Source organism: Ornithodoros turicata, unplaced genomic scaffold, assembly GCF_037126465.1.
Source record: "Ornithodoros turicata isolate Travis unplaced genomic scaffold, ASM3712646v1 Chromosome124, whole genome shotgun sequence".
NCBI lineage: Eukaryota > Metazoa > Arthropoda > Arachnida > Ixodida > Argasidae > Ornithodoros > Ornithodoros turicata.
In genome coordinates, this window is record NW_026999305.1 from 169,006 (window position 1) to 307,108 (window position 138,103).

The 138,103-nt window shown below is 46.7% G+C and overlaps 2 protein-coding genes, 1 long non-coding RNA gene and 55 other non-coding genes across 58 annotated transcripts; 56 read left to right on the forward strand and 2 right to left on the reverse strand.

Moving 5' to 3' along the window:
- The first annotated feature begins 731 nt into the window (after positions 1–731).
- Positions 732–76,970, forward strand: LOC135371989 (hemocyte protein-glutamine gamma-glutamyltransferase-like). The gene is made up of 15 exons (XM_064605767.1): positions 732–816; positions 2,670–2,866; positions 9,819–10,028; positions 16,383–16,661; positions 20,516–20,634; positions 20,710–20,817; positions 34,595–34,766; positions 35,192–35,330; positions 44,960–45,063; positions 46,543–46,708; positions 59,232–59,329; positions 63,189–63,437; positions 72,988–73,151; positions 76,785–76,924; positions 76,967–76,970. The coding sequence occupies exons 2-15, from the start codon at positions 2,713–2,715 to the stop codon at positions 76,968–76,970; spliced, it is 2,106 nt and encodes a 701-aa protein (XP_064461837.1). The 5' UTR covers positions 732–816; positions 2,670–2,712.
- Positions 66,924–68,231, reverse strand: LOC135371980 (uncharacterized). The gene is made up of 3 exons (XR_010415740.1): positions 68,119–68,231; positions 67,491–67,551; positions 66,924–67,130 (listed from the first exon to the last, which is right to left on the reverse strand). It is a non-coding gene; the product is annotated as an uncharacterized LOC135371980 (long non-coding RNA).
- A 19,780-nt stretch (positions 76,971–96,750) lies between the features above and the next one.
- LOC135371997 (U1 spliceosomal RNA) lies at positions 96,751–96,914 on the forward strand. The gene has a single exon (XR_010415751.1). It is a non-coding gene; the product is annotated as a U1 spliceosomal RNA (small nuclear RNA).
- A 1,443-nt stretch (positions 96,915–98,357) lies between these two features.
- On the forward strand, positions 98,358–98,521 carry LOC135372047 (U1 spliceosomal RNA). The gene has a single exon (XR_010415799.1). It is a non-coding gene; the product is annotated as a U1 spliceosomal RNA (small nuclear RNA).
- Positions 98,522–98,759: 238 nt separating this feature from the next.
- LOC135371996 (U1 spliceosomal RNA) lies at positions 98,760–98,923 on the forward strand. The gene has a single exon (XR_010415750.1). It is a non-coding gene; the product is annotated as a U1 spliceosomal RNA (small nuclear RNA).
- Positions 98,924–99,160: 237 nt separating this feature from the next.
- Positions 99,161–99,324, forward strand: LOC135372018 (U1 spliceosomal RNA). The gene has a single exon (XR_010415771.1). It is a non-coding gene; the product is annotated as a U1 spliceosomal RNA (small nuclear RNA).
- A 237-nt stretch (positions 99,325–99,561) lies between these two features.
- On the forward strand, positions 99,562–99,725 carry LOC135372003 (U1 spliceosomal RNA). Its single transcript, XR_010415756.1, has one exon. It is a non-coding gene; the product is annotated as a U1 spliceosomal RNA (small nuclear RNA).
- A 237-nt stretch (positions 99,726–99,962) lies between these two features.
- On the forward strand, positions 99,963–100,126 carry LOC135372004 (U1 spliceosomal RNA). The gene has a single exon (XR_010415757.1). It is a non-coding gene; the product is annotated as a U1 spliceosomal RNA (small nuclear RNA).
- A 237-nt stretch (positions 100,127–100,363) lies between these two features.
- Positions 100,364–100,527, forward strand: LOC135372035 (U1 spliceosomal RNA). Its single transcript, XR_010415788.1, has one exon. It is a non-coding gene; the product is annotated as a U1 spliceosomal RNA (small nuclear RNA).
- A 237-nt stretch (positions 100,528–100,764) lies between these two features.
- LOC135371992 (U1 spliceosomal RNA) lies at positions 100,765–100,928 on the forward strand. Its single transcript, XR_010415745.1, has one exon. It is a non-coding gene; the product is annotated as a U1 spliceosomal RNA (small nuclear RNA).
- A 237-nt stretch (positions 100,929–101,165) lies between these two features.
- Positions 101,166–101,329, forward strand: LOC135372036 (U1 spliceosomal RNA). The gene has a single exon (XR_010415789.1). It is a non-coding gene; the product is annotated as a U1 spliceosomal RNA (small nuclear RNA).
- A 237-nt stretch (positions 101,330–101,566) lies between these two features.
- Positions 101,567–101,730, forward strand: LOC135372009 (U1 spliceosomal RNA). Its single transcript, XR_010415762.1, has one exon. It is a non-coding gene; the product is annotated as a U1 spliceosomal RNA (small nuclear RNA).
- A 237-nt stretch (positions 101,731–101,967) lies between these two features.
- On the forward strand, positions 101,968–102,131 carry LOC135372005 (U1 spliceosomal RNA). Its single transcript, XR_010415758.1, has one exon. It is a non-coding gene; the product is annotated as a U1 spliceosomal RNA (small nuclear RNA).
- Positions 102,132–102,368: 237 nt separating this feature from the next.
- On the forward strand, positions 102,369–102,532 carry LOC135372020 (U1 spliceosomal RNA). The gene has a single exon (XR_010415773.1). It is a non-coding gene; the product is annotated as a U1 spliceosomal RNA (small nuclear RNA).
- A 237-nt stretch (positions 102,533–102,769) lies between these two features.
- Positions 102,770–102,933, forward strand: LOC135372037 (U1 spliceosomal RNA). The gene has a single exon (XR_010415790.1). It is a non-coding gene; the product is annotated as a U1 spliceosomal RNA (small nuclear RNA).
- A 237-nt stretch (positions 102,934–103,170) lies between these two features.
- LOC135372031 (U1 spliceosomal RNA) lies at positions 103,171–103,334 on the forward strand. Its single transcript, XR_010415784.1, has one exon. It is a non-coding gene; the product is annotated as a U1 spliceosomal RNA (small nuclear RNA).
- Positions 103,335–103,571: 237 nt separating this feature from the next.
- LOC135372027 (U1 spliceosomal RNA) lies at positions 103,572–103,735 on the forward strand. Its single transcript, XR_010415780.1, has one exon. It is a non-coding gene; the product is annotated as a U1 spliceosomal RNA (small nuclear RNA).
- Positions 103,736–105,176: 1,441 nt separating this feature from the next.
- On the forward strand, positions 105,177–105,340 carry LOC135372048 (U1 spliceosomal RNA). The gene has a single exon (XR_010415800.1). It is a non-coding gene; the product is annotated as a U1 spliceosomal RNA (small nuclear RNA).
- A 238-nt stretch (positions 105,341–105,578) lies between these two features.
- Positions 105,579–105,742, forward strand: LOC135372034 (U1 spliceosomal RNA). Its single transcript, XR_010415787.1, has one exon. It is a non-coding gene; the product is annotated as a U1 spliceosomal RNA (small nuclear RNA).
- A 237-nt stretch (positions 105,743–105,979) lies between these two features.
- Positions 105,980–106,143, forward strand: LOC135372006 (U1 spliceosomal RNA). The gene has a single exon (XR_010415759.1). It is a non-coding gene; the product is annotated as a U1 spliceosomal RNA (small nuclear RNA).
- Positions 106,144–106,380: 237 nt separating this feature from the next.
- Positions 106,381–106,544, forward strand: LOC135372038 (U1 spliceosomal RNA). Its single transcript, XR_010415791.1, has one exon. It is a non-coding gene; the product is annotated as a U1 spliceosomal RNA (small nuclear RNA).
- Positions 106,545–106,781: 237 nt separating this feature from the next.
- LOC135372042 (U1 spliceosomal RNA) lies at positions 106,782–106,945 on the forward strand. Its single transcript, XR_010415795.1, has one exon. It is a non-coding gene; the product is annotated as a U1 spliceosomal RNA (small nuclear RNA).
- Positions 106,946–107,182: 237 nt separating this feature from the next.
- On the forward strand, positions 107,183–107,346 carry LOC135372039 (U1 spliceosomal RNA). Its single transcript, XR_010415792.1, has one exon. It is a non-coding gene; the product is annotated as a U1 spliceosomal RNA (small nuclear RNA).
- A 237-nt stretch (positions 107,347–107,583) lies between these two features.
- On the forward strand, positions 107,584–107,747 carry LOC135371998 (U1 spliceosomal RNA). Its single transcript, XR_010415752.1, has one exon. It is a non-coding gene; the product is annotated as a U1 spliceosomal RNA (small nuclear RNA).
- A 237-nt stretch (positions 107,748–107,984) lies between these two features.
- Positions 107,985–108,148, forward strand: LOC135372007 (U1 spliceosomal RNA). The gene has a single exon (XR_010415760.1). It is a non-coding gene; the product is annotated as a U1 spliceosomal RNA (small nuclear RNA).
- A 237-nt stretch (positions 108,149–108,385) lies between these two features.
- LOC135371999 (U1 spliceosomal RNA) lies at positions 108,386–108,549 on the forward strand. The gene has a single exon (XR_010415753.1). It is a non-coding gene; the product is annotated as a U1 spliceosomal RNA (small nuclear RNA).
- Positions 108,550–108,786: 237 nt separating this feature from the next.
- Positions 108,787–108,950, forward strand: LOC135372040 (U1 spliceosomal RNA). Its single transcript, XR_010415793.1, has one exon. It is a non-coding gene; the product is annotated as a U1 spliceosomal RNA (small nuclear RNA).
- Positions 108,951–109,187: 237 nt separating this feature from the next.
- LOC135372001 (U1 spliceosomal RNA) lies at positions 109,188–109,351 on the forward strand. The gene has a single exon (XR_010415754.1). It is a non-coding gene; the product is annotated as a U1 spliceosomal RNA (small nuclear RNA).
- Positions 109,352–109,588: 237 nt separating this feature from the next.
- LOC135372028 (U1 spliceosomal RNA) lies at positions 109,589–109,752 on the forward strand. The gene has a single exon (XR_010415781.1). It is a non-coding gene; the product is annotated as a U1 spliceosomal RNA (small nuclear RNA).
- A 1,441-nt stretch (positions 109,753–111,193) lies between these two features.
- Positions 111,194–111,357, forward strand: LOC135371993 (U1 spliceosomal RNA). Its single transcript, XR_010415746.1, has one exon. It is a non-coding gene; the product is annotated as a U1 spliceosomal RNA (small nuclear RNA).
- Positions 111,358–111,594: 237 nt separating this feature from the next.
- Positions 111,595–111,758, forward strand: LOC135372008 (U1 spliceosomal RNA). Its single transcript, XR_010415761.1, has one exon. It is a non-coding gene; the product is annotated as a U1 spliceosomal RNA (small nuclear RNA).
- A 237-nt stretch (positions 111,759–111,995) lies between these two features.
- LOC135372041 (U1 spliceosomal RNA) lies at positions 111,996–112,159 on the forward strand. Its single transcript, XR_010415794.1, has one exon. It is a non-coding gene; the product is annotated as a U1 spliceosomal RNA (small nuclear RNA).
- Positions 112,160–112,397: 238 nt separating this feature from the next.
- Positions 112,398–112,561, forward strand: LOC135372010 (U1 spliceosomal RNA). Its single transcript, XR_010415763.1, has one exon. It is a non-coding gene; the product is annotated as a U1 spliceosomal RNA (small nuclear RNA).
- Positions 112,562–112,798: 237 nt separating this feature from the next.
- LOC135372032 (U1 spliceosomal RNA) lies at positions 112,799–112,962 on the forward strand. Its single transcript, XR_010415785.1, has one exon. It is a non-coding gene; the product is annotated as a U1 spliceosomal RNA (small nuclear RNA).
- Positions 112,963–113,200: 238 nt separating this feature from the next.
- LOC135372026 (U1 spliceosomal RNA) lies at positions 113,201–113,364 on the forward strand. The gene has a single exon (XR_010415779.1). It is a non-coding gene; the product is annotated as a U1 spliceosomal RNA (small nuclear RNA).
- A 237-nt stretch (positions 113,365–113,601) lies between these two features.
- On the forward strand, positions 113,602–113,765 carry LOC135372002 (U1 spliceosomal RNA). The gene has a single exon (XR_010415755.1). It is a non-coding gene; the product is annotated as a U1 spliceosomal RNA (small nuclear RNA).
- A 4,410-nt stretch (positions 113,766–118,175) lies between these two features.
- Positions 118,176–118,339, forward strand: LOC135372033 (U1 spliceosomal RNA). The gene has a single exon (XR_010415786.1). It is a non-coding gene; the product is annotated as a U1 spliceosomal RNA (small nuclear RNA).
- Positions 118,340–118,570: 231 nt separating this feature from the next.
- Positions 118,571–118,734, forward strand: LOC135372011 (U1 spliceosomal RNA). Its single transcript, XR_010415764.1, has one exon. It is a non-coding gene; the product is annotated as a U1 spliceosomal RNA (small nuclear RNA).
- A 237-nt stretch (positions 118,735–118,971) lies between these two features.
- On the forward strand, positions 118,972–119,135 carry LOC135372043 (U1 spliceosomal RNA). Its single transcript, XR_010415796.1, has one exon. It is a non-coding gene; the product is annotated as a U1 spliceosomal RNA (small nuclear RNA).
- A 237-nt stretch (positions 119,136–119,372) lies between these two features.
- On the forward strand, positions 119,373–119,536 carry LOC135372012 (U1 spliceosomal RNA). Its single transcript, XR_010415765.1, has one exon. It is a non-coding gene; the product is annotated as a U1 spliceosomal RNA (small nuclear RNA).
- A 237-nt stretch (positions 119,537–119,773) lies between these two features.
- On the forward strand, positions 119,774–119,937 carry LOC135372024 (U1 spliceosomal RNA). The gene has a single exon (XR_010415777.1). It is a non-coding gene; the product is annotated as a U1 spliceosomal RNA (small nuclear RNA).
- Positions 119,938–120,174: 237 nt separating this feature from the next.
- On the forward strand, positions 120,175–120,338 carry LOC135372019 (U1 spliceosomal RNA). Its single transcript, XR_010415772.1, has one exon. It is a non-coding gene; the product is annotated as a U1 spliceosomal RNA (small nuclear RNA).
- Positions 120,339–120,575: 237 nt separating this feature from the next.
- LOC135372022 (U1 spliceosomal RNA) lies at positions 120,576–120,739 on the forward strand. The gene has a single exon (XR_010415775.1). It is a non-coding gene; the product is annotated as a U1 spliceosomal RNA (small nuclear RNA).
- A 231-nt stretch (positions 120,740–120,970) lies between these two features.
- Positions 120,971–121,134, forward strand: LOC135372013 (U1 spliceosomal RNA). The gene has a single exon (XR_010415766.1). It is a non-coding gene; the product is annotated as a U1 spliceosomal RNA (small nuclear RNA).
- Positions 121,135–121,365: 231 nt separating this feature from the next.
- On the forward strand, positions 121,366–121,529 carry LOC135371994 (U1 spliceosomal RNA). Its single transcript, XR_010415747.1, has one exon. It is a non-coding gene; the product is annotated as a U1 spliceosomal RNA (small nuclear RNA).
- A 237-nt stretch (positions 121,530–121,766) lies between these two features.
- Positions 121,767–121,930, forward strand: LOC135372021 (U1 spliceosomal RNA). Its single transcript, XR_010415774.1, has one exon. It is a non-coding gene; the product is annotated as a U1 spliceosomal RNA (small nuclear RNA).
- Positions 121,931–122,167: 237 nt separating this feature from the next.
- LOC135372023 (U1 spliceosomal RNA) lies at positions 122,168–122,331 on the forward strand. Its single transcript, XR_010415776.1, has one exon. It is a non-coding gene; the product is annotated as a U1 spliceosomal RNA (small nuclear RNA).
- Positions 122,332–122,562: 231 nt separating this feature from the next.
- Positions 122,563–122,726, forward strand: LOC135372014 (U1 spliceosomal RNA). The gene has a single exon (XR_010415767.1). It is a non-coding gene; the product is annotated as a U1 spliceosomal RNA (small nuclear RNA).
- A 231-nt stretch (positions 122,727–122,957) lies between these two features.
- On the forward strand, positions 122,958–123,121 carry LOC135371995 (U1 spliceosomal RNA). The gene has a single exon (XR_010415749.1). It is a non-coding gene; the product is annotated as a U1 spliceosomal RNA (small nuclear RNA).
- Positions 123,122–123,358: 237 nt separating this feature from the next.
- LOC135372015 (U1 spliceosomal RNA) lies at positions 123,359–123,522 on the forward strand. Its single transcript, XR_010415768.1, has one exon. It is a non-coding gene; the product is annotated as a U1 spliceosomal RNA (small nuclear RNA).
- Positions 123,523–123,759: 237 nt separating this feature from the next.
- Positions 123,760–123,923, forward strand: LOC135372029 (U1 spliceosomal RNA). The gene has a single exon (XR_010415782.1). It is a non-coding gene; the product is annotated as a U1 spliceosomal RNA (small nuclear RNA).
- A 231-nt stretch (positions 123,924–124,154) lies between these two features.
- On the forward strand, positions 124,155–124,318 carry LOC135372016 (U1 spliceosomal RNA). The gene has a single exon (XR_010415769.1). It is a non-coding gene; the product is annotated as a U1 spliceosomal RNA (small nuclear RNA).
- Positions 124,319–124,555: 237 nt separating this feature from the next.
- Positions 124,556–124,719, forward strand: LOC135372030 (U1 spliceosomal RNA). Its single transcript, XR_010415783.1, has one exon. It is a non-coding gene; the product is annotated as a U1 spliceosomal RNA (small nuclear RNA).
- A 231-nt stretch (positions 124,720–124,950) lies between these two features.
- On the forward strand, positions 124,951–125,114 carry LOC135372017 (U1 spliceosomal RNA). Its single transcript, XR_010415770.1, has one exon. It is a non-coding gene; the product is annotated as a U1 spliceosomal RNA (small nuclear RNA).
- Positions 125,115–125,351: 237 nt separating this feature from the next.
- LOC135372045 (U1 spliceosomal RNA) lies at positions 125,352–125,515 on the forward strand. The gene has a single exon (XR_010415798.1). It is a non-coding gene; the product is annotated as a U1 spliceosomal RNA (small nuclear RNA).
- Positions 125,516–125,752: 237 nt separating this feature from the next.
- LOC135372025 (U1 spliceosomal RNA) lies at positions 125,753–125,916 on the forward strand. Its single transcript, XR_010415778.1, has one exon. It is a non-coding gene; the product is annotated as a U1 spliceosomal RNA (small nuclear RNA).
- Positions 125,917–126,153: 237 nt separating this feature from the next.
- Positions 126,154–126,317, forward strand: LOC135372044 (U1 spliceosomal RNA). Its single transcript, XR_010415797.1, has one exon. It is a non-coding gene; the product is annotated as a U1 spliceosomal RNA (small nuclear RNA).
- A 4,478-nt stretch (positions 126,318–130,795) lies between these two features.
- LOC135371979 (galactoside alpha-(1,2)-fucosyltransferase 1-like) lies at positions 130,796–134,245 on the reverse strand. Its single transcript, XM_064605761.1, has 3 exons — positions 134,065–134,245; positions 133,516–133,637; positions 130,796–131,739 (listed from the first exon to the last, which is right to left on the reverse strand). Exons 1-3 carry the CDS (start codon positions 134,184–134,186, stop codon positions 130,928–130,930), a joined length of 1,056 nt encoding a protein of 351 aa, XP_064461831.1. The 5' UTR covers positions 134,187–134,245; the 3' UTR covers positions 130,796–130,927.
- Positions 134,246–138,103: the final 3,858 nt, after the last annotated feature.

Below are 138,103 nucleotides of genomic sequence, written 5' to 3' on the forward strand. Positions count from 1 at the left end.
GAATGGACCTTTTTCACATACGCGTCGTATCCTAGCGGCTCTCCAACGAACCTTGCTCGGCGCGCGTCAAAACAAATCCACGTGGATAGCACAAAGGACCAAAACCGGTCCGGAGTGGGGCCGACAAGGTCGCGCCATTCCTGCGGTCGTCCCACTGGTCCCCACTTCCGTCGTCCCCATAGTGCGCCATCTATAGTGAAGACGATCATCCTCTCTGGCGCCTCAAGGTCATACGCATGCGCATAGGCCGGTGTTAAAAAAGGGTCCATTGCTGTACGTCATAAGTATGTATCTTCTCGTGCTCTACTAACTGCGGGAAATATACTGGGGCGCAGCCAGAATATATTCCATAGCAGACGACAAGAAGAGACGCATTTCATTGGAAAGTCGACATTCCGGCACCGTGCGAATGCTCAATGTAATACGCAGGTTTTGTCCCGTGAGCAGTTTTGTAGCGCTTTTTTTTCTCGCTAGAATGTTCCGTGGGGATGACAGAAGACGCGAACTATATCGCAATTTGTGATAGCATAGTTGTGCAAGTGGATACAGTCCTATACGACATCCTGGGTATAGTTTCGAAAAAACCCCGATCCCGTCCCGGGATCTCGGGATCCAAGCTTCGAAATCCCGGGTTTGTAAAAACGGCTCGGGATTCCGAACCCTTCAAGGTACCCAAATCACTCTGGGCTAATTCCTCAGATAACCGTGCAACTTCTTCCTGTAACAGGTTGACACACCTCCCCCGCCTGAGAATCAGAAAGGCTTCATATAATTCCACGTCAATCTGATAACGGAGGGAAGCTCCTGGAAGTCCCTGTACGTATGCATCAACAAATAAAAGTTAGTTAGTTGTGAGTTCGCACTTTGTACCGTCCCAGCATGTTGTTTCCTTCTTTGTTTGGTGTCTCGTGGCCGCGTTTTTCATTTATCATACAGGGTGTCCCAGCTAAATACGGACATATTTTTGTAAAAATATAAATATGTCACTTTTTTCTAGATGAAATCAGGTGCAATATAGCACATGCTGAAGGGCACTCCTTAGAAGGGCATTGCATACTCCTAAGGCAATGACTTAATTAACTTCCAATAATTAACTTTTTAATTATAAAGCGACGAAGTTGTCCCAATGAGAACATCTGATCCATTGGGTCACCTGATACCGGAGCTGTTTTCACAACAAAAATCGGTTGGATAGATCGTCCGCGAAAAATTCGTGAAGGAACACCATTTTTTTCTTTATTTTGTTCATTGCGCATCTTCTGAGACGCGTCTTTCCTTCACCCCCGATGTGAGAGGGTGAAAGAGCACATTATCGCCTCTTGCGTCCTGGAAAAAGATTAAAAAAACAAAAACAAAATGCAACCCAAGATAAGGGCAGTTCCGATAGAGTCACCTATACATTTGTTTTTGTTTTGCTTCCCCAAGTTAAAGCTAATCTTCGACGCATGAGGCGGCACTGTGCTCGTTCACCCTCTCACATTGGGGGTGAAGGAAAGACGCGGCTCCGAAGATGCGCAATGAACAAAATAAAGAGAAAATGTGTTCCTTCACGACTCTTTTCTTTTTTTTTTTTTTGCGGACGATCTATCGAACGGATTTTAGTTCTGAAAACGGCTCCGGTATCAGGTGACCGAAGGGACTAGGTGTTCTCATTGGAACAACTTCGTAGCTTTTGTAATTAAAAGGTTAATCGTTGAAAGTTAATTAAGACATTGCCTTAGGAGTTTGCTAATGTCCTCCTAAGGAGTGCCCTTCAGCATATGCTATATTGTAATTGACTTCATCTCTGAGAAAGTGACATATATATATATATATATACAGAAGAAATAAGTTCGCACAGAGCACCACCAAAGGAATATTTTCAGATTACTTCATTTAATTCATTTTGAAATTACACAGACACGACGTTTCGAACGGTAGACCGTTCTTTTTCAAGTGAAAAGATATAATGAGTTGGTCAAACAGAAAACACTCACTTTCGTGTGCTTCGACACTGGTGGGGGAAGGGAAATCGCAGTGCGTTGAGGTTGCCGAAGGGAGGTCATAAATTCTGTGTGCGGGGTCCTGTCGAGTGTATATATATATATATATATATATATATATAGGGGAGAAAAGACACGAGAGACTGAAGTAGGGAGTAGGGGAAGTTATTTATTAAGCTGGCATTTAAACTAAGGGTCTGGGGAAGTCTACGTTTCGGCGGAAACTCCGCCTTCTTCGGGACTGAGACTCAGTCCCGAAGAAGGCGGAGTTTCCGCCGAAACGTAGACTTCCCCAGACCCTTAGTTTAAATGCCAGCTTAATAAATAACTTCCCCTACTCCCTACTTCAGTCTCTGGTGTCTTTTCTCCCCTATCTATATTCAACATCCTGGTCGTTCGAACCTAAATTTTGTAGCGTATATATATATATATATATATATATTTAAAGGATATGTTCGCATTTAGCTGTGACACCCTGTATACAGACTACCCCAACTAAAGACCCTCAGTGGTAAGACAAGGTTCACCGGAAATATTTACCACGTTCTGCCCGATAGACCGCTTCATTAATTAAGCGAGGTTTTGAGGATTCTTAAATGTCATTTCGCTGCTTCTTTGAGTTATGACAAAAATCGGATGTACCTGTGCGCTAGGAGACAAAAGGATCGATTCCTTCCTCTCTTGCAGACTGTGCGGTTTCTTCAGTTGTGTGACACAGCGGCGAGAAGCGATGACTGAATCTCTGCAAGATCGAGACCCCTTCGTGGAACGTCTCAAGAAAGAGATATCCACCAACAGCGATTTCTTGCAATACCTAGAGGTGCTAACAGAAACACTTCGACCTGAAGGTGAACGAACGGTTCGGACTTTAATGGGACATACTGGTGAGATTGCACTTTCTTCACGGTCATGTTCTCCTTGGCACTCGTACAGAGTGAGCTGTAGCAAACCGTTCTGATACGAAACGAGGCCATGCGAAACGAGCGCCATGCTGCGCAGACGTGATTGCAAATGATGATTTCCCACGTAAGGTTCATCATGATTGCATATCACGAAGTTCATCATTGTATCGTAGAATGCTTCCCTACCGAAAGCTCATTTCGAGTCTCGTACCCCCTGCCTCTCTCATAAAGTGTACCATTCGATTGTCCTTCGTTGAAAATGGAATGCCGCGAATTTACCCGACAAAACACGCCACAGTTATTAAATAACCGAATTGAATTCCTAAAGATTGCAGAGCATGCCGCGATCTGTGTTGGCAACAATAAAAACAGCCACGTCGCCCTGCGGGAAGGTCCCTGATAGGACACAGAAATCGTCTGCTTTTGCGCGCGCTAGTGCATCGGCGTGAGCAGACGACTTCAAGAATTTCCTGGGCACCGCGGCAACTCTCGTACATTTTCTTTCAGTTCTCAAGTGAAAAATGCACATTCTAAGAAGTGGCAAGCATGGTGGTTTAGAAGAACTTGTTAATCCTCAGAGACAAGCTAAAGTCACAGGACAACCCCTCCCACAATCATAAATCTGAAGTCGCCGGCCATCGGCGGTCGCGGTCGCATTACAGCTCCGACCAAAAATATATTAAGCGCGCTTACATTACACTGCCCGTTGCACTCTGATCATGCTTCGAAATGAAGTGTCGGTGACGACGTACATGGGAAAGGAGTGCGCGTTGATTTAAAAACCGCATTAAATCAGAGAGTCGAACCGAACCCGAACCTTAACCGAAAACCGTTATTAACCGTTATTTTTGGCCGAACCGGAACTGAACCGAACCGAAAGAGTCGACGCCATCTTGGAGCTGAACCGGAACTAAACCGGTAAAAAAATACCGGTTTCCGGTTCAAATAACGGATCACACGGAATTAAGTGCGAAAGTTTGGATGTTGTGCATGAACACAAAAACTATTTTTCGTATTTTTTCTCCATGTATTAGCTTCGTAGACATCGTCTTTCTTCCCGAAAAAGTCGTGCCCTGCAACAATGATTTGGATCTTCTCGAGTCACGAAATAGCAGCAGATAGTAACTGAAAACTGCCAGGACTACTAACGTCTAAGACATACACATAAATATATAAGAATTAAAGGTCAACAGGACATTAGGGACAGTTTTGGGTAGTAGTCATTAAGTGACATATTATAATAATATACTGGTCAGAGTCAGCTATACACAGGGTGTCCTGGCGCTGCATTTCAAGATCAGTCCGTTGCAACAAAAACGTGTCAGTTTTTCTTTGACAGCGCTATGTCTTCGAGATCATCTCTTCCGTTATCGCAAGCATCCTGTATATAAATACCAATACGCGGACCAACCGACGTATATGTCGTCGGCTGTGCGACCTTCGGTCTTTCAAATATTATCCCCTTCGTTTTTTTTCTTTTTCTTCTTCTGTTCTCTTGCACGTAATGCATTGCGAAAGCAAACTACCTGAGCTCAGCTCTAGCACATATTCGTGTATACAACGCTGCACCATAATTCCCAACGTGTGTGCGTGTGAACTTACATAAGCCCCTTATACGCTAGCCACACTTAATGAAACGGAATGGCGGTAAGTTCACCTCCTCACCAACTATAATCTTGTGTGGCTTGACGAAAGCAGGGGCGTGTTGCAAAAACGCAGTCATTCGGGACGATGGTTGCTCAGGAGGTGAAGTTACTGTCATTCCGTTTATAGCATTAAGTTTGCCGCGTGCCTAGGGTACTAGAAAGTAAAGCACCGGCCACACCATGCTGGTCAAATGAAGAGAACATGAGTTGAGAACAAGAGAAAATGAGTCGAACTCTCTGTTTGCACTTGCTTTGTCTTTGTTCCACAGACACTTCACGCTCACGCCGAGCACGGCGGCGGTCAGTGCTGACACAATAACGTCCCCGAGCTCCCGATCGCACCATTCCAATTCAACTACATACCATGAAGCGTCGTTATTTGATTAACGTGTATTCGCGATCCTGACTGATAACGAATAATTTCAATTACTTAAATGGCTTAGGCCAAGGTAGCAGGCTTGGTTGACATGGCAGATAATCCTGGTGAGATTCCGCTAACGACCCCGCGCCCTGAGCTATACGTGCGGGGAAAGTCAACCCAAACCAGTAATTCATGGGTATGCTCTTCTTGTACCCGCTACTAATCTTGTCTTTCATGTCGCACAAACTCTTTCAAAATCCTGAACCACCACTGACGCCTTCCTGCCCACTTCAAACACTGTAACACACACACGGAAGCTTCTTTTGACCTGCCTGTTGTGCTCCATTCGCACCCATCGTTCCTGAACCGGTTCGGGAACCGAACCGTTTGCAAAGAACCGGTTTGAACCATTATAATTGCCTTCTGAACCTGAACCGGATCCGAACCCTTTTCACCGAACCTGAACCCGAACCGGACCGTTAAACGTTTCGGTTCGACTCTCTGCATTAAATACACGCAGAAAGAAAACACGTGACTTAGCTTCCACGTATCCGGTTATACGCCACGTTTTCGGAGACCCCACAGTCAATGCTCGGACTACATTCTCCGCTCGCGGAGGCATATGCCTGAGTGTCCCCATTTCGAGAACGAAGGGGATGACTCAACCCAAGGTGCTTCTGCAAGTTATAATTACCCCTGACAAAGACGACGTAGCCGCAAGCCGATGTCGTACGTGACGTATGCATGAGAGAAGCGCACGTTTTGTCGTCTGCTGTTGCGGCACATTTCGACAAATTCCTCGATAACGACTTGTAATGGCACGGAGAAGGGCGCGACTGTCGTCTTTGGACAAGCTGATGCCCCATCATGCCCAAGGATGACCGTCGGCGACCCCGTGTAGAAGCCTGGTCTGTCTCTGCATTGTCGGGTATGCACACGACCACGTACCCGCTGTAAAACTATGCAGTGGCCCATATCCAACAGCTTCCTGTAATATGCCAGCACGTCAGCAACAATGGACATTAGAAGTCAACGGGTACCCATTGTTGCCAGACATTGGAGGGCAGCCTTAGAGTCAGTGTAGAAGAAGTCGGATGCGAAAGACGAGAACTGCCAGTCATGTCTTCGAATGAGTATAGGCACATGCGGAGCTTGTTTTGGTGGACGAGCTATACGTAAAAAACGAGAGTAATATCAGCGCACTGGTCACTCATCATACACAAAGTGAGCGCATTGGACACTCCTGCAGCAACATCACATTTTCACTCCACGCCGGGAACGAAAAGCGAAATGGATGGTAAAGCGAGGGTCCAATTTCAAGTTGAACGTGCTTGTGCCTCAACCTGAAAACGTGGCAGGTGCGACTTCATCTTCTGTATGCAGGACCGGAACTTGTTACTCCTGCGACGTGAAAGCTTCAGCAGCCGATGATGGACTAATTCAAACGGAGATACTGAGGGCACGTCTCCTGAAAGCGCTGGATGACAAGCGTTGTCTCTCTCCCTTCTGCCATGACCACTGCCCTGTCCTGGCACGCCCAGACACATACGGAGGTAGCCTCCGTATGTATCTGAGCATAGAAGACTCTGAAGCTTGGACTCAGAGGATGGCGAGATCCCGTGCAATACTGGTAGACTGTAGAGGTGTGGACCGCGCAACAGGGCGCAATGAGTGGCCAGGAAAGAGGCCAGGAGAGGAGAGAGGCGAGGGCCCTACATGTTGAGAGAACCTCTCAAGGAGGAGCTTGACCGAATGGAAGCCGCCGGCATCATAGCGAGAATGGAGAACCCTCAGATTGGGCAAGCCCCTTGGAAATAGTCAGAAAAAAGAACGGCATGATCAGAGTTTGCCCCCAGAGCTTGGACCCAAGATAATTAAAGGAAGTCTCAAACAGGAGCATTTTGCCATGCCGAAAAGAGAAGAAATTGAAGCTGAGCTTGCCGGAGCTACGTTTTTTACAAAGTTAGACGCAAATGCAGGCTTTCATCAGATACCATTGGACGATGATACGTCACGGATCTGCACTTTCGGAACTCCGTTCGGGCGCTACTCTTACAAGAGATTGCCTTTTGGTATCTCATCTTCGCCGGAAGTCTTTCAAAGAATACAGAACACAGATATTCGAAGAACAGATAAAGAACACAGATATTCGAGGGACTGGAAGGAGTTAAAGTGCATATTGATGACGTGTTGGTGTGGGGAACAAGGCGTGAGCAGCATGGCAAGCGGTTGCGCAAGGCTTTGGAAGTAGCTCAACGCGAGGGACTTACTCTGAATCCCGAAAAGTGTGTGTTTGGTGTACAAGAAGTTACTTTTTTGGGAGATCGTATATCCAAGAATTGAATTCAACCGGATCCCGAAATGTTGAAGTGTGTCTTGCAGATGCCAGCACCGTCGAGCAAGGAAGCTGTACAACGGATGCTGGGGCTTGCAGCGTACTTCGGGAAGTGTCTTCCTAACTTATCCCAACGTACAGTTAACCTCTGAGAACTCGTCAAGGAAGGACGCTACTCTGAATGGACTGAAGTGCACAATCGTGAATGGGAGAGCCTGAGGACAGCCTTGGAATCGTCGCCGGTCCTGGCGTTCTACGACCTGACACCATGACTTCTGACTTCTTCTTCTGACTTCTGACACCTTCTGACACCTTCTGACACCATGTATCAGGAGGCGTGACGGCGTGGTTAGGTGCAAGTGCCAACAGCAGCGAAACTTTATTGTAGCGTCTTTTATACAGAGCCAAAAGGGGGCGTACATGGCGTGCGGGACAACCAAGCTATCTAGAAGAGAATGACATGTTCTTACTGAACCTATCCTGATACAGGCGGAACAGTGGTCCCGGCGCGACTTGCCTGCTAGACGGCGGTTCGCTGCTGCTTTGCCGAAAAACTTTGGGTGATGAATGGCCGAATTACGCCGAACATGGTGTTCGTTGCTCGGGTCACCAAATTTAGAGGAGGTGGAGTTCCTCTGCATGACCAGTGATGATGGTATGTCCCAGCGGGCAGATGTGCGTGGCCTCACGCTAGGACGGTGCCGGTAGCCGGTCTTCCACGCGCAGTAGCGCGCGGCAGCAGAGGCGTGTCGTCGTCGTCCACGGGCCGCCACAAGAGACCACTCACTCTGAGAAAAAAGGGAGTATGGGCTATTCCTTTAGGGGTGTTCACGTTCGCCGCACATATGACTGCCTTTGGAGAGTTTAGGCTACTTCCCTTGTAACGGCGTTCACTTGACTCTCCTTCTCGAGGGAGTCCCCTTGACTCCCATTTCTGAGGGTGTTTCCATGACACCTTCCTGCATGTGTACCATTGACTATCCTACCCAAGAACAATGCGGAGAATGCTAAGCACTCCCTTTTCTACTCTGTCAATAAGTGATTTGCTTGGTCTTTGCTTGTTTTTTTTTTTTTTTTTTTTCAGATCCGCGTTGGACCGCGTTCCGAAAACATAGGCCCTCGCGCCGAAACACCTTCTCAGTCTTGTTCAAGAATCGGGTGTATTGTCATCAAGCAGAAGAGCCACCTATCGAGGCATGCTCCTTAACATGAATCAGGCACTCAGAAGCTGTCGTTCGGATTGAATTACGCTTTACAAACATTTTACAACCTGCTCCTACAGTTGACGGGAGCGAAACACTTTCTCTAACGGTGGCAGACATACGCCTCATCAACTCGAACTGCATCTGCAGTTACTTCGAGGCACTTAGCGTTGCAGAACAGATATCCCTTCCTGTCGGACACTGCGCTTCTTACTTGACCTGCTGTGTCCATTGCCATTATAGAGTATTTCCATGGACACTTTCCCTCAAATGAAACCACCGATCCGAGAACAATTACGATTATAGCTAAAAAGACCGTATTAAAGAATCAAGCATCTTTGTGAGCACAAAAAGACAAGATGTAGGCGCGAGCTTACTTGAAATGTTGCAGTACCTGCTCCTCGGTACCGAATTTTGGGTTATACTTTCCAATGATATCTGTCACCAAAGGCTTTTCTTGGTACAGCCAAAAAATGAATGTCCCCTGCAGGGATACAACCACTTTTGCCATGTCAGATACAGGCTCGCTCATCTAATTATTATACTTTCATTATTTGCAGAATCGTCTCGATAATCTTAAAAATTAATAAATGTCCGAGGCTGCACTGTTGCGTAGTCTGGAAGAACCTCCTCATAAACATTGGGGAGTTCGGCTAACACCCCTTCATGAAGGGAGTGCACGCAACACCCCGTATTAAATGCGGTGACGGAAGGGTGTCGCTGCGACGCCTTCACTCTTCGAGAGGGTGTCGGAGCATCATTTGACTCCCATTTTTCTGAGAGTATACTGAGCATTACATTTCTCATTTCATCCAGCTGTAACACGATTTCCCTGCTACATTGAAAACTCCCCGCGTAGACATCGGAAATGAGCGGAAATCGTCGGAAATCAAGAAGCGTGCAACACCACATTGTGGGAACAAAAGTACACACTTTTAGTTCATGACTCACGCATAGCCTTAAGAAGTTTCTCCTGGGCATTTCCCGCTTTCATTTCACGCTATTTCACCTTGTTCTGCTTTCACTTTCCTATGTGTGGACTAAGTAACATTATTGGTGGGGACCAGAAGAAGGAGGCTGCCACGAAGTTTGTCTTCCGACATATGCTGTGGATCAACCACTGCCGTAGCCTGAACGACGCATTCCCGCATGCTTTCTTCACGCTTTCCCTAATGATCCCCTCCACTGTTGTAAACGGAAGTTAATCCGTCCATCAGTCCACACGATGCGAGACTAAAGTCGACAAGGTTGATTTGGACGCATGTAAACGCAAAGCGTGCTTTTATTTTGAGAGTGTGTGTGTGTGGGGGGTATTGGTAGGATCGGCTTGCCGGAGTATAGACAATAGCCGTAAGAAAGTGCAACTCCCAATGGCCTGATTCACTTGCAGGAAGAAGCGCTGGTGGACCACTGCAGGTTCAGCATGTGGATTGCCACATAAAGCAGAACACGCGATCCCACACGACGGATATGTTCAAGTTGACTCAGAACAGGAATGCAATGCTGGTGGTGCGACGTGGGGCTCCTGTTACCTTCAGCGTTAAGTTTAACAGGAACTACAACGGACGCAAAGATCGAGTGCTTCTCATCCTCAGCTCTGGTAAGTATTGTTCTTACGTGTGGTCTATAAGCGGGCTGAGAGGCAGACAATGCGTGATCGCATGACTTTGGTGGTGCATATGCGCCTGGTTACGAGAAGAGGAACATGACAAAGTCAGTTCATGTATAGTGCAGCAACTTGGTGTTGTGTTCGTCCTTCTACGTTTAATTGCCTCATCCACGACTACGTTACGTCTTTCTGAGCTGTGCGCGCGGACGTGCCTATATCTGCAGTAGTGCTGTGGTCTCGCACAGAGCACAGCAACAACAACCATAGCAAAGAGAGCACATCCAAAGCTGAAGGGTCCCGGTTCAACCCTGCCCGCAGCCGCAAAGAAGACGTGGTACTTTAACGTTTAAGCACGAGTCTCGTTGGTTCAGCCATACGCAACAACAACTGCACTGATGATGATGATGATGAATGGGGAAATTCACCACCTGAGTGGTGGCCCACTACCCGAATGTCGATGGGACTGCATGAGATGTTCAATGACAATGAAGTGACGATGGGGCAGAGATGGGAACAAGGCTGCGCATCAGCATCTACGGACTAAGGCCTCCGTAAATTAAGGAAGGTACAGAATGTGTGCGTACAACTACAACTTTATTTTAAGGTGAGGAATGGGGAGTCTCATCGCCAGAGGCGCTACTCTATACCCAGAGAGGCGTACTAAAGGACATAAAGGAGATCGAGGTCTTTAGAATATCCAGGAAAATCCGCAGGGCGCGACAGTGTTGCCGGATGTCCAAGGCTGTGACGTTCAAGAACTGTTGCCAAAGTGAACGGTGCAACAGTGACTTGCTTCATTCGCATACAGGGTGTCCACGCTAAGTGTGAACAGATTTTTTTAAAATATATCAATCACTTTTTCCGAGATGAAATCAATTGCAGTATAGCATATGCTGAAGGGCACTCCCTAGGGGGCATTAACCGACTCCTAAGGCAGTGTCTTAATTAACTTTCAATAATTAACTTTTTAATTATAAAAGCTACGAAGTTGCTCCAATGAGAACATCTGATCTCTCCGGCCACCAGATACCAAAACCGTTTTCAGAACAAAAATCCGTTCGGTAGATCGTCCGCAAAAAAATCGTGAAGGAACGCCATTTTTTTCTTTATTTGGTTTATTGCGCATCTTCAAAGAAGCGGCTTTCCTTTACCCCCAGTGTGAGAGAGTGAAAGAGCACAGTGCCGCCTCATGCGTCGAAGATTAGCTTTAACTTGCGGAAACAAAACAAAAACACAAATCTATCGGGGGACTCTATCGCGACTGCCCTTATCTTGGGCTGCATTTTCTGTTTTCGTTTAACCTTTTTCCAGGACGCAAGAGGCGATAATGTGCTCTTTCATCCTCTCGTATTGGGGGCGAAGGAAAGACGCGTCTCTAGAGATGCGCAATGAATAAAATAGAGAAAAAAATGGCGTTCCTTAACTAATTTTTTGCGGACGATCTATCGAACGGATTTTTGTTCTGAAAACGGCTTTGGTATCTGGTGACCGAAGAGATCCGATGTTCTCATTGGAGCAACTTCGTAGCTTTTATAATTAAAAAGTTAACTATAGAAAGTTAATTAAGACATTGCCTCAGGAGCTTGTTGATGTTCCCCTAGGGAGTGCCCTTCAGCATATGCTATATTGCAATCGATTTCATCTCGGAAAAAGTGATTGATATATTTCAAAAAAATCTCTTCACACTTAGCGTGGACACCCTGTATATGACTATAACAATCCGTAAAGTAGTATGACCGTACTGCACTCTTTTTTTTTAGTATGAGTCCATTTCTTATAGATTTTTGTGTATCTTTTCAACACTTTTTCAGAACAGAGCAGCGTCGAAGCGAAATAATCCGCCATAAGTGTCCTTGGTGGTATAAATTAAGGTTCTACGCACCTTTGTGCAAATGTTGCGAGGCCGTCCTTTTTAATGCAACGTTCGAGTTATCGTTCACGGCATATTATTATTATTATTTCGCTCCCTAATGTTCTCTGATGTCTCTAAGTCGTACAAAAGTATAACTTTCGGATATTTTACATTCCTGTGCGCAAGTCGCTTAATTGAAAATGCAATTTATAGGCCGAAACCCCGTAGGCGCAACGTAGAGATCCTACGGGGAACCCCCGCTCCGTCGCGCCCCTAGCGTGGAAATGTGGGGATTCCCTCGTCACGCTTTCTCTATTGATCTCTCCCCACACTGGCAGACCGTACCAGCGGAGCAGAGAGGAGCGATCCAGGGGCCGTGGCCAAGCAATGGTGCGCCCAGCCCAGTACGAAGTCAGGACCTATGCCGTCCTTGACAAACAAGGTCCCTCGGAGATATTGCTGTAAACCATGGTGGCTGTATTCCTTTAAGGTACATGCACCACACCGCTGTTTTAAAGGTTCTCCTCGGTGTGCCTAGAATGGTAATGCACAAGAGCTCGACAGCAAGCATGCCAACATGGGTGCAAGCAAACATGGGTGAAGACGCTAGAACCCGTATTGTCGGCTACATAAATGCAATCTGGGAATCGGGTGACATTCCGACCTCGTGGAAGCACTCCGTCGTGTTTCCCATCCTTAAACGTGGGGAACCTAAATTCCAGCTGTCCTCGTACCGTCCGGCATCACTCACCTCTTGTTTCGCAAAACTTATGGAACGGCTCGTACAATCTCGGTTACAGTGGTTCCTCGAATCAAACAGTGTGTTACCGAGCTGCATGACGGGATTAAGACATGGTCTAAGTGCAGCCGACTCTGTCCTCGAGCTTTTCATCGGCAGCTGACAGCGCCAAAATCGTATGCTCGCAATGATTGCGGTGTTTGTGGACGTTCGTCAAGCTTTCGACAACGTCACCGGCACAGTTGCCGCCAACTGTCCCAGCGTTACAGGCGTCACTGGAGGAGCCCTCCGCTTTGTGGTCAGCTTGCTCACTGGCAAAACTGCATAGGTCAATTACTGAGCTCTCCTCGTTCTGTGGCGTTCAGTGTCGTACTGGCTGCTCTGGCAAGGTCTTTCCCTAAGGCCCGTCCACGGATCTTCCTCTCAATGTATGCCGATGATAGAGCCCTCTGGTGCATTGGCTGTAAAATGGGACAGATGAGAACTCAGATGGAGGCTGCTCTAAAGGCGACAGCGGACTACCTTGAAGATGCTGGCCTGTCGATCTCGATTGAGAAATTCAAAGCCATGATCATCAACAGGAGACGCTGCAGGAAAATCGAGATCACACTTCGCGCCACACCATCCCTCATGTGAAGACCCAACTCTTCTTGAGTACTGCAATAGACGAGAAGCTCAGTTGGAGTCTGCAGGTCGCGGCTATCAGGTCAACCATCGGAGCCTTCCAAAGTGTTGCATAAAGTAAAACCCCGAGACTAGGGAACACGAAAGGACAGAAGCAAACACGAAGTCTCAAACACAGCTGAAAATTTTACTTCACATACAAGAATTGTATACAACCAGAGGGAAGGGAGCAACCAGTTGAGGACAAAAAGGGTCAGTTCGGGGGAACAAGAAATCTGCTCAAGGCCGGACCGAGGAGTACGGATGGGTTGCTGACACAGTTCCCACAAGAGGTTATGCATAAGGTCTCTCTCAAAAGTCTTCTGTGGGGGTCCAATTGGGAAGCCTTTACAATTGTTTCATCCCATAGAGGGAAGCAATCTGAGCATTCTTCCAAATGCTTGGCAATTTCGGAGTTCGAGGCTTTATTTTTTTACTTTTAATGAATGCTCTCTCAAACGATCATTTATGCAACGCTTTGTCTGGCCAATATAACAGAAACCACAAGCTAGGGCGATCTGATAAACAACATTTGAACAACAGGGGACGAATTTGTTCTGGTGATTCTTATAGGTAACTTCAGGCTTCGCGAAAGGCGTGAGGCGATCAAGTTACCTGTAAGAATCACCGGAACAAATTCGTCCCCTGTTCTTCAAATGTTGTTTATCAGATCCCCCTAGCTTGTGGTTTCTGTTATATTGGCCAGACAAAGCGTTGCTTAAATGATCGTTTGAGAGAGCGTTCATTAAAAGTAAAAAATAAAGCCCAAACTCCGAAATTGCCAAGCATTTGGAAGAATGCTCAGATTGCTTCCCTCGATGGGATGAAACAATTATAAAGGCTTCTGAAGACTCTGAAGACCCACAGAAGACTTTTGAGAGAGACCCTGTGCATAACCTCTTGTAGGAACTGTGTCAGCAACCCATCCGTAATCCTCGGTCCGGCCTTGAGCAGACTTCTTCTTCCCCCGAACTGACCCTTTTTGTCCTCAACTGGTTGTTCCCTTCCCTCTGGTTGTATACAATTCTTGTATGTGAAGTAAAATTTTCAGCTGTGTTTGAGACTTCGTGTTTGTGTCTGTCCTTTCGTGTTCCCTAGTCTCGGGGTTTTACATTATCCATCATCTTCACCAGCTCGCTTGATTCCTAGCCATTTTTTTCATTCCAAAGTGTATTGAGGCGACTCCGTGGTGCCGACTCCACGGCGTTGAGCATGCTACACAAGTCTCTTATCCTTTCCAGCACACACCAAATCTTTTCACACCCCTAAAGGTGTAAAATGGGTGTAAAATGGCTGTACACAGGAGTAATACACCATCTGTGCACCCCAAAAATCTGTTTGAGAGCTTGAGGGTTTGAGGGTGTAAGAATGGTGTGTTACACCCTTTTCTGGAAAATCTGGGTGAGGGTGTGATACAGGGTGTATTCTAGGGTGTGTTTGAATCTTGAATATACATTTACTTTGTTCATTGAAAGGAGATCGAATACTGCAGACATGACAGAGGATCATTATAAAGCAGCGCATTACATAGCAACAACCACAATTATATTTTGACGATGAAGTGGGCAGGTTTTCCACATTACATAACATTACCTACGAAACACTAGAAGAACGCACGACATGACGAAAGAATAAACACATGGCATGATTAACAGCCAGGCGTGGATTAATTCAGGCACACTAAGGAGAGCTTGACATCAGTTAAGAAATAACATAGGCAATCAGAGAGCGCGTCACATGAATTGACATAAGTAATGCACATTACAGAAGCGCATGACATGGATTGATAACGCGCCTGTCATCCGGGAGTTTGTGCAGGTGCAGCACGTCACGTGAAACGCTCTTCCAGTTTACCAAAACAGTGGATTCCTGAGTGGTGGTTACCACATGGACATGCAAGTGGCAGTCGTATTCAACGGTGGTTAAACACAGGGCAATGAAAAGAATCTGAGGATTTACAACATATATTCCTAAGATATCTGAAAATACCGGAAAGCCATTTTCAGGAATTTCTTTTACAATTACACAACTTGCTGAAACTGCAAAGCTATCAATAGTGACACTTCTGACAGAAGCTTTCTTATGTGACATTCTGGTACCTGTTCAAGTGACACCTCTCTTGCTCCATCAGCATCAGTAAAAGAAAAAGAAAAACAATTCAGAGCATATAACAAGCCATGCATACCATTTTTCATATAGCTCATTGAAGTGTGTTCTGGTGAATTGGACTATCCTTGAGTTGCCTATGTATAGCCGTATATATTTCCTTAACATGACATTCTTATACACATAGTTGATCGCATTAGAGTTCACCAATTACCTATAGACATCGTATTGCCAACTGTAGGATGGACTGTAGGAGCAACTTTCATTGAATACTTTAGATGCAGTGAAACTTTTTGTAAATATGTTCATTTGGTGATTATCAAAATGACATACAAATACACTTCATTCCTAGATGACCCTGGGCATACACCCAGAAAGTGTTGTCAGCTCGATGCGAAAAAAGTAGCTTTTCGCATCAAGCTGACAACATTTTCTGCGTATTTTCTTATTCGGAGTTGCTAATTACACCCTTCCACATGATTGCACCCTAACAATGTTGACGGTGTTAAACTACACCTTAAGAGGTGCGTGCCCTGCACATTTGGGTTTACACCCTTTAAGGTGTAAAAAGATTTAGAGTGTACTGCGTTTTTATCAGCTATGACACCCAATGTGCTGAGGACTCTTTCTGACGTTACAGTCGATGGGGGAGTGATCAGGAAGTTTCCGACAGCTTCCTCGGATCGGCATATTTTTGCTCGTCCTTCCAGTGCTTGTAGATATCCGCAGAGGCCAATCGGGCTTTCGGTGGACTCCGGAAACGCCACTTTTAATAATAATGAAACAAACGTGGTTGGTTGATTCGAAAGATTCGATTCGCTGTTTTGGGAATTGGGATTGGGATTTCCGAATCTCGAATCCTTGCCTAGGATTCCAGGATTTGTGGATTCGGATTCCCAGTCCCTAATTATCAGTTGCAGAAGCAGTGAGTGGAGCCTAAAAACATGAACCGGCAGGCCGTGAATACACATGTGAGATTTTACAGGGCAGAGTCCGAGTGAAGAGGACGGGAGTCTGATACGACTGGAAGTTCCTCGGGCGAAGGGATCCTTTTTCGAAAATGACACTTCTCCCTGGAGCATTTCCCTGGTGCTGGCGGACAACAGGAGTGTCACCTTGAAGGTGATGCTTCCGTCGACCACCGCGGCAGGGCTGTGGAACTTGAACGTTGAAACGGGATGGCGTGCTTCAGACATGTCATCCGACAGCTTATTATCCGAAACCAGTGCCACCTTCTACGTGCTCTTCAACCCCTGGTGTCCTGGTAAGTCTTCGTTGGGCTTTCCCGACTTTCATGGGCGCGATGACAGACGTGTAACGTCTTAGCACGAGCATAAATATTCATCCTCGTGCACTTCATCACAATGCCCATAGTTATTCAAACCATCCAAAACGGAGTTGCGCGTTTCATCCTCGGGAACTATCAACGTATCGCAAGTGTCATTTCTATGAAAATTAACCTTCAGCTAACCGATGTTGCGGTACGCCGGAAAATTTCCCTACTGTGCCTCTTTCACAAAATCTATTACCACACTGACTCGCTGCGAACTAACATTATCCGTCGTGCCACGTACATCTCCCACCGCAGCAATCATCTCCAAAAAATGCGCGTACCTATTTCGCCTACTACATGCTTCGCCAATTCCTTTGTTCCCCGTACGTGCCAGGACTGGTACCACCTTCCTGGCTGGCTCACATCCACTTCATCTATTAATCTACTAAAAACCGCTCTCGTGATTATGTTACACAAGAGTGAGATTTCCTAACGCAGCAAGTTGTTATTACCAGGGGCGGATTTAAGGGTCTGTCATGGGGGAGGGGGGTCTTAAGGAAATTTCGTGCTTTGCGGCGCAGCATCGTCCAGGAGACAGGGTTTTTACATAGGGAACACGACCGTATGGGGGGGGGGCGGTCACCGCCCCCCGCCCTTCCTTAAATCCGCCCCTGGTTATTACTCTCATGTTGTTTTAACCTCTTGCAATCCACTCCCCTCTGTAACGCTTCTTGCCCTTAGGGTAAATAAATAAATAAATAAAGTGCACATCATACACAACAGTCGAAATAGGGGTCAGTCACTTTCATACTGCATGGCCAGCAAAGAAGGAAAATGAAAAGAGCGAATAAAATGTTCGGGACACGCAAAGCAGGCTACAGTATATGTCTCAACCCCACCTCTTTCGTTTTCGCTGCGGGGGTAACAGTAATAGTTCTTTTACAAGAGTACCTGACCTACAAAATGGCGTAAACACGGGGTAGCTGGTGGATGAACTCCATAACAGCTCCATAAGAACTCCATAAGAGCCTCAGTGTGGGCACACAGAGGGACTACACACAACGCACTACTCAAGTCACATACGGCTATCTTGAGTCGTGTGTTGTGTGTCGTTCGTCTGTGTGCCCAGACTGCGGCTTTTACATTATGGAGTACCTTACGGGTCCCGCGAAAGAGAGTACCAAAACGGTCTGCAGAAAGCCCTCAACGCCTTCAAAGAGCTCCCAAGAGAACGGGTGAAGTCGCGGGAGGATCTGGACAAGAGTGGCGGTTGGGTGGCTTACTCACGGCTGCTCGTTGTGCTTATATACCCGGATTTCACGGCAATCAACCACCGAGGTCGTGGCGCTCCGCACAAGACTCATTTTTCGGGTCAGTTTCGTAAATTGAACTGTGCACTGACCGCTTGATTAGTAAAGCAGGTTTTCGACTAATCCCAAACGCCACATCACTGTTACTCTAAAGGCGTAACAGCCATACTCAGTGGATGTGAAATGAGTTAGTGTGACACGAAGAGGGCTCGCACTCATGAGAAGTTGCACCTGGTGTAAGGTGCTGGAGTCAACGATTGAATTACTGAAAAATGTACTGAATACTGAAAATATAGTGTATACAGAGTGTCCTGCCGAAAAAGGGCCAGGGGCTAATGAAAAAAACAGAGTGATCTACACAAATGGAACCAACTGTACGTGCTTGGCAGTTGTGTGGTCTGGCCAAAAATATATTTTTCAGCGCCCCTTGTCAACTAATTAGCGGTAATTAATTTTCTAACTTTTTAATTGTCGGTTTTAGCTCTCAGATGTCAATGAGGAAGTTGCAGTACATGTCGAAAAAGACGCAACTGAAGTGGTTCGAGCTTGCTATGGTTTGCGGTTTCGTTTTTTCCCGGGTTTAAAAATTCGTTTCAGAAGCCGCGCGCACCACAGAGCGCTCCCCATAATTCGGCGCCCGCGCGCGACGATTGCAGTGCACTCTGATAGGCGTGCCGTGAAACAGGTGAAATATCTTCCTTTTGTGTGACGTGGCCCTAGGATGGTCCCCAAGCGCCAATCTCGAGGTCAATGTACGTCGGAGGGTGCTGGAATCGTCACGTACGGGTGCCGGATAGCGGGCAGCGATCTGCGGTCCGCCTGGCATCTGAAACCAACTTTTAAACCAGGGAAAAAACGAAACCACAAGCCATAGCAACCTCAAACCACTTCAGTTGCGTCTTTTTCTACGTGTACTACAACTTCCTCATTGACAGCTGAGAGCTAAAACCGATAATTAAAAAGTTAGAAAATTAATTGCCACTAATTAATTGACATGGGGTGATGAAAAAATATTTTCGGATAGACCACAGAACTGCCAAGCACGTACAGTTGGTTCCATTTGTGTAGAGCACTCCGTTTTTTCTTTAGTCCCTGGCCCTTTTTCGGTGGGACACCCTGTATACTGAGTGTGTGATGACAAATAGAATAATAGCAACTTAAATTTAAACTTAAATTCCGCTGAATGTTTACATTGTATCAACTATTTATTTTGTGTCGTATAACAGTCGTTGCTCTTGAAACGGGCCAGCGAGGAGAGGCTGATGCTATACTGGAACTGTGACTTTGACACTGTATTAGCGTGAGTGAATACCCGTGTGCTGTCGCGCTCCAATATTGGTGTCGTACTTGGGGTTGGAGCACACTGCGAGTAAATACGGAGAAGCGCGCAGTGTGTGCGAATAAACCTGCGTTAAAAAGTAATTCTTGCGTTCAACACGCCCACCGGAAAGAGAAGTGTGCAACAGAATGATGAAGATGTCAGCTGGAATGCCGCGTTTGCGTCGTGTATTTTGGTGCCTTGTAAGTAGCGGGACCGGCATTCACAATAAATGGCTCTGTGAGTGCGCATTGCTGCAGTATCTTGTTCGTTATAACATGTATTATCACTGAAAAACACCTGTGTTTGAGACTTTTTCACTCGTAATAAAAGTGTTTAGCCAGTTATGTGGAGTTCCTCTCCTTGCTGGGAGTACGGAAACGTTCGCATGGGACGCCGTCTAGCAGCCGTTGTAGAAACGCTGCGTGCGGTTAGCTTTGGGCGTTTTTCGACAGCGTCGCTTGCTGCTGAGAAAAACTCGGCGTTCTGCCGCCCGAAAAACGCCACATGCGGTTTACGCTTTAATGATGCATAGATCTGATGCCGCGTACGTTTTCGTTTGCCGGTAAACAGAAGCGCAAAGGGTCTAAATCTCTAAGGTTAACTTATTTTTCCGTTAGAGTTCCGTCCACGTTACCACGGTCTATCCAGACCTTCTTGCACGGGTTGCACAGCGGGTTGCACCTTCTTGCACAGACCTTCTTGCCCGTATAGCACGTCTGAACGTGCTATACGGGCGCCAATTCCTCCATAAAATGGGGAAAGCTGATTCAGCGAACTGTACACTTTGTGCAACCGTGGAGGACCCTGCGCACCCCATTCTCGTGCACTGCTCTAGATACGTAATTCAAACGGCTGCCATGAAACCTGCTCTCGACCGACTGGACAACCGCACCTTTGACCTCGTAAAGAGTGCTGGGTCCTTGGCCATCTGACAAGAGGTATGCTGCCTTGTCAGCGCTTGTGACGTTTATTCAGAGGTGTGCGATGGAGTCAGTCGATTAGGACCATGCGGTAATTTACTACGCGAACCGGTGATTTTTTATTTTGGCCTTTGACCGATAGTTATCGCGAAAGTGAGGGTTCTCTTTTATATTTATTTTTCATGGGGGGGGGGTCTGTTTATGGGAGTAGCCGGATTTGTCGTGTGACGAATTCAACCTCTCCCTAGTATTTTCATCATCAACATCGTTTCTTTTTTTTAATTTTCATTGCAGATGATACTGTATATCTCGATGATCAGGCCATGATAAGGGAGTATGTGCTTGCTGATACCGGCAAAATATACCAAGGAACCTGGGATTACCCATCTGGGAAGCGGTGGTATTTTGGCCAGGTACTAGTTTGTTCTCCCATTTTGTGAACCGTTTCATTTGCGTCGCCTCGTAAAAGTAAGCCCTGCTTGCTATAGTTCGAAGACGTGGTCCTGCCTGCCTGCAATTACTTGCTGGAGCTCGGGGGCATGACAGCAACAGATCGTGCTTCGCCAGTTGCTGTGGCACGAGTTATAGCAGCAGTGGTAAGCAGTATATTCATATTACATCGAGGCTCATCAATTACCTCTTTCCACTTTCTATTAATTTCATTCATCCACCCTTTTGGCATCCTAAAAGTTCCACTTGGGTTCACCAGAGGTGGTCCTCACGCAGTCTAGATCAGGGGCCTCAGACTCACATTGACTGGCGGGCCGTGTTTACTTTAGAGTACGTCATGGAGGGCCGCATAGATAGCAATGACCATAACAACCCGCAAAAGCTAAGGACAGGAGCGGTGTTTCTAGTGTGGATCCGGGCGGGGCAAACGTATTTCATTACTGGGAGATTTCACTTTATATCTGAAAAGGAACGAGCAAGCTGCCTTCTCAAATCGGCCGTTTCCTGTGCTGCTGGTACGTACATACTGCGTTGTCGCCGTTGCTTCTTTACTTCTGCCTTAACTTGAACAATAACTTTAACGCTCTGACTTAACGGCACTACCGCATCTGTCGCGGTGAGTTCAGAAACTACATTGCCACTTTACTCCTCGTCTAAAACCCGACGCGAATTAGTGGGGTTGTTTCTCTACAATTTGATGTAATGTAATACAAGAGCAGACGACGGTTGTTGGGAGTATTCCGGAGCTTCCTCTCTGGAAACATCACTTGGAGAAGGCAAATCAGGTGGTGGTGGGTGGTGATAGGGCTTGCTGTTGTCGGCCTCACGTATGTGGGCAACGTCACGACTGACGCCCTGGGGGAATGTGCATCCTGGGCCGACTTCTAAGGGAACTGTGCCGACATATGTCTGAAAGCGTCTGAGGAAAACTCAGGAAAAACCCCAGACAGCACAGCCGGCACCGAAGGCAAATCAGTGAGGGCCCTTTGACGCGGACAAGGCCAATCAGGAAGAGGCACAAAGACCTTGGCATCCGACCGCCGGGCGGGAGTGATGGTGATAGCATCCGCAGGTAGCGGAGAGGACTGAGATCGGCTCGTGGAGTGCGGTTTCTGGATAGCGTCGTACGTGTTCGTACAGCCAGGAGTGTAACATCGTGTTCCACGGAACATGGTCATGTCAGCACCCACACTGGTAAGCGAAAGCCTGCGTATTTACCGAGATCTTTTCACTTAGCATGTTGCGGTGCCAACGCGAAGCAGACGACCGCAGAGACAATAACCTGCGCTGCGCCCCGATTCGTGTGCCCGCCTTACGTCATTCTGGCTTAGCTGCAGCGGAAGTGCGAATCCCTAAAACTCGGTTATCTAAAAGTACGCTGCGTTCGGAAGAGAAACTCAGGCAAGTAGATCGTGAAACCATGCTGAACATTACCATGTCGGTCTCATATACACCTTTCTGGTCCCTTGAAAAACTATCCGCAGCAAGAGACAGTACACTGGTTTTATTCTAGCGCTATATGTGGCAACATGTCCTATAGGCATGTTGCTACATACAGGGTGTCCCAGAAAACGTGTCATTGAATTATAATAAAAAAACTACACCACCTAGAGTCATGCGGTCAATGGCATTTGTTCTTACTGGGTTTTTGCCACCTCCACGTGTGAATGTCGTGTAACGTTAGTTTAATTATGTAAATTTTTGCGAGCTTAAGTCGGACATTTGCCTAGTAAATGTCACTTTTTTACCCCACCAATGTGAAGAGCGTGTCTAATTTAGTCAAATTCATGATAATTGACAGGGATATTCAGGGGCTATCCTATCGGAAAAAATAGCCGAACATCATGCTCTACGGAGGTCGCACAGAATAGCGCAGGATGAATCTTTCAGCGCAATCTTTGTCAGTCGCAAGGAGGTTGGAAACCCAGCCCTCCCCGACATCGCAGAAAGAGATAAAACAGGCACGGCTTATCACGTCCGACTTTCGCTGGGATGATGCTTTCCCTCCCCCCATTTTAGGAACTGTTCCTTTTTCTACTATCACTCTGTGGGCTGGCTTCGGAACCTCCTTTCGTCGCACTGAGAGCGATTGCGCTCAAAAAGTCATTACGCGCTATGGTCCGGTGCTCCGAAGCATGATATTCGGCTATTTATTCCGATGGGATAGCTCGTGAATATCACTGTGAATTATCATGAATTTGAGTGAATTCGGCACGCTCTTCATATTGGTGGGGTAAAAAAGTGACCTTTACTTGGCAAATTTCCGAGTTCATTTCGCAAATATTTACATAATTAAACTTGGAGTACATGAGATTCACATTAGGGGGTGGCAAAAACCTAATAAGAGCAAATGCTGTTGGCAGCATGATTCTAGGTGGCGTAGTTTTTTTATTATAATTCAATGACACGTTTTCTGGGACACCCTGTATAGCGCTAGAATGGAGCGCTGTCCCCCTCTCCCAGATAGCCTTTTGATACCCTACCCACACACTCTAAGGAAAAAAGGAGTAATTTCACTTCATTTGGGGACTAAATGTATTGCCCCCAAAATTAATTCCTTTCAGGAGTAAATGCACGGGACTAAACGAATATCACAGAGCGGGGACTGCATTCCACTCTCTATTCTAAAAGTCCTAGGTACGTAATTCGTGTGCGCGAATAAAGACACTTTGAATCAATCCGTCAACAATGACATGTCGAACAACTTCATTGTGAGATGATGAACGGGGTGTTTCATCGCCGTTGACTAATGGGAGACCTGCTCCCATTAGTCATCTATTTGGCGGAAACGTTTTAAAATGCCACAAATATCTGAATTCGGCAAAACATGTAAATGGCGCGAACCACTCGCCGAATGTCCCTAGGACTAAACGCCGAAAACGCGGAACCCTAATTTCATAATTTATGTATTTATTGAATATTTGTTTTAACCAAGATAAGAGACTGGAACCAGCAACAAAAAGCCGCTGCACTTGGCTTGACGAGGTCACTGGTCCCATACATGAGCTGCAGCGTAACATGCACTTCTGTAATAATAATAATAATAATAATAACAAAAATAAACCACCACAACAATACGACTTATCAAGGCAGAAACAACAATGAACTACGATGCATTATAAACATCTCCCCAAAATGAAATAAGAGACAAAACAGCATAAGAGAAACAAAAGAGACAAAAAATACAACTTGGCAACTCATAATCAATAGTGAAACTACAATGCACTACGAAACGGCTCACAGGTTATATAATCACTCTGCGGGGAGGGAAAAAAATAACTCAATAGGCCTCTCCCCGTTTGTAAACAAATGACGTCATAGTGTTCGACAGCACCACTAATTTGGCAGAGTTGAACTACGCTCGAAGGTAGGGGCGAACAAGGTCGCTGCCGAAAGCCACAACCTTGAGGAGATTACAATGGTCCTTGAAAGGGGCGCAACCTTCGGTCCTTTTATTTCAATAGGAGGCAGCGAACAAGTGCCCACTCGTGGACCTTCGGTTTCAATCTGTCTATACCAACGTCATGATGACGTTCCTCGGGTTGAGGTTTATTTGAAATATTGACGGAAGCTAATTGTGGTGATCGAGAAAATATTTAAAAATATTGAAAAAATATGCCTGTAACATTGTGACAGTTCTAGATTGATTGTATTTAAAAGTGCCGGAACAGTATGTTTTAGCATTTGCCCGCCATAAATTGTTCTACATCTTGGAACAGTCCATCTTTCATGATGCGGGGATGGATAGAGAGGTGCTTTAGGGATCGAATTTGCAATGTCATTAAATACTTGTGGGAACCACGGTTCCCACACTCGCGGCGTCGGCCGGTCCGTTCAGCGACCAGAGAGGACGCAACACAGTCAAATGAACAAGGAACAGAAAAGGTTTATTACCAACGGCAACAAGGAACCCCGCCGATCTCTTGACCGCGTACTAGCCAGAAGGGAACCGCCCAGTTTTCCAAAATGATGGTCCTTTTGAGGAGCTTGCTCCGACTGCAGCGCCATCAGGCCGGTTGCTCACTCAAGTGCAGGTGGCTGATAAGCTCCCACACTCCCCCACTCCAACACCTTGCACCACGACGTTTCTCATAAGTCCTCATCCGAAATGTCCGGCATCTCGATGATAACATCGTCCGCAGGTGGTTCCGGGGTGCGCGGGGGGTCATGCCGAAGGAGATCTGGTCGTAGACGCCTCACCGTATCTAGAGTGGTCGATAAGGCGGTCTCTGGAAAGCGGGCTGACTCAGTCCGGCAGCGATGCAGAGTTCCCCGTTGATGAGTGGTCCTGTGTATTTCCCCACACAGGGGACAAAGGATCCGTTGCTCCTCGGGTATAGGTGGATCCGCGGGATGTCGATCAGACAATGTGAGGCCTCTGAATGGAAGAGGAATCCTCGAGGAGGGAGCGCCTCTGAGGGTTCGAGCCTGGGTGGCCCACCTGGCATGTGATGCCCATCCTAAGGGACGTTGCTCATGGACCACGGTCCACGTTGCCGCAGAGTGTTGACAGGGTCCGGGAGGAGCTCTAGGCGTCGACTGGTTCCGGGTTGGTTCCAGGCGATAAGGACGGTCGGATCTCTGCCGGGAGGGTCGTGGCATGGTATCTGCCGAGAGGAGAAAAAGGGAATACGGTGAGATGGTATCTCTACATCGTGAGAGCTCGAAAGGGCCCTCCCCTAAAATGGCTTTGTGGAAAACTGCGAAACAGAAATCACACTAATATCGCATAAATCGGGAGCACTAGGTCCTAGTCACTGATATGGTGGCTACTACGTGCGCCGCCTGAGGGGACGCACGTTGTAGCGACTGGACGCTGGTCCGGTAGCGGAATCCTGGTCCAGGCATTGAGGAGGCGGAAGGTTAGAGTCTCCGCTCTCGGGGTCTCGGAGATGGTAAGGTTTCAGGTCCGAGATGTGCACTGGCCCAGTTTCTTCGCCAGTGTCACAGCGACGGAGCCTGTAAGTGTGGGCGGAGGAACACGCACTTTCCTCGAAGGGGCCGTCCCACCCATCTGCAAGCGAAGCTGCAGAGCCTCGTGATGCATCACTAAGCGGGTGAGTCCGTCGAAGGACGAGGTCACCGACGCTGTAGGTGAGATTCCGTCGTCCTCGGTTGTACTGGCGAGCCTGGTCCAACCGTGCGACGTCCAGGTTCTCCCGAGCCATCCGAGCTGCATCGTCCAGTCGACTCCGGAGGTCCTCAGCAGACCCTGAATAAGGAGGCAGAGTACTGCCATCCCGGAGGCGTAGAGCATCCTCCACTGGAAAAGGTGCCTCTCGTCCCAGGTTCAGGAACACCAGGGTGAAGCCTGTAGATCTCTTTACTGTTGTCCGTGTAGCGAACGCCAGCTCAGCCAGGCAAAGGTCCCAATCACTGTGGTGCTGACTAGTAAAAGCAACCAACATAATTTTCAGGTTCCCATTAACACGTTCGGTAATGTTAGCCTGAGGGTGATACGGGGAGGTCTTGTGCTGAATGCCACAGCGCAAGAATCTGAGAACACCTTACTTGTAAAGTAGGTAGCGTTATCTGTGATGAGCTGAGCAGGAAACCCGAACCGGCAAAAGGTGTCGAGTAGCCTTTCCCACACTGTCAGCGTCCTGAGAGGAAACAGCTCAACCCATTTCGTGAAATGATCAGTACCCACAAACAAATACTGGTTACCTCTAGGACTACGAAGGAAAGGTCCCATCTCATCACAAGCAACTATTTGCGAAGGCCTATTGCTCTGAACAGGCTGTAAGCGCCCAGCGGGTAAACCACCACGAGGTTTTGCTCTCTGGCATGTCGGGCAAGTACGAACATACGTAGTTACGTCCTGCCTCATTCATGGCCATGTCGCAACACGACATAACTTTTCATAAGTTTTCCTGCCACTGCTGTGACCTGCCAAGGCTGAGTCATGAAAGTAACGCATGAAAGACTTACGCAACTTCCGTGGCACCACGACTCTTAATGGGGATGAGCCGTCATCGTCAGCCGCATCCGCCTGGGGTTATGTATCTAAACGGGATGCCATGCTCGCCCAGCACATGGGAGTCGTGCCGTCCGTCACTCGTTCCGATGCCTGCAGAGTCCTGCTCAGCTAACCATTGAGACACCCGCTGACAAAGGCCGTCCGCCCTCTGAGCGTCCAGGAGCAGCTCTCTGCTCACGACCGTGCCCCAAGACGAAGATACGTCCCATGCCACTTGTGCTGCTGCCAGGAGTTGAGAAGGCGCCTCGGTGCCTTCCTCTCCCCCCTCCGGTAGAGGCGCCCGGGAAAGCGCGTCTGCTACCACGTTCGTTGAGCCCCGCCTGTACTCCACGCTGAAGGAGTACCCTTGTAGCGTCAGGGCCCACCTGGAAAGACGTCCAGATGGGTTGTGGAGCCGCTGCAGCCAAGAAAGTGCCTGGTGGTCAGTCTGGACGGTGAAAGTGGTGCCGTCCAGGTAGAGATCAAACTTCCTGGGAGCGAAGATGATCGCCAAGCATTCATTTTCCGTGACGGAGTAATTCCGTTCTGCCGGATTCAGTGTGCGACTTGCAAAAGCCAATGGACAGAGAATAGCGTCATGCTCCTGCAAGAGAACTGCGCCAACACTCTAATATGTTTGCACAACAAACGGTTTATTCAGGTCAGGTAAATATAGCCTGGCCGAATTAGCGATTACCTGGGAAAGAGCTAGAAAGGATCGTTCCTGCTCTTCTCCGGGTATATCGTTGCGCAACAACTAGTTAAGCGGCTTCGCTAACTCAGCACAATTAGGAATGAATTGTCTGTAGAAACCAACCATACCCAAGAAACGCTGCAAGGCTTTTACGTTACAGGGAACCGGATACTCCATGATCGCCTTCAATTTTTCATCGCTAGGACTGATGGTTCCTCCGCCCACCATGAAGCCGAGAATGCTGATCATAGGCGATGCCAGCTGTACCTTGCGGTGGTTGATGGCTAGCCCCGCCTGCTTCATCCTTGCAAGGGCGATTGACAGGTGTTCCAAGTGTTCCTGAAAGTTTCTGGAAAACACTACGACATCATCCATGTACGCCATCGCGAAGTTATACTTCGCATCGCCCAATAAGGTATCCATTAGCCATTGGAAACTGTCGGGAGAGTTAGACTGAAAGGCATCCGTACAAACACAAACAAACCCCTATGACAGGTAAAGGCTGTTTTCGGGGCATCCTCCGGGGCAACTTGGATTGGCAAAAACCCTCTACCACAATCAAGCGTTGAAAACACTGTAGCGTTGCCCAGGGAACACATAATAGACTCGATGAACGGAAAGGGGTAAGAGTCCCTTACAGTTACTGCGTTCAGTCGACGGTAGTCGACGCATAACCTAGCCGTACCATCACGTTTCGGAGCCAGGACGACAGGAAATGCCCAAGGGCTCTGGGACCTTTGAACTGCACCGGTTTGAAGAATTTCATCAAGAGCAGCGTCTAACAAAGCATGCTTATGCACACTCAGTGGTCTCGGATTACAACGCCAGGACCTAGCGTTACCCGTGTCTACGCTATGCTGTAACACAGACGACTTACCGGGTTTCTCCGTGAAGACACTGTCAAACTGCCGCAGTACTTGTTCAAGCTGACGGCGCTCCTCCTCAGGACCATGGAATGACCCCAAGACAGGCAGGAGCGGAGACTGTTCAACGGAAGTCGCAGCAGCTTGCTGATCTGAACTGTTTTCGTGTGCCACGGCGAAGCGAAAAAATCCAGCCGATCCATGGTAAAAGTATCCTCCATTGGGCAGGTCTAGCGCCAGCTTCTACCGGATGATGAAGTGAGAGAACTGATGTTCTGAGGCTGGAACAACATAGAAGGGACAAATACATACAAAGCCTCAATTTGCCTAAAATGACGCACCCTGGAAGTCGCTGAGAAGGTGTGTTAGCTTAGCTCAATTGGTAGAGCCCTGGACCGGTAATCCAGAAGATGAGGGTTCGACTCCTATAGCTGGCTAACCTTTTCAGTGACTTTCATCTTTCATGGATGATGAAGTCCCTGCCCAGGATAATAGGCACTGCGAGGCCTGGAAGGTGAACGAAGCGCTGCTTTCGTCGTCTGCCATCGAAGCACAACGAGAGTGCTACTGCAGTTTGTGCTGGAATGACGTCATCGGAAGCAAGGCGTAGGGAAACTTCCGTGTTCTGCAGGTGCACGTGTCTAAATAGGCAGTGCTCGTAAACACAGTCACCGATAAGCGAGAGCGTAGCTCGATAAGGGCGATGTAATCTTTACCCAAAATTCGAACGGCAATGTTTGGTTCGCTGAGCGAGCGTTCAGTGACGTCGGCTTCGGTCGTTTCCCGTTTGCAAATTACGGGAATTCCGTCTGCCACGGGGGCAGTCCCGACGAAAATGGTCGGGGCTGCCGCAACTCCAACAGCCAGCGGACGTTCTGCGCTCTTGTCGCGAAAGGTACCGCTGTTCTTGGGTTCTCGTGCGCTGCTCCCCGAAGCTTCGGGTAGCGCTAGGTCCAGCTGGATGCAGTCGCGCGGGGGTCACCCTTCGTTCATAACTAAAGGGGTCAAGTTGCCGGTGGGATTACTCCGCAATGTAAGGGCTACGGTAGCTGCCATCCAGACTCATCGCAGGTGAGTGCTCAATCGGGGCCACACTCGCAGACCACGCGCAACGCGGTTCCAAGACCTCTTCGGGTGGTGGCGGGGGCCAATACTCGGCTTCTGCCAGGAGGTCGCCTTGTATAGTACGAGCCTCCTGGGCCAGCGCTTCTAGATTATTGAAGCGCTGGGCTCCGAGATAGGGCCGGAAGCGCAGGTGGCATTGTCGGATTGCCCCTTGCCACCCGTTGTTCCTCTGGAGCGGTAGATCGGCTCTCTTGTACAGTTCTTGTAAGGCCCGAACGAATTCCAATAGGCTCTCATTAGGGTGTTGGGTTCGCCTATGTAATTCCTCTAGGATACGGTATTCGTAATCCGGTGGAAGGAATTCGTTCTTGGACCGCTGCTGGAAGTCCCGCAGGAACTTAAGCTTCGACTGCAGCCGAAGCCAGCGTGCGGCATCTCCGATTAGGGCAACCTGCAGGACGCGTTCTAGCAGAACTTCCTCCGAGATTCCCATGCCAGTCTGATAGGCCGTCAGATCATCTAGGAAGTCTGCGACCGACTTTTTGTCTGAGTACCCGGAAAAGGTCGGGACGGGTACAGAGAGTCGTAATGGCGCTTGAGCCTGTGGCTGCGAAACAAACCCGGCTGCAAGGCCTTGCGTCGTCAACGACCAAAGCTGTCAGTAGCGCTGTCGTTACTGCAGAGTTTGGCTGCGGCATTGCAGATACCTCAGTCACCGTACCTTGCGGCGGCGCCCCCGCCGGTGCTTTTCCATCTCCGACCGGTCGTGTCGGCTCGACTTCTGCCGGGAGTCCGTAGCGGGCACCGCTACGTAGAATGTGTCCGAGAGGCGGGGAACGCTCCATTTCCAAGCGGTGACAGCAACTGAAAAACACTCAAAACCGACACAACAAAACCAAGGCGCTAACGTGCAACTCCCCCAGAAAAGGCTGATAAAAAATGAAAAGGACACTCCCATGCTGATGAAAACAAGGCACCAAGAACGGCTGGGCTGCGTGCCCCCCGCCACCGAACGGACGACCCGCTTCCGGAAAACGTTGGGCGCCAATTGTGGGAACCAAGGTTCCCACTCTTGGGGCGTCGGCCCGTCCGTTCAGCGACCAGAGAGAACGCAGCACAGTCAAATGAACAAGGAACAGAAAAGGTTTATTACCAACGGCAACAAGGAACCCCGCCGATCTCTTGATCCCGTACTAGCCAGAAGGGAACCGCCCAGTTTTCCAAACTGATGGTCCTTTTGAGGAGGAACTTGCTCCGACTGCAGCGCCATCAGGCCGGTTACGTGTTTGGCACCTGCCAGGCCGGTTGCTGACTCAAGTGCACGTGGCTGATAAGCTCCCACATACTACATTATTATTTAGAAGTGCGGCCCTATATGCAAAGGATAATTTGTAGTCATACAACTGGGGTATAGGAATACGATTATGCTTTTAAAAAAAGCCGATCTGTGGTGTGATGGTATGACATACCCTCAACAACACGAAGGAACTTTTGTGTGGAAGAATTGCAAGTAATTCTTGTAAGCCACTTTCGCCTGTTTTGCCCTATACTAGATAACTGTAATTTACATGGGAATATACCAGAGGCATATAGGGTAAAAATAAAACCTTCTGTGGAAGTATCTGTCTGTTTCGATAAATCATTCCAACAGCAGAATATACTTTTGGACGCACGAAATCAGTATGATATCGTCAGCTCATTGATTTGGTAAAAAAAAAAAAATCACCTAATGTTTTAGCATATTCGACCACCTCGAAGTAGTCCCCTCCCAGAAGAATTTGGGAGCACAGACTTGCATTCTTATTTTTGAGTTGAAATAAAATTGATTGACATTGATTTCAACTGATTAATTTCAGACCAGATATATAATTGGTACAAAACATCATTGGCTTTCTGTACAATTTCTTGACTATTATCACACACACAAAAAAAACAGTGCCATCAGCGTAAATAATAAACTAAATAATAGTTACTAGGCATATGTTAACGATGTCGTTTACATAAATATTAAATAATAAAGACCCTATTAAGCTTCCCTGGGGTACTCCGCACGTAACTTTCTTAACAGAAGAACGACTGTTGTTTGGACACGTTGTTGTCGGTGTTCAAAGTATGAACTAAGAAGAGAAGAACAGACACCACGAATACCATATCGAACTAATTTTTGTTTCAAGATAATATGAAAAATATAATCGAAGGCCTTTGAAAAGTCGACAAACACACCCAGTGTAAGCTTTCGATTTTCAAAGTTGCTAAGAATGAACTCTTTCTCTTTTAAGAGCGCGATTTCAGTTGATCTTTGTCTTCGAAAGCCGCATTGTGAGGCTGTGATAAACGATTTTTTTTTTCAAGGAATGATAATAGCCTGTAGTATATGATTCTTTGGAGAGATTTTGAGAAAACTTGATATATTTAAACAGGGCGATAATTGGATAGTTCATTCACATCACGACCCCTGTGTAAAAAAGGAACCGTAGCAATCTGCAGTTGCTTTGGGAAACACCAACTGTCAAACAACGGTCAAATATATGTGTCAAGTAAGGTACTATGTCGCGCAGAACATGTTTTACCGGTGCAATCTGCATAGTTGGACTGGTGAATCTGCATGGTTTAGCGTGGAAAACGCAGATATTATTTCGGCGTCATCAACCGGACGGAGGAATATTGACTATAGCTAGAATTGTACGGATAGTCATCACACACATTTGTCGGTTGATTATTATTGTTGTAGGAAAACAAACTGGTTAGGTTAGAGTTCAAGCACTCTACCATATCAACGCCGTGTACTATTCCTCCATTTATATTAATATCGTTAGGCAAAGGTCTCGTTGTGCCCCAGTTCAACACTCTATTCAGGTTGTTCCATATAACATTTGAATGCTTAGTTGACCGGGTGTTGCAAAACAAGTTAAGGTAATAGCTCCTTTTAACATCCTTTATTTTTTTGTAACCTGATTTCTGAAGTTTTTGTATTCCTTTAACGTCCCTACTTCCTTTGCTTTCGCAAAGCTTTTATATAACTTATATTTTTGCCCTACAATTTTTAACAAATCTGGTGACATCCAAGATGGGTAGAAATCCAGCGAACCGGTAGAATGTAGGAAGGGAGTTGCCTCAGGACAGAAGCCGCCGATATTTCGAACAGAGACTGTTCTTCTTCTGGGCACTGTCCTCATCATTGGCATGGTATTTAAAGGGTTAGGTGTGACGTGTTTAAAGGTTCATGCGAATTGTGTGTCAACAGCCCGGAGGGAAGAAAGGTTCCGTACGGGCTGCTACGGCCGGAGTGAATTGCTGCTTTGTTAGAGTGTGGAAGGGATTATGTGATCGTTGTGATCTAGGCTACAGACCGGTTACAGAAGAATGGAAGGTTCACGAACACGTGGACGAAATGGGACAACAGGCAAGAATTGGCAAGCATAGCGAAAGATAAGGAGGAGGACATCCAAGGCTTACGGAACTTTTTGTTTACTGTTTTTTGTTTTGTTTAATGTTTAATTTTTGTCACAACAAGAAAACGTGACGTATATGCCGTCAAGAACGTATTAAAGAATGCATCATAAGCTCCATTGGGATCGTCGTAAGAAAACACAAAATTCCAGTCAATGTTGCAAATATCGTTTTGGAAAGCTAGCGGTCTATCTTCTGTGACAAGCTGAATTGTTCTCTACTTTCGCCTCTGTGCAATAACTTCTTGTGCGATCAAGCATATACCGGCATATGATCGCTAACAGGGATCCGGAAATAACGGTCCCAGAAAAAAGGGTCCCGGAAGAAAGGGTCCCGGAAAGAAGGGTCCCACTGGCAAAAGGCGGAAAAAATGGTCCCGCAGGCAGGCGATATAGCTTTGCCATCGCTTAAACACACATCATTGGTGTGACGGTGATATATGTATTATATTTTGTGAACTTGGTGTATTATTTTCCTCTTTTTTTTTTGCTTTGAATTTTTAGATAGATAAGTGCTTTATTGAGACATTCAATACATTACAAATTATAAATTGCGTAGTGAATTGCGCAGTAGTAGCACATGACTACCCCGTTTGATTAAAATTGCTACCCCAAAGTTGGCAGTAACTCGATCGGTGCGGGACAGATGACATTAGTGCACAAATACGCTTGGATTTAGTCAAGAACAAAAACAGCGGGCAATTACATGTCACACTGCTATAGTAAGACAGGAAAGAATGGTACCGGACCCAGCCGTTATTTTCTTTCTCCCGCACATTCTTCTGAATACTATTAGCACATTCGTGCATACCGTGCATGAACAGTCTATGAACTAGTGCTGAAACAAGTTTTTTTATTGTCACTCCCGTGTTCTTTTCTGTGTTTAAGGAGTAGCGAACCGGCTTCGCACCTGGCTCACCTTTTCTTGTAGTTATCGTTAGTTTTTTTTTTTTTTTCAGTAAACATATACCCCCCGCCCCACTGGTATAATCCGCATACTTTTATTCGAGGCCTCCGCCTGACCACGCCCAGGATAGAGTAGATTACACAGACAAAAAGAACTCCGCCCAAAACCGGAAAAGAGAATAACGTCTAGTGTAAGCGCTAACCGAAGGACATAAAGCTTTACACCAGTACCATGCTTAGGCTAGAGTAGGTTACACAGACAAAACGTTCACTGACCTAGGTCTAAGAACTCCGGCCAAAGCCGGAAAAGAGAATGACGGTCAAGTGTAAGCGCCAACCGAAGCTACTACCCGAAGCCAGCTACCGATCGAGTTATTGCCGACTTTGGGGTAGGAATTTTAGTCAAGCGGGGCAGTCAGGTCCTACAACTGGGCAATTCAAAGCAAGAAGAAAAAAAAAGAGCAAATAAAACACCGTATTCACAAAACATAATAACTATCTCTGTCTGAGGAGCATCATCTGTCACACCAAAGATGTGATTTTGTGCACAAGCAATGGCAAAACCATTCCATGCCTGCGGGACCTTTTTTTCCGCCTTTTGCCAGTGGGACCCTTCTTTCCGGGACCCTTTCTTCCGGGACCGTTTTTTCCGGGACCGTTATTTCCGGGACCGTTTTTTCCTACACCCTCGCTAACACCACTTGTTACAACACGAATCTTTAACAATGCCATGTCATAGTTCGTTAGAAATAGGTCGAGTAGAGTTGACGAGTATTCTGCAACACGAGTGGTGCACAAATTGCGTTATAAAGACCATATCCCTTGCATAACATTGCAAACTGGTTAACATAACTCAAAAAAGGCGAAGCCCTCCCGTCGGACCTCGTCACGGCTCCCCTGCCTATTTTGTTTACTTTCATGTTACCATTATCATCGTCGTCGTCGGAATATTTCTTATATTAAATAATATTTTTGTTGTCTTCGCAGGCGAACTATAATGATGACTACGGTGTTCTGGTTGGTTCCTGGGATGACTATTCCGACGGCGTTTCGCCCTTGTCTTGGTCTTCCAGCATCAGCATCTTGAACCGATACATGAATAATGGTACCGCAGTCAAGTACGGGCAGTGCTGGGTCTTTGCTGGTTTGGTTACAACACGTGAGTTGTTCTTGTTTGAGTGCTCACCACTAAGCGCCGTAGTCCCCAAAAGACTAGACTTAAGCTACAGATTGAGAAGTAAGTCAGCTACTGTTTTTCACAAGTCTGCTGAATGCAGATAAATATGGCATCGGCCCAGTTTCATCAATGTCGATTCGAAGTTAACTCAGACTCTCAAAGCGGCGAACTGTGGTCTCAAGCATTGGCTCTTCGCCATAAATAAAGAACCATCGACACTATAGGCTGAGTCTCATCCCACCTGGGGTCGGGGTGTGTCAACCCAGTACTATGCTCCATCGCAACCTTTGCATTTGCGCCGTTTCTTTCTGCAGATGAGTTTTAGGGAGTGACTGTTTACAGGGCCTCACTGAGTTTTGCTTACAACTGCTCAGCACCGACGTTCTGGACGTTCTCTCACATTTCAGTGTGCCGTGCGTTAGGAATTCCGTGCCGCCCCGTAACAAACTTCTCCTCGCCACACGATGCCGATGGAGACCTGGTCATTACGCTAAAGTACGACCACAACGGGAATTCACTGAATGGGCCTGAGGATGATTCTGTCTGGTAAGCATTATGCTATGATAGCACTTCATAAGCAATTCGAACGATAGATCCTTTATTAATGCGTTAGCATTAGAATCAGCGTTTCAAGGAAAAGTGTCGGTGTCGATCCGGTAACAATAGTAGTAGTAACAGTTAGTGATGGTTAGGGGGTGGATAGAGGTTGATAGTGGTAGTGGGTGGGTCGGCTGAATGCTAACGTATTTCTGCCTCATTAATTACATTAAATCGTCCTTCAATTATTGTTGTTGGCGCGCAGTTCTTCGTATTTACATGGCGTTTTGTTGTCCTTCATTTTAACCCATCCTTGAAGTTGTACCCATTCAGACTGCTGACTACATCCAAGTATAGAACCGAAAGGGTAATTACACCTATCTGAAGCAGCTGTGAATTAACACGGTGAACGCCACAGCCCATGTCATTAGAGGTCATGGTTCAACGTTCTGCATTATAGCTCGGGAGAGTTGCTTACGTGTAGCCAGCAGAAAGCAGTGAACTGTACGATAGGTCTAATTGTGAGACAATGAGACAGTGTGCGTAGATACCGTGAGGCGTTGTTACGCAACGAGAACTACAATACGTAAATACACCTACGAAAAATGTGGTACCTCCGCAGTGGTGTCAGTGTCCTGCTCCAATACCACCTATATAGCATCGGGCCTGCGCCCTACGTGACACAACGTCACACACGAAGGCCTGCTGTGGATGCTGCTATGGCGTCAATGAAAGAGCGAACAAGAGAAAAGCTCGAAGCAGCTCGCAAAGCTCACAGAGGCCTCCGTGAGTTGGGCAGTGCGCGTGTCTTCCACTATCTAGGAGGTGTTGCCTGCTTCAGAACTGTTAACGCTGAAAGGAAGTACTGATCACACTCGGACTTACTTGACGGTTTCATCGCCAGGGGCGATACTGGGGTAGATGTCGTTTATAGTGCAACATGCGGTATGTGATGGAGAGCAATAAGGATGGTTGCGTTACACACAAAGCAATGCACATACTTGGAATGAAGCACGCACAAATATGTAGCTCTACTTTCACAACAAAGGCAGCACGTTAAGGCGATGAAGAAAAAAAAAACAAAAACGCACAGCAGCCTATATGTATTGTAGGGGACACGGTTGTCTAAAATCAGCACTCCGTGGTTTATTGCATCTCAAATATCTAGGTGTGCAAGACTATTTCATTCGAGTAATAAACACGTGATGCACATGGTCCACCTTCAAATACAATACTGACACAACAATTTCAAGTGCAACCAAGGTAATATGGGACGACGAAGCACTGACAGGCGATTTTAGTTAACCGTGTCCCCAGCAGTACGTTCTACATTACCCGTTGAAAAGAAACGCAAACACAAATGCACAGAGGACAATGCCATAATGTTGTGCAAATAACTGTCAGAAACCCAACAAGAGATGTACTGAGTCGGGCTCGATATAATAATCTTAAGTACTTGATGGCGGGGGGTCTGCCCCTTTGCGTGGTCCAGGTGCCCGTTCGGGACGGGAGAAACGTCACGCCAGGACCTAACCGGAGTGTCGTCGCGGTCCCTGTTACAATGAGCACATGTCCATCAAAAGGAGTGAGTCTCACGTGAGCTCGCCTCCATGTCAAATCGGCCGGTACCGAATGGCCAGCGAACTCAGGTAGATGCCCTTCTTGAAGGCACGCTGGAACATGTCTGCATGGCAAGAAAGGATATTCGGTGGTTTCCTCCTCTGGACAGAACATGCAGTTGTAATTACTTGAAGGAGCCCCGCTCTTGCAGGCAAGCGCGCAGTCCCAAGCAAGTCCCAGTATGCAGGGAACTTAAAATAAAGTTCGTGTTGTTGTAAAATAAAGAACGCACACGAGAACATCGTCCCTGGGACCCGATCCGAAATGTTCCGCTAGAAACAAGGAGTAAAAAGTTACAGTGGCGTCAAATCAACGACACGGACAGAGCTAAACAGCCCTGTCCGTGTCGTTTGAGCTCGCCTGTCGTTACGTGCACGGTTCGCCCTGTCGATTGTGATTCGCAGCAACATCATCTTCCGTAAGTACACTTCCCAGGGCGGCTCATAATGACGCTATTCACACCCGCATAAACTCGCAATACCGTCCCCGCTGCTGCTGCGGGCGACGAGAAGCCGGTACGTGCGCGACGCAACGGCGTAACGGTTTGAGGCAGCGGCGTTTGCCGCTGCCGCTTTTTCTCTGAGTCACGTGACACCAACGTCACAGCCAACGTGACTCTCCGGAATGACCAATCTGCATCGCGCGCCATTTTCTCGTTTAGCTTCATCTAAACGAGAGAGCAGGAAGAGAGAGCAGGGTTTTCGGCGATGCGACGTACGGGACGTGGTCTTCACGAAATCGAGCTCTGTAATAGCTGTCGCTGTGAAACATTATGGACTATAGCCAACACCGCCAAAGAAGAGGAACATCCAATAATTCTTCCGAAAAAAAAAAAGGGTATTTGCCGGAGTTATTAATACGTCAGCTACACGAGAACGGCGGGTGTCAGCGGGTGCCAGGGTGTCAGGCGGGTGTCAGGGACACGCAGATACGATGGTGTTGAAGGTTTTGGGAAGGTAGTTCAAGGGGACAACAGACGAAGGAAATACTTTGAAGATTCGCAATATATCAAAGCTACAGTTCAAGCTCCATAACACTAGAAAGCTCACCACTTACTCGGGATCGGACTACTCAGTAGTCATTATTCAGCAAAATAGAGGTGGACTTCGCAGGCCCGCTTTATGCAAGAGCGCGTGCCATGGAAGAATCGAGCAAGATGTACCATATCGTGATATTTATTTTGATACCACAAGCGGTGCACACCTGGAAATGGTTGACAGTACATCAGAAAATAACGTTTTGCAGCCGTTTAGAAGATTTGTCGCACGTCGTGGATTCTCCTTCACCATCTCTAGCGCCTTCAAAAGAACCAACACGGACAGCAACTGGATGATACGTGCCCCCATTCTTCGGAAATTCACAGCATCCATGCATAATACGATGGAAGTATTATCGTCGAAGGATCACCTTGGTGGATAGGGTTCTATGAAAGGCTGCAGTAACAAGCATTAAATCTTCTCTACGAAAAGGCGTTGGAAGAGCTATGGAGACGAAATAAGAGCTTGAGACCAAACTCGTAGAAAATGGGGAATCCTAAACAATCGACCACTAACGTACGCGCATGTACACCGATGATGATGGTCCTGCTCCACTCGCTCTGGCAGGGCTCACTGGAGGACGACACACCATGCCTTTCACACCAGCCAGCAGTCAGATCTGATGGCAACCTCGTCTCTCTGTCAGTAAGCCACGAGACACCGATGAAATAATATATGACATCGTCCACGCGCAACAGCTCGCTGTTTTGAGGGCGTGCTGGCGCCATGCCGGTCCGTAACCACACACGAACGTCACGTTCAATCTCGTTAAGGCCAACCTCCATGGGGCGAGTGTACAGCGAAAAAGTTGCGATCTTCGTTCACCGTAGGACGCCTTGCGCGAGGCGTCAAAAATGTGAGCGTCTGCCAGCGATATGCCCAGCGCCCGCGATTCCGGAAGCGTCAACTGCGGATGAACACGCGACTGGCCAATCAAAGCACTCTTCCGCTACGAATCTGCGCCAGCTGCGGTGCCATGGTCGTCTGCACGTGGTCGTCCCGTCTCGTGAATCGCTTTCTGCTTCTTCTTGCTATGGGGTGCTGTCGTCTGCTTCCCTACTGCACCCTAGAATGCCAGGAATTCTGTGCAAAGAAAACAACAACAACAACAACACAAAAAAAAAACATGTCTTCTTTCCGCAGTATTGAATACGCCTTTCGGTACATTACTGCACGCACTTTTTTAGAGGGTTGTTGAATTTAGTTGCAACGTCTGTGAGATTAAGTGCATTCTTTCTAGTAACTGATTCCACTATGCGTTCACCTTGCACTCTGGCAACAGCGACTTCAGATCATGACTTTCCGACGCCGTCCGCTGGTTTTTCGTCCCATGGAGCTGGTACCGGCGAACAACTGGCGGCGCAACACGTGTGGCAGTCCGCCGCGCGAACTTCGTTGCGAGAAATTCGCTCCATGGAGGTTGGCCTTTATCCGAAAACTTATCCGCGAGCTCCGCGTTGGCCAGAGCAAACTCCAACGGACGCGGATTTGTTTCAAGTATACACGTCTGGGACCGTTTACATCTCATAGCCATGGCTTCGTGCTGGCGTACTTGTTCCTTCTCAAGCCCTTCGTCCCCTGGATTTGCCGTCTCGGCTTCGCGTTCCCTAACTTTCAAATCTTCTTGGCCTCGTCTCATCGCAACCGCTTTGCGTTCCCTCAACTATTGTGTCATGTCGTCTTCGTGCAGCCAATGCGCGTTGGGCCGTTCAATCGCTCGGTGTCCTATGCCGTTCACGTGCTGCAGCTGGAGCGCCGAGCCTCCCTATCTGCGACTGCTACAGCTCTCTATGGCCGCCACATAGCGTCTGGTACACTGACTACGCTCGCACAGCACTTTTCTTTTCCTTCTTTACATGTTCTCCAATTTCTTCTGCGCCAGCTGCGTTAACCAATGGCACGCCGAATAAAATGTGAGGAACCACGCATAAACATTGAGAAAAGTTCCCTCATACAGCTATCTCGGGAGAGAATTAAGATGCGCTTTGACGAAGGAACGTCAGCGAAAGCCCAACGTGCAGGTGGGAGACGTAGTTCTAGCGCAAGAAAAAGGACCAGGCACGCTCTGGAAAATATGCAGGATAGAAAGGTTCGCTATTGCCAGGGGAACATCGTGAGAGCGTGTTAACTGATATAGTCAAACAGAAACATAACATGTCGTCCGGGGCAACAGATATCGGCTAGAAGAGTGCACCTAAGTGCCGGGCAGGAAGAGGTTGTAACCTAGATATGACGATGAAGCGGAGGCAATCTGAGATCACGCTCCCCTCGTTCAGTGTGTTCACGCAAGACTTCTTGTGTCCTTATTCATCAACAGCGATGTCAAAGTTGTTTAATATTAACTTTTTTGCGATCACCAGAACCCACGTGTGCTTTGTCTCTTGACGGAGACAAATAATAATGATTCGGCGTAGGTTACTTGCTGCACGTGCAGCAGGGTAGAACGCCAGATAATTTCGACAGCCTGCGGCTGTTTAACGTGCGCTGTACATCTCCGACATACGATGCTGGAAGGTATGTTTACCTTCCCGACATTGATACCGTCCTCGTTTGGAGTCGAACCAGCGGTCTTGAGCGGCGAAGATCAAGCTCTAGTTATTGGCCTCCTTTACACGAACCCGACAGGAGCGGGTCGGAGTTCAGTTGACTGTGTACTTGTCTACACGAACTCGCTTCAACTGGATGCGATCGCAGCGGCGCCTAGCGAGTCGAGCCTATCCCGAGCAGCGCCTAGCCCGAGCTAGTCCAGTGAGCTCACCCCCTGCTGTCGGTTCCAATTCGACGCGACGCGTGGTCAACAAGACCCGACGGCGTTTCCCTGAGCAGGTCGGAACCGACAACTCAACTCGACCCAACTTCTGTCGAGTTCATGTAAACTATAAACTAGCTATAGACTGCTTCGACTGTAGGACAAAGACCATGCAAGTTCTACAATCCAAGGAGTTTAGCTCATGACTCCATACGTAAGGTGAATTATAAAGACACTCTATAGCTCACCGTATTCTTATGGTATAGGCACTCGACCCCGTCCTCACGCACTGATAACGCAGTCCAAGTATTTCTTCTTTAGGTAATTACGACAGGCGTGCGTATTGGCCATTCGCATTGTTTTCGATCGGTATGGTCGTCATTATTCCCCTTCTTGAATGCTAAACGAAGTCCAAATTTCTCTCCTATCAGTTCGGCGGCGACAAGCAAGGCTAAAATTTTTGTACGACCTATATTTGCAAATATTAAAAATGCACCCGCACATAGGCACATATCTAAGTTAGAAAGACGATCAAGGCATATCTATTCTCCCGCACTAGTTCAAATATTTGCACGCACAAACAGATTTTTTTTTTACCCCGAACAATTGAGGAGTGGAATCGGCTACCACAAAACGCGTTCGAATCATACGAATCCTTTAATGCCCTCTTGAATTTGTTCTAAGGTATAGATTTTCTCGAGACTGGAGATACCCATTGTATTTATCGTGCTCATTTGTCACGCTTCGTTATTGCTATACTTTTGCTTTGATCTTGTTAATGTATTCTAATGTTACCCCCATTGCTGTAATTATACTTCGGTTTTCTTTTTTTTTTCGCCATTGTAATGTTCTAGGGAGCCCTTCTGCTTCCCCCGCTTTATTCTATCTTCAACCTTCTCTATCTATCCCTTCAGTGTTCCCTTCTCTTCGTCGTCTGCCCGCTTCATCCTCCTCGGCTTTAGGAATCATCCTTCCGTCGATGATAAGGAATGACGTTGCTTATCGTTGCCATCTCTCTTTTTGCGTGGGCTCCTGTATAACCAACGGCTTTTAAGACGCCCGTATTTGTACCGTATTCCATCCGACGAATGGGCCGCAGAACCCAGCTCGACTTCCTGGTAGACCCCGCCGGGCTAGCATCTGTTCCCCCAGTTTAATGTCCGGTATCTTTGTATTTCGACGTTTGTCGAAATTCCTCTTCATGCGATCGTGGTATTTTTCTTCTTCCTGTGCTGATCGCCGCCGCTCCTTTAAAGTAACGTGCACGGTCGGTGATTCGTAGCTGCTCATCCGCGGGGAACACTGCAGGCATGTTGTAAGCTGCAAAATATGGACTGCACCCAAGTGCTACAGTGTGGGACCGATTGTGATGACGCACTGCTGCTTCCAGCGCGCACTTGCACCCTCCTCTAAAGTCAGAGTAGACAGATATGTATTGTTCCAGGTCTCGGATTACTCTCTCTGCCAGGACGTTGGCTGCAGGGTGGTACGGAGTTGTGGGTCGGAGTAGTATCCCTGGTTGTTTGGCCCATTCCTTTAGTCGGCGACTTCTAAATGCTGGCCCATTGTCCGTCACAATGACCTTGGTAGTCTTGAACATCTCGCGTTCCATGAATGTGATGACGCAGGCGGAATCCTCTCTCCCGGGTCGCGCTGCTACCATGCGTTTGCACTGGTCGATGGCTACCAAAAACGCCTGTGTACGCTCAACGCCTTCTCCCTTCTTTTTGAGTTCTGCGAAATCCAAATGGATGGTCTCAAAAGGTATACTCGAGTGTATGGGTAACATAATGGTATCCGTTGCCTGACGGTACTTCGCTTTGTACTTTTGTCATATTGTGCAGGATGCTACGTACTTGCTTACGTCCGACCTCATATTCTTCCATGTGAACCTTCTGGAGATCTTATTATATGTTCTCCAGAACCCATCGTGGCCTCCTGAGTCTGGGCTGTCGTGATAACGCTCGAGAATTGTTGGGACAAGCGTGTCAAGCACTTGTAGTCTGCCATCTTGTGGGTGCAGTTCTTCATATCCTTCCCATCGCTTAGTGAGGTTCGCCGATTCCCTCGCCGGAGAGATCGCCAACCCGGAGATGGTGTCTGCATCAGTCCGATCTGCCGCCTGTCGGTGAAAGGCTTGGAAATCGAATTGCTGGAGTTCGTAAATCCATCTCGCAAACCTTCCTTTGGGTTCCGACAAGGCTAGAAGGTAAGACAGTGCTTGGTTGTCGCTAAAGAGGAAGAATCTTCTCCCCTCAATATAGGGACGGAAATATCGCACGGCTAGCAGTACAGCGAGTGCTTCCTTCTCGGTCGTCGTATAATTTGTTTCACTGTTGGAGAACGTGTGCGAGTGGTATCCAATAACACTTAGTTGTTGGCCCTTCGGTTTGTCTTTACGTCGCTGGTACAGGATGGCTCCAGTCACGTAATGAGATGCATCAGTCTTCAGTTCGAAGCCCAGGCGGAAATCTGGTAATTAGTAATGACAACACCGGGTCGGATGATATCCGTCGAATGAGTTCCTGGTACGTGCATTCACACTCGTCAGTCCACAAGAATGTAACATCTTTGCGAGAGTGGCATATCCTGGGATGAATGCTCGAAAATGCCCAGCTAGGCCGAGAAAGACCCTCAGGGGGTGGACATCGTGGAGTTTCTCGAGATTCTCTATCCGCGCCACTGATTCCTGCTTTGTAGTCTTCGTGTTTCCGTCCAGTGCCCGTCCTATAGGACGACTGCTTTATCCTTGAAAAACACGCTCTTCTTGGAATTAATTTTCATTTTTGCTGTGCATAGGGCCTCCAAGACATTTGCGAGGCGTATGCGATGTTCCAATTCGGATTTTGAATAAATTATAATGTCATCGAGGTACACTGCACAGAATTGATTGAAAGGTCGCAATACTTCATCCATGATCTTCTGAAACCATGCCCCGGAGTTCTTCCACCCAAGCGGCAACCGGTTGTGTTCGTAGAGGCCAAATGGGGTCATGAAGGCCGTGTACATTTTGTACTCCTCCTGGAGAGGTATGTGCCAATACCCCTTCTGCAAATCGACGCACGAAAACACGTTGCAGCCACCTGTGTGCTGACAAGCTCGGGTAAGGCGACACGGTCTTCACCATCCAACTGGTAGCTGTCCAGAGGAAAGCTGTCGCCGAATGGTCTTACGAAAAATTCCACTCACATCCTGTCGACCACGCCAAAATGTAATGTTCTAGGGAGCCTTCTGCTTCCACCGCTTTATTCTATCTTCAACCTTCTCTATCTATCCTTCCGTGTTCCCTTCTCTTCGTCGTCTGCCCGCTTCAACCATTATGACGCCATATCCTTCCGTTGTATATGTGTTTCAACATTCACTCCTGCTTGGGCTTGTATTAGCCGGCAGTATTTCAAAATAAAATAAATAAATATATTACACACGCGTGCCTCTGAAGCGGCTAGGGCCCCGGGGCGCCATCCCCGGCTGCCCCGCACTACTACTTCTTTTTTTTTCTGACTGCTGTTGCGCACAGCTAGAGGCAATAGGCCACGGGTCGATGTGTCGGTGCTCTTAGCCTGCTGGTCATCTCACATCCCGACTGGGAGGTACCCGGGTTCGAATCCATGTGCCGGCTGTGCTGCCTGGGGGTTTTCCTGGGTTTTCCTCAGACATTTTGAGATATGTGTTGTCATAGTTCCCGTAGACGTCGTCCCAGGACGCGCATTCCCCGAGAGCGTTAGTTGTGCGTTGCCCACCGACAACGGCGAGCTCTTTCACCACTACCACAACCACCACCAACTCCCCATCCTCTCGCCTGCCCTGTACTCGACTTTGTCATCGTCATAATTCGTGATCACGTTGACGTTAGGCATTCGTCGCAACCAGCATGGTAGTTTGAGAATCAGTTGCTTAATGTTTTGCTTTGACTAACCGTGTTAATCAGAAGGCAGGCCGTTCGCAAGGATGACTTCGCCAACTTGGACCTTCACAAAGAACCTTCTTTAAAGAAGGCGCTTAGTGAAGGTTGATGTCTTATGTACTTGCAGTACAAATTCGTTCAGAAAAGTTTGTAAAGATTCCTAAACATCTGCGATGCATTTGTAAGAGATAATTTTGACGTATTATATGTGACAGAGCTGTCGCTGTATTTCAGCTGCGAGTACCAAAGCTTGCACAGCTATTTGGAATTTTCTTGTCTACTGCAACGACAAGTGGAATTCGTCACAGGCCTTCTTCATTTATTGCAGGAACTTCCACGTATGGAATGAGGTGTGGATGTCCCGGCCAGACCTTCCGCCTGGTTATGGCCGCTGGCAGGTTGTCGACGCTACACCACAGTGTCGAAGTGGTGGTAAGACTCCGCGTTGTTTCTCTTTCTCTTTCGTACTGTCTACAGCAATAACGATTATCAGTTACGGCACTGCTTATTTAATGAATGAAAGGAAAGAACAAGAAACCCATTTCGTGCAGGTCATAGAACGGTGTTGATTACGTCGGCTGACTTAGAGAAAAATTGAGTAATCTGGCACTGCCACTGCATTGCGGAGTGCGTGCTGGTCTGGAAGCCCGGTAGGGTGGGGTCCCTGTTATAATCGGCGTTCCGTTAGCGGACGACGCGCACACTCACAATGCCGCCGTTGACAGTTTCGCTATAGTCTGACGGCCAAGCCGCAGTGAGACTACCGGTACTTGTCACCCGCGAATACAATCAACCGTCGTTAACGGCCGCTACTAGTTCCCCCCTTCTTAACTAAAACTTCAAACTCCCAGCTTGCACCAGTCACTGCAGATTCAAATGAGCTACATGCTACATCTGTTACACGACTCCCGCGCCCTTTGCGTTGTTTCTTAGACCCTCCGATATATCCCCCATATAAGGTCTGTATTCCCACATCGAACCAGACAAAATAAAAACGCAGAACCACCAACATTGGTTCCGTTAGCAACGACCTCTTCGAGATTTCCTGCTGTTTGTCTCAGATGCATGGAAAGAAAGTGCCCGATTTGAGCAACGCACTTGGACGCAGATGTATTTATGCCTTCCAAGTCGCTCTCGATCACACGCGGCAAGAAAAGGCGTGTCACTCCCTGGTCAGCCCCACCGTTTACGCGAACACGATACCGCGCGTATCTCTCCAGAATCTGGAAACTGTTTCCAGTGCCCCGATATCAACAAGGCTAATTTATTGCCGTTGCTTCAACTGGCCAGCCGCGTCTTGTGACTGCCATAAGGATTAAGCTCCTGAAGGCAAGGTGCTTCTGTCGGATTCATCTTGAAGGTCGAGGCGTCACGAGAGAACGGCCTCAGGATTGATATTGTGAAGGGTGATGTCATGTGTTAGAGCTTTCAGATCATCTTGATCTCGTAAACGGTAATGTCTGATGACCGAGCACCTTCAGGATTCAACCTGAAAGGCTACGCCTCATGAGTGAGTGGCTTCAGGATAGGTCTTGTGAGGGGTCATGCCGCCTGAGTAGGTGCCCTGATGATCGACCTCATGAAAGGCAGAGCCTCGTGAGTCTTCTTTGGATCCTATTTCGTGCGGTGCAATGCATCGTTAGTGCCCCAATGTGAGTACCCAACGCTGTGGTTGGCTTCACCGAGTGGAATCTAACAGAATGGCTTGAGGGCAATTAAGTATTGCGAACTCTCGTATAATGAATTTGCCCGTCTACGGATTGATATCGACACGCGTACTTTCAAGCGTCTGCTAAAATGAAACAACCTCACCGTTCAAGACCCATGCTGCTCATCGCGGTACAGAATCGAGTAATGGAGCTAAAACGAATGGCAATGGTGTCCAAGGAAACGCATGTATGTTATATGCAGGATTATACCGTGTTGGCCCCAGCCCTGTCGCAGCCACTCGTAATGGACGGGTTGACGTCCCGTATGACAGTCGCTTTGTCTACGCGGAAGTGAATGGCGAACTTCGGAGCTACGTTGTAGATCCGGACACGGGTGACTTCATAAAACGCCTCTCCGACACCGAGACGTAAGTGCATCACCTTCCATTTACTGCAGGCACCAAAAGTAGATATTTGTAGATTTGTAACAGAAATATCGGAACGAGACGCCGCTTCTGTTTTATAACCGACTAACGTTTTCGGTTCGGTTTTATTTTCGGTATATTTTGCCGGCTCAACTTTTAGCTGAATTCAGCCTGAACATAAGCAGAAGCAGGGCTCCGTTGTGCTGTACCCTGAGGACTGTGTTTTGTGATTGCGGCGAACCAAAGTGAATAACACTATTGTTGAAAGATGGAAGCCAATGAAAAGGTTAGCCAGCTGTAGGACTCGAACCCACATCTTCTGGATTACCGGTCCTGGATTATGGATTGCCAGTCCGGTGCTTCCATCTTTCATCATTAATTTCTTAGGCACTTGAGGCTTTGTTTGTATTTATCCTTTCTTTGTGTTCCAGCCTCAGAACATCAATTCTCTCATGACATTATTGTATCATAAATACAATATATCGACGAGGGTACAGTGTGCGACAGCTGTACAGCGTAGTGAAACTGTTGTAGCAGTCTTGTTAATAGCAATGGTTCGCAACTTATGTTATTCGACGGAACCAGTTAATGTGTATAGAAGTGGGTGAGCGAATTAGATGTTGTACACGTAGCAATATGGCAGAAACGTGGCAGAAAAGGCCGTCCGAAGCGACCGTTGGTTGGAACAGTGCTAGGAACCCCGGTTGAGAAACACCGTGTTAAAGGGACAGTCCTATCCGGAAACCCATCTATGAAACCACTATGTTTAGCATCGGCCCACGATACCTAGCTGTTTTTTTTATTTTTTTCGTCTGAAAAGTGTTTAGAAACGAATTTTAATGATCAAGCCGTCCAGGCTCCCGGTAACTGTGTGAGACTCCCGCACGGCTGCGGCGTTCCTTTTCTCAAGGTCGCGCCCTCATTGGTTCTTAGGGAGTGACGTAGTTTTTCCAGAGTGGGAATTCCGTCATACTCTCAACATCCGGCGTCTGCTCTTGTCATGTATTCCATCGAATAGCAGCTGAACTAGGCCACGATTTCGCTTAGGATTATCGATACCGTGGTCCACGAGGAATACAGTGCTCTTTCGAAATTGACTGGAACAGATGCGATCGCCTCGGGACAAGAGCCGGTGTTGTCCTTATGCTCTTTCCTCATCACTTTCTCGTCGTTTCGCTGGATTTTCTGCCTTTCTATGTTGTAGCTGTCCTACTGTAGCTTACGTGGACGTAAATGCGCATAATAAGTAAATGTCGGTCTCTGCATACATTGACGGTAAGGACACCATCCCAAATTTATTTCGTTCCTTTATGGAAACGGACAGTGGATGATCTTTAACCAGTTTTAGCTGCACACAATCTCCAACTTCAGGTGTCTGGGTAATGTAACGTAAAATTAACGGCAGTCAGACAGGTTCCACCAGCACTTTTCGGCAAATGCCGTCCCTGAGGTCCGAGTAATGTCTAGAACAGCGGGTCATCAAATCACCATTAAAAAATTATTTTTTAAATAAAATGAACATACAGAGTCAAATGAGGGACTGCCAGACAAGCTGCGCGCGGAGTACGAATTTAGATTTTATCCACAGAATACGTGCGGATATAAATAATCGTCGCGGTACTGACCCATCTACATTACATCTGCATTATTCCTATTTTATCAGTGTCTTGGCGCCGTTGTTGTTGCGCCATTAATCATCCAATCAACCAATCAGTAGACAAAGACTGTCTCTTTCCTAATTAAGGGAATGGAGTAAGAGGAGACACTTTAATCAGTCATCGGTTACAGCTACAGTTAGCCTTCAAAAATAGTAACTGAGTTTCAGTTACTCTTTTTAAAACCTAGTAACAGGTAATGGAGGTACCACTTTTCAGTAATTTTGTTACTTTGCAGCTACCTTTTGAGGGAGAAAAAAGCCGAATAAGTGTAACCTTCAAAAATATTACATTAGCACTTGTACTGTCCGAGAAAAAGGACACTCTTCAGAAAAACGTAGCACAAATAACTAGAAACTAAGCAAGTGCTTGTCACGCAGGTTACTAGAATCTTAAAAAACAGTAGGCAGCAAAAGTGTTCGTAGTAACAGTTACAAACTGTCCGCACAAAAACACGATTCAAGGCATGGGCGCCGCCATTAGTGCTGTCCCCTGTGGTAGTCACACGAACTGTGTGGACTGCCGTTTGCAGAGTTCCTTCATTTTCCCGTCTGTGTTTCCGTTCATTTTCGTGTCCGTTCGTGTTCATCCCGTGCCGGTTAATTTTCTCCCACTCAGGAACCGCTGTAGAACAGATATCGCATTGGCCAGCACTCTTCACGTGAACAACTGTGCATATCGCACGCGAAAGGAAGCAATCTTCTTTTTCCTTGATCTTTCGAGCGTTGATACGCTAGTCAGATGCTTACCGGATGACTATAGTTATATGGAATGTTACGTTATCGTTAGTCATACTCATTAAAGACGATGGACACCAGTGTTCATCCCAGTGGGAAGAGCGATTTTGTCAGTCGACCCCGGTTATGTTGTCCGTGGGAACGAGGCTAAGTAGCGCACGGGGTCTAGTGGTTTGAGAGTAACGCGACGAGGTCTATAGAAGCTAGTAAACAGCACTACCAACAGCAGTAGCACCTTAGTTACCTGATACCTCTATTAAGTGTTCACGCGATATCTATAGTAAAAGCGCGACATTCACGTAGTATTCACCATTCACTACTGCCTTCACGTAGTGAAGGCAGTAGTGAATGTCGCGCTTTTATCACTTTATCGCGTGAACACTTTATCACGTAACTAAGGAGCTACTGCTGTTGGTAGTGCTGTTCACTAGCTTCTATAGACCTCGTCGCGTTGCTCTCAAACTTCTAGACTCCGTGCGCTACTTACCCTCGTAGCATCTGACAGGCAGTGTTCGCTCTCAGCATTGTACCCGTTACCGAAATATGGTATCGCGATATCGATACTCATTACTTGAATAAAGAGTAGCTAAATGCCGATATCGATACCTCCGTTTAAAGGCGACGAAGTATCGCTACCTCTAGTGAAAAAAAAATAAATAAATAACGCGATATTTTACTGGATATTTTTGCTTTCAGTACGAACAAGTTGCATGAAATCTGCAACGTCGAAATATCGCTTACGTGAACATTCCATTTGGATAATATCGAACTGGGAGAAGACAGTTTTGCAACAAAAGCGCGGAACATTTATCGTGCAGCTTAGACACCATGGTTAACTTTTAACAAAAACTGAGGCTCAAACTGTGCGTTTTCCTGCAGGCGTGTCTGTACAGACACCGAACGGACGTTTCGCTGAAGCACTGGATGGAATTGTTGTGTTCGCTTTTTTTAAAGGGGCACTAAAATGCAAAACCAACTTGCTCTCAAATGAAAGCTCGTGTAGTACGATTCAACAACGCTACCGTTTAGAAGAAAAACGCAACGACAACAGGAAGGGAGTTGCCTCAGGACAGAAGCCGCCGATATTTCGAACAGAGACTGTTCTTCTTCTGGGCACCGTCCTCATCATTGGCATGGTATTTAAAGGGTTAGGTGTGACGTGTTTAAAGGTTCCTGCGAATAGTGGGTCAACAGCCCGGAGGGAAGAAAGGTTCCGTACGGGCTTCTACGGCCGGAGTGAATGGCTGCTTTGTTAGAGTGTGGAGGGGATTATGTGAACGTTGTGATCTAGGCTACAGACCGGTTACAGAAAAATGGAAGGTTTACGAACACGTGGACGAAACGGGACAACAGGCAAGAATCGGCAAGCATAGCCAAAGATAAGGAGGTTAGTGGTTACGTGGGGAAAATTCCAGAACGAGCAAAGTTTTTTTTTAAATATTTGTAGTACAAAGTTGTGGCATGCAATAAAGAAAGCAGAAAGCAGTGGCCATGCAGAACACAACAGATGATAATGGAGGTAGAAGGGAAAAGCATATTTTATTGGTGAAGTGTTTCTAGGGTGTCTTGTGATTTGTTGATACCGGACGGGTGAAGAGCGTTGAACTTGTATATGAGATAAGACTCCCTATCACGTCTGTCACTGCTATTGCATGTACAAGACACACCCCACCTCCTCAGAATAATCAGAGATATAAACAACACTCGTACATTTGGTAGGGACACAATACTAGCCACGCTGGATGTGACATCACTGTATACTAACATCCCACACAACGACGGAATCACAGCCCTCTGCAATGCCCTTTCTACAACAAACACCAGAAAAGACACGGAAACTATACTCGTTCTAATGGACTTGGTCCTTAAACTGAACTACTTCGAGTTCAATGGCGAATACTACCTACAAGTGCACGGTACAAGTATGGGCACACCTGTTGCACCCACATACGCAAATAGCTTCATGGGGTTCTTAGAAAACAAAGTTCTCAGCGCCCTCTCATTAAGACCCACTGTGTACCTTCGATACATCGATGATATACTGATAATATGGGAACACGGGGAGCATGAATTTCAAAAGTTCGTAAATCTACTGAACATCGCGCATAGCAACATAAAGTTCACATCACAACAGTCAACTAGCTTAATTAACTTCCTCGACACCACAATATCACTAGACAACGGCAACCTCATCACAACCCTGTACAAAAAGCCAACTGACAAACAACAATACATTCACTTCAAGAGTCACCCACTGTAAGCTTGGAATTCCTAATGGTCAGAGTGTAAGACTACGCAGAATCTGTTCAAACGACACAGATTACGCTGAGAAGCTTGACGAACTCTGCAGTACACTTGCCCGAAGGGACTATCCAGGCTCCCTCCTAACCGAATTCCCGTCGCAAGGTACTCACACTCGATCGAAACGAGGTTCTGGAAAACCGAAAAAATCCTGACGCGTGCCAAATAAGCTTCATCACAAGATATTCCAACGCACTTCCAAACATCAAAGCCATTCTATAGAAGCACGAGCCCCTCCTCCAAAGCAGTGACCGACTTAGCAATATATTCACCCATCCCATACAGGTGACATACCGACGCGCAAAAAACCTAGCAGACTCCTTGGTCAATGCCAAAATCAGCAAAACAAGCACCCCGTACACGGGAACACGGCCCTGCAACCTCCCGCGCTGCAAAACATGCAAGCACGTTCAACACGCTAACTCTATCAAAAGCACTGCGAGCAATTACACCCACCCCGTTAACCACGCATTCACATGCACAAGCTCCAATGTTATATACTGCATTGAATGCGGCGACAGCTCTATGCAATACATTGGCGAAACCGGCCAACAAATGAACAACCGCCTTTACAGGACACAGAACCGACACGTCCAACAAACTCCACAAAGCAGTCGCCGAACACTTTAACGTTCCTGGTCACAATTTTCGCAAACTATATATTCTAGGAACCGGGTTTAGATCCACACGTGACAGACGTGATAGGGAGTCTTATCTCATATACAAGTTCAACGCCCTTCACCCGTCCGGTATCAACAAATCACAAGGCACCCTAGAAACACTTCACAAATAAAATATGCTTTTCCCTTCTATCTCCATTATCATCTGTTATGTTCTGCATGGCTACTGCTTTCTGCTTTCTTTATTGCATGCCACAACTTTGTATTACTATTATTAAAAAAAAACACTTTGCTCGTTCTGGAATTTTCCCCACGTAACCACTAACCTCCTTATATTTCGCTATGCTTGCGAATTCTTGCCTGTTGTCCCGTTTCGTCCACGTGTTCGTAACCCTCCCATTTTTCTGTAACCGGTCCGTAGCCTAGATCACTACGTTCACATAATCCCCTCCACACCCTAAAGGCTGGTTCACACTGCCACGTTCGCGCTTACGGGCTACGGGTTGCGCTTACGTAGTACCCATCTCGTTGCCGGCTACGTTCCTCCATCGTTCACATTACTACGTTTCGGCGCTCCGTTCCTCCAATGAGGAGCGGCCAGGCCTCCACAGCTCCCCGCATTTGCGGCAGTAGAAAAATAAAATCACGTCACAGTCACGTGGTATTACATCGTCAGGCATCATGACGGATGCCCATTGGCCAAAGGAGGATGCGCGCTCCGGGATTGGTTGATAAAGTTTCGAAATATCTGACAGCTCACTTTTCGCGGGCAGTCGGCCAGGCGGGCAGCTCCAAGCAAGGTCGCTGCGTCTCCGCGGCTCGCCGATGTCGGTTGACCACAACGACCAAAGAGGAAGTGTACGCGCGGGTTTGTTCGTGAGCTATGACTCTGTCCATGTACTGATCTCCGATAAAGTGTCAACCTACGGACATTCTTGCCGGGTCGGAACTGGAATGCTTGGTGAGCTGACGCCTGAGGAACACTTTCGAGCGCTGTCGCATTTTCAAATACAGTGACTAAGAAGAGAGTGTTCGCACGACAAAAGTATTTCCTGTGACTGTGTGACCTACGATGCGTCGCCAGAATGAGAAGAAGATGCTCATCTGTGAAACGCACGCACTCGTGGACTTCGCTCGCCCCCAGAAGTAGACTGTATGTGTGCTTTGCAAGTTCGAACTTGGTTTGGTTACTGTCTATTCAAGGAACTAAACGCCCTGTACGCACGGTGAATATATGAGTCAAACATTTGAGTTTATACGTTGCATCAATAAATATGTATATCGCCTATCAAAAATGTCTTAGTTATTTTGGAATAACGGGCGCCAGGTATGAAAACCAGTAGAAGTCAATGGCAGCCAGGGCCGGCCGAAAGCCGAGCCGAACTGAGAGGTTGCTGATTGGTTGGCTGCTAGGCATCACGACGCATTTTCATTGGCCGTATGTCCAGTGTTGCCTGAATTATCTCAAACTATGGGCTCTATGGGGAGCTGTGGGCGCCTGGAGCGGCCTCCTAGAGCGCCATCCTTCCGAAGAAAAGTGAAATAGAGCCACAGAGTAGCATGGCGTCCAGCGTCGAGTACCCCGGTGCCGGCTGCTTTGGAAGACAATCAGATATTCCTTGACGATGTTCTTGCTGTTAATGTTCTTAACGGAACGCCATCGTCGACAGTGCAACGTACAACTCGCTACTTCGGACAGATTCATTGAGTAAAGATATCACCTGACAGACCCACTGCTTTGCTAATTGTCATCCATGAGTTTTCTTTTTTCGTGGCATCACTGTAGTCGCTCCTTTTGCTATTGCATAGCCAGGGAAACTTCTCAACTAGGAGAATAAGAGCTTCTAAGACATCCAATGTTTTCGCCATCTTTGCAGACGCGCGAGACAAAACGCTTGCGCGGCATCCGAACTTTTCTGCCATCCTATTGGCCAGTGTGCTTACGGTTACGTAGCTTGCGGGAGAAAAGTTGAAGTTGCTTCAACTCCTTGCGGAAACGATCTTGCGGGCGCCGTCTTTTCGTCGTCATGGCAACCCCCACCGTAAGCGCCCGTAACCCGTAGACGCAAGCGTAAACGTGACAGTGTGAACCAGCCTTAACAAAGCAGCCATTCACTCCGGCCGTAGAAGCCCGTACGGACCCTTTCTTCCCTCCGGGCTGTTGACCCACAATTCGCATGAACCTTTAAACACGTCACACCTAACCCTTTAAATACTATGTCAATGATGAGGACGGTGCCCAAAAGCAGAAGAAGAACAGTCTCTGTTCGAAATATCGGCGGCTTCTGTCCTGGGGCAACTCCCTTCCTACATCTCTACCGGTTCGCTGGATTTCTACCCATCTACGCAACGACAACAGGGCCGTCTTTGGCGTCAACGAATGGGATCCTCAGAAGGCAAAGATTGGCGGCATCCAATGAGACAGCAGGTGAAGCGCGCATACCTATCTTGCGTGTGTGGATTTGGAACAGGTCCGATCGTAGTATTCCGTATATGCGCGGCATGATGCACACTGCTGCATTTTTCAATACCGGTTCACTGAATTGTAGCCAACAACAGTTCTCGCGAATGTTCTACTGCCAACATTTATCTTCACTTCCTTCGGACAGCGACGCCAGTTCGCTTTGCAACGCGCACCATGTTTTCAAGCGGGACAGCTCCATGGCGTGGCACGCGCGTCCACGCGCATCTTCGACTGAAAACACGACCTACTGAATTATAACGACCATGTCATAATCGACAAGCCCTATGAGGAGCCAATCTTCACGATCCGCTAGGGGCGATACTCATCGGCCCGCGATATCTATACATCGTGACTGGACAAAGGAAATTTGAATTTTGAACGCGCAGAAGCGGACGTACAACTACCGTAGCAGACGACAGCAACAGAATCAACTTTAGCATGAAATATCTTCCTTGGGATATCCACCGCTTGTCCAAAAATACTAAGGTAAGATGAAGTGTAAAGTATTGTAGAAGTTGAGGAAACAATAACTGTGCCGATTAGTAGCGCCACCGCTAGCTTCCAATCTAGTAGGTCGAGGCTAAAAGCACCGATGGACGAGCTGGAGCGTCGATCACTGCTTAGCGCCGAAACAACATATTCTCCGGTATAATTTTGATTGTAGCTTGGAAACACAATCAAAGTTTTGAATTATGGCGACAAATACGCAATTAACATAACGTGTAACGTAATTTGAAGTGAACTTGCTTTTGCATTTAGTGCCCCTTTAAGACGAGGTGAACGTTTGGAAAGCTTTCTTTGTTATTGTCCGCACTGCATGCGGGTTGGCCACTGACCATGAAGCTAAGAAAAATGGCCGGTGCAGCAAGGATGGGGGCACTATGAAAGTATTCGCAATTATACGGAGATCGCCTTACCATAAATTTGTAACGCAAATACTTTTCTGATAGCGATTTAAAAGAAGTATCGCGAGCCGCACTTCCATACCGAAAAAAGGCTCGATTATGGCAACGGTGTTACGTGCAACACCGCCAGCTCCACAAATACAAAACGCACGTATGTATACATGTATGTGTGCGAGCATACCAACACCTTTGCACGTTATAGTAAATTGGGTTTTAAAAAAATCAGTGGTGATCTAGTGGTAAATGCGAGAGAAATGCGTTAGCATTAAGCGGCTTTTCCGGTCCATACGTGACTTCCGGTTCTTCACTTCCGGTCTAACCTGACTTCCTGTTGTCCGCCTCCGGTCTATACTTGACTTCCGGGTCGACACTTTCAATTACTATGTGTAAGTCCATTTAACTTTTAATTAGCCTCATTTACTTTCAGATCCCCATTAATTAATTTGAATTTAATTTAATTCACTTTAACTACGTTTACAAACTTTAATTACTCAAATTCCCTTTAATTGACGTTCATTACCTTTAATTACATTTAAGTACCTCCGGTAACCTGCGGTTGTCTTCGGTAATCTTTCATTTCGTTTAATCTGTCTCTTCATTACATATACGTTGTATTCATTGCCTTTAAACTCAGCTCTCTTGCTTTCATTACCTCTAATTACTCTTACTTCATAATCTTAATTACCTCCAACTACTTCAATTTCAAGTCATTTACCTACATTTACATTTGCCCTCTAATATCGCCTTTACATGTCCAGTTATACCTCTGCCTCGGTGATGCTTCACCATCACAGACTCTCACACACAGCTTTTTACCATTGTGACACTTCATATGCTAACCCATTAATAAATTGCTACAGACAGCATGCATTATTTTGCACTGTCAGCTAGCGCCACTAGTTCTAAGCTTCGCAGGACTTGCAGCTGACAGGCAAACAAAACACCTTTTGTTGACTCGTTTTCCTTTTCATTCGTTTTGGGTACTTCATCCATAAAAGCTGTCAACGTAACACATTTTTGGACATTGTTTTTTTTTTACAATTTTTGAATGAAATCCTGCTATCAGCAGTCGTCAGGGATGTAATTGCTTAGTAGCACCAATTATCTAAAAGGTAAAAATAGTCTGGACGACCCTGGCAACGCCGTCATATTCGCTTCGCAACAACAACAGCAACAACATAGATGAATGGATGATGATGATGATGTGGGATATTTCCCTGCGTTGAGTACAGGACCCTACCACATTCCATTCCACCCCGTTCCATTTATTATCCTCCTGACTGACCTCTCTTTTTTTTTCTTTAATAAACCTTCATATGCTCCCCTATGGCGCAATCCATAAGTAGAGCTGAGCGCGGGTGCGGGTATACCCGCGGGTACCCGCAGTTACCCGCACATCGTCACGATTTGCGGGTAGGAATTCGCGATCGCTGCGGGTAGCGGGTAAAATGCGGATGTACACGGAATGCGACAGCGGGGAATGCGGGTATACCCGCATTACCCGCACTCCATGACCAACTAAGTGATCCCTCTCAGTCACACACGTGCTCGGCAGTGCCCTATGTTGTTGGCCGTATAAATCCATGTGCCGGACTGCAGCAGGCAAGTGCTGGCTGGGCGAGTTCGATTGTTAATACAGACACATATGGCTCTCCGTTAAATTGCAGTTTTACTGGCATACGATTGAAGCCGTCCGAGACACGTAGCCAACACTCAGAATTTCCATTATTTTAAAATAGAAACAGCGGTAAAGTGGACGAGGAACGAAAGTGGTCCGCAATACTAATAAACGCGTGGCTTAATGGACCATTTCCGACAACGCGTATGCGCATGCCCAGCCCTTGAGTCAGCCATCTTTGAGTGGAAAACATCGCTATGGACTGTCATGTTCAATGTGGGGAGATAATCGGTTTCAAGGTTACGTGGACGTTTGAGGTCTGGTAACGAGTACAATGCGCTCTCACTCTTGTGCTCTCTAACGCAATCTTCTTCCAATCTTCTTGTTACTTTCCCACGCAATGTGCCAGTCCGAAAAGCGCGTCACCATTATTAGGGGGAAAGACACGACGTTCGACATTCTGTCGCCAGGGGCGACGCGAATATGGAAATGGTCCATTCCTGTTGGGGTGGGAATGCACTTAACAAACTAATGTGATGCGTTTTCAGCAAGCGGACCGTGGACAGGCCACCCACCGGCATTGTCGAGACTATGTTCCCATGTTTCAGTGATACCATAATCACCTTGACACATTCTGTACTTTACATACCTACGGTACTTACTAAACAATAATTCATTAGTTATTGTTCCAGGAAATTGCAGTCGGATATTCAAAATCCAACGCCGATGTCAATAACGAACAGAAGGAACGCATCCATTGATTTGGGATAAGGCTAGTGTATCGTGCCCGCATTGTCATGTTCATCACCCAGAGGGTGAACAAGAAAACGGGGGTTCAAGATTGCGGCCGAGCGCATGTATACCGCTCAGTCCCAATGCGGGTATACAGACAGCACTGCGGGTGCGGGTCGCCCAGATTAAATTCTTGCGGGTGCGGGTCACACACGCGCGGGTACTGTGCGGGTGCGGGTCCAAGTTTGCTTACCCGCACCCACCTCTATCCATAAGCATAAAATACTATATAACATACCAATACCATAAGAGTTACCAAGCAAATCTTACTGGCTATGGGAACGACAGCATTTACTTTTAAAGTCTCTTAGCTAGTACTCAGCTAGCGACAAAGAAGTAACGCACGCAGAAGGCGAGCAACCGCAACCTCTTTTACTAGCCTTTTTTCTAACAGCACGGTGTGAGTTAGTCTAAGCGCATCCTGACTGCGTATGAGATGTCACAATTCGTGGAATTGCTGATTGGTAAAAACGGCAGGATATTTAAAGGCTCGACAAAACGACACCGAGACCCGGTTTCCCCGATGCCGATTAACATTTGAACCGAAATCAACGGTCCCAAAACTTAAATTTAATGCTTCAGTCTGTCTCACTAGAGGGAGCTATTGTCACTGGACGATTGATTACGTCACCAATTAATGTTTGTAAAAAAATATTGAATGTTAACTTTAAGTTTTAGCAACACTTGATCTCGGTTCAAAGTTAACCAACGTTGGTGAAACCGGGCCTCGTGAACAGACGTATGGAAACTGTTAGAGGAGTTCAGAAAATCCCAGTGCTCTTTGTGCACGCATTGCATCCTGGGTGCTTGCTGAGCCGGGGAACGAAGAATAATCCTATACATTTCGCTTTCGCTGACCTTGACACGTCGTGGACAATGGATCGGTAGGGGAGATATCGAAACAGTTTGGAGGCCACCCGTTTCGTTCGTATTAGTAAGCTAAGCACTCTGGGATCTTCCGAAATCGTCTATACCTGAGTAACTTAGTTACAATTAGATTTTACAGTTACTTGAACCACAAATGGTACCTAGTTACCGTTACAAGTTACGTTTGCGTAAAAGTAAAGAGTTACAGTTGCAATTACTTCTAACTTCGTTATACCGAGACTGTAACGTACTTTGAGTCAGCTTTGACCGAGTGTAGCATGTAGTATGCGTCCTTTGGCGGCTTCGATGGCATCGGGCTTGTCTTGTGAAAATTTCGGACAACACAACCATACTGTACGATGACTCAAATGTTCCCCTAACGAGAGGATGTTCTATGAACTAGATGGCGTCTGCATAGCATATACATCAACAGAGATCACAGCTGAACGAACGCCAAAAGTGACGTCTTGCGCAATGGATATTGCCTCTTGCCACATCTGCTCTGTAATTCATGCAGTGTGTACACCGTTAGTTGTCGTATCAGTAAAATTATCGCTTTATTTGCAGGGCTGGAATGCTGATATGCACAAAGCAGATGGGAATCATTACGGATGATTTTGCGGATGACGCTGAAGACATCACGTCCCTCTACAAAGGGTCAAAAGGTTCGTACAACTATGATATACAGGGTGTCACAGAAAACGTGTGATTGAATTATAATAAAAAAAAACTATACGGCACCTAGAATCATGCGGCTAGCGGCATTTGTTCTTATTAGGATTTTGCCATCTCCTGATGTGAATGCCATGTATCGTAAGTTTAATTATGTAAATATTTGCGAACTGAACTCGGAAATTTGCCAAGTGAAGGTCACGTTTTTACTCCACCAATACGAAGAGCGTGCCGAATTCACTCAAATTCACGATAATTGACAGTGATATGCATGAGTTATCCCATCCAATAAAATAGCCGAACATCATGCGTTTCGGAACACCGGACCATAACGCGCGATTACTTTTTGAGCGCAATCGCTCACAGTCCGACGAAAGGAGGTTAGGAAAGCTAGCCCACACAGCGATAGTAGAAAAAGTAGCAGTTCCTAAAATTGGGAGAGGGAAAGCATTATCCCAGCGAAAGTAGGACACGATAAGCCATGCCTGTGTTATCTCTTTCTGGGATGCCCGGGTGGGCTGGGTTTCCAACCTCCTTTCGTCGGACTGACAAAGATTGCGCTGAAAAATTCATCGTGCGCTATCCTATGGGAGCTCCGTAGAGCATGATGTTCGGCTATTTTTTCCGATGGGATAGCTCCCGAATATTCCTGTCAATTATCATTAATTTGTGTAAATTAACACGCTCTTCACCTTGGTGGGGTAAAAAAGTCACCTTTACTTGGCAAATTTCCGACTTAAGCTCGCAAAAATTTACATAATTAAACTCTCGTTACTTTCCACATTCACATCAGGAGTTGGCAAAAACCCACTAAGAACATATGCCGTTGACCGCGTGACTCTAGGTGGTGTAGTTTTTTTTATTATAATTCAATGACACGTTTTCTGGGACACCCTGTAGGTTGAAACGAGAACTACTTTCATACTTGCCTACCGGTTCGCTTGATTTCTATCCGTCTGTGATATAGGTTGTGGCCTGATTGTTAGTCGTATTAGTAAGAGTTTTATTTACTCACCTTTGTGGTGGGAGGCACTCGTAAGAAGGTGCCAATAAGGCAACTTTACAGTTCCCTTTGATAATTTGCTATACACCATGCACTGATAGAATGACAGCGACGCCGACAATTAGTGTTGAGAAGGTACTGGGGAGCTGACCAAGGCAACACCAGCTACCTGCGCTGTGTGCACTGACGACCTACCTCAAGGACATACGTGCTGATATAATCTATTAGATCATCCAGTGCTTCCACACGTCAAGCATCCTGGAACCGCACCAGTGCGACCTACGTTTCTATTTTTTTCTTTCTATTTCTATTCCATTCTACAATTACAGCGACAACAACAACAACAACAATAAATGATGACAGCAATTACAGCACTAATACAAGTTGTTGCTATAATATGAGACAACTAGGATTTCCCCTTTATCGGGATTATATTTCGAAGTAAGGCGAAGATGCTGTTATCCCGTGATGTTATAAGCCAAATAACAACAACAGATAACTGATGATGATGAATGGGTACATTCGCCACATGAGATACGGCACACTACCCCAAAGTACGATGGACGGAATGAGATATTCGATCATGTTAGACAAGGGGCCGAGGATGGTTGCCGATGGGAATTGTGTGGCAGCACTCGATTGCAGGCGACACTCAAGTGCTGCTCTTTGGGAGTTCTAAAGATGGCAGTCGAGTAGCACATGCTTGATATCTGCCGAGACGGTACAGCAAGAATTATTAAATTATTACTATTATTGGAAAATTATAATCTCCATAAACGAGAAGCCCTAAAGATAACAATCTCATTAGGTCAAAACAAGTTGGTACATGCAAGTTCAAATGCAATGCTTACCAGGCAGGTGTTTTGGAGGCACGTTCCTATTGCTTTTATAAGGGGGAAACTATAGTCTAGTTATTTACACGGTTACTTTCACGTATAGGTAGAGGTGAATAGCTTACTCGCCATTATCTTGCCCAACTAAGCCTAGAATGAATTAACTAGTATGTGTCCGTACTCCGTAGTACGGACGTTACAGCACCACTGATGCTGGTGTTTGGGGTTACAAATGGATTGCTCAGATTCCCTAGCATTCTATTCGCTTAAAGTTTCAATTTGCCCAATTTCTTACCAAGGTTCAGGTTATAGGAATACGCGCACGCATGAAGTGCCTCATTAAATGCATTAATAAAACACAATTGCCGCGAAGGTATGCATATAAACAAATAAATAGTTCAAAAGTATCGATCGCTTCGCCATGTGACTTTACAGGGCAGAATGAAAGGAAACACTTCACTAAGATGCACCAGAAGCGGTTCCCGATGAAAACGCTTTCGCAGTTGCTACCATTTCAACGATGTCATACCAATGCAAGTCGTCAACTATTAGCTTCTGAATGGCATGAAGCAGCCCCGAACCACAAGCAGCCGCATTAGTCACTCAGAGTGCTCGGTGCTAACAGCTCTACTTGTGCGTATATTATCATCAAACACGAGAACTACCAATGGAAGTAACCCCATGGGGGGTATGCACATATTTCACGGTACATCCAAGATACATCCCAGTGTATCTGTTCACCCTATGAGTGTAACGGCGCTGCAGTATTTTAGTGGCGTCCAACCCCCCCGGGATTTTTTGAAGGTGTGTCGCGCACGCGACACAAGTCGTGTCGCCTTAAGCCCGAATCCCATAACAAGCGACACGCGGCAGATACACGCGAGAAGCGACAAAATCGACGTCACTGCCGCCACACGAGCGTCAAAAAAGCTTTGTCGCGGCTCAATATTTCTGCATCTACTCCCAGTAGATATTTGTAGCATGTCGCTGAGTTCGTTGCCTGTTGTTTGACAAAACCAGCTAGATTTGGCGGCGTGAAACAAGAACTGAACGCGTGGGCAAGGGAGAGGGTGGAGAGGGCAGCCAACAAAACTAGCAGACGAAGAAGTGGGCGGGGCGTTGGGTACTTCAACCGCAGCGCCACTGCGTTACGGCGAATATTACATAGCAACTTCATTACAATTTCTCCTCATTTTGACGAATGAAATACTATTTTTGGTATATTTATGGCAATTTACAACTTAGCTCGAATAAAGTAAGCATTGCTTCTCCAAAAAACATCATTTCTCGGTGACGAAATGTCGCTGCTCAAATGGACCAGGAAGTCGCGCCATGACCAGACGCGACAGCGACAAATTCTGCAGCGCGTCGCGTGTCGCTTGTTATGGGGTCCGCGCTTTACCGTGTATTCACACGAGCGACATTCCCCGCAGAAGCGGAAGACGCGACAAAATGCCATAGCTTTCTGAGCGCGAGCGCTCAACGTCCAGTGTCCACGTGCACTGCTAACCGTGGGGAATATCCTGCGACACAGCAACATGATATCTCGTAGCAGACGACAGGAAAACACGCTGACGGTGTCGTCTGCTAAATGCGCAGTTCGCCACTCCCGATATTTCGCATTGTGTGAATGCTTAACATAACACAGAACGGAACTTCGTCTCTGTGAACAGTGTTTTCGCTTTTTCTTCCACTAGAATCTTCCGTGAGGATGTCGCTCGTGGAAATACACAGATATACCCCTGCACACGGGCAGCTTTCAATGATTCTTGAATTCAATGGTCATTGAACACGCGTTTGGCGCCACCAACCGTGTAACGTGTCAACTTCGCAAAAAGCATTGGATACGATGCTCCCTTAAAGGTTGACGCGTTACACCCTTGATGGCGCCACGCGCATGTTCAATGACGATTGGTTTCAGTCATCATTGAAGGGTGCACGTGTGGCAGGGGTACTACTGTGCTCTGCAGCCTGTTCCCCTTCTGTTCAGGCCTGTATTTGTCCATTTTTTTGTAGGTTCTATGGCGAGGGAGTTGGAAGACATGTCGGTCATTACTCTGGGCGCAGATGTGGACATTATGATAGACAACGTGTCATCCGTTCCTTTGGGTGAACCTCTTACGATGAATCTCATCCTTACCAACAACGGCACGGATGATCGCAATGTCACTGTCACCTTGGCTGCTGCTTCGGTTTACTACAATGATGGAACCTGCAAGGATATCAAGAGACAGGAACTCCTTGTGAACCTGGCACCAGGAGCTGGTAACGACATTTACAAATTTCCATTTGACATGACCGCTGTGACAGTGCAGGAACAATTGTTCATCGTGCAAATCGCGAAGCACGGGTGATCCACTCTTCATTCCACGTTTCATTTATTCACGTTTATTATTTGTTCTTAAACCAAATCAACCACGTTTCATTTCGTACACTTTGGTATGATATTTTAATTAAGCAAGATAGGCAGATGGTATATTAAATGGGAAAAAGCGTACACATTAATAAAATTCAGTAATGCAACGGAACATTTTACGGTGCAGTCGCATTTTCCCCGTTATTTTCTTGGGATCGCGGTCTTTGCTAGCTCTAAAATCAGCGAGGAAACGTATTATTTTCTCGTGAATAATGCTAGTGAAGTGAACGTTAAAGCTCATTTTGCGGACAGTTACAAGCGGATGTACTATGCTCGCATAAAGTAGTTTATGAATGCTTCTTCTGATGAAATTCCCCCTTCGCCGAGACATCTCCATGATGAGAAAATTGTGGTGTCATGGCTACACCCATAGAAAAGAGGAACCAATGAAGAGCTCCCAAGTTTGATTGACAGATCGGGTCTCCCTTTTAGGCTCCTCCCCATGGCCAGACTCAGTTTTAGGAGACGGTTTTGCTTTACTATTCCTTTACATTGGCGTTTCAGTACAATGGGTTCATTTTAAGAGTTAGAGCTCGATAATCATCATAATTCTAAGCAATTTGATGGAGGTGGTGCTGTCATCTGCTGCCGTCTTCTAACGCCGTTCAAAATTCAAATATGGACTGTTCAACCATGATGGCAATTCTGCGGGCCGATGTGACGCGCCGGTATCGAGTCATGCGTGCAGGACGCACCATAAGAGTTGCATATTATGACAGAGTCGGAAAAATCTAGTCTTCCTACACATGTACAGTGCTCGCAATATCCAACCAGTCACCCGTTACCGTGACCTCGCTCCTATAAGCGCCCGACTGGCGGCGGACATGGCAATCAGTACTGGGTCTGGTCCATGTTTTTTCTAGGGGTGGTAGGACGTTGACGTGCTGTTGCTCGTTGTCAACGCGTGTGGAAACAGACTCAGCGAAAAACAAAATCCGGGGCAATCTTCGTGACGATCTTGCAACATGTCTGTTCTGCCACTAATATCCTTCAGCATGGAAGTGACATTTAACACGACTCGAAGCCCTGCTTCATCTGTGAAGCCGCACACAAGGAGTCATCCTGCAAAATATTTTCGCTCTGCGGCGTATTGTCATTGCGCAATAAAATATACAAAAGACAGTCGCAAAAAGCAGTCGCGGAAGAGAGACACGAGCCCCGCGTCACGTAGGAACTTCTTCTTCTTCTTCTTCTGCCAATGAGATAATGGCCGTGAGCCACTAAGGGAGATTGGCCAGGACAAAAGGGGCGAGAGATGTTTGTCTATGTTTGTGCAGTAATGATAGGGGCTAAGGCCAGGTCAGATCAAAGTAACTTATGACAATATATGACGTGTGATGACTAATACAGGAACTGGATATGCACATATGTAGGAGTATGCGTATGGCGACTGCCCAGGGCATTTTTTCTTTGTTTTTTCTTCTCGGCTCACGCACCGCTTATACATTCTTGAGCTGTGCCATTGGACGTCACTGGTCACGTGCCCATGCCGTAGCCCATGATACGCCACGACGTCTGCTGCTCCGCCGATGCGCTCCTTGGATGTGTCTGAGGAAAACCCAGACGCTTTCAGACAGATGTCGGCACAGTTCCCCCAGAAGTCGGCCCAGGAAGGCACATTCCCCCAGGGCGTCAGTCGTGACGTTGCCCACCTACGTGAGGCCGACAACGGCAAGCCCTTTCACCACCCACCACCACCACCACCACCACTCCTTGGATGTGGAGAGGGGTTTTTAACACTGATCTCTATGTATAAAGGCTGGATCGCGCATGGGAGAGGGGCTCGTGGGGGAGAGGCGTGCATTCGGGCCGCCATGTTGGGAGGCCCTAAAACGCAGTGTGCGCCCATAGAAAACAATGGGAGGCAACGGAGATTGTGAGTATTTATTGCGCTGCAGGCGTTGATCGTTGTTTGTCATCACACAATTTTGTAAGGTGCCAGTATACTGATGTATCCTAACAGTGTTTCACAGGTGTCCTGTCGTTCGATTCTTAATTACGTTATGTTTTGAATGCCGAAACTAGACCGTCACGGCAGTGCAGCGCTGGGGATTGTACTACAGTACGTTTCCCAGCCAATATTTCAATAAGAAACGATGTGAGGTTAACAACCACATGTATGTAATATCCCGTGCTGCGTTCTGGACAAAAATTGTTCCATAAAGAACGGTCCGGGATGATATATACTCGCATGGCAGAAAGAGATCGTACTGTAGAATCACAGCCGTTGTCTTAGTCGTGTATGGGTTTAGTATGATTTATATCAAGCATCGCAGTCTTCTAGTAAACGACAGCGGTGCTTTGCCTCGCAAATATGGACACACCGAAGCAGCCCTAAATACTTCACGCAATTAGATCACGCTCGTTAGGACAGTTAATCAGGTAGTGATGTAAGCTTAATCAATTAAGTTACTTAGAAAGTGGTAACACCTCCTTGAGACACAGGACTTATCTCTTTTTGAAGTACAGCCCTTCTATGTTTGTTTGCTTCTTCCTTTATTTGTTCTGATTATTAGCAGGCGCGGTTGTGCCAAACTGGAATGTCCTTCTCCAGCACTCACATGCTTTTGTTGAATACAACTGCAGCGTGAGAAAAGCTACTTGGGGACGGGGTCCTGCTATCCAGTGCTGACTTTGTCATGCAGAGCATGTTCCAAACAATGCAGCTCCACGTATGGTCTTCAAATTGCAACAGGACTATTTGGACGTTGAAACAGTTGTGATTTTGTCATTTTGGCCCTCGTGTACCCAGTCTGTGAAACGCAAACAAAAAAGTCTAACACGATATGCTTTTGTAATGAAGATCACTGATAATGAGTAAAGAGAATATACGAGTTCAAGTTTATTCAATATTTTATATCATTCATTATATTATTCAACATTTTATGTCAAGTTTATACAACATCAAGTTTATTCAAGTTCAAGGTTTATTTCTAGCACTTATGCGTTTCAGGATACAATGAACGTGCAGGGAGGTCGCAAAAGGCTACATTTATTGTTTTGTGACCTTGCTACAATGACAATATATATTTTAGGAATGACAATGGTCAGGTACGCTCTCTAAATTTGTAGCACTCAATTTTAGGTTGGAATGAGCAATGGATAGCAGCTTCCCCACTGATATTTTCTCATTAATGCTAAATTTTAAATTTAATGTGATCGGATATGTGATAATATAATAATAATATATAAGAATATAATATGTGATAAATGAATGTGATCAACAGTAGATGTAAACAACATGCGTAGCCAGAGAAGTGCATTCTCAATAAATAATTGTCTTCTTATAGCGTATATGTGCATGCCTATTAACTGAAACAATTATCACAGTTCCCTGACAAGTTTTAATTTCTGAGAGTGTACTGTAGAAGCTGCTTAGATCTACAACAGTTCATACAAGGTATTATCTGTGAATGCCTTTAAAAATCCCATGTGACATATATCCCTTTACTTTCTGGAGATGCTGTGGTAGTCAAAGTTTGCGGGCATTACGCAGGTTCTGCACCCATTTCTTGAGTATGTCGAGGCAGCTGTGAAGTAACCTGCATTGATGATGATTATTCCTACTTTTATGGTGCATCGACAACAAAGGAAATAATACATCAGAACATTGGTTTGGGTGCAACCAGTTAAAAATGAATATGTTGTTTAATAAATGCATTGGACAAATGTTAAAACATCAGTTTAAAACATGGTTTACAATCCCTGTATCTTCTAATAATTAAAAAGATTAAAAACTATTCTAAAAAGAATATGGGGAACTCTTCTAAAAAGAGCCTAAAGTGTAAGGTGTGTTTCTGATGTGAACATGTAAGAAAATATGCAAAACTGAGAGAGGCTAACCACAGTGCGTGCACTGAGGTTGTTCCTTCCTGCCAGTGGATGAGGAACGTGATACTTACCTGTACACCCAGCCGTATCACACTGCACAGATTGTTCACTGGGCAGCCCTCATGACAAAACCTGTATTGAGAGACCACTTTTGCCTTAAAACTGCTACAAATAGCACGACACGCTACAAATTATTACTATCGTAACAAGCTGACGATACAGCTCAGACACAAAGGCGTTATTCAAGTCGCGCCACACCACCGTTACGTAGGATTCTTTGTCACAAATCAAACCAAGGCACAAAACAATACCAATACATGAAAAAATGTGACAATCGTGGTCTTATTATGACGTAATACCGAACTTGTGCGCGAAGGTAATTCAAAGAAATGAATGTGGCACTTGCTTCCGCAGAGAACACCGTGTACCATGCTAGCAATGCATGCAAAAAAGCGCTCGAGTGCTCGCACATATATTGATGACAACACTACCTGTGTAGTGTAACATGTTCTTTCAAGCATATTATGCACTCAAACTGTATTTGTCGCCGGGTAAAATGCAAGTGTGCTCGATTGAACGTCGGAAGAGCGATCAAGCAACCTGCATCCAGTGCTCGTTTTGGGCAAAAAAACACTTCATAATGGTCAAATAAATGTACAGAATGGACGCCTATTTATTCCTTGATGAAGAGTGACTCACCTGTATAAGTTTAGGCCCTGTAACCTTGCCAGTACGGTTGGTACGACCGTAATTGCAAGAAGTTGCCATGATCGCTGCGGCGACTGTTGTGGGCACCGTAAGATGGCGGCCGGTTTCTTCACGCTCGCGCTCCCTATCCGCGATCCAGCCTTTTACAATCGAGATCAGTGGTTTTTAAACGTGTGCGGAACAGAGCCTTGCGCGCGCTCTGTGGGTTACCTGCGCTCATCGTTCTTTCGCAGGAGCTCATTTTGTTCGTTGCACAAGACGTCGCAGCGAAAAAAATATATATATATATATATATATTGGGGGGTCACTTCCATGCTCGCTGTTTGATGCGAAGTAATGATAATTTGTGAAGTCCTGAGCGTGAACGCTCGACTTTTTCGCGACATTGCGACGCACAGGCGGCGTTTCCGTCATGGGTTCGGTAGCTAAGGAAGTCGCGCATCCACTCTCTGATATAAATTGGAATTCAGTAAGCTTATTTTGTAGTCAAGTCGAGCAGGGGTACCTTGTCGAACGCGTTCTTGAAATCGATTAATACCGCGTCCGTTTGACCGAACGAATGAACAGAATTATGAAGATCCGTCAGTTCAAAGAGCTGAAGCTCAAAGGAACGGTTCTCCATAAAGCCGTGTCATTATCTGAAAAAGATCGTCATTGTCTTCGACGTACGTCATAATGTGCTAAGTAATGATGTGTGCCAGTATTTTGCGGTGCACGGAGGTCAGCAGGACCTGCCCGCAATTCTGCGGGTCAGCGGTGTTGTCGCCTTTGTGTATGGGGATTACGTTGACATGCAGTCAGCCATGAGGTAGCGCTCCTTGATTTAAAGAGTCCTGGTATACGTAACTTAAAAGGAGGCGGGTGTATTTGTTGGTTAGTTTTAGAACTATGGTTCTCTTATCCCGTTGGGCCCAGGAGAGCACGAATTTGGAAGGCTGTTTCTATAGGTGGAAACCCCGTCCGGGTATATCGTTAAAGGAGGCATTTCTCAAAGGTTCTGATACACTGAAGTTGTTCGAGAGAGAGGGAGCCGTTTGTCCGTAACTACTTCCCGAAAGAATGCGTTGAACGGCGACGCAGTTTCTTCGGTGCTGTGCGGAAACCTAAGTTTCTTCCTATAAAACTGTTAAGTTTGCCAGTAAGATGCACCACGCGAAGTAATCTACACCACACAGTCATAATTATCGCAGAAATTGAATTTAAAATACGCCGCAAAAAGAGACCGTGCGCAACGGTGGTGAAGAGCAGTAAAAATTCATCATGAAGAGCAGTACCAGCCTGTGATATGCCTGGAACCTCGCGCTGACGCTATAAGGAGTACGCTCGCTGATTGGCCTAGAGAAATGTTGTCTGCTACTCCGCTGTCGTCTGCTACTCAGCTGTTCGGGGTTCTGATAAAGCCTTTCTGCTTGCTCGGTAATGCTTCGGCCGCTCCTTCTATCCCCAATTCCCTGGGAGAACTGGGAAAACAGGTTTACGGCGGCAAAGGGACAATGCGCTGACCCCGACTGACCGGCAAACCAGAACGAGTCTCATTATGCCGTCATCGGTGACGTGCCATCATACGTCCTCATCCTCGTTATAGCTGGAGTGGCGAGTTAAGGGTGAAGGCGCGGAGCTACGTTTATGTGAGTTTTTTTTCTGGGAAACAAATTGCACACATCAAAACCTTTCGCGCTATTCGGTATAATGACACACACACTTTCATCAGATGTCTTAATCTGAATTTTTTTTGGATGGCCCTTTGTACTCCTTTAAAATGAGAGGGGCGCGTTTGAACTGTTTTGGGCTTATGGTGCGCCAGGCTTTCTTGGGGTTATAGGCTCAAGAAGATTGTGTAATCCTTCCCTGTAGAAAGCAAGTTTGTGTTTACGCAAGTGAGCTTTGTACTTTTGAGTGTATCGGTAGTATGACCCGCAAGCTTCAGGGGAGTTCAAATGCTTAGCTTTGTGGGAGAGCCTCTTCTTTTTGTTCGACAGGGACCTCAGGTGTCGGGTATACCAAGAAGCGGTTGCGCGATTACAGAGGTGAATAGAGGGAACAAAATTATCTGTTAGTTCAAGAAGCACGTTTTTAATTAGAGTCCAACTGCGTTCTACAGTTAGAGGAGTATGATTCGCTTCAGAGTCATCGGTTAAACGCGCTAAATACCCTTCGATAGTGTTCAGTAATCGAATATTTTTCTGCGTTGCCTCGTTTCTTTTAGGCGGGGTTTATTTGTGTCCGCATAAATAAGGTCATGGCCACTGGAACACTTGATGTGCGTTGTTTTGACGATAAATACATGCTCCTATAGAACGAAGTCGAGAATAGATCTGTTTCTTGAGGGCGATGTGATTACTTGTGATAAGTTGTGGCAAGCGCATAGTGCAATAAAATCAGAGCACATTCCCTAGTTTCTGTTACCACTTGGGACTCTTAGATTCTGCCAGTTTACGGCGGGAAAGTTAAAGTCGTCCCCAATAATAGTTCTGCAATTGGGAAACATTTGACATGCCACTCCCATACATTGATTAACGAAGTCATCAGAGAAAGTCTGCACCAATAACAGATTACAATGCCAGGTGACGTGTGGATTCGGATGCAGATGAGCTCGAGGGCTGTATCAATGCTGATAATGGGCAACGCGACGTCTCCCTTTACGCAAACCAGGACACCTCCGCCTCTAGTTGAACACTCATCTTTCTGACAGGTAGTGTAGTCGTTAAAAGAGTATAGTTCGTGGTCGGGCACTTCGGGTGAGAGCAACGATTCGGTTCCAATGATGACGTCAGGATTTCAATCACTGAGGGTCCCCGTTTATTTCGTCCCTTTTGCGTAGTAAACTTGGAAAGTTGGCTAAAGATGGATAGTTTATTTCATGAGCTGTGTTTCGGTGGGTCTTACATGTAGTATTACGTAACGTTGTGGATTTTTGTGTACCCACCTCATTCGGGAATGGGGCAGTTGTTCACCACTCTCACTTCCCCTGTGCCGATCTCGGGTCTGATCCGGAGCCTAGGTACCTAGTAGTGTCCATGTTGGACAACAAAACAACGTTGGTGGCCAAAATATGGAAAGGAACAGACAAGACGAGGGCCAACAAACAAGGTCAACAAACAATGATGTCAGTTCAATTCGAGAACTGCTTGTACAGTTCACATGTGCGTTGGAAAGGAGGGTGCCGTGTCTGCAAACGTTCCGGCTCATTGGTGGGAAGAATGGGTCGTTTCTTTCTTTATGACCCTACTTTTCCGGGTTGGGAGCAGTTTGCGTAGCGAGTGTGTCCGTCTAGGACATTTTAGTACAAGCCGTTTCGGCACAGGACATTCTGGTACAAACATTTCTGTACACGGGCATCTCGTTGCAAGAATGGCCGCGTAGCGAAATGTTTTGCACGCCAGTTCACCAGTTGTCTATTCGGGCGTACCGGCCTTTGGGTAACGATGATTAGCAAAACTTTCCCTTTATTGTGTGGTCATATAGAGCAGGCGCGGACTATTCTGTTGAAACTATAGCTGGAACCCGTGTCTCCTCACCGCTCCCATTAATTGCGATCCATTTGTTAGGCGCAATAACGCAATTCATGCCATAACAAGTCGGCAGTGCGTCTTGCGGCGGAAAGGGCGTCTTCCTCAAAAAGTAGCCCTCGCGAGAAGTTGAGAGTAGAGCCTCTAAAAGACGACAAAACTCTGCGAAAGCTACTTAACTATTAGTTCATTAATACGAACGTGTCGCATAATTGATCCAACTGAGTTACACAACTGATTGTCCGTTACTTTCCTTTCTCAACGGTCGTGGTCGACGGTCGGTCTCGAAGTGGGACTGATTATTCGCAATGTCTTGTCTCTATTTCTTCATATTCGTATCTTGTGGACCTTTTTCACTATGCGCGTGCGTATGACCTTGAGGCGCCGGAGAGAATTATCTCCGTCTTCACTAGATGGCGCACTATGGGGACGACAGAAGTGGGGACCAGTGGTGAGACTGCGCGACCTTGTCGGTCCCACTCCGGACCAGTTTTGGTCCTTTGTGCTGTCCACGTGGATTTGTTTTGACGCGCGCCGAGCATGGTTCGTTGGAGAGCTGCTAGGACACGACGCGTATGTGAAACAGGTTCATTGTACGTGATGAAAGAAGGAAGTCACTGAAAAGATTAGCCAGCTGTAGGATTGGAACGCACATCTTTTGGATTACCGAACCGTTCGAATCCTACAGATGACTAACCTTTTCAGTGACTTCTTTCTTTCATCACTAATTTCTTAGGTACTTGAGACCTTGTATGTATTTGTCGCTTCTGTGTGTTCCAGCCTCGGAGCATCAATTGCCATCATATTGTACGTGTTTCTCGATTGTATATAATATTGAAACATCGCGAACCGTGACAAAAAATAAGCGCAAAATCAACAACAGATCTGTCAGCTTGAACTGGTTTGCAACGTCATCAGATGACAGGATAGTTTCTCTATCTTCCCCCTACCTCGTAATACCGTGGGAAATATAATTGCCGAAAAGCAACAAACAACAACAACTTTATCACGGGATGATGGCTGGGGAGTTTCATCGCCGGGGGCGATGCTCTACCCATCGAATACAATCTCGTGTATGTAGACCCTCGTGTAAAACCTCTACGGGTGCAATACGTGCAACCCGCATCCTGACGATGGCTTGGACCAAAATGGCCCTGCACCGCGGTGTCCGTGTACTGAGAGGTCCATGTACCAAGACCTCTCTGCATCGATACCGAATACTTCCGAACAGTTCGTGTAACGAACCGTCATTGTCCCTGTCGTTACACAGGTAACTGACAATGCAATAGTCTTGCCCAATTATCACGCTACATGTAGGAAAGATAGCGATGGCATTTCCGTATTATTTCAGAGGAGAAACGTACGCTGACCATCACCCCTGAAGAATATCAAGAGAAGCTCGCACCCCTGAACATCATAAGGCTCGTGGTTACCGCCAACGTCGAGGGATCTGAAAGCGAGGGTTGCATCAAACGGCAGAGAATCATCGTTGGAAACCCTGAAATGAAAGTAGATGTAAGATACATGATACGTTCATATTGCACACTGGAAGGGAGGAGGCATTCACCAATGGGTTCCTCAGCGTTTCGCAGGTACCAAAGTAAGAAGCGAAGTAAAAAAGAAAGTCATGATGTTTATTCAATGAACGACCGCATGCAAATGAGAAACTGAGCGGCCAGTTTGTGGCCGGCGCATCGAGGATGCAAACCGAAAAAAAAAAAAAAAGTTTCCTGACAGGTGGTGCCTTTTTCGAATTATTCAACCGGGGGATTTTGCTGAAACACCCAGTATACATATCTGAGGGACCCTGAGGGACCCCGAGAGTGAGCTCACTTAACGAACCGTTTCTCAATGCCGTATACTCTTTCTATTAAAATGCGTTCTTGTAGCGGATAAATGTAAAGCTTGGCATCAATATGGATCTGCAGATGGGGCGGTGTTGTATACATAGCCGCGCTAGCAGTAGCGCCGCTGTCATATTCTCTTCTGTTTTCAGTAGCGCGGCAGCAATCCCGTTACACTTTAAGTCGGTGACGGAAAAAGTATTTGCGCTACAAATACGGGTAGCGGGATACTCTTTCCCCGCTACCTTTTGTTACATGGAAGACGTGGAACAGAGAGAAAAAAAGTGAGATAATCGTGAATCAGAATTTTTCCTTGCTACTCCTCCTTTATCTAATTTACTCCTCACTAAGGAGTAATTACTCCTTAATCAAGCAGACTGACAATCTCAAGCTTCCCCAGTTCCCCTAAATCTCATAAGCTAAGGACAATCGAATATTTCCAAATATAGTTTGCGTTATGTTGTGCATTTTTTAACTTTTTACCTCACACTTCCGAAGCACAAACATGTATGTATGTACTGCACAATCTGGACTACAAAGCTAGTTTCAGTCATAAAATCAGTTGCAAGACTATGCAGGGTGTTTATTTTTATTCTTTACATAATTTTTATTAAATAGTAGCAGGGCAAAATAGATGCCGTTTTGTTGCTCAATTCTATGGCCAGGTGAACGCGCGTTTAAAGGGACCATGAAACATGAAGTTGAAAATCGTACAAATAGCGGAAATATTCTATATTTTCCACAGGCGTGAACGGCAGCTGCTACGGCCCGCCTCCGAGGCGAGCTGGCCGTGACATCATACACAGAACATGTTGCCGATTCGCGGACGGGCTTTTGCGAGCAAAGTGCAAAATTTTCAAACAAGCTTGCATACTTCCTCATGAAATATGTTGTAATTTGTCTTGGAGACAAGATTGTAACTAACCGTTGGCACAGAATCCTACGAGAAATGTAATATAGCCGTTAACTGTCAGCATGGTTACTGGAGCACGTTTTCCTCTTTGAACTTCTTCTTCGTCAGAACACACCTTCATCGATGACATTTACGAGCTGCTGCGTACCGAACGATCCATAGACGCTGTGAGTGTCGCATAACCTCTTCCTCCATTGCTGATAATTTGCCTTTCGCCATATTTCAAGTGATTTCGACGGGAGACATACAACGTCGCTGTTGTCCAAACCGAAACCATGCACCCACGTGGTCCGGCGGGTGTGTCCTCCTCGTCGTCCACAGTTGGCTGAGAGCGTTGGATGGCGATGACGTAAGCCCACTTTGAAAGCATATATCCAGCTGTCACGCCCTGCTATTTTTGTCTGATAACTACGCCCCCGTTGTACTGAATACGGTTAAAAGTCGATGTGTGTACTATAGTCATGGATCATGAGAACGGTTTCCTGCAGAGTACTCGGAATTCTCGAAAATCATTTCATGGTCCCTTTACGAGTATTTTAAACATGGAATGGCTTTCAACGAAGAAAATCTCACGTTTCCCTTAGCTCGCTTTTGCGCGAAAGCCCCTAATGAAAGAGTCAATTAATCAATTTAGTTAATTAGTGGTCATGTAGTTACATTCTTTCTTCGAGAGAATGTTCGCCTGGCCATATAACTCAACTGCAACGGCATCTATTTTGTTTCAAGTCAAGGCGCGCTTTGGGGCTTATGGAGGGACTACGGCTAAATAAATAAAAAAAATCGAATTAGGTCGTTTTGAGGAACGATAGTTCCATCTCTTACAGCTTCCGTATCTCAAGCGATCAGCGCATCAAAACATACTGGACAAGCAAAGTCAGCGCACATTGCGCATTGTTGGGATTTTTTTTTTTCCTTAACAGCGGTTGACTAAAATCAGCCGATTCTATTTTTATACGACAGTAAAGTACTGTTATAAGTACTACTATTATGTTAGTAAAGTGTTGGCCCTAGCGAAAGCATGAGCAAACTTTACGCCATTCGTTTGACCCTTTACCACCTTGCACCTACTTAGATGACTGGATGAGTGGTAGCTTCTATTGTGGCACTTGCGCCACTTGACCACTGGGAAAACTGGTCAATCCGTCAACAGCAAGCGGACGGAAAGGTTTGAGGTTGGGGTTCTCGGATATCACAAAACAGACACTATAGACAAACAGCCTTGTGGCTGAAACTTTCTAGCGGAAAAGCTATTAATTGCACATGCGCACTATGTAATTAAATTATGTCCTAAATGAGCAATATCCTAAGCTGAGATCCCTGTGAAATAATTAGGGACGTGCCAATCGAATCCACGAGTCCTATAGGCAGAACCGAGCGGCTAAATTTAGATAGCTAGTGTCAGATTCTAGCTCTACCAAGCCGATTGCGGCGGCTGACATAATCTCTGGGTGTGGCGGGCGCGTGCGACAGAGACGGAAATTAGGGGTACGCGTACCTTCCGGCAGTCTATCCCGGGAACGCGTGAGACTAGGACGCCGATCGAGGTGTTGTTGCAACGCATTTGAGAGGTTCTACGTGGACTTAACGGATATTGGCTTCAAAAACCAGTATTTTATAAACTTGCAAAGTTGAAATATCAAAATTTTACCACAATGTCGGCATTTATAAAACTAAAATATGGTCAGAATTGAAGGAAACGGCTATTAGAACAAGAGGGCGGCCTGGGAGGAACTCAAAACACCTCCAAAGTCCAGCACCCAGCAATCCAGATACTTACAGGAGCTCTGACGATTAGCGGCTGAGGGAAATTCGACTGTCGGCGCGCACAGCAAGCCCATACCCTCTACCAGCGGGGCAACTTCAACTTGTGCCAGTGTGGAAGTTACCTACGAAGATGATGCAGTGCATCCAGAGGGGGGCTCAGCACCGTGGAGGAGCTAGAGCCCGCCAGAAAACCGCAAGTGCTGCGCCGATGGGTGGCGGATCGCCTAGCCTTCGCCGTGTAGTTCGAGGCGAACCAGTTTGGCCGCACCTACGGTTTCTTTCGCTAAATTCCCGCAACTTAAGACATGTAAACATGGTTCCGTGTAAAACACTATAACGGCTCAGACACGACTGATCCCGCGCCATTTTTTTTTTTTTTTTTTGTATTCCAACTTAGTCTATCCAGCCACCTGTTCTTATCTCAGACCAACTGCTTTTATGTCATTCTTTTGGACGTCGTTTGCTGATCACAAATGTCTCCATGACTGTCGGTGACGAAAGTGTGCGCCTTCCATTTCTCTGCGTAGAACGAGCACGTTTACCTTCCTAGACGGATTGATCGCTTCTTTTACAACATTATTCTCCCCTTTATTGTTTTGAGATTAACCCCTTCATTTCATTTTCCAGGTGGCTGGGCCTTTGGCTGTAGCACAGAGCTTGAAGTATATTTTAAGCTTTCAGAACCCTCTGGATTTCACACTGACAGACTGCCGCTTGACTGTGCACATTTGTGGCGCTCTTCAAGCCGAGTACACCGTAGACGTGGCGTAAGTCAATTTGAATACATATAATTCTGTTTCTTGTTCTAGCTAGCCATCATCTGCAGACGCATTTCTCACGTGTGCTTAGTAGCGTAAGGCTGAAATTCGCCCGTTGGTTCAAACGTACGTACTTGGTGCGTACTTGCACCTCAATATAGGAAGATCATATGAACAACTGGCATTGTACCTTGATATTTTCAGGAGGAGGAGATTTCAGACAAGGTCGACCGCCGACGTTATTCTGGCTGACGTTGAGGCAGATGATGGCCGGCTTTAAAAAAATCAGTTGCCCAATTCAGCTTCAACCAACGATGACTTTGGTTGATCTCCTGTAGATGACTATTTTGCATGCGAAATATGCCGGTCTCGTTTTCCAGGTCGTTGTTTGCGAAAAGATGTGCCTCTTCGACTTCAGTTTCAGAAAGTAAACAGCTGAACGACATATCGACGAATCGCCTGAACACAGTAACACAAACAACGGAATAAAATACCACAACTCTAGTCTTGCAACAGCAGCCCGTAGTAAACTGCCGTAGCGGTGGCTAACCTTTCCATAATTTTTTTAAAATATAACAAACATATCCCCCTCCCCTTAGGGGCTCTTCCTGCCTGCTACTCAGTCAGGATCAGGGTGTCGGACCAAACCCCAACCCGAACTGAAAACCGTACCCGAACCGTTATTTTTGCCGGAACCGAACTCGAACCGCAATGTTCATGACACTGTTGAAACCGAACGGGAGCAGAACCGGAAAAAATAATAGCGGTAACCGGATCGCAGCACAACGGTTCAGAGACAAAAGAAGTCAGCATAAGAGTTCAAGTGCCTCAATCCCAGAACGAGGACACACTGGTGTCCATATCATGCATTTCACAAATTTTCATCTAGCAGTCAAACGAGAACGTATAGTAAGTATGTTTCCAGTGTCTTTTCAACACGTTGAAACGAAGTTGTCCTTGTGAGCGCCACGGCTAGCGTCCCACGCACGCGCTGCGGTGTCTGCCCTTCAGAGAAAAGGTGCCACGCGGACGAATGAAGCGGGAATGAAGTAGGCCAGTTCTATAGCTCTATAGGACGAATATGTGATTAAGCAAGCGCCCAACATTTCTCGTTACACGTGAGCAGTAAAGATGAAGCATGAGAAGTGGAGTGCGCAGAACGGTGCCTGTTTGATTGGTCGTGGTTTGAAAAGTAAATGTAGTTCTGCTTACTAGTAGTGCAATTGTGTCGTAGCACATGGCTTTTGTGTTGTGAATTAACTGGTACACGATTGTGAGCTCGGACAGAGCAAGGCTGGCAGACTCATTTTCGACATACTTCAGTACGGTTTCAGATCGATTCACGCTGCGAATGCAGTGTGCCGGCGAGTACCGTCGTCTATCTAAAATGCTGTCCATCGTATTAGGCTTCCTTTAAGTGTATCTTGCTGCGCATGGTACTGTGCAAGTGAAAAAAAAAAAAAAAAGAAATTGCGAACAGAAAGTAGCAGGACTGCACCGCTTCATCAGCATGGATGCTATTTGCAAGTGTTCATCCATTTCGCCTTCCTCTGGCTATAGGGGGAGTACCTGACCCCTAAAAACGTCAATGCAGACAACAGCAGTAAGCTACTTGCCACGCATTTCCTGATAAAAGCGGTTTGATAAGATATATAAAATGGGGCGTTGAACCGGTTCGATCTGTGGCGTGGGCGAAACGGAACTGAACCGGAACGAAATCCAACCAACGCGAACCCGAACCGAACCCGTAGTTTTTGCGGTTCGACACCTTGGTCCGGATTGTTACTTACTTGACTGTATCTCTAACCTTCCTGTCTTAGTTCCAGCAATTTGGGACACCTAGGACATAATTGTATAATGGGAAAAATTATAATTCTTACACTGTTCTCTGGGTTTTCTTCTATTTGTTGAAAAAAAAAAGCCTTTTTCTCAACCCCTCGATTTTTTTCTTCTCCTCAGTGTGGCTGCACTTAAGCAGTTAACTTTTACTTGAGCCTTCTCGTTCTTATATTGAACTTCGAAATTATATTGTAACGTCAGACTCTATCGGAGAAGTTGTAGATTCTTGCCCGGTGTCTGACTCAACCAGGTCTACGGACAGTGGTCCGTTACCAAGATAAAATCTGCTTTGAATTTGAATGCCTTGAAGTTTTTGAATAGCATACAGCCGCATATTTTTCTGATGCGCCGTATGCTTGTTCTCGTGTGGTGAGCTTCCCGGCTGGATAACAGATTGTATGACAACACCTTGGTTGTCGTTGTCCTCTTGACACAAAATAATGCCCACTCCACGATTAGTGGCATCACATTGTACAATGAATGCTCTACTGTAATCGGGAGCTCTGAAAACCGGTGGTTTAGTTGGGGCAGCTTTTAGGCTCTGAAACGCTCTTTCTTTAGCCTCGTCCCGAATCACTTTCCTGGGTTCCTACTTGCGAAGCGCGTCTGTCAATGAGTTAGCTATCTCAGAACACTGGCGAATGTGACTTCGGTAGTACACTGTCAACCCTATGACGCTCTAACTTCCTGCTTTGTCTGTGATCTTGGAAAGTCGAGTATTATTGCTACTTTCATTTCGGCTGGATTGCGTTTGCCTTCACCAACAGGGTGTCCCAACTTCGACTTGGGCCAGGTGGCAATTACTTTCTGTCAGAATTAGGCCAGCCCTCTTCAGGCGATTAAAAACTTGTCGGTGCCATTTATGTGCCATATAGGCATAGAAATCCTACGGAATCTTAGAAATATCGGATAGTTATAAATGTTAGGGGCTAGAAGGAAAGGCGTGGAGGAGGATCGGAGGAGAGCAAAGAACTTGAACGGGGCTCTACCCTCTCTCAATGTATGCGCCTGGGGGAAGCCATATTGAGTCAGCCGATGGTACGTCGCGTATTCTTAGCCCGTGAAAGAAGGCGCACTTCCGAAAACTGTTGGTAACACTTGCTCCGCTGTTTCCATTGGCTACGGATTTTGTCACTGTCCGCCCCTATCCAGGCTTGTAGCAAAGGGCTGGTCGGGCTGGTCCACGAAGTGGCGGAGATGGCGTCACCATGTGGCGTAGGTGTCCTGTCTGTGTCACCTCGTATCTGTTTCTTTTTTCTTTCAAATCTTAGGGTTTCATGGATTCGGGCTGCGTGTTACTGTTAAAAAAAAAAAAAAACAACAACAAAAAACAAAAAGAAACATTTGTTGGCGTTATATTTGGTGTATGCTTACTGGATTCTGTTTTCGCATGAGCCCCGACAACGGTAGCTGATTCAATATGGCGCTCCTCTTGCACGTACGTGTCTGTTACGGAGGTTTCCTTCTAGCATACTCCTTAAGATTTCTATGCACGTAGGTGCTTTATATGTTCTTGCCTAGAGTTAAGAATATAGCGATGCCGTCTAGATAAGGGGCGGTATATTTCTATGCTCCACGCAATATTTTGTCCATTAACTTCGTGAAACAGAATGGTGAATTTTTCACCCCGAAGCTGAGGATTATCGGCTTGAATGTACCGAATGGCGCCTTAAATACGGCGTACAGTTTAGCCCTCTCTCTCATTGGCGCTTGCCAATACCCGCTTACGAGAGTGATTTTTTTTTGTATTCTGTGTTAGCACCGCGAATCAACTGTGGCTATGCTTACGAGATTGAGTGTAAAGATAAAGTTCGCCTGGCTAACCCTCTCCGCCATCTCCTCCACATTTGGTATCGGGTACACATGAGTCCTTGTCACCGTGTTGAGCTTCCAGTAATCTATACAAGGCCTAGGCTCCTTGTCGGTACCTCCAAAATAATCGTGGGCGATGCATAGTCGATCTCTCCCTCTCCAATCACTCCCAATCAAACATTCGTTTAATTTCAGTCCCCATAGTCTCTTCCTGACGAGGGGAGATTCGGTAAGGCCGGGACAGTACTGGGGCCTCAGTGGAGTGGTGAGTTCAATGCCACGAGTGATTAGGTCTGTTTTACCGGGGATATTCAGAATAAATATCTCCTCATAATCACTTACCAACCGTCTGACGTCGTACTTTTCATCTGTAGCCATATTTCCTTTTCCTATTACCGTACTTACAATATCCTATGCACTTGTCTCGTTATCCCTAATGTCACCTCACCCCATTCTGGGTTGGCGGAGGGTTGTTCATCTTGTTGAACGCTGCGCTTATCACATGAGCCGAACTGACATACGGTTTTATAAGGTTTGCGTACTAAGTCCGTACGTCTTTGTTTCTTCCTTTGAACTCGACCATGTATGTCGTGTACGACAGCTTAAGCAGTAATGTAAATGGCCCATCCCAATGTACCTGTAGCCTATTAGGCCTCGTAGGCCGTAACACTTTGTCCCCTTGTTTGTAGATTCTTGGTTTCGTGTTACGGTCATCGTACGTCCTTGATCTTTGCAGAGATTCTCGTATGTTACCTTCTGCGATTTCACGTGGATCCTCCAACCGTTGCAATGGGTCTAGAATGCACCCTAGGACTGTCGTGTCGCAGTGGCTGTCCTCCTTCCTCTCCCTTATTAAACGCATTAGAGCGCGTTTTAAACGTGTAGAGTGCGTCTGTATACCAGCTAAGCTGGGCTAAGCCCTCTCGCTTCGTGTGACACAGATCTCAATAGGCGAACACACCGCTTGGAGGCCCTGCCTCCCAGTCTGTTTGGTATTCATGGGTCAATGCTCTCAGCACCCGCTTGAGCACATTGCTTTGTGCGCTGTTGCTTTGTGGAGGATGTAGGGAGCTGTGAGTGAGTGTGTGAAAAAGCAAAGGAACAAATGGAAAGAAAGGGAGCTGTGGATGGATCACACGAATTCTAGGAACGTTGTGGCCAAAGCGCTCGTGAACAGCGATCCGTTATCACATTAAATCTCTTTGTGATAGCCCACTCGAGCGAAAACCGATTGAAGACCATCCACGAACTCGACAGAAGTCTGTTCTTCTCTCAGTACGTGCTTGCTTTCTGATCCATAACTTTTTCTTACTTTGCATTAAACATACCCCCCCCCCATAACTTAAAAACCCGAGACTGGGGGGGGGGGGGCAGAAAACGACAACACACACAAGGTCTCAAACACAGCTGAAAAGTTTACTCAACTACACAAACATATGAAGAGTTCAAGTCGATGAGACAAAAGGGTGAGTAGAACGTAAGAGCATCCCTAAAACGAAAGGGAAGATCAGGGAAGGCTTGCCGACACAGTTCCCATCAGAGATGATGGACAGCGTTTCGTACATAAGCCTTTTGTTAAGGTCACTTTCACTGGACACTCCAAAGGTTTCATGCAATCTGGGCGCACAACCCCTACAAACTTGTAGGTGTTTTACCAATTCGGAAGAACAATCGTTATTTTTTTACTTTTAGAGCATGCTCCCGCAAGCGATCCTTTAGGCAACGTTTACGTTGGCCGATATAACCGAAACCACATTCCAGAGGTATCTGGTAGACGTTATTAGAATGACAGTTTACATACACAGTTCTGTGAGTATTACACAGAGTTTCAACTTTTTCAAACTGGGTCGAAAGTCATTTCTACATACAAGGTTCACATCAAATTTCTTCGCAACAAAAGCAGGTCATGAGATATTTTATGAAAGTAAGGAATTACGACACGATGACCATTAACACTCTTTTCGTTTAGGGACCCGAAAACAAAAAGATTGTTTCCAAGCTGCATAAAAGCATGAAAAATCATGCATTGGGAGTACCACGTGTCCCTCAGCTGAGATAGCTGGTGGGACAGAGAAGAATGCAGCTTGTGAACACAAGGCTTTTTCTGGGCATTTGACAGTAGGCCCGTAATGACCCCAAACTTGACAATTTTTGAATGGACGCTAGTAGCAGGCAAGATAGGCTTAGGATCTAATTTGCCATAGTTCCAGCAACGATAAAGGCTGAACAGAAGTCGCACATCTAAAGTAGCTCGCCATTCATGGGGTGTTCGACAGTAAAATCGAGTTCGGGAGCGGCAGATCTGGAAACATGTTCACAGTCATAAATGACAGACACTTGGTTTGACAACAACAGCAAATCATCGACAAATCGAGGCAATCCCAAGCAGCACAATGTACTGAAAGTCGAGTGCAATAGGGGTGGACGGATAGGTGGAAGGCCTTGAACAGGCTCGTGCAACTAAAGAACATTGATAAGACACATACCGTCCACCCCTATCGCACTCGACTTTCAGTACATTGTGCTGCTTGGGAAATTTCGAGAAGACAAATCTTCTTACAACACTTCCGTCAATACTTATAGCAGTTGATTTAAGATAACATTCTAGAATTCGAAGAAAATCTGAGACAGAAATACCCGGTTTCGACTGGAAGCGCAACAGGTTACACTCTAAAAAATTCCGTACACGGCTTAACAGAGTATCCCCTTGGAGTGAATAATAAAGATGCTTAATATCCAAGGACAATCCGAGGCACTACTTGCCGTGAAAAGATGTCAGGGCTTCCAGAAGTCCCCCAGAAGTTTTCAAGACAAGTGCGCTAGGTTCGTAAATTGAGGAGAGAGAGTTCTTAATGAAAGAAGACACAGCTTTTTGCAAGTGTTGTTGTAATTTACAACAATTCTCAGAGGCATGTTAACCTTGTGAGCTATGGGACGCTTGTCCCCGTGTATTGATTCACACGCGGGACAGCTAGAGCGGAGGGTCTACTAACCGTGGCGGTACTAACGTTTTTCTTGATATTAAGCGAGCCTATATGACATGCAAGCCACGGTCTTATACTCCATGGGCTTTTCTCCCTGAGCATTACTGGGCGAGCTCTCAGGTGGCTAGCCAACTATCTACGTGGTAGAACTGGCTTTGTGATGACTGACTTCGTGATGGTGAAACGTTTCATCGCAGCACAGCAGCAGGTGTCCCACAGGGCGGGGTCCTGAGCCTACTCCTCTTCAATGTCGTTATACCTGCTCTACCATCTTTCTTGCCGCGGGGCGTCAACATCAGCTTGTATGCTGATGATATATGCATATGGACACCCGGCAAGCAGTGGTCAGCGCTACAGCGCCGCTTGCAATGTGCCCTTGATGTTGTTGCTGCTTTCCTGGAAAACAAAGCAGAAGCATGGACAACTCTCATGAGAAAACTGCATTTTTGCCGTTCACTCGCCGTCATTTGAAGAACGTTCAGCTTCATATAAGTGGGCATCTCGTGCGGCGTGTTTATTTGTGTGGTACTTGTCCGCTGTCTGTCCTGGAGAGCGGAGGTTCGTTGTTTGAGAGGTAGAGCTGAGTCTCGGCTGAATGTGCTGCGACACTTTTGTGGTGCCCGCTGGTGTGGACTTTTTACAAGAGCATCGCTTGGTCTACACCGGTCCCTCATACGATAGATGTTGATGTATCATCTTCCACTATTGCATAACTTTTGTCCCTCGTCCGAACAAGTTTCGGAAACCGTCCTTGAGAAGAACATGAAACAGTGATTTGGTGTTCACAAATCAACGCCAACTGTCCCTGCCATGGCTGAAGCCAAGGAGCCTTTGCTGGTCTTCATGCGGACGGCACAATCTTTTGGGCACTACATGAGGCTCGCCATTCGGCGGCCAGCATCCAGCTACTGCCGAGCTGTTTTAGCTCACCGCGGCCTCATTCCCAACCATAAAAAACTAACTCTACCCCCAGTCCCACCATGGGCTCTTCAGGCATCACCTGTGCATGTCAATGTCCCTGGCTTGGCTTCCAGAAGGTCAGCTAAAACAATTGTTCTTCGCCAATTCTGTCTGAACATGCTTCATCGCGATGAAGGCAGAATTATAATCTTTACTGACGGCTCATCGACACAGACCGTCTCTGCCTGTGCATTCGTAAGTCCGGAGCTGTCGATTGAAAGAAGCACAAGGCTGTCGCACCCGACGTCGGCCGCTGTGGCTGAGCTGCATTCCATTCTTATGGCGCTTTTTTCATTGTGTCCCGCCAACCCCCGATTCACTGGTTGACTCCAAGACCGCCCGCCAAGCTCTGCACTGCACTGTGGGCTTGAGCTCCCTCGCTCCATTGGTGTGTGACGTCCTCAGAGAGTTTTCGTGTGCTGTCACACAGGGACATAACATCACGTTGCAGTGGATCCCAGGTCACTGTGGCGTCCCTGGGAATGAGGCTGCCGACCTACTTGAGAGATGGGCTCATGTGGCACGTGGTGTACCGAAGCACCCTACATATTTCACCCAAGCGGACGCGAGGCAAGCAATTCGTACCCTTATGAGGCGTCTGTGCAGTTACCACTGGCGAAGCAGTGTCCCTTCTACGTGGTTCCTGCGCAAGGTAGACACAGATCTCCGTTTTTATATGCCGTCAGCGCTTCCTCGACCCGTCACGTCGCTCATCTACACGCTTCGCCTCAACGTGCCATACAGTGGCGGGCTTTTGTTTAAACTCGGCAAGGTTTCGTCCCCCAACTGTGGTCTCTGTGATGTAGTTGAGGACGTGGATCATATACTCCAAGACTGCTCGAGGTACAGTGCACACCGTTGTACCCTTGTGTCATCGCTTGGCCCGCCTGGATAACCGGCCATACTCCACCAAAAAGGTTATTGGGTGCTGGCCCGGAAATCAGCTCATACCTGCCATGCGCGCCCTTGTGCAATTTCTCGTCTCGACGGACCTCTTTGACACTTTGTGACGCTTTTTGTTTTTTGTGCATTGAGATTTCGCACGTGGACTCTCCTACACTGTTGTTTTTGGTGCCAAGTGTTGTGGTGATGTTTACATCCATTCCGTTTCAAAGTGTATAGATTTGTGTAGTTTCCCTTTCTTTTCTGAATAACGCGTCCTGGAGTAGCCAGTCCTGAGTGGCTCGGGACTAACACCTCAATTTTTTTCTTTTACAAATCAAATCAAGCTACAAAGGGGAGCGGACAATATCTTGGCGCAGAAAGGCCGTGGGTGGGGATATGTTTAGTAAGAAAAAAAGAAGGAAATATCAGCCAGACAGAGGTCGGCTTGCTATTGCAAAAAAAAAATTAAAAAGAAGAAAACGAAAAGAAAAAGAGGAAAGGAAAGAACAGCAAAAAACTGCAAAATCACAGACACGGTTGCGCAATCACAGACACACAAATCACAAGGCGTTGACAAGGTTCGAAGCGTGGAGAAAGCGGAGGAGCGGTGACAGCCCACTGGGTCGGCTGAAGAACAGGACCCAATAAGGCGGCCCATGTTATAGTGCTGTAGCCAAGTTGGGATACACGACGGCAGAGGGCGTTACGTTGCAGAAGGTGTTGTTGGCAGTGTAGGATGCAGTGGGGAATATCAACCACCGCGCCACAGCTAGTGCAGAGGGGAGTGCTGGATTGACTCATTTTGGACAGATGCATGGGTGTGCGGGCTATGTTTCGACGGAGGCGGTGAAGGAGCGATTCCTCGTGACGAGTGTAGCGACACGTAACAAAGAAGTCCACTGAGAAGTCGGTCTATTGCAGGTGACTGTCGTAGCTGATGTAGACTGATGAGGCAGCCTCAGCTCTGAACGCTTGGGCATGAGCAACACACCGGCGTCGTATAAACATACGGCAGGTAGAAACAGTAAGGGGCAGACGTACAGTGGCATGAGTCACAATTTGTGCAGCACGTCGTGCAGTCGCATCTGCGCGTGATTTACTGGATGGGCCCACGTGACCGGCAATTCATTGCAGAGAAGAAGAAAAAAACGCGACCATTGGCACAGATCTGATTGTATGCCTGTATGATCATGCTGGGCAGGTCACCTATGACGGCGGGGCGGGAAGACAGCAAAAGAAGGAGGGACACCCTGCTGTCAGTGAGGACAACCCAGGACTTCTCAGGTGGCAGGCCACTAATGTATTCTAGGGCTGCGAGGATAGCATACAGCTCCGCGTCAGTAGAAGACATGGGATAGGGCAACGTGTAAGCTTCTTCGTGGTCCGTATATGTGATGTAAAAGGCTGCCCCCGACGTGTCACGCATCACAGATGCATCTGTGAAGATTTGACGACAGTAGGGGTAGATAGAGTTGATATGCGCCAAAAAGAGCTGACGGGCTACCAGAGGAGGAGCTCCGTACTTTCGAGGAAGGTCTGGGACTGGAGGTTGAATGACGAGCCGCTAAAGGGCCCACACAGCTGCGCAAAAGAGGGAGTTTGTGTCGTGGGCGGGAGATAATCCCTTAGGCAGGCAATGGGGGCAGTACTGAAGGTGGAAGCAGGACAGCTTTCTGCAATCAGACAAAGGGGATGAGAAGCGTGGTTCAGGCAGCGGGTATATCCGCGCAGGGTGGATGAGTCCTGTAGAGTGGGAATAGGGTGTTCCGTAGCTTCAGCGAGGAGGGAGTAGATCTCCGTTGTCCGAGGGATCCCTAGGTTGACACGGAGCCTGCAGGCTTGGAGGTTGAGAAGTTCTCGGTCATAGGTAGGGCTGATTCCATTGAGGATGGGGAGGCTATACTGTAGCGTGCCCAAGGAAAGAGCCGTATGGACATGGTGGTGGTTGCGGCGGAGTGGCCCCAGGACGCACCTGCGACACGCTTAAAGGGACGGTCTCTTACTCCCTGCCCCTTTCATAAAGTATACCATTCGATTGCCCTTTGTTGAAAATGGAATACTGCTAATTTACCCGACAAAACACGCCACGGTTATTAAATAACCGAATTAAATTGATAAAGATTGCAGAGCACGCCGCGATCTGTGTTGGCAACAATAAGAACGGCCACGTCGCCCTACGGGTAAGTCCGTGATAGGATACAGAAATCGTCTGCTTTTGCGCCTGCTAGTGCATCGGTGTGAGCAGACGACTTTCAGAAGTTACTGGGCACCGCGGTAACTCTCGTACATTTTCTTTCAGTTCTCAGGTGAAAAACGCGCATTCACAGTAGTAGCAAGCATGGTGGTTCAGAACAACTATGTTAATCCTCAGAAACAAGTTAAAAGTTGCAGAACAACCCCATCCACAATCACAAATCTGAAGTCGCTGGCCATCGGCGTGCGCGGTCGCATTACAGCTCCGACCAAAAATATATTACGCGCGCTTCCATTACACTCCCCGTTGTACACTGATCATGCTTCGAAATGAAGTGTCGCTGACGACGTACATGGAGAAGGAGGACGTGTTTATTTAAAAACTGCATTAAATACTCGCGGAAAGAAAACACGTGACTTAGCTTCCACGTATCCGATTGTGCGCCACATTATGGGAGACCCCACAGTCAATGCTCGGACTACATTATCCGCTCGCGGAAGTATATGCCTGAGTGTCCCCATTTCGAGAGCAAAGGGGATTACTCAAACCAAGGTGCTTCTGTAAGTTACAATTACCATGACAACGACGACGCACCCGCGGGCCGACGTCATAGGTGACGTATGCATGAGAGAGGCGCAGCTTTCGTCGTCTGCTCTTAGGGCACGTTTCGACAAATTCCTCGAAAACGACTTGGTTATTCCGAATGAAACTTTGATGGTTGTATGTGTACAGTACTCGTGAAACTAGTTTTGGCTAAGTTTCGGAATCGCCCCTGCTGTACGAGACCGTCCCTTTAAGGACGTTAACCGCGTCTGAAGCTTTGGCAACAAGTTTCTTCACGTGGGAAGACCATGCCAAGCCTTGGTCAACGGGAAAACCGAAGTAACGGCGGGTTGAAACAAGTGTGATGGGCGATCCAGCAAGGGACAGTGGGTACTTGTGAAATGACTTCCAGGCACCTAAGTCATTAACCTCGATTGGCAAGATAATGACATATCATATCCAACGAGCCTTTCAGACAACGTTGTACCTCATCACTACGAAGAGCAAATGTCCAAACACAAATATCGTCGGCAAAGTGTGTAACGTGAGTGGTGAGCGCCTTCTTACAGTTATCGGCGGCAAGGATAGCTTAAGGTGCCAACGTGCAGCGGAGTGGAGAATAAACTGAAAGTAGAAGTTTAGGAAGCCCAAACACGTGCACGCTGTGTTGCGGGCTGGGAGAACTCCAGGATGGCCTTGACATTGGTCTCGACTGGGCGTATCCTATGAGACGGGATAGCATGGCCGAAGAAGCTGAGGGGGTAACGTGGAATTCGCATGTGGCGGAATTGATGCCGACGCTGTATTCCTGGAGCGAACAGCTGGCCCGAGTGGTCCAGATGTTAGGTAGACTTGCTTGCTCCGAGAATGTCGTCAAGGTAGGAGAATGGGAAATCGAGGCCACGGATGACTTGATCAATAAAGCGCCGAAGGACATCCGGACATACTTGAGGATGTCGAAAGATGTTATGATGGCCGTCCTCAGAATGTCAGTGGGATTGTCCAGAATCTGACGGTAAGCCTTGATTAAGTCAAACTCGGAAAAGATGCGGGCGCTGTGAAGATGTACGGTGAGGTCTTGTACGTGTATGTGGGGCATGGGGTAGCACTCGGGCACGATGAGAAGGTTAATGGCGCCTGGTAGTCGTCGCATTGGCGCCAATCTCCTGGAGCAGGCTTCAGCACCACGTGAAGCGCTGACGGCCAAGGGCTGCACGACGGTGGTGTTGTGCCCAAATGCAGCACGTGCTGGAATTTGTGCTTGGTGAGATACAGACGCTTTCGGGCAGGCGGCATGCGCAGGCTGTCACTGGCGGTCATCATGTCACGATATGGTGCAAGGCAGTGTGCTCGAGTGGATAGCGGCGTGAGTGGGCTTCGTGATCTCTTTGACGAGTTGGTATGGGTTGTGGAGTCGGGAAGTGGTACCGTGAGGCTGATGGCAGTGGCGGTAGAGGGCGCTCCGCGTGCTTCAAGAGATGTGGTGCCGTCGATCAAGCAATGGCAACGAACGTCTACCAGCAGGTTGAAATTGGTGAGAAAACCAGCGCCGAGAACTGCGTACAGCAGGTCGGCGACAGCGAAAGTCCACCGGAAGACGCGTATAGGCTGAGTTTCAATTAGGTCGAGCGCTGGCCAAACAGAGCGATTTCAGAGTGGTTCACAGCTTGCAATGAATATTCGGCTATTCGACGCCGCTTCAGCAGGGGTAGGCGGCACACTCTTAGAAAAAAAAAAGGGAGTCAAAGGGGAGTCAAATGGTGCTCGGACACCTTCGTGAACGGAGAGGGCGTTGCGGCGACACCCTTCCATGATCGTATTTAATGTGCCGTGTTGCGTGCACTCCCTTCATGGAGGGGTAGGAAGGGAGTTGCCTCAGGACAGAAGCCGCCGATATTTCGAACAGAGACTGTTCTTCTTCTGAGACTGTTCTTCTTCTGAGACTGTTCTTCTTCTGGCCCAGAAGAAGAAAAGTCCTGTTCCAAATATCAGCTGCTTCTGTCCTGAGGCAACTCCCTTCCTACATCTCTACCGGTTCGCTGGATTTCTACCCATCTACCTTCATGGAGCTGTGTTTGGTTCACTCCCCAATGTTTATGACGAGGTTCTTCCTGACTATATGCAACAGTGAAGCCTCGTACTTTTATTCATTTGTTAAAATTATCGAGACACACCTGCAACTAATGAAAGAAAAGATGAACAAGCCTATGTCTGAAATGGCCAAAGTAGTTGTGTCCCTGCAGATGACATTTACATTTCGCAAGTCCTGGCTGTGCAAAAAAGGCATTGGTTGCGGATATCCTTGGAAAGTGCTCCACATTACATACTGAGGAACAGCTACTGCAACTTTCCAAGCATGCTGGTGCCTACATGTTGTTTTCTTGTGCTCATAAAGCTGCCGCCTCTACAATGCGGCCTTTCTTGTTATAATTATATTTAACACTCAGATCGGCAGTTTCATTCCAGGGAAGATGTCCGTGGAAATACTCTCTAATGACAAGGGAAGCGGCAGGTCAAGGAAGAAACGCAGTGTCCGATAGAAAGGGATATCTGTTATGTACCGTTAAGTCCAAAAAAGCGTATGTGACGTGGTGCAACGGCGATCCGTAGCCAAACAAGAAGAAAAAAGAAAAAGAAAGAAAGATAAATGAAGTAACATCACTTAATGAGAGAGTGGAAAACAGTGTGCTTAGTGTTCTCTACAATGTGCTTGGATGTAGGGCAGTCAAGGGAATACCTTCAGGAAGGGTGTCAGTGGAACACCCTCAGTGAGGGAAGTCGAGGGGACTGCCTCAGGAAGGGGAGTCAGGGGAACACCCCTAGCAAGGGAGTCAAGAAAACACACTTACTAGGGGAGTAGCGTAAACACCACAAAGGGAGTCATATGTGTGACGAGCGTGAACACCCCCAAGGGAGTTTCCCATACTCCCTCTTTCCTAAGAGTGCACGACACTGACATCGGCATCAGCATACACCAGGAAATGGCAGCCGGACATACAGTTTGTGATGCAAATCAGCCGGATGTGATCGTCTCCAATCATTCCAGCCGCTTATGGTTGGGGGTGAAGTTTCCCGGCCAGGAGCGGTGGTTGACAGTTCTTGCACGGTGGTACCAACAGCGGGGCTGAGGGTATGATAGAATGGGGATGGCGAACGGCAGGGTGCCGAGATGGTGTGCGACGCCAGCGGCAGGGAGTCCGGGAGGCTGACTGAGGCTCTTGAAGGGGAGTACCGGCCACCTTCTCCGCAAGTGTAACTACAAGGCAGGTTGCCCTCTCAACGTCGCTAGCGACGTTAAGAGGGCAACGCCGAAGGGATGAGTGGTGGTTGGAGATCCCGAAGGTTGCAACCGAGGCGAGGGCGCGTCGTATCTAGGGAAGGCGTCGTCGAGTGGTCGCTGTCCTGAGCCATCATGTTCGGATCACCAAATTATAGAGGAAGTGGTTGAGACGACTGCGCTTTACAATCGAGCTGGTTTTAATGACAGACGCAGGTGCGCACCTGGTGAGTGCAGGTGCGCACAAACATAAAGGAAACCTCGTGGGCACGGCCGCCGAAGCGTGCTCCATAGAAATAATGGGATGCAACTGTGTATAGCAGGTTGCTACAAAGTATAAAAAAAGAGAAATGAAGACACGGTAAGAAGTTGCCTTCAACACTCAAATCTACACGACACAAAGCAGTCAAGTGTAGTGAAGGGCTGCAGCTTTTACTTTACGCTGAAGCAAACTCTTCTTGCAACAACATAAAGGTCCTCATCCTAGTAACTTGCGTTAATATAAGCATCTGCGACACGTCAGAATATTCGCTTAACCATATTGTACATATCGTACCCCACATGCAAATCAGTCATAAGTGTCTTCAGAATGTTATCACATTGGAGGCCTTTCTCTGTTTTTCAGTGACATTCCCGCTCGTGGCGAGTTTAAGTTCATTAGCCAAGTGATTCCCACGCGACCAGGAAACAAATGCATCTTTGCTGTCCTGAACAGTCGCCAGGTGAAGGATATTCGCGGTGCCAAAGACGTGGTCATCGCATAGATCGAACAGGACGCCCTCTATGAAGACCAAAGATACAGCTCCGTCTGTCCCGGCTATGATGTTGTCGTTCCTATAATGCGTGTAGTTTGAAAGCCGAAGATTTTAATAAAGGCATTGCATTCATTCAAGTCCACTCGTTGCTGCTAGGAGGATAGTGTAGTAAGGGAACATGCGACGTACAGAACATCCTGTTCGGAACAATAATTACTATCGGCCATTCGACCATAACTCTTGTAGACAATTTTTGAGAAGCAACGTCAGCTGCTGCCATCAGGTGGTCGATACAGGAACGGAACCGAAAACCGCAAAAAGCGTTATTTTTTTTGCCGAACCGAACCCGAAGCGTCAACATATTTTTTCTCCCCCTGAGCGAACCGGAACTGAACCGAAAAAATATGATGCGGTAACCGGTTCGCCAGACGGTAAAAACACCTATACCTTCCCACTTGATTGCCGCTTCCTGCATCGCTCAGTATTGTTGCCGAATTCATAGAGTGGACAAATCGATAAACCAAGAAGTGGTGCCTCCTTGTACCTCCTACAGCCTCACGTCCGAAAGGCTTACGGCATCCCTGTAAATTTTGGTGACTCGAGATGTAAAAAAAGACGTGCTACACGACAGCTACACTTTGCATTGTTGCCTCGGCTGCTTCCTTCCATTCAGCGTCGCAGTGTGAAGGCGACGTAAATGTGAATAGTTAACAGTCACATCCACAAGCAGAGCTAACGCAGACCTCTAGCGACCACGAGGAAGAGGTTAGCCTCTATTCCAAAGCATGGAGGAAGGAAACGCAGGGGCGGCCTCTCGCTCTCTTTTCAACGGGGAGCCGGCATTCGCTCTGGGATACTCCTATCTACCACGGACCGCATCATCTTTTTTCTTTAGAAATTGGCAATAGGCTTTTGCAATGGAGTTCAATAGTATGCTGTACGCCATTTCCCAGTACTGTGAACTGCATGGTTCTTTGTATCTATGAAGTGTAGAGGCGAGGGCGTAAGAGGAGGCAAGGAGGAGGAAGCCATCGTGGGAAGCTAACATTACTTCTCATATGTGGCACACTGATTAGCACAGCACACGTAAACCACACGTTGGTTCGTTTGTAAGTCAAACGTTGCCTGCCTACTTACTGCTGATGAGGCCAGTCAAGAATACCAGTCCAGTTTTGTGGTGGTCAACAGTTTATTGGCTCCAGGATTCCAATCTCCCTCCTTGCAAGTTGCAGGTGTCGGCCACGTCGAGATCCACTTTGTGGTGGTTGGCCTTTGGACGAGAGGGAGTCCAGGACTTGCACTGCACAGCAGTCACTTGCCACCAAGTTGAACCTGTGTGCTCGAGACCTTGCCTGATACATTCCACGGATGACCAGCATTTATACACAGCACACTTCCCCCAAAACGACACCCATAACAATCCCAAGTATCCCCGGGTTATGACAGAAAACACCCGCATTACCTCGCACTGTCAACTCAATCGTGATAACATATCAGCGACCACGTTGTCTTTGCCGTTTATGAATTCTAACTCGAGTTCGTACTGCTGCAGAGCTAGAGCCCAGCGCGTCAAACGCGCACTGGAGGGAGCGGCGCGAGTTAAATATGTCAAAGGGTTGTGATCCGTCCGCACCTTAACTCGTGTTCCGAAAATCCACGTGTCCAGCTGCCCGAGTGCCCAAATGATTGCATAAGCTTCCCGCTCAGTTGTAGACCACTTCGCTTGCGTCGGGCTCAGCTTCTTAATCAAAAATGCAACAGGCTGTTTTGAACCACCGTCCTACTACGCTACACAGGCTGCCATCGCTGTCAACGAAGCATCCGTCGTTAAGATAAAGGACCTGTCAAGGCGTGGAACAGACAATTCCGTCAGAGACGCAAGTTCAGATTTCAGTTTCTCGAAAGCTCCATCTAGGTAAATATCCCAAGGTATTTTCTTCGAGCACTTCTTTTTCGTAAGCGCGGTAAACGGGAAAACTAAAGTAGCGAAGTGTGGAATATAATCCCTGTAGTAATTAAACAAGCCTAATATCCTGCGTAGCTCTGATTCAGTCTTTGGTGGCTTTAAAGCAAGCATCGTCTGAATTCTCGTTGGATCCGGTGCATGACTACCCGATGTGTCCTTATTGTGCGCAAACTCACATTTCTTAAAATTTACCTTGAAGCCCACCTGCCGAATCGTTTCGAGACCCTTTTGTAAGTGACTTAAATGATCGTTCCACGTCATCGAGTAGATGGCTATATCATCTATGTATGCCGCGGCATACCCTTTGTGTTCTCGCAGAACTTCGTTCATGACGCGCTGAAATGTGGCGGCTGCATTGCGTAACCCAAACGGCGTTACTTTCCACGCGTACAGGCCGCTAGGTGCTGCGAACGCAGTGAATTTCTGAGATTCCAGATCAACCGGAATCTGCCAGTAACATCGGGTCATGTCCAACACTGTAATGAAATTGGCCTTTGCTACTTCCAACAAAAGTTCAGTTACTGTTTGCATCGGGTAACGATCCGGTTGCGTTGTCGCGTTGAACTGGCGAAAGTCCACACACATACGTACTGAACAATCTTTTTTCGCCACACATACAATTGGACGTGCGAACATCCTTTCAATCGGGTAAATAAAGTCCCACTGTATTAATTGCTGAATCTGTCGTTCGACCTCTGCTCTCGTAGCCATGGGTACCTTATAGGGCTGTTTGAAATTCAATTTTGCGTTGGGCAGTAACATTATTTTATGCACACCGACTGTACACCTGCCGGGTGTCTCCGAAAAACGTTGTTTAGCTTCGTCCAAACGCCTTTGTAAGTCAGCCTCTTGCCGCAGGTCCAGCTGTGTATTTTAAACCTTACCAACTGAAGTGGTCTGCGTCTCCACAAAGTCTTTTGCCGGGTCACTAAGTAATCGTCCAAAATCCTCATCTGTGTCAAACACTACACTGACTTGGTGTACACGAGCAACATAATGACGGAGGTGATCTCGAGCTCCCTGCTCCTTGGTGCCACGCACCAGACTGTCGTCTTTGCGGATCGCGGGCCCGTTTCTTGGCTTGGTCACCTGACCGCTTCATCGTCGGAGCTCTTCATCTTCTTCGCTCCTGACTAGGCCCAAGAAGCAAGGTATCTAAACTGGTAGCGAAAACAAGCGAAAATACTAAATCAGACCCATCGGCAAGGCTACCATCATGAGGCGCGAGCGATCCTGAGTGTTGACAGTAGAGGTACGATCGTAAACACAAAAACTTTAGAACGTGGGCATGGGTTACGTACGTACTAATAGGTTATTCATAATTTCAGTGTAGAAAAAACTTTCTGTTGCCCCACTCGTGCACATACAGGGTGTCCCAGAAAACGTGTCATTGAATTATAATAAAAAAAACTACACCACCTAGAGTCGTGCGGTCAACGGTATTTGTTCTTACTGGGTTTTTGCCACCTCCTCATGTGAATGCCGTGTAACGTAAGTTTAATTATGTAAATTTTTGCGAGCTTAAGTCGGAAATTTGCCTAGTAAAGGTCACTTTTTTTACCCCACCAATGTGAAGAGCGTGTCTAATTTACTCAAATTAATGATAATTGACAGGGATATTCAGGAGCTATCCCATCGGAAAAAATAGCCGAACATCATGCTCTACGGAGGTCGCACAGAATAGCGCACGATGAATTTTTCAGCGCAATCTGTGTCAGTCCGACGAAAGGAGGTTGGAAACCCAGCCCACCCCGGCATCGCAGAAAGAGATAACGCAGGCATGGCTTATCATGTCCGACTTTCGCTGGGATAATGCTTTCCCTCTCCCAATTTTAGGAACTGTTACTTTTTCTACTATCACTCTGTGGGCTGGCTTCGGAACCTACTTTCGTCGGACTGCGAGCGATTGCGCTCAGAAAGACATCGCGCGTTATGGCCCGGTGCTCCGAAAAGCATGATATTCGGCTATTTTTTCCGATGGGATAGCTCGTGAATATCGCTGTCAATTATCATGAATTTGAGTGAATTCGGCACGCTCTTCATATTGTTGGGGTAAAAAGGTGACATTCCCTTGGCAAATTTTTGAGTTCAGGTCGCAAATATTTGCATAATTAAACTTGGGGTACATGACATTAACTTGACAAGGGGGCAAAAACCTAACAAGAACAAATGCCGTTGACTGCATGATTCTATGTGGCGTAGTTTTTTATTATAATTCAATGACACGTTTTCTGGGACACCCTGTATACGAAATCATCTACCACCCGAGTACGTTTCCGTATCCTGCTCCTTTGCGCATGTGTCACAATGGGCTTGTTTATCCGTGCATCTGTGTATCCGTGCCGTGTGTCCGTGCATTGTAATGCGGAGTTTTTGGGTTAAACAGGTAGCGACGTTGACATCTCGGAGCTGTAGGCCAAGATTAACACGTGTGAACTGATGAATACAATGCCTCTCCTGTTGCTGGCCCCGCGAAAAAAAAAATCATGAGACGAGCGGCCATGATAGCGTGAGTGCTAGCAGGAATCAGCTGTGCACCAACGATGTCATGTTTTGTTGCAATGGCCACTCAAATGCGATCTATCTGGAGAAGGGGTGGCAGAGCGAGACAAATTTCGGCATACTTACCTGGTGCCGGGGTATCCCAGATCAACTAGGGGGATCCCCCAGGACGAGGCCTAACCATTGCACTGCGGTTGGGTTGACTCCAGCCACTACCCCAAACAGGGGCAGATGGGGCATGCAATTTTTGGTAGTTGGGGACTGCGTACGCGCTATCCCCCTCACAATAAAAGAAAAAGCAGTGAGCAGTTTGTTTTCAACTGTGGCTCATCATCATTCCCCCGCCCGTTGACCACTGGAGTCCCACGAGGTTCTCTTTTGGGTCCCTTCTTATTCCTAGTATACATCAACGATCTTCCAGACTTCCTCTCCTCTACCTGTTTTCTTTACGCAGATGATACAAATATTTTTGTCGAGGACACTCACTTGCCCGACCTATTTCGTAAGGCATCGTTCGTTCTACAAAAATTACACATGTGGCTAACATCGAATAAGTTGCTGGCCAACACACAGAAAACGACGTATGTTGTATTCCACCCTGTCCAAAGAATTCTTGATTTTTCTGGCATGCAACTTTCCCTCGGAAGTCTTATTATTGCCCGTGCAACGACGGCTAGGTTCTTGGGTGTTATACTCCACGAACACCTAAACTGGCAGGCGCACATTAGTCACGTTCAAAATAAAATCACGTCAGGTCTGTATGCTCTAGCTAAGCTCAGGTCCTTTGTCCCTATCAACACTTTGCTCATTGTTTATTACGCGCTGTTCCATTCACACCTTTCCTACGGCCTGGAGGTATACGGTCTTACGTATTGCAGCAACTTACAGCCGTTGCTGGTGGCTCAGAAAAGGGCGCTCCGTATTATACTCAATTTACGTCCTCGAGAATCCGTAAGGTTTGCTTTTCCACTTCTTGGTGTCCTTAACATTTTCGACCTTTTGAAGTACAAAGTGTCTCTGATCATGCACGATCTCTTTCACACACCTGCTAGCAGGCACCAGATTCCCGTACAAAATCCTGCTCGGCCTTACCCGCTTAGGCACGACACCAATACACTGCATTTTCCCACGCCTCGAACTAATTATGGCTCACTATCATTAGCATGTTTTGGCAGCCAGACCTGGAATAATCTGCCACGAAACTTGCGCACAATTACCAACTCCACCGCTTTTAAGCGTAGTATTAAATACTACTTCCGCTCATCTCAATAGATCGCAACATGTTATTGCCATTTTTTTTCCTGTCGACTCGGATGTGTTAATGCATTTTTTTATATGTATCCTAGTTTCCAACTGTACTCATGACAGTGCTCCTCGCCCAGTGTGTTTCCTTGAATTGTGTTCCTGCCTGGACTGCATCACAGGGCTTGCCCTCGCAGTCCTGTTTATTATTGTATGTTGTTTTTCGTTGTTTGTGAGCAATAAAAGAAAGAAAGAAAGAAAAGAAGTTTTCTAAACAACTTTCTTGAAACATAACCATAGCTCGTTTATGATATCAATAATTAAGTAAAGAACACGTGTATTGCGTGTCTCGAATACAATTCCGCCACACAATTGTAGTGGCTATTTGTCGCATGAGGCGGTAGGCCCGAGATTAATCGGTAAAACACCCTTGCAAATGCCATCTAGCTGGAGAAGGGGCGGCAGAGCGACACAAATTTCGGCATACTTACCTGGTGCCGGAGTATCCCTGATCAACCAGGGGGATCCCCCAGGACGAGGCCTAACCATTGCACTGCGGTTGGGTTGACTCCTGCCACTACCCCAAACAGGGGCAGATGGGGCATGCAATTTTTGGTAGTTGGGGACTGCGTACGCGCTATCCCCCTCACAATAAAACAAAAAGAAGTTTTCTAAAGAACTTTGTTGAAACATAGCCATAGCTGGTTTATGATATCAATAATTAAGTAAAGAACACGTGGTATTGCGTGTCTCGAATATAATTCCGCCACACAATTGTAATGACTATTTCTCGCATGAGGCGGTAGGCCCGAGATTAATCGGTAAAACAGCCTTGGAAATGCGATCTATCTGGAGAAGGGGTAGCAGAGCGAGACAAATTTCGGCATACTTACCTGGTGCCGGGGTATCCCTGATCAACTAGGGGGATCCCCCAGGACGAGGCCTAACTATTGCACTGCGGTTGGGTTGACTCCTGCCACTACCCCAAACAGGGGCAGATGGGGCATGCAATTTTTGGTAGTGGGAGACTGCGTACGCGCTATCCCCCTCACAATAAAACAAAAAGAAGTTTTTTAAAGAACTTTGTTGAAACATAACCATAGCTGGTTTATGATATCAATAATTAAGAAAAGAACACGTGTATTGCGTGTCTCGAATATAATTCCGACACACAATTGTAGTGGCTATTTGTCGCATGAGGCGGTAGGCCCGAGATTAATCGGTAAAACACCCTTGCAAATGCCATCTAGCTGGAGAAGGGGCGGCAGAGCGACACAAATTTCGGCATACTTACCTGGTGCCGGGGTATCCCTGATCAACCAGGGGGATCCCCCAGGACGAGGCCTAACCATTGCACTGCGGTTGGGTTGACTCCTGCCACTACCCCAAACAGGGGCAGATGGGGCATGCAATTTTTGGTAGTGGGGGACTGCGTACGCGCTATCCCCCTCACAATAAAACAAAAAGAAGTTTTCTAAAGAACTTTCTTGAAACATAACCATAGCTGGTTTATGATATCAATAATTAAGAAAAGAACACGTGTATTGCGTGTCTCGAATATAATTCCGACACACAATTGTAATGACTATTTGTCGCATGAGGCGGTAGGCCCGAGATTAATCGGTAAAACACCCTTGCAAATGCTATCTATCTGGAGAAGGGGTGGCAGAGCGAGACAAATTTCGGCATACTTACCTGGTGCCGGGGTATCCCTGATCAACTAGGGGGATCCCCCAGGACGAGGCCTAACCATTGCACTGCGGTTGGGTTGACTCCTGCCACTACCCCAAACAGGGGCAGATGGGGCATGCAATTTTTGGTAGTGGGGGACTGCGTACGCGCTATCCCCCTCACAATAAAACAAAAAGAAGTTTTCTAAAGAACTTTCTTGAAACATAACCATAGCTGGTTTATGATATCAATAATTAAGAAAAGAACACGTGTATTGCGTGTCTCGAATATAATTCCGACACACAATTGTAATGACTATTTGTCGCATGAGGCGGTAGGCCCGAGATTAATCGGTAAAACACCCTTGCAAATGCTATCTATCTGGAGAAGGGGTGGCAGAGCGAGACAAATTTCGGCATACTTACCTGGTGCCGGGGTATCCCTGATCAACTAGGGGGATCCCCCAGGACGAGGCCTAACCATTGCACTGCGGTTGGGTTGACTCCTGCCACTACCCCAAACAGGGGCAGATGGGGCATGCAATTTTTGGTAGTGGGGGACTGCGTACGCGCTATCCCCCTCACAGTAAAACAAAAAGAAGTTTTCTAAACAACTTTCTTGAAACATAGCCATAGCTGGTTTATTATATCAATAATTAAGTAAAGAACACGTGTATTGCGTGTCTCGAATATAATTCCGCCACACAATTGTAATGACTATTTGTCGCATGAGGCGTTAGGCCCGAGATTAATCGGTAAAACAACCTTGCAAATGCGATCTATCTGGAGAAGGGGTGGCAGAGCGAGACAAATTTCGGCATACTTACCTGGTGCCGGGGTATCCCTGATTAACTAGGGGGATCCCCCAGGACGAGGCCTAACCATTGCACTGCGGTTGGGTTCACTCCTGCCACTACCCCAAACAGGGGCAGATGGGGCATGCAATTTTTGGTAGTGGGGGACTGCGTACGCGCTATCCCCCTCACAATAGAACAAAAAGAAGTTTTCTAAACAACTTTCTTGAAACATAGCCATAGCTGGTTTATGATATCAATAATTAAGTAAAGAACACGTGTATTGCGTGTCTCGAATATAATTCCGCCACACAATTGTAATGACTATTTGTCGCATGAGGCGTTAGGCCCGAGATTAATCGGTAAAACACCCTTGCAAATGCGATCTATCTGGAGAAGGGGTGGCAGAGCGAGACAAATTTCGGCATACTTACCTGGTGCCGGGGTATCCCTGATCAACTAGGGGGATCCCCCAGGACGAGGCCTAACCATTGCACTGCGGTTGGGTTGACTCCTGCCACTCCCCCAAACAGGGGCAGATGGGGCATGCAATTTTTGGTAGTGGGGGACTGCGTACGCGCTATCCCCCTCACAATAAAACAAAAAGAAGTTTTTTAAAGAACTTTGTTGAAACATAACCATAGCTGGTTTATGATATCAATAATTAAGAAAAGAACACGTGTATTGCGTGTCTCGAATATAATTCCGCCACACAATTGTAATGACTATTTGTCGCATGAGGCGTTAGGCCCGAGATTAATCGGTAAAACAACCTTGCAAATGCGATCTATCTGGAGAAGGGGTGGCAGAGCGAGACAAATTTCGGCATACTTACCTGGTGCCGGGGTATCCCTGATTAACTAGGGGGATCCCCCAGGACGAGGCCTAACCATTGCACTGCGGTTGGGTTCACTCCTGCCACTACCCCAAACAGGGGCAGATGGGGCATGCAATTTTTGGTAGTGGGGGACTGCGTACGCGCTATCCCCCTCACAATAGAACAAAAAGAAGTTTTCTAAACAACTTTCTTGAAACATAGCCATAGCTGGTTTATGATATCAATAATTAAGTAAAGAACACGTGTATTGCGTGTCTCGAATATAATTCCGCCACACAATTGTAATGACTATTTGTCGCATGAGGCGTTAGGCCCGAGATTAATCGGTAAAACACCCTTGCAAATGCGATCTATCTGGAGAAGGGGTGGCAGAGCGAGACAAATTTCGGCATACTTACCTGGTGCCGGGGTATCCCTGATCAACTAGGGGGATCCCCCAGGACGAGGCCTAACCATTGCACTGCGGTTGGGTTGACTCCTGCCACTCCCCCAAACAGGGGCAGATGGGGCATGCAATTTTTGGTAGTGGGGGACTGCGTACGCGCTATCCCCCTCACAATAAAACAAAAAGAAGTTTTTTAAAGAACTTTGTTGAAACATAACCATAGCTGGTTTATGATATCAATAATTAAGAAAAGAACACGTGTATTGCGTGTCTCGAATATAATTCCGCCACACAATTGTAATGGCTATTTGTCGCATGAGGCGGTAGGCCCGAGATTAATCGGTAAAACACCCTTGCAAATGCGATCTATCAGGAGAAGGGGTGGCAGAGCGAGACAAATTTCGGCATACTTACCTGGTGCCGGGGTATCCCTGATCAACTAGGGGGATCCCCCAGGACGAGGCCTAACCATTGCACTGCGGTTGGGTTGACTCCTGCCACTACCCCAAACAGGGGCAGATGGGGCATGCAATTTTTGGTAGTGGGGGACTGCGTACGCGCTATCCCCCTCACAATAGAACAAAAAGAAGTTTTCTAAACAACTTTCTTGAAACATAGCCATAGCTGGTTTATGATATCAATAATTAAGTAAAGAACACGTGTATTGCGTGTCTCGAATATAATTCCGCCACACAATTGTAATGACTATTTGTCGCATGAGGCGTTAGGCCCGAGATTAATCGGTAAAACACCCTTGCAAATGCGATCTATCTGGAGAAGGGGTGGCAGAGCGAGACAAATTTCGGCATACTTACCTGGTGCCGGGGTATCCCTGATCAACTAGGGGGATCCCCCAGGACGAGGCCTAACCATTGCACTGCGGTTGGGTTGACTCCTGCCACTCCCCCAAACAGGGGCAGATGGGGCATGCAATTTTTGGTAGTGGGGGACTGCGTACGCGCTATCCCCCTCACAATAAAACAAAAAGAAGTTTTTTAAAGAACTTTGTTGAAACATAACCATAGCTGGTTTATGATATCAATAATTAAGAAAAGAACACGTGTATTGCGTGTCTCGAATATAATTCCGCCACACAATTGTAATGACTATTTGTCGCATGAGGCGTTAGGCCCGAGATTAATCGGTAAAACAACCTTGCAAATGCGATCTATCTGGAGAAGGGGTGGCAGAGCGAGACAAATTTCGGCATACTTACCTGGTGCCGGGGTATCCCTGATTAACTAGGGGGATCCCCCAGGACGAGGCCTAACCATTGCACTGCGGTTGGGTTCACTCCTGCCACTACCCCAAACAGGGGCAGATGGGGCATGCAATTTTTGGTAGTGGGGGACTGCGTACGCGCTATCCCCCTCACAATAGAACAAAAAGAAGTTTTCTAAACAACTTTCTTGAAACATAGCCATAGCTGGTTTATGATATCAATAATTAAGTAAAGAACACGTGTATTGCGTGTCTCGAATATAATTCCGCCACACAATTGTAATGACTATTTGTCGCATGAGGCGTTAGGCCCGAGATTAATCGGTAAAACACCCTTGCAAATGCGATCTATCTGGAGAAGGGGTGGCAGAGCGAGACAAATTTCGGCATACTTACCTGGTGCCGGGGTATCCCTGATCAACTAGGGGGATCCCCCAGGACGAGGCCTAACCATTGCACTGCGGTTGGGTTGACTCCTGCCACTCCCCCAAACAGGGGCAGATGGGGCATGCAATTTTTGGTAGTGGGGGACTGCGTACGCGCTATCCCCCTCACAATAAAACAAAAAGAAGTTTTTTAAAGAACTTTGTTGAAACATAACCATAGCTGGTTTATGATATCAATAATTAAGAAAAGAACACGTGTATTGCGTGTCTCGAATATAATTCCGCCACACAATTGTAATGGCTATTTGTCGCATGAGGCGGTAGGCATGAGATTAATCGGTAAAACACCCTTGCAAATGCGATCTATCAGGAGAAGGGGTGGCAGAGCGAGACAAATTTCGGCATACTTACCTGGTGCCGGGGTATCCCTGATCAACTAGGGGGATCCCCCAGGACGAGGCCTAACCATTGCACTGCGGTTGGGTTGACTCCTGCCACTACCCCAAACAGGGGCAGATGGGGCATGCAATTTTTGGTAGTTGGGGACTGCGTACGCGCTATCCCCCTCACAATAAAAGAAAAAGCAGTGAGCAGTTTGTTTTCAACTGTGGCTCATCATCATTCCCCCGCCCGTTGACCACTGGAGTCCCACGAGGTTCTCTTTTGGGTCCCTTCTTATTCCTAGTATACATCAACGATCTTCCAGACTTCCTCTCCTCTACCTGTTTTCTTTACGCAGATGATACAAATATTTTTGTCGAGGACACTCACTTGCCCGACCTATTTCGTAAGGCATCGTTCGTTCTACAAAAATTACACATGTGGCTAACATCGAATAAGTTGCTGGCCAACACACAGAAAACGACGTATGTTGTATTCCACCCTGTCCAAAGAATTCTTGATTTTTCTGGCATGCAACTTTCCCTCGGAAGTCTTATTATTGCCCGTGCAACGACGGCTAGGTTCTTGGGTGTTATACTCCACGAACACCTAAACTGGCAGGCGCACATTAGTCACGTTCAAAATAAAACCACGTCAGGTCTGTATGCTCTAGCTAAGCTCAGGTCCTTTGTCCCTATCAACACTTTGCTCATTGTTTATTACGCGCTGTTCCATTCACACCTTTCCTACGGCCTGGAGGTATACGGTCTTACGTATTGCAGCAACTTACAGCCGTTGCTGGTGGCTCAGAAAAGGGCGCTCCGTATTATACTCAATTTACGTCCTCGAGAATCCGTAAGGTTTGCTTTTCCACTTCTTGGTGTCCTTAACATTTTCGACCTTTTGAAGTACAAAGTGTCTCTGATCATGCACGATCTCTTTCACACACCTGCTAGCAGGCACCAGATTCCCGTACAAAATCCTGCTCGGCCTTACCCGCTTAGGCACGACACCAATACACTGCATTTTCCCACGCCTCGAACTAATTATGGCTCACTATCATTAGCATGTTTTGGCAGCCAGACCTGGAATAATCTGCCACGAAACTTGCGCACAATTACCAACTCCACCGCTTTTAAGCGTAGTATTAAATACTACTTCCGCTCATCTCAATAGATCGCAACATGTTATTGCCATTTTTTCCTGTCGACTCGGATGTGTTAATGCATTTTTTTATATGTATCCTAGTTTCCAACTGTACTCATGACAGTGCTCCTCGCCCAGTGTGTTTCCTTGAATTGTGTTCCTGCCTGGACTGCATCACAGGGCTTGCCCTCGCAGTCCTGTTTATTATTGTATGTTGTTTTTCGTTGTTTGTGAGCAATAAAAGAAAGAAAGAAAGAAAAGAAGTTTTCTAAACAACTTTCTTGAAACATAACCATAGCTCGTTTATGATATCAATAATTAAGTAAAGAACACGTGTATTGCGTGTCTCGAATACAATTCCGCCACACAATTGTAGTGGCTATTTGTCGCATGAGGCGGTAGGCCCGAGATTAATCGGTAAAACACCCTTGCAAATGCCATCTAGCTGGAGAAGGGGCGGCAGAGCGACACAAATTTCGGCATACTTACCTGGTGCCGGAGTATCCCTGATCAACCAGGGGGATCCCCCAGGACGAGGCCTAACCATTGCACTGCGGTTGGGTTGACTCCTGCCACTACCCCAAACAGGGGCAGATGGGGCATGCAATTTTTGGTAGTTGGGGACTGCGTACGCGCTATCCCCCTCACAATAAAACAAAAAGAAGTTTTCTAAAGAACTTTGTTGAAACATAGCCATAGCTGGTTTATGATATCAATAATTAAGTAAAGAACACGTGGTATTGCGTGTCTCGAATATAATTCCGCCACACAATTGTAATGACTATTTCTCGCATGAGGCGGTAGGCCCGAGATTAATCGGTAAAACAGCCTTGGAAATGCGATCTATCTGGAGAAGGGGTAGCAGAGCGAGACAAATTTCGGCATACTTACCTGGTGCCGGGGTATCCCTGATCAACTAGGGGGATCCCCCAGGACGAGGCCTAACTATTGCACTGCGGTTGGGTTGACTCCTGCCACTACCCCAAACAGGGGCAGATGGGGCATGCAATTTTTGGTAGTGGGGGACTGCGTACGCGCTATCCCCCTCACAGTAAAACAAAAAGAAGTTTTCTAAAGAACTTTCTTGAAACATAACCATAGGTGGTTTATGATATCAATAATTAAGAAAAGAACACGTGTATTGCGTGTCTCGAATATAATTCCGACACACAATTGTAATGACTATTTGTCGCATGAGGCGGTAGGCCCGAGATTAATCGGTAAAACACCCTTGCAAATGCTATCTATCTGGAGAAGGGGTGGCAGAGCGAGACAAATTTCGGCATACTTACCTGGTGCCGGGGTATCCCTGATCAACTAGGGGGATCCCCCAGGACGAGGCCTAACCATTGCACTGCGGTTGGGTTGACTCCTGCCACTACCCCAAACAGGGGCAGATGGGGCATGCAATTTTTGGTAGTGGGGGACTGCGTACGCGCTATCCCCCTCACAGTAAAACAAAAAGAAGTTTTCTAAACAACTTTCTTGAAACATAGCCATAGCTGGTTTATTATATCAATAATTAAGTAAAGAACACGTGTATTGCGTGTCTCGAATATAATTCCGCCACACAATTGTAATGACTATTTGTCGCATGAGGCGTTAGGCCCGAGATTAATCGGTAAAACAACCTTGCAAATGCGATCTATCTGGAGAAGGGGTGGCAGAGCGAGACAAATTTCGGCATACTTACCTGGTGCCGGGGTATCCCTGATTAACTAGGGGGATCCCCCAGGACGAGGCCTAACCATTGCACTGCGGTTGGGTTCACTCCTGCCACTACCCCAAACAGGGGCAGATGGGGCATGCAATTTTTGGTAGTGGGGGACTGCGTACGCGCTATCCCCCTCACAATAGAACAAAAAGAAGTTTTCTAAACAACTTTCTTGAAACATAGCCATAGCTGGTTTATGATATCAATAATTAAGTAAAGAACACGTGTATTGCGTGTCTCGAATATAATTCCGCCACACAATTGTAATGACTATTTGTCGCATGAGGCGTTAGGCCCGAGATTAATCGGTAAAACACCCTTGCAAATGCGATCTATCTGGAGAAGGGGTGGCAGAGCGAGACAAATTTCGGCATACTTACCTGGTGCCGGGGTATCCCTGATCAACTAGGGGGATCCCCCAGGACGAGGCCTAACCATTGCACTGCGGTTGGGTTGACTCCTGCCACTCCCCCAAACAGGGGCAGATGGGGCATGCAATTTTTGGTAGTGGGGGACTGCGTACGCGCTATCCCCCTCACAATAAAACAAAAAGAAGTTTTTTAAAGAACTTTGTTGAAACATAACCATAGCTGGTTTATGATATCAATAATTAAGAAAAGAACACGTGTATTGCGTGTCTCGAATATAATTCCGCCACACAATTGTAATGACTATTTGTCGCATGAGGCGTTAGGCCCGAGATTAATCGGTAAAGCAACCTTGCAAATGCGATCTATCTGGAGAAGGGGTGGCAGAGCGAGACAAATTTCGGCATACTTACCTGGTGCCGGGGTATCCCTGATTAACTAGGGGGATCCCCCAGGACGAGGCCTAACCATTGCACTGCGGTTGGGTTCACTCCTGCCACTACCCCAAACAGGGGCAGATGGGGCATGCAATTTTTGGTAGTGGGGGACTGCGTACGCGCTATCCCCCTCACAATAGAACAAAAAGAAGTTTTCTAAACAACTTTCTTGAAACATAGCCATAGCTGGTTTATGATATCAATAATTAAGTAAAGAACACGTGTATTGCGTGTCTCGAATATAATTCCGCCACACAATTGTAATGACTATTTGTCGCATGAGGCGTTAGGCCCGAGATTAATCGGTAAAACACCCTTGCAAATGCGATCTATCTGGAGAAGGGGTGGCAGAGCGAGACAAATTTCGGCATACTTACCTGGTGCCGGGGTATCCCTGATCAACTAGGGGGATCCCCCAGGACGAGGCCTAACCATTGCACTGCGGTTGGGTTGACTCCTGCCACTCCCCCAAACAGGGGCAGATGGGGCATGCAATTTTTGGTAGTGGGGGACTGCGTACGCGCTATCCCCCTCACAATAAAACAAAAAGAAGTTTTTTAAAGAACTTTGTTGAAACATAACCATAGCTGGTTTATGATATCAATAATTAAGAAAAGAACACGTGTATTGCGTGTCTCGAATATAATTCCGCCACACAATTGTAATGGCTATTTGTCGCATGAGGCGGTAGGCCCGAGATTAATCGGTAAAACACCCTTGCAAATGCGATCTATCAGGAGAAGGGGTGGCAGAGCGAGACAAATTTCGGCATACTTACCTGGTGCCGGGGTATCCCTGATCAACTAGGGGGATCCCCCAGGACGAGGCCTAACCATTGCACTGCGGTTGGGTTGACTCCTGCCACTACCCCAAACAGGGGCAGATGGGGCATGCAATTTTTGGTAGTGGGGGACTGCGTACGCGCTATCCCCCTCACAATAGAACAAAAAGAAGTTTTCTAAACAACTTTCTTGAAACATAGCCATAGCTGGTTTATGATATCAATAATTAAGTAAAGAACACGTGTATTGCGTGTCTCGAATATAATTCCGCCACACAATTGTAATGACTATTTGTCGCATGAGGCGTTAGGCCCGAGATTAATCGGTAAAACACCCTTGCAAATGCGATCTATCTGGAGAAGGGGTGGCAGAGCGAGACAAATTTCGGCATACTTACCTGGTGCCGGGGTATCCCTGATCAACTAGGGGGATCCCCCAGGACGAGGCCTAACCATTGCACTGCGGTTGGGTTGACTCCTGCCACTCCCCCAAACAGGGGCAGATGGGGCATGCAATTTTTGGTAGTGGGGGACTGCGTACGCGCTATCCCCCTCACAATAAAACAAAAAGAAGTTTTTTAAAGAACTTTGTTGAAACATAACCATAGCTGGTTTATGATATCAATAATTAAGAAAAGAACACGTGTATTGCGTGTCTCGAATATAATTCCGCCACACAATTGTAATGACTATTTGTCGCATGAGGCGTTAGGCCCGAGATTAATCGGTAAAACAACCTTGCAAATGCGATCTATCTGGAGAAGGGGTGGCAGAGCGAGACAAATTTCGGCATACTTACCTGGTGCCGGGGTATCCCTGATTAACTAGGGGGATCCCCCAGGACGAGGCCTAACCATTGCACTGCGGTTGGGTTCACTCCTGCCACTACCCCAAACAGGGGCAGATGGGGCATGCAATTTTTGGTAGTGGGGGACTGCGTACGCGCTATCCCCCTCACAATAGAACAAAAAGAAGTTTTCTAAACAACTTTCTTGAAACATAGCCATAGCTGGTTTATGATATCAATAATTAAGTAAAGAACACGTGTATTGCGTGTCTCGAATATAATTCCGCCACACAATTGTAATGACTATTTGTCGCATGAGGCGTTAGGCCCGAGATTAATCGGTAAAACACCCTTGCAAATGCGATCTATCTGGAGAAGGGGTGGCAGAGCGAGACAAATTTCGGCATACTTACCTGGTGCCGGGGTATCCCTGATCAACTAGGGGGATCCCCCAGGACGAGGCCTAACCATTGCACTGCGGTTGGGTTGACTCCTGCCACTCCCCCAAACAGGGGCAGATGGGGCATGCAATTTTTGGTAGTGGGGGACTGCGTACGCGCTATCCCCCTCACAATAAAACAAAAAGAAGTTTTTTAAAGAACTTTGTTGAAACATAACCATAGCTGGTTTATGATATCAATAATTAAGAAAAGAACACGTGTATTGCGTGTCTCGAATATAATTCCGCCACACAATTGTAATGGCTATTTGTCGCATGAGGCGGTAGGCATGAGATTAATCGGTAAAACACCCTTGCAAATGCGATCTATCAGGAGAAGGGGTGGCAGAGCGAGACAAATTTCGGCATACTTACCTGGTGCCGGGGTATCCCTGATCAACTAGGGGGATCCCCCAGGACGAGGCCTAACCATTGCACTGCGGTTGGGTTGACTCCTGCCACTACCCCAAACAGGGGCAGATGGGGCATGCAATTTTTGGTAGTTGGGGACTGCGTACGCGCTATCCCCCTCACAATAAAAGAAAAAGCAGTGAGCAGTTTGTTTTCAACTGTGGCTCATCATCATTCCCCCGCCCGTTGACCACTGGAGTCCCACGAGGTTCTCTTTTGGGTCCCTTCTTATTCCTAGTATACATCAACGATCTTCCAGACTTCCTCTCCTCTACCTGTTTTCTTTACGCAGATGATACAAATATTTTTGTCGAGGACACTCACTTGCCCGACCTATTTCGTAAGGCATCGTTCGTTCTACAAAAATTACACATGTGGCTAACATCGAATAAGTTGCTGGCCAACACACAGAAAACGACGTATGTTGTATTCCACCCTGTCCAAAGAATTCTTGATTTTTCTGGCATGCAACTTTCCCTCGGAAGTCTTATTATTGCCCGTGCAACGACGGCTAGGTTCTTGGGTGTTATACTCCACGAACACCTAAACTGGCAGGCGCACATTAGTCACGTTCAAAATAAAACCACGTCAGGTCTGTATGCTCTAGCTAAGCTCAGGTCCTTTGTCCCTATCAACACTTTGCTCATTGTTTATTACGCGCTGTTCCATTCACACCTTTCCTACGGCCTGGAGGTATACGGTCTTACGTATTGCAGCAACTTACAGCCGTTGCTGGTGGCTCAGAAAAGGGCGCTCCGTATTATACTCAATTTACGTCCTCGAGAATCCGTAAGGTTTGCTTTTCCACTTCTTGGTGTCCTTAACATTTTCGACCTTTTGAAGTACAAAGTGTCTCTGATCATGCACGATCTCTTTCACACACCTGCTAGCAGGCACCAGATTCCCGTACAAAATCCTGCTCGGCCTTACCCGCTTAGGCACGACACCAATACACTGCATTTTCCCACGCCTCGAACTAATTATGGCTCACTATCATTAGCATGTTTTGGCAGCCAGACCTGGAATAATCTGCCACGAAACTTGCGCACAATTACCAACTCCACCGCTTTTAAGCGTAGTATTAAATACTACTTCCGCTCATCTCAATAGATCGCAACATGTTATTGCCATTTTTTCCTGTCGACTCGGATGTGTTAATGCATTTTTTTATATGTATCCTAGTTTCCAACTGTACTCATGACAGTGCTCCTCGCCCAGTGTGTTTCCTTGAATTGTGTTCCTGCCTGGACTGCATCACAGGGCTTGCCCTCGCAGTCCTGTTTATTATTGTATGTTGTTTTTCGTTGTTTGTGAGCAATAAAAGAAAGAAAGAAAGAAAAGAAGTTTTCTAAACAACTTTCTTGAAACATAACCATAGCTCGTTTATGATATCAATAATTAAGTAAAGAACACGTGTATTGCGTGTCTCGAATACAATTCCGCCACACAATTGTAGTGGCTATTTGTCGCATGAGGCGGTAGGCCCGAGATTAATCGGTAAAACACCCTTGCAAATGCCATCTAGCTGGAGAAGGGGCGGCAGAGCGACACAAATTTCGGCATACTTACCTGGTGCCGGAGTATCCCTGATCAACCAGGGGGATCCCCCAGGACGAGGCCTAACCATTGCACTGCGGTTGGGTTGACTCCTGCCACTACCCCAAACAGGGGCAGATGGGGCATGCAATTTTTGGTAGTTGGGGACTGCGTACGCGCTATCCCCCTCACAATAAAACAAAAAGAAGTTTTCTAAAGAACTTTCTTGAAACATAACCATAGCTGGTTTATGATATCAATAATTAAGTAAAGAACACGTGTATTGCGTGTCTCGAATATAATTCCGCCACACAATTGTAATGACTATTTGTCGCATGAGGCGGTAGGCCCGAGATTAATCGGTAAAACACCCTTGCAAATGCGATCTAGCTGGAGAAGGGGTAGCAGAGAGAGACAAATTTTGGCATACTTACCTGGTGCCGGGGTATCCCTGATCAACTAGGGGGATCCCCCAGGACGAGGCCTAACCATTGCACTGCGGTTGGGTTGACTCCTGCCACTACCCCAAACAGGGGCAGATGGGGCATGCAATTTTTGGTAGTGGGGGACTGCGTACGCGCTATCCCCCTCACAATAAAACAAAAAGAAGTTTTCTAAAGAACTTTGTTGAAACATAACCATAGCTGGTTTATGATATCAATAATTAAGTAAAGAACACGTGTATTGCGTGTCTCGAATATAATTCCGCCACACAATTGTAATGACTATTTGTCGCATGAGGCGGTCGGCCCGAAATTAATCGGTAAAACACCCTTGCAAATGCGATCTATCTGGAGAAGGGGTGGCAGAGCGAGACAAATTTCGGCATACTTACCTGGTGCCGGGGTATCCCTGATCAACTAGGGGGATCCCCCAGGACGAGGCCTAACCATTGCACTGCGGTTGGGTTGACTCCTCCCACCACCCCAAACAGGGGCAGATGGGGCATGCAATTTTTGGTAGTGGGGGACTGCGTACGCGCTATCCCCCTCACAATAAAACAAAAAGAAGTTTTTTTATAGAACTTTGTTGAAACATAACCATAGCTGGTTTATGATATCAATAACTAAGTAAAGAACATGTGTATTGCGTGTCTCGAATATAATTCCTCCACACAATTGTAATGACTATTTGTCGCATGAGGCGGTAGGCCCGAGATTAATCGGTAAAACACCCTTGCAAATGCGATCTATCTGGAGAAGGGGTGGCAGAGCGAGACAAATTTCGGCATACTTACCTGGTGCCGGGGTATCCCTGATCAACTAGGGGGATCCCCCAGGACGAGGCCTAACCATTGCACTGCGGTTGGGTTGACTCCTGCCACTACCCCAAACAGGGGCAGATGGGGCATGCAATTTTTGGTAGTGGGGGACTGCGTACGCGCTATCCCCCTCACAATAAAACAAAAAGAAGTTTTCTAAAGAACTTTGTTGAAACATAACCATAGCTGGTTTATGATATCAATAATTAAGTAAAGAACACGTGTATTGCGTGTCTCGAATATAATTCCGCCACACAATTGTAATGACTATTTGTCGCATGAGGCGGTCGGCCCGAAATTAATCGGTAAAACACCCTTGCAAATGCGATCTATCTGGAGAAGGGGTGGCAGAGCGAGACAAATTTCGGCATACTTACCTGGTGCCGGGGTATCCCTGATCAACTAGGGGGATCCCCCAGGACGAGGCCTAACCATTGCACTGCGGTTGGGTTGACTCCTCCCACTACCCCAAACAGGGGCAGATGGGGCATGCAATTTTTGGTAGTGGGGGACTGCGTACGCGCTATCCCCCTCACAATAAAACAAAAAGAAGTTTTTTTATAGAACTTTGTTGAAACATAACCATAGCTGGTTTATGATATCAATAACTAAGTAAAGAACATGTGTATTGCGTGTCTCGAATATAATTCCTCCACACAATTGTAATGACTATTTGTCGCATGAGGCGGTAGGCCCGAGATTAATCGGTAAAACACCCTTGCAAATGCGATCTATCTGGAGAAGGGGTGGCAGAGCGAGACAAATTTCGGCATACTTACCTGGTGCCGGGGTATCCCTGATCAACTAGGGGGATCCCCCAGGACGAGGCCTAACCATTGCACTGCGGTTGGGTTGACTCCTGCCACTACCCCAAACAGGGGCAGATGGGGCATGCAATTTTTGGTAGTGGGGGACTGCGTACGCGCTATCCTCCTCACAATAAAACAAAAAGAAGTTTTCTAAAGAACTTTGTTGAAACATAACGATAGCTGGTTTATGATATCAATAATTAAGTAAAGAACACGTGTATTGCGTGTCTCGAATATAATTCCGCCACACAATTGTAATGACTATTTGTCGCATGAGGCGTTAGGCCCGAGATTAATCGGTAAAACACCCTTGCAAATGCGATCTATCTGGAGAAGGGGTGGCAGAGTGAGACAAATTTCGGCATACTTACCTGGTGCCGGGGTATCCCTGATCAACTAGGGGGATCCCCTAGGACGAGGCCTAACCATTGCACTGCGGTTGGGTTGACTCCTGCCACTCTCCCAAACATGGGCAGATGGGGCATGCAATTTTTGGTAGTGGGGGACTGCGTACGCGCTATCCCCCTCACAATAAAACAAAAAGAAGTTTTCTAAACAACTTTCTTGAAACATAGGAAGGGAGTTGCCTCAGGACAGAAGCCGCCGATATTTCGAACAGAGACTGTTCTTCTTCTGGGCACCGTCCTCATCATTGGCATGGTATTTAAAGGGTTAGGTGTGACGTGTTTAAAGGTTCATGCGAATTGTGGGTCAACAGCCCGGAGGGAAGAAAGGTTCCGTACGGGTTTTTACGGCCGGAGTGAATGGCTGCTTTGTTAGAGTGTGGAGGGGATTATGTGAACGTAGTGATCTAGGCTACAGACCGGTTACAGAAAAATGGAAGGTTAACGAACACGTGGACGAAACGGGACAACAGGCAAGAATTGGCAAGCATAGCGAAAGATAAGGAGGTTAGTGGTTACGTGGGGAAAATTCCAGAACCAGCAAAGGGTGTTTTTTTTTTTTTTAATATTCGTAATGCAAAGTTGTGGCATGCAATAAAGAAAGTAGAAAGCAGTGGCCATGCATAACATAACAGATGATAATGGAGGTAGAAGGGAAAAGCATATTTTATTTGTGAAGTGTTTCTAGGGTGCCTTGTGATTTGTTGATACCGGACGGGTGAAGAGCGTTGAACTTGTATATGAGATAGGACTCCCTATCACGTCTGTCACGTGTGGATCTAAACCCGGTTTCTAGAATATATAGTTTAATGTTGTCAAAATTGTGACCAGGAACGTTAAAGTGTTCGGCGACTGCTTTGGGGAGTTTGTTGGACGTGTCGGTTCTGTGTCCGGTAAGGCGGTTGTTCATTTGTTGGCCGGTTTCACCAATGTATTGCATAGAGCAGTCGCCGCATTCAATGCAGTATATGACATTGGAGCTTGTGCATGTGAATGCGTGGTTAACGGGGTGGGTGTAATTGCTCGCAGTGCTTTTGATGGAGTTAGCGTGTTGAACGTGCTTGCATGTTTTGCAGCGCGGGAGGTTGCAGGGTCGTGTTCCCGTGTACGGGGTGCTTGTTTTGCTGATTTTGGCATTGACCAAGGAGTCTGCCAGGTTTTTTGCACGTCGGTATGTCACCTGTACCTGTAGTACCTAAAGGCCTCACCCCTAAAACAGTTCCTGCATTAGGAAAACTGACACCTGAACTAGAGCTAGAGTGGGCATCAGCCCTTAACAACACAGCCCGTACGTTTCTAGAAATATTAAAGAAACAGTGCCACGCGCAACTCGCTACGATCCAGGCCCATATGAACAATATCAGTCTCACCGACGCGGAGGCCAACACTCTCGAACTACACATTCAACAACTCAACCGCGAGCTAGCTAACAAGGAACACTCAAAACTCGGAAAACCTAATTCCAACAACGACACGGATACCGGACCCACTAACACGACACACGCAGCAGCCGAACAAATAATTTCCAGCACCACAACCACAACTCTCCGCAACATCGCTGAGTCACCCCGAGAAAACGCTGACGCAAGCACCGTAATAGATATATCACGCTCACTAACCAGCGACGAACTACAAGTCCTCTCTAGGGGGTTAACATTCTGCCCTACACTCAATTCTGTTAACGAATACGAAATCCACAAAGACATATCAGACTTTGCGAGACGGCTACGCCTTAGAGAATTCTTCGCTCATACAACACAAGAAAACAACAACGACCTCCGACTACCATCAACCTGGACACCAAATCACGGCCGAGAACCCGCATTAGACCTGTACATTAAACAAGTAAGCAACGACATCCTTCGCGGTATTTCCCAAAGCTCGCGTGGTCACAACCTCACTAAAACACAGCGTGACATCATCAAAGCGCTAGCTGACAGAGATGATATCATTATCAAGCCCGCAGATAAGGGTGGGAGTATCGTCATCTGGCCCACAGATAAATATGTTTCTGAAGCTCAGAGGCAACTCAACAATACGCAACACTACCTCAAACTGGACCATGACCCAACAAAGAAGTACACGGCGCTAATAACCCATACCATACAGGACCTCCACGAACGAAAGCTCATCACACGTGATGACCTCAGATATCTCACCCCATCAAACACAGGCGCAGGTCGTTTCTATTTACTGCCCAAAATCCACAAGGTACACGCCAACGAGCTCTATACGGCTGACATCCCCGGCAGGCCAATTGTATCTAATAACAACACACCAACAGAAAGACTCTCGAAATTCCTGGACCACTATTTAAACCATATTCCGACAACACTGCCATCGCATGTACAAGACACACCCCACCTCCTCAGAATAATCAGAGATATAAACAACACTCGTACGTTTGGTAGGGACACAATACTAGCCACGCTGGATGTGACATCACTGTATACTAACATCCCACACAACGACGGAATGACAGCCCTCTGCAATACCCTTTCTACAACAAACACCAGAAAAGACACGGAAACCATACTCGCTCTAATGGACTTGGTCCTTAAACTGAACTACTTCGAGTTCAATGGCGAACACTACCTACAAGTACACGGTACAAGTATGGGCACACCTGTTGCACCCACATACGCAAATATCTTCATGGTGTTCTTCGAAAACAAAGTTCTCAGCGCCCTCTCATTGAAACCCACGGTGTACCTTCGATACATCGATGATATACTGATAATATGGGAACACGGGGAACATGAATTTCAAAAGTTCATAGATCTACTGAACACCGCGCATAGCAACATAAAGTTCACATCACAACAGTCAACTCACTTAATTAACTTCCTCGACACCACAATATCACTAGACAACGGCAACCTCATCACAACCCTGTACAAAAAGCCAACTGACAAACAACAATACCTTCACTTCAAGAGTCACCACCCGCGTCACTGTAAGGTTGGAATTCCTAATGGGCAGAGTGTAAGACTACGCAGAATTTGTTCAAACGACAAAGATTACGCTGAGAAGCTTGACGAACTCTGCAGTACACTTGCCCAAAGGGACTATCCAGACTCCCTCCTAACCGAATTCCGTCGCAAGGCACTTACACTCGATCGAGACGAGGTTCTGGAAAACCGAAAAAATCCTGACGCGTGCCAAATAAGCTTCATCACAAGATATTCCAACGCACTTCCAAACATCAAAGCCATTCTACAGAAGCACGAGCCCCTCCTCCAAAGCAGTGACCGACTTAGCAATATATTCACAAATCCTATACAGGTGACATACCGACGTGCAAAAAACCTGGCAGACTCCTTGGTCAATGCCAAAATCAGCAAAACAAGCACCCCGTACACGGGAACACGACCCTGCAACCTCCCGCGCTGCAAAACATGCAAGCACGTTCAACACGCTAACTCCATCAAAAGCACTGCGAGCAATTACACCCACCCCGTTAACCACGCATTCACATGCACAAGCTCCAATGTCATATACTGCATTGAATGCGGCGACTGCTCTATGCAATACATTGGTGAAACCGGCCAACAAATGAACAACCGCCTTACCGGACACAGAACCGACACGCCCAACAAACTCCCCAAAGCAGTCGCCGAACACTTTAACGTTCCTGGTCACAATTTTGACAACATTAAACTATATATTCTAGAAACCGGGTTTAGATCCACACGTGACAGACGTGATAGGGAGTCCTATCTCATATACAAGTTCAACGCTCTTCACCCGTCCGGTATCAACAAATCACAAGGCACCCTAGAAACACTTCACAAATAAAATATGCTTTTCCCTTCTACCTCCATTATCATCTGTTATGTTATGCATGGCCACTGCTTTCTACTTTCTTTATTGCATGCCACAACTTTGCATTACGAATATTAAAAAAAAAAAAAAAAACACCCTTTGCTGGTTCTGGAATTTTCCCCACGTAACCACTAACCTCCTTATCTTTCGCTATGCTTGCCAATTCTTGCCTGTTGTCCCGTTTCGTCCACGTGTTCGTGAACCTTCCATTTTTCTGTAACCGGTCTGTAGCCTAGATCACTACGTTCACATAATCCCCTCCACACTCTAACAAAGCAGCCATTCACTCCGGCCGTAAAAACCCGTACGGAACCTTTCTTCCCTCCGGGCTGTTGACCCACAATTCGCATGAACCTTTAAACACGTCACACCTAACCCTTTAAATACCATGCCAATGATGAGGACGGTGCCCAGAAGAAGAACAGTCTCTGTTCGAAATATCGGCGGCTTCTGTCTTGAGGCAACTCCCTTCCTACATTCTACCGGTTCGCTGGATTTCTACCCATTCTTGAAACATAGCCATAGCTGGTTTATGATATCAATAATTAAGTAAAGAACACGTGTATTGCGTGTCTCGAATATAATTCCGCCACACAATTGTAATGACTATTTGTCGCATGAGGCGTTAGGCCCGAGATTAATCGGTAAAACAACCTTGCAAATGCGATCTATCTGGAGAAGGGGTGGCAGAGCGAGACAAATTTCGGCATACTTACCTGGTGCCGGGGTATCCCTGATTAACTAGGGGGATCCCCCAGGACGAGGCCTAACCATTGCACTGCGGTTGGGTTGACTCCTGCCACTACCCCAAACAGGGGCAGATGGGGCATGCAATTTTTGGTAGTGGGGGACTGCGTACGCGCTATCCCCCTGACAATAAAACAAAAAGAACTAAGAACTTTGTTGGAACATAACCATAGCTGGTTTATGATATCAATAATTAAGTAAAGAACACGTGTATTGCGTGTCTCGAATATAATTCCGCCACACAATTGTAATGACTATTTGTCGCATGAGGCGTTAGGCCCGAGATTAATCGGTAAAACACCCTTGCAAATGCGATCTATCTGGAGAAGGGGTGGCAGAGCGAGACAAATTTCGGCATACTTACCTGGTGCCGGGGTATCCCTGATCAACTAGGGGGATCCCCCAGGACGAGGCCTAACCATTGCACTGCGGTTGGGTTGACTCCTGCCACTACCCCAAACAGGGGCAGATGGGGCATGCAATTTTTGGTAGTGGGGGACTGCGTACGCGCTATCCCCCTCACAATAAAACAAAAAGAAGTTTTCTAAACAACTTTCTTGAAACATAGCCATAGCTGGTTTATGATATCAATAATTAAGTAAAGAGCACGTGTATTGCGTGTCTCGAATGTAATTCCGCCACACAATTGTAATGTCTATTTGTCGCATGAGGCGGTAGGCCCGAGATTAATCGGTAAAACACCCTTGCAAGTGCGATCTATCTGGAGAAGGGGTGGCAGAGCGAGACAAATTTCGGCATACTTACCTGGTGCCGGGGTATCCCTGATCAACTAGGGGGATCCCCCAGGACGAGGCCTAACCATTGCACTGCGGTTGGGTTGACTCCTGCCACTTCCCCAAACAGCGGCAGATGGGGCAGGCAATTTTTGGTAGTGGGGGACTGCGTACGCGCTATCCCCCTCACAATAAAACAAAAATAGGTTTTCTAAAGAACTTTGTTGAAACATAGCCATAGCTGGTTTATGATATCAATAATTAAGTAAAGAACGCGTGTACTGCGTGTCTCGGATATAAATCCGCCACACAATTGTAATGACTATTTGTCGCATGAGGCGTTAGGCCCGAGATTAATCGGTAAAACACCCTTGCAAATGCGATCTATCTGGAGAAGGGGTGGCAGAGCGAGACAAATTTCGGCATACTTACCTGGTGCCGGGGTATCCCTGATCAACTAGGGGGATCCCCCAGGACGAGGCCTAACCATTGCACTGCGGTTGGGTTGACTCCTGCCACTACCCCAAACAGGGGCAGATGGGGCATGCAATTTTTGGTAGTGGGGGACTGCGTACGCGCTATCCCCCTCACAATAAAACAAAAAGAAGTTTTCTAAACAACTTTCTTGAAACATAGCCATAGCTGGTTTATGATATCAATAATTAAGTAAAGAACACGTGTATTGCGTGTCTCGAATATAATTCCGCCACACAATTGTAATCACTATTTGTCGCATGAGGCGGTAGGCCCGAGATTAATCGGTAAAACACCCTTGCAAATGCGATCTATCTGGAGAAGGGGTGGCAGAGCGAGACAAATTTCGGCATACTTACCTGGTGCCGGGGTATCCCTGATCAACTAGGGGGATCCCCCAGGACGAGGCCTAACCATTGCACTGGGGTTGGGTTGACTCCTGCCACTACCCCAAACAGGGGCAGATGGGGCATGCAATTTTTGGTAGTGGGGGACTGCGTACGCGCTATCCCCCTCACAATAAAACAAAAAGAAGTTTTCTAAACAACTTTCTTGAAACATAGCCATAGCTGGTTTATGATATCAATAATTAAGTAAAGAACACGTGTATTGCGTGTCTCGGATATAAATCCGCCACACAATTGTAATGACTATTTGTCGCATGAGGCGTTAGGCCCGAGATTAATCGGTAAAACACCCTTGCAAATGCGATCTATCTGGAGAAGGGGTGGCAGAGCGAGACAAATTTCGGCATACTTACCTGGTGCCGGGGTGTCCCTGATCAACTAGGGGGATCCCCCAGGACGAGGCCTAACCATTGCACTGCGGTTGGGTTGACTCCTGCCACTACCCCAAACAGGGGCAGATGGGGCATGCAATTTTTGGTAGTGGGGGACTGCGTACGCGCTATCCCCCTCACAATAAAATAAAAAGAGGTTTTCTAAACAACTTTCTTGAAACATAACCATAGCTCGTTTATGATATCAATAATTAAGTAAAGAACACGTGTATTGCGTGTCTCGGATATAATTCCGCCACACAATTGTAATGGCTATTTGTCGCATGAGGCGGTAGGCCCGAGATTAATCGGTAAAACACCCTTGCAAATGCGATCTATCTGGAGAAGGGGTGGCAGAGCGAGACAAATTTCGGCATACTTACCTGGTGCCGGGGTATCCCTGATCAACTAGGGGGATCCCCCAGGACGAGGCCTAACCATTGCACTGCGGTTGGGTTGACTCCTGCCACTACCCCGAACAGGGGCAGATGGGGCATGCAATTTTTGGTAGTGGGGGACTGCGTACGCGCTATCCCCCTCACAATAAAATAAAAAGAGGTTTTCTAAACAACTTTCTTGAAACATAACCATAGCTCGTTTATGATATCAATAATTAAGTAAAGAACACGTGTATTGCGTGTCTCGGATATAATTCCGCCACACAATTGTAATGGCTATTTGTCGCCGGTAGGCCCGAGATTAATCGGTAAAACACCCTTGCAAATGCGATCTATCTGGAGAAGGGGTGGCAGAGCGAGACAAATTTCGGCATACTTACCTGGTGCCGGGGTATCCCTGATCAACTAGGGGGATCCCCCAGGACGAGGCCTAACCATTGCACTGCGGTTGGGTTGACTCCTGCCACTACCCCAAACAGGGGCAGATGGGGCATGCAATTTTTGGTAGTGGGGGACTGCGTACGCGCTATCCCCCTGACAATAAAACAAAAAGAACTAAGAACTTTGTTGGAACATAACGATAGCTGGTTTATGATATCAATAATTAAGTAAAGAACACGTGTATTGCGTGTCTCGAATATAATTCCGCCACACAATTGTAATGACTATTTGTCGCATGAGGCGTTAGGCCCGAGATTAATCGGTAAAACACCCTTGCAAATGCGATCTATCTGGAGAAGGGGTGGCAGAGCGAGACAAATTTCGGCATACTTACCTGGTGCCGGGGTATCCCTGATCAACTAGGGGGATCCCCCAGGACGAGGCCTAACGATTGCACTGCGGTTGGGTTGACTCCTGCCACTACCCCAAACAGGGGCAGATGGGGCATGCAATTTTTGGTAGTGGGGGACTGCGTACGCGCTATCCCCCTCACAATAAAACAAAAAGAAGTTTTCTAAACAACTTTCTTGAAACATAGCCATAGCTGGTTTATGATATCAATAATTAAGTAAAGAACACGTGTATTGCGTGTCTCGGATATAAATCCGCCACACAATTGTAATGACTATTTGTCGCATGAGGCGTTAGGCCCGAGATTAATCGGTAAAACACCCTTGCAAATGCGATCTATCTGGAGAAGGGGTGGCAGAGCGAGACAAATTTCGGCATACTTACCTGGTGCCGGGGTGTCCCTGATCAACTAGGGGGATCCCCCAGGACGAGGCCTAACCATTGCACTGCGGTTGGGTTGACTCCTGCCACTACCCCAAACAGGGGCAGATGGGGCATGCAATTTTTGGTAGTGGGGGACTGCGTACGCGCTATCCCCCTCACAATAAAATAAAAAGAGGTTTTCTAAACAACTTTCTTGAAACATAACCATAGCTCGTTTATGATATCAATAATTAAGTAAAGAACACGTGTATTGCGTGTCTCGGATATAATTCCGCCACACAATTGTAATGGCTATTTGTCGCATGAGGCGGTAGGCCCGAGATTAATCGGTAAAACACCCTTGCAAATGCGATCTATCTGGAGAAGGGGTGGCAGAGCGAGACAAATTTCGGCATACTTACCTGGTGCCGGGGTATCCCTGATCAACTAGGGGGATCCCCCAGGACGAGGCCTAACCATTGCACTGCGGTTGGGTTGACTCCTGCCACTACCCCGAACAGGGGCAGATGGGGCATGCAATTTTTGGTAGTGGGGGACTGCGTACGCGCTATCCCCCTCACAATAAAATAAAAAGAGGTTTTCTAAACAACTTTCTTGAAACATAACCATAGCTCGTTTATGATATCAATAATTAAGTAAAGAACACGTGTATTGCGTGTCTCGGATATAATTCCGCCACACAATTGTAATGGCTATTTGTCGCCGGTAGGCCCGAGATTAATCGGTAAAACACCCTTGCAAATGCGATCTATCTGGAGAAGGGGTGGCAGAGCGAGACAAATTTCGGCATACTTACCTGGTGCCGGGGTATCCCTGATCAACTAGGGGGATCCCCCAGGACGAGGCCTAACCATTGCACTGCGGTTGGGTTGACTCCTGCCACTACCCCAAACAGGGGCAGATGGGGCATGCAATTTTTGGTAGTGGGGGACTGCGTACGCGCTATCCCCCTGACAATAAAACAAAAAGAACTAAGAACTTTGTTGGAACATAACGATAGCTGGTTTATGATATCAATAATTAAGTAAAGAACACGTGTATTGCGTGTCTCGAATATAATTCCGCCACACAATTGTAATGACTATTTGTCGCATGAGGCGTTAGGCCCGAGATTAATCGGTAAAACACCCTTGCAAATGCGATCTATCTGGAGAAGGGGTGGCAGAGCGAGACAAATTTCGGCATACTTACCTGGTGCCGGGGTATCCCTGATCAACTAGGGGGATCCCCCAGGACGAGGCCTAACGATTGCACTGCGGTTGGGTTGACTCCTGCCACTACCCCAAACAGGGGCAGATGGGGCATGCAATTTTTGGTAGTGGGGGACTGCGTACGCGCTATCCCCCTCACAATAAAACAAAAAGAAGTTTTCTAAACAACTTTCTTGAAACATAGCCATAGCTGGTTTATGATATCAATAATTAAGTAAAGAACGCGTGTATTGCGTGTCTCGGATATAATTCCGCCACACAATTGTAATGACTATTTGTCGCATGAGGCGTTAGGCCCGAGATTAATCGGTAAAACACCCTTGCAAATGTGATCTATCTGGAGAAGGGGTGGCAGAGCGAGACAAATTTCGGCATACTTACCTGGTGCCGGGGTATCCCTGATCAACTAGGGGGATCCCCCAGGACGAGGCCTAACCATTGCACTGCGGTTGGGTTGACTCCTGCCACTACCCCAAACAGGGGCAGATGGGGCATGCAATTTTTGGTAGTGGGGGACTGCGTACGCGCTATCCCCCTCACAATAAAACAAAAAGAAGTTTTCTAAACAACTTTCTTGAAACATAGCCATAGCTGGTTTATGATATCAATAATTAAGTAAAGAACGCGTGTATTGCGTGTCTCGGATATAATTCCGCCACACAATTGTAATGACTATTTGTCGCATGAGGCGTTAGGCCCGAGATTAATCGGTAAAACACCCTTGCAAATGCGATCTATCTGGAGAAGGGGTGGCAGAGCGAGACAAATTTCGGCATACTTACCTGGTGCCGGGGTATCCCTGATCAACTAGGGGGATCCCCCAGAACGAGGCCTAACCATTGCACTGCGGTTGGGTTGACTCCTGCCACTCCCCCAAACAGGGGCAGGTGGGGCATGCAATTTTTGGTAGTGGGGGACTGCGTACGCGCTATCCCCCTGAGAATAAAACAAAAAGAACTAAGAACTTTGTTGGAACATAACCATAGCTGGTTTATGATATCAATAATTAAGTAAAGAACACGTGTATTGCGTGTCTCGAATATAATTCCGCCACACAATTGTAATGACTATTTGTCGCATGAGGCGTTAGGCCCGAGATTAATCGGTAAAACACCCTTGCAAATGCGATCTATCTGGAGAAGGGGTGGCAGAGCGAGACAAATTTCGGGATACTTACCTGGTGCCGGGGTATCCCTGATCAACTAGGGGGATCCCCCAGGACGAGGCCTAACCATTGCACTGCGGTTGGGTTGACTCCTGCCACTACCCCAAACAGGGGCAGATGGGGCATGCAATTTTTGGTAGTGGGGGACTGCGTACGCGCTATCCCCCTCACAATAGAACAAAAAGAAGTTTTCTAAACAACTTTCTTGAAACATAGCCATAGCTGGTTTATGATATCAATAATTAAGTAAAGAACACGTGTATTGCGTGTCTCGAATATAATTCCGCCACACAATTGTAATGACTATTTGTCGCATGAGGCGTTAGGCCCGAGATTAATCGGTAAAACACCCTTGCAAATGCGATCTATCTGGAGAAGGGGTGGCAGAGCGAGACAAATTTCGGCATACTTACCTGGTGCCGGGGTATCCCTGATCAACTAGGGGGATCCCCCAGAACGAGGCCTAACCATTGCACTGCGGTTGGGTTGACTCCTGCCACTCCCCCAAACAGGGGCAGGTGGGGCATGCAATTTTTGGTAGTGGGGGACTGCGTACGCGCTATCCCCCTGAGAATAAAACAAAAAGAACTAAGAACTTTGTTGGAACATAACCATAGCTGGTTTATGATATCAATAATTAAGTAAAGAACACGTGTATTGCGTGTCTCGAATATAATTCCGCCACACAATTGTAATGACTATTTGTCGCATGAGGCGTTAGGCCCGAGATTAATCGGTAAAACACCCTTGCAAATGCGATCTATCTGGAGAAGGGGTGGCAGAGCGAGACAAATTTCGGGATACTTACCTGGTGCCGGGGTATCCCTGATCAACTAGGGGGATCCCCCAGGACGAGGCCTAACCATTGCACTGCGGTTGGGTTGACTCCTGCCACTACCCCAAACAGGGGCAGATGGGGCATGCAATTTTTGGTAGTGGGGGACTGCGTACGCGCTATCCCCCTCACAATAAAACAAAAAGAAGTTTTCTAAACAACTTTCTTGAAACATAGCCATAGCTGGTTTATGATATCAATAATTAAGTAAAGAACACGTGTATTGCGTGTCTCGGATATAATTCCGCCACACAATTGTAATGGCTATTTGTCGCATGAGGCGGTAGGCCCGAGATTAATCGGTAAAACACCCTTGCAAATGCGATCTATCTGGAGAAGGGGTGGCAGAGCGAGACAAATTTCGGCATACTTACCTGGTGCCGGGGTATCCCTGATCAACTAGGGGGATCCCCCAGGACGAGCCCTAACCATTGCACTGCGGTTGGGTTGACTCCTGCCAGTACCCCAAACAGGGGCAGATGGGGCATGCAATTTTTGGTAGTGGGGGACTGCGTACGCGCTATCCCCCTCACAATAAAACAAAAAGAAGTTTTCTAAACAACTTTCTTGAAACATAGCCATAGCTGGTTTATGATATCAATAATTAAGTAAAGAACACGTGTATTGCGTGTCTCGAATATAATTCCGCCACACAATTGTAATGACTATTTGTCGCATGAGGCGGTAGGCCCGAGATTAATCGGTAAAACACCCTTGCAAGTGCGATCTATCTGGAGAAGGGGTGGCAGAGCGAGACAAATTTCGGCATACTTACCTGGTGCCGGGGTATCCCTGATCAACTAGGGGGATCCCCCAGGACGAGGCCTAACCATTGCACTGCGGTTGGGTTGACTCCTGCCACTACCCCAAACAGCGGCAGATGGGGCATGCAATTTTTGGTAGTGGGGGACTGCGTACGCGCTATCCCCCTCACAATAAAACAAAAATAGGTTTTCTAAACAACTTTCTTGAAACATAGCCATAGCTGGTTTATGATATCAATAATTAAGTAAAGAACACGTGTATTGCGTGTCTCGGATATAAATCCGCCACACAATTGTAATGACTATTTGTCGCATGAGGCGTTAGGCCCGAGATTAATCGGTAAAACACCCTTGCAAATGCGATCTATCTGGAGAAGGGGTGGCAGAGCGAGACAAATTTCGGCATACTTACCTGGTGCCGGGGTATCCCTGATCAACTAGGGGGATCCCCCAGGACGAGGCCTAACCATTGCACTGCGGTTGGGTTGACTCCTGCCACTACCCCAAACAGGGGCAGATGAGGCATGCAATTTTTGGTAGTGGGGGACTGCGTACGCGCTATCCCTCTCGCAATAAAACAAAAAGAAGTTTTCTAAACAACTTTCTTGAAACATAGTCATAGCTCGTTTATGATATCAATAATTATGTAAAGAACACGTGTATTGCGTGTCTCGAATATAATTCCGCCACACAATTGTAATGGCCATTTGTCGCATGAGGCGGTAGGCCCGAGATATATATAATGAAGGGGAAAAGCCATTAAAGAAACAAGTAAATGACACTAGACGCAGTTGAAATTAAAAATTACAGACTACGATGGCCTCTATGGCTGCACGCAGAGAAACAGATACTCATGGAACGATGCGACAGCACCAGAGGACACATGTTTCGCCATGTTTACGGCTCGTCAGCTCTGGGTAGCTGCGCATCGTTCGGAATTGGCAAACCAAAGGTCGCTCAGCGGGCGATATACACCTGGGAGGGATATATGTACATGTTATACGAGAGTCATTGTGTGAAACCTTTTTATTATTTCTCTCTTACTCCGATTTTTATTTTATTTTTTCACGTTTAAAATGTATCCAAAATATACAATACAGTGTGTAAACGGATAATTATTTCAGTGCTCCTGAACGTTGGCATAACCGCTACTACTACGGGTACCAAGAACTTGAAACGCCTTTCAAATATTCAGTGTCTCATTTGAAAAGGCAGCTCATGTGTTTCGATTGGTGCGTTCATCTTTGCAGTGATGAATTGTACATGCCAATGCCTAATAAGAATACTTCTCAGCTGTTTTTTTTTTCAATATATTTTACGCTATGGTACTTCGCTATAATTGGGGTCATTTGCGGGGGTTTCAGTACACCCCCCCCCCTTCTGGCCAGGGAGGTGTACACTAGCGTTGGATTTTTCCAACCCCGCGTGAAATTCCTGAGATTGGCTAATAGAGCTTGCCCATGAATGCATATACGCATAGATAGGTATCCATGAACTTTTACCACCCTATGGTTCGCTCCACAAGCAAACACGCAGACATCTTATCAGGCCCTGTCCGGCATCTTGACTTCTATACGCATTGATGACAGTGCAGTGGGCACCGCAACAACAATGACAAAGAAGAAACTATCGTTGCTCTTCGGTGCTAATACGACATGCGCAACGCACTAAAAGCTGCTACCTTCCCTTTGAATTCAGCAAGAGAGGGCTGCGACGATATGGCAAAGAAGGACTTGTCAAGAAACGAGGCACAAAAGTGAACTTGTACGGCAAATCGCCGGCGGTCGGAGCATTTGCACGGCAGCAGACGCCTACGAGCGTTGGTGCTAAAGTCCGAGGAAAAGACATCATAACACGAAAATACACATCCTTTACGAAGCCTTTTGAATTTCACTGTTCACGGTAATCAACGAATCCTTCTCGAAATGCAGCACGCATAAAGAAGTCCACGCTTTGCTTACACGTCTACCTGCAAGAAATGACCTGCAGTCTTCTTCTGAAACATTGCTTCACTTGCCAACTTCTTTGCGAAAAGTGAAAAAAAGTGACCGTTCTGCAAAGCCGACGACGGCAGGGGCGCCCAAGGAATACATCATAAAGAGTCACGGGTGTGTTCTGCATGGCGAAGCTATTAACAACTTATACTATGCCCTTCTACTGGAATTTTAACAGTGGTGACCGCAAATTTGGAAAAGGCGCCAGCAGAGCCCTTTAAAACGGGAGAAAATCCCTGATATCACGGTGGCAAAGGCATGTCAGTGACGGCTTATGCTATTGCCCTTCCCACTAGGATTGTAATGGAAGCGACTGCAAAATCCGTAAAAGACTGCTGCAGAGCCCTTTAGAACGAACGAAACAGATACCAAACAGACATTACCAACGGCTTATACGGTCTTCTATTGGGAGTGCTACAGAAGCGACCACGAAGTTTCGAAAAGGTAGCATCAGAGCCCTTTAAAACGTGCGATACCCCTTGTATCGTGGTACCAAAGGCATATTCATGACGGGTTATGCTACGATGATGATGATGATGATGATTGAATTTTATTGGCGCAAAAGCATCTCAGACTATAATGCGCTCATGCTACGCCTTTCTGCTGGGATTGCGCAGGAGGCGGCCGCAAAATTCGGATACGGCGGCAGCAAGGCCTTTTAGAACGGGCGCTCTTCCCCGTATCATGGAGCGAAAGACGTGTTATCAGTGGCTTGTGCAATGCTTTTCTGCTGGGGTTATAACACAGGCGGTCGCTAAATTCCGAAAACGAGCAGCAGACCACTCTTAAACGAGCAAAACCCTTTGTGTGATGCTGCCAAAGGCTTATTATCAGCAACCTATACTATATGCGATTCTACCAGAATCATAACACAGGCGACCGTATATAGGCGAAAACAATGTAGAATAGCCCTTCAAAACGGGGGAGACCCCTTGTATCATGCAGCCAAAGATATGTCATGAATGGCCTGTGCTATTTCCTTCTACTGGGATTACAGAGGCAAAATCCAGAAAATGCGGCAGCGGAGGCCGTTGCAACGGTAGATACCCTTTGTATCTTATAGTTCCAAAGACATACGCATTCCCAACGGCTTATCCTATTGCCTTCCTGCTGGAACTATGTATAACGGACGCGACCGCAAACTCCGTAAAAGGCTGCAGCAGAGCCCTTTAAAACGACAAAAGAAAACCCTTTTAATCATGGTGGCAAAGGCATATTACACACATAAAAAGACGATGTTATGTTGTGGGCTTATGTTATGCCCCTCCCCTGTGATTGTATCGGAGACTACCTACCGCAAAATTTGGAAAAAGGAGGGCCCTTTACAGTGACTCAAATGACTTGTATAACGATGGCAAAGAGATACTCTGAATGGCTTGTACTGGGATTGTAACAGAGGCTACCACGACGTTCGGCAGCAGATCGAGCCCTTTAAAACGTGCAAAACGTGCGAAGCCCCTTTAATCGTAGTGACGGGGCGTACCTGTTTCCCCTGTACATGGAGAGGTCACGTTTCACGTTCATGGAGAGGAAACGGCTTCCAAAACGACGTTCGCGAAGGGAAAAAAAGAGAAAAATCTGTAAAATGCTATCAAATTTCGGGCTTAATACGCTATCTATGATATAAAAATAACATAAAAAATATCCTAAGCTGGTTTTACAAAATGCATACCTGAGATCCAGATTTCGGAGTTTTACCACGAACTATTCTCCCCTTTTGTACCCTGAGAGGTCCCATTTCACAAAATCGCTTCCAAAGCGGCACTCGAAATGGCCAAATCGCCAATTTCATCAACTTCGGTGCTTACTATCATTTAACGTAACAATAATATTAAAACGTCCTAAGTTGATTTTGTAATATGTCTATCTGAAAGTAAGGTCATGGGGTTTGAACCCCGTGCCTTCTTCCCCTGTTCCACACTTTAAAGTCACTTTTTTCAAAGTCAGTATCAAAACGGCACTTAAAATGGCCGAATATACAATTTTATCACATAGTATAGTTTGACATAAAAGCAATATAAAATACAAAATGGCGTCATTCGCATATTACTGTCCGCCTTTCGAACTCCTTCAGACCGGCCGTACAGTCTCACCGCATGCGCATTACGATAATATTGGGACTTAGTCTGTCGAGCGCCTAGGAAGGGAACCTGTCTGAGTCTTTGAAGGCCCTGGGTTTTGTCAGGGTTAACACTGACACATCGTGCCGTGGTTGGCATGTGACTTGGAGGACGTACCGACTAAAAATAGGCGATGACATTTCTAGTATATGACTGTCTTCGTCGAAAACTCGCAGTGTAAACACGGGCCCCGTGCAAAAACCGACGAAATCCCCATAGGCGCATTAAAAGTCATTTGGACATGGTACGCAAGATTCATATGCTGCTGGCGTCTTTCATGCCTCCAGGGGTTCCTTACATGATGTTTGTATGTATTAGGCAATGACATCTTAAAAAATTTATTCAGTTTTGTTGTTAATTGCCATAAAACCCTGTCTCCCATTGTATGTAAGGCCGCCCTGTAAGGCCGCTTCCCGCACAGCGGCACAGTGGCGCAGCGTGCTGCTTGGGGTGTGACCGCGAATTTTGGGATTGCTTGCGCTTTCAAGATTGTCAACCTTCCTCCTCGAATACCTAGTACATGCACGGAGAGATTTCCCCCACACCTTACAATCCCGAACCCCCTAAATATATCTTGCAAACAACACCGTTTTCTGGAAATGTATTTCATGTATACCGTCGGAATTCCAATTATATGAGTTTTTGTTTTTTATTTCTTTTTTAATTGGGTGTTTACATCGCGAGACAACTGAGATCATGAGCGACGCCACAGCGGTCGGTCTGTTGATTGCTTTTGCCGACCTGAGGGTTTTTTAACGTGCGATGAAAGCTCATCATATGGCACCCCGTATTTAACGTCCCTCGCGGATATATGGGTTTCGCCCCTACCTTTCCCTTAATACCCATGATCCCAATTCAGATGAAGATCGTGCGGAAACCCATGTATAGACATGATTCAATGATCAAAACAAACTGTACCTCACAAGGGCTCATATGTGTAATCCAATGTGCTTTATTGTTGAGGGCATATGATTAGTAATGACGTTGCAAAACCGAGAAAAGTGGACGTCTCAGGAAGCCATTGTCCCTGTTGCTGCAGTTGACTCACTAGTGGTCATGGCCGACTAGAGATTAGCTGGAATTCCCATCCAATAAGGCAGGTGCAACTTAAAGTAGGGGTCGCTTTCCGGACGCGTATAATTGGAGAGATATAAAGTCATACCACGGGCGAGGCTGGCTGCCCAGAATCCGAAAGTTCCAATTGTCATAATGCTGTGATTGCAATTCCCAGCCAGAGCCAGGTCTTCTCCTGGTGAAGTTAGTCTGCCCATAGTTGGGAAATAGACGTCACCAAGTGCGTTATTGATATTCTGTATGCACCATTCAATATCGTCGCTGACAACTACGAAAACCGGCTCCTGGTAGCGCACCCTGAAATACCACATGGCTCTGTCAAGGAAGGCCGGAATGGCGAGGACACCCATGTAACTCTTCCGGATCTTAGCAACGTAATCACCCCGACGAACGTGGACACCAACGAACGTGGGATTATGACGGCGTGCCTTCAGTTTGGACAACGTCTTCCAAGTCTGTCGTATTATGTGATCGTGAAAACGAAACTGAGCCATAATTTCCTCCTGGTATTGGTAGTACATTGTCCAGCTGTTGGGGAAGCCGGTTAGAAAAACGTACGATTCGCTGATATTGGAGTATGCGTCGGACATCCAGTTGTCGGTGATCTCCATCTTCTTCCAGGGCAGGCTCTGCAACCCACGGGTGAGGAGTGGAAGGGTGATGCGAAAGAAGGGTGCCAGCTGACGATACATGTCTGGATGAACGTAGGCTTGACGCCGGTTAAGCTTAGCCAGAGCGTAGAGGAGAGCATAGCCGGACATCTGGTTGCCTAGGCGACCTTTTGTGTGTAAGGTCCACGCACCTGCGAGAAGCAACGGAGGTGAGCCGTTGGATTTGCTTTTCGTAGACAATTATCGTTCACACACATAGCTCACGTTATTCGATGCTCGATGCTACGATACGATAATTGATAGCGTCCCGAGACGACTATGATAATGATGAGCGACTTATGTGCATCCATTCTGCCCACCCGAGGCATTTTTTTCGCGTGCACCGAAACTGCAACGCACTGCTAAAAAGGATGTAAGATGTACACGCCTACTGGCCCACTCTTTCCTGGTGTCCTCGCTTCATTTGTATGCTGCTTATAGCCACAGTTGCTTCGCGGCGCTAACATGAAAGAAAAGCCACCAACTGAACGTCCCTGGCGGAAGACATGTACCAGTTTTTAGTAGTGGATGCGATCTGGATTGCAGTATGTTGCAAACCCATGTGCCGTTTAAAAAAAGAAAGAAAGAAGATAGAACAAAAACAAGGGGAAAAGGTGCTGACGCCGTGACTGCAACCTTTCTGATTTCCTGTGAGGGATAGTTGGAGTGCCTCGAGTACAATTACAAGTACAGTTTTTCCAGAGTCGTTTGATGTCATTTTTTTTGCACGTCGGAGGCTTCCGTGTGTGTGTCGTCCAGGTTTGCAGCATGGGTCACTAGCTCGCGCTGTTTACGTCGTCTACACGAAGTTTAAGTATTCTTAGGTTGCACAATTTTTGAACGAGTTGATTTCAATTGAATTTGAATTTATATCGAATTCATTGCTCAAGTTGCTTTCTTTTTTTGCTCAGCATGAAGCGTGAAACTTGAGCGTGACGTATGGCGTTGTGATCATTTGGGCCGCATGCTTCTGTTATCCGATCCGTGTCTAGGGGCTCAAACCCGACAGGCAGTAACGCAGATGTTTGGCGAAAATTTTTTTCTATAGAGCCGGTAATGGGACGTGGAAATGTAGTAGAAATTAAGTTGCTGTAGGCGTTTTCCAAGGCTGGCAACCAACGAAAGTGATATTTATGTCCAATATAAAATGGTGACGAAATGAAGTACAGGCGCATCTGGGATGTGCTCATTCACCAGATCTTCCAGCCCTAAACATTTAGCGATTGAGTGGTCTTATAATGAGGGGAATATCAACGCCTTTCGTGTTTTTCCCTCTTCAGCTTCCGTACGGGATCAGTACGAAATATGACTCGATTTTTTTACGATGTCAGCCGTTAAGGGCAGACACAGCCAAAACCGAGTGATCGTCCGCTGAGAACGGACGGGCGTCACGTTAACCGCCATGCGAAAACCATAGCAACGTGCCTGCATGCCATTCAGTTCTGCCGGCATGGTCCTACAGTGAGGCCACGAACATCTGCCCGGTGGGACATTCCATTACCAGCAGTCAGGACTCGTGTGGAGGAAGGCCGTCTCCTCTTCAGTTGCTCGGTGTTTGATCGCTGCCCGAGATCGCCTGTGATATCGCCATTACATTATAACAAGCCTCAAACATTGATTCCAATTCCATTCCAATTCCAATTGCGTAGCCGTCCCTTCAATATTTAAACACTGCGAATCAACTGTGGCACAGACAGAGAGAGAACAAAAGAAAGGAGAGCTAGTATGCATCCACGGGCCACTTCAGCGGAAAAAGTGCTGACTCTTCCGCCTGGAAGGTCATCCGGAAAAGACAGGGAAAATCTCAGACAGCAGAGCGGGTCGTATCATTTATTCCAGTCGCCTTGAAGCAACCGCCAATGTGCAGGCTCATTATCCATTCCATCTTGAAAGGAAAAAAAAAAGAGAAAAGAAAATGAAATTGTCACCTGTAAAGTTTGCCTTGTGACGAAACGTCCTTGTTGGCGCATGATAAAGCACCACAACTGCGAGAATGAACAGCACTATAGAAATCCTAACCCATCTCTTGTCAAGGCAGGACCAATTGTTTCTGCGTGCGAAAGAGAATGCAAGAATCCAACACGGAACGTGCGAAGTCAGGATTCAGGGTTGCTGATTGTATTGTTCGTAGTGAACATCTTGAAACTGCTTTTTCCATGCAATAACTGTACTACCTAAACATCTAGTGGCCTAAGCCGTCGAGTACTCCGAATAATACGCGTATGTGTGTCGTTCACCCCCAAGTCAAGCTGCGTCCCGAACGCGCCCCCTACTCGTGTAGCTGCAGCTGCCCCATCCCTGATTCTACGAACGGACAACATCAACACCTGAACCCACCGTATAGAGAACCGGCAAAGCTCTTCGTTTATAGTAATGAACGCTATAAATGAGACGATATTTTCCTTAAACAAGAGCGTAGCCTGTGTTCTCGGATTCATATGTGAGTTATCTGAATGACAACGTTCGAAAAGACACACCTTTCTTCAGGGGCGCCTGAGACTTTGTTCATGCATATTGCTTGTGAGCCATCTGTACTTCTTGCGCAACACTTGTACTGTAAATTGCACCAGATAGGGAATATTCTATGAATGAAATGCATGCTCGTTAATGAGCACTTCACAGCGAGCCACCTTAATGTAGAAGATAGCGATGACAATGGGAATGCTTCCTTTGCAGAACGGATCGTGCCCTATTTGCAAGCTGTTTTCCCTTACATATTGTCGCTACCTGCTTGATGTTTAAATGCTTCGTTTTGATGTCCCGACCGATATCTCTCGCGTTTGCCTTTTTAGTTGTTAGGTCTGATAGGTTTTCCTGCTAATTTTAATGCGTTAGTCACTCAATTTAATCCTAACGCTACCCACTTTAATCCAGTGGTCAACTAAATTAATCCAAAGAGCTTAAACCCAGGCAACGCGCAATATTGGGCCCGTACTGACTCATTGGCCCGGTGTTGGCGATACGGGCCCATATATACCAGGATTTTCTCTACGTTGGCTCAAACTTCGCAGCATGGGAATATGGGATCCATAGTGCCAAGTTCGAGGCAGTAATGGGGAAAATGTCGGCAATATGGGCCCCATATTGCCCGTGTGCGCCTCATATTGACTGAAAATGCCGAAAACGTGACGTACCCGTATTGGTACTTGCACCAAATGGCCAAGCAGTACGGCAATATAGGACGTTGAAGCGTGTGAGATACACTACTCAATACGTCGTTACATCCAACGACTTCCCGAAGAGGATACACATTGTTCGAAAGAGTCAACACATTTCTCAATCCCACATTAGCATGAACTATAACTCAAGTAGTGCACTGCTAACTACCGTCCCATATCACTAACTCGTATACCGTGCAAGATATTGGAACATATCATCTGCAGTCATCTAGTCCATCACCTTGAATCAAACTCCTTCCTTTGCCCTTTCAACATGGTTTTCGTAAACATTTTTCTTGTGAGACTCAGTTGGTATGTTTCATTCATGATATCCATCACCTTTCGGACAAAGGAACTGATGTTGATTGTATATTTCTGGACTTCAGCAAAGCATTCGATAAGGTCCCCCATAATATGTTGCTTTTAAAATTGTCCTTACTAAATATTGACCCTAATGTATTATCCCGGATTCAGTCTTTCCTTATTGGGCGGTCACAATTTGTCACAGTAAACAATGTCACCTTTGCCCTAACCCCTGTATCATCCGGCGTCCCCCAGGGTTCCGTCTTGGGCCCGCTACTTTTTCTCGTATACATTAATGATTTACCTGGGTGCGTCAGGTCTTCCATTCGGCTTTATGCCGACGACTGTGTAATCTATCGAGCCGTAACTAACCCCTCTGACCTTCATATTCTGCAGTCAGATCTAGACTCCGTTCTTGACTGGTGCTCAGCTTGGTCCATGGAAATGAATATTAAGAAATGTAAATATTTAAGAATCTCGCGCTCACGTAGTCAGCCACCCACGTTTTCATATAAAATTAACGATGTCCCTCTCGATCAAGTATCTGAATATAAGTATCTCGGTGTTCATATCTCATCAGACCTCTCTTGGAAGTCCCATATCACGCATATTTGTAATTCAGCTAACTCTTCTCTTGGCTTCATCAGACGCTCATTCTACATGGCCCCGTCCAAGGTTAAGCTACAGCTATATAGGTCTCTCGTGCGACCAAAATTAGAGTACGCATCATCACCTCATCAAAATGTTAGAATCGATACAAAACCGAGCCAGCCGTTTTATACTCTCAAACTACCATCGAATATCAAGTGTCAGTATCATGAAAAAGGTTTCTGGGTCTACCCTTGTTAGCATCTCGTCGCAAGAATGCTCGTTTCTCACTTTTTCGTAAGGTATTCTATCATAACGATCCCATTCTCTCCTCATACATTTCATCTGCCACTTACACTTCGCACCGCATTGACCATTTCCGTAAAGTGCGCATTTCGCATGCATATACTAGTGCCTTCTCTAACTCCTTCTTTGTTCGCACTGCGTTGGAATGGAACAGGTTGCCTCGTGCTGTTGCTTCCATCCAGGACTCGCCCACCTTCAGGGACACCTTATCTGAGTTACTAGATGGGTAGAAATCCAGCGAACCGGTAGAATGTAGGAAGGAGTTGCCTCAGGACAGAAGCCGCCGATATTTCGAACAGAGACTGTTCTTCTTCTGGGCACCGTCCTCATCATTGGCATGGTATTTAAAGGGTTAGGTGTGACGTGTTTAAAGGTTCATGCGAATTGTGGGTCAACTGCCCGGAGGGAAGAAAGGTTCCGTACGGGGTTTTACGGCCGGAGTGAATAACTGCTTTGTTAGAGTGTGGAGGGGATTATGTGAACGTAGTGATCTAGGCTACAGACCGGTTACAGAAAAATGGAAGGTTCACGAACACGTGGACGAAACGGGACAACAGGCAAGAATTGGCAAGCATAGCGAAAGATAAGGAGGTTAGTGATTACGTGGGGAAAATTCCAGAACCAGCAATGTTTTTTTTTTCTTTTTTTTTGTAATGCAAAGTTGTGGCACGCAATAAAGAAAGTAGAAAGCAGTGGCCATGCAGAACATAACAGATGATAATGGAGGTAGAAGGGAAAAGCATATTTTATTTGTGAAGTGTTTCTAGGGTGCCTTGTGATTTGTTGATACCGGACGGGTGAAGAGCGTTGAACTTGTATATGAGATAAGACTCCCTATCACGTCTGTCTCGTGTGGATCTAAACCCGGTTTCTAGAATATATAGTTTAATGTTGTCAAAATTGTGACCAGGAACGTTAAAGTGTTCGGCGACTGCTTTGGGGAGTTTGTTGGACGTGTCGGTTCTGTGTCCGGTAAGGCGGTTGTTCATCTGTTGGCCGGTTTCACCAATGTATTGCATAGAGCAGTCGCCGCATTCAATGCAGTATATGACATTGGAGCTTGTGCATGTGAATGCGTGGTTAACGGGGTGGGTGTAATTGCTCGCAGTGCTTTTGATGGAGTTAGCGTGTTGAACGTGCTTGCATGTTTTGCAGCGCGGGAGGTTGCAGGGTCGTGTTCCCGTGTACGGGGTGCTTGTTTTGCTGATTTTGGCATTGACAAAGGAGTCTGCCAGGTTTTTTGCGCGTCGGTATGTCACCTGTATGGGATTTGTGAATATATTGCTAAGTCGGTCACTGCTTTGAAGGAGGGGCTCGTGCTTCTGTAGAATGGCTTTGATGTTTGGAAGTGCGTTGGAATATCTTGTGATGAAGCTTATTTGGCACGCGTCAGGATTTTTTCGGTTTTCCAGAACCTCGTCTCGATCGAGTGTGAGTGCCTTGCGACGGAATTCGGTTAGGAGGGAGTCTGGATAGTCCCTTTGGGCAAGTGTACTGCAGAGTTCGTCAAGCTTCTCAGCGTAATCTGTGTCGTTTGAACAAATTCTGCGTAGTCTTACACTCTGCCCATTAGGAATTCCAACCTTACAGTGACGCGGGTGGTGACTCTTGATGTGAAGGTATTGTTGTTTGTCAGTTGGCTTTTTGTACAGGGTTGTGATGAGGTTGCCGTTGTCTAGTGATATTGTGGTGTCGAGGAAGTTAATTAAGTGAGTTGACTGTTGTGATGTGAACTTTATGTTGCTATGCGCGGTGTTCAGTAGATCTATGAACTTTTGAAATTCATGTTCCCCGTGTTCCCATATTATCAGTATATCATCGATGTATCGAAGGTACACCGTGGGTTTCAATGAGAGGGCGCTGAGAACTTTGTTTTCTAAGAACCCCATGAAGATATTTGCGTATGTGGGTGGAACAGGTGTGCCCATACTTATCTGAGTTACTTTGATGACTAACCTTTTTGTGCTACTTTATGTGTCACTATCTCTACTGAGACTGAGACTTGCTCTATGCTGTCCTTTTTTTTCGTTTTGTTTCCCAATGTTGTACTGCCCCTCCCCTCTTCAATGCCTCATGGCCCTGAGGGTATGGAAATAAATAAATAAATAAATAGACTCAGAGCACGTGGGCGAGATCACGCGTGCTACAGTTAACGCCCGTG

Bases quoted from the DNA above. Each gene is read 5' to 3' on its own strand.
- LOC135371989 (XM_064605767.1), top strand. From the start codon at position 2,713: ATGACTGAATCTCTGCAAGATCGAGACCCCTTCGTGGAACGTCTCAAG. The intron at 2,867-9,818 runs GTGAGATTGCAC...ATTCACTTGCAG, and splicing joins GACTTTAATGGGACATACTG to GAAGAAGCGCTGGTGGACCA. The intron at 20,818-34,594 runs GTAAGCAGTATA...TTGTCTTCGCAG, and splicing joins CACGAGTTATAGCAGCAGTG to GCGAACTATAATGATGACTA.
- LOC135371979 (XM_064605761.1), bottom strand. From the start codon at position 134,186: ATGCATTTCATTCATAGAATATTCCCTATCTGGTGCAATTTACAGTAC. The intron at 133,638-134,064 runs GTGTGTCTTTTC...TTTCGCACGCAG, and splicing joins TCAGGCGCCCCTGAAGAAAG to AAACAATTGGTCCTGCCTTG. The intron at 131,740-133,515 runs GTGACAATTTCA...TGCTTCTCGCAG, and splicing joins TCACAAGGCAAACTTTACAG to GTGCGTGGACCTTACACACA.